Source organism: Aquila chrysaetos, chromosome 4, assembly GCF_900496995.4.
Source record: "Aquila chrysaetos chrysaetos chromosome 4, bAquChr1.4, whole genome shotgun sequence".
In the NCBI taxonomy this organism is placed as follows: domain Eukaryota; kingdom Metazoa; phylum Chordata; class Aves; order Accipitriformes; family Accipitridae; genus Aquila; species Aquila chrysaetos.
Window position 1 is genome coordinate 32,447,412 of NC_044007.1, and position 144,179 is coordinate 32,591,590.

The following is a 144,179-nucleotide window of genomic DNA, read 5'->3' on the forward strand; positions in this document are numbered from 1 at the left end:
AAGCGCTGGCTGGTCTCATTTGGTCCGTATAGAGCAAGCCCAGTTTAACCTATTTAAAATGGGGTTAAAAGGGGTCATAAATCTCCGCAGGAGTCGAGGATCGGCAGAAAACTCGATCTGATCTCTTTTACATCTGTTTCAGGTTCTCAGCCTTATCTGCTTCAGCTGCCTTTGCTCTTTGTGGTTGCACACAAATGCCATTAAACAAAAGTCCTTTTGCCGGGGCTGAGTGGCAGGTATAGGGTGACTGTACCGCGGGCGCAGCGGAGGCGGAGGGGAGGGGAGGGAGCGGCGGGAGTTATTGCCGCAGACAGCCCCCGAAGCCCTCGTGATTGACATTGTAAATCTATACAGAGGGGTTGTTTGAGGGGAGCCTGTCAGATTGACAGTGTAAATGTGTAACACACACAGCCTGGGAGAGAGGAGCCTGCCGGCGGGTGGGAGAGCGCCGGCAGAGTGTCGGTCACACGGAGATTGAATTACAGCTGCATTAGATCAGAGCTGTGGGAAACGGCACCTCCTAAACACACACACGGCCGCGCCGGGGGCCGGACGGCCGGCGGGCGGGCAGCTGCGGGGCCGAGGGCCGAGGGCCGAGGGCCGGGCCGGGCGGAGATGCCGCCGCCGCCGCCGCCCCGGGAGCGCTCCCCGCCGCCTGACCTGCCCGCTCCGCCGTGGCCGGCGGCTGGAAAGAAAAGCCAAAAAAAAAAAAAAAAAACCCAAACAAAAAGAAGGAAAAAAAAAAAAAAGAAGGGAAAAAAACAAAAAAAAAAAAAAAAAAAAAAAAAAAAAAAAAAAAAAAGAAAAAAAAGGAAAAAAAAAGGAAGGGGAAAAAAAGGGAAAAAAGGAAGGAAAAAAAACCTGAAAAAAAGGCCGGGATGGGAAAGGCGGGATGGCAGCCCCGCAGCTGGAGGGGCCAGACTCCAAAGGGGATTTTGCTGGCTTTAACCGATACCTTTTAAGATTTGCGGGTTTATAGCGTTTCACTACCGCTGTGGGGAAGAATCTTAAGACCCCGCCGGCCCCCTCAGATACCAATCGCCCTCCTAATCCTTTTGATTTGCCATATACTCCGCTGGCATTTCACGAACCTGCGGTATTAATGCCTCCGAGCCGAGGGGCGGCGGGGCCGGGGGGGGCGAGGCTGGAAAACAGAAACATTTTAAGCTCTATTAGAAAGGGCAAAAAGTCAGCTGGCTTTGAAATGAACTCGCTCAGCAGGAGCGGTGGAAGCGTTTCCAGCAGACAGCGGGAAGGCATTTGTTTTCTCGGCTGGCACCGGAGCGCCGGCCCGCCGTGCCGCGCACAATGCCTGCCCTTCTGCGGGGCCGGGGCCGGGGCCGGGGCCGGGGCCGCCCGCCCGCCCGCCGCGGCGGCGGTTTCTGCGCTGCCGGGGGAGGAACGGACTCCGCGCCTCCCCTTTAATCGCCTCCCTTTGCACATCTCCCCCAGGGCTGGGTGAGCAGGGGTCAGAAGATGACCATAAAGGCTTGCCTCCAGAGACCAGAGTTCTCCTTTTTTAAAAAAAATTGTTATTTTCGTTATGCAACCCACTTTTCAGGGCGGTGTTTTTTTATTTGATTTCCCAGTGTCTCCTGCTTTGCATAATCCCCTCTCTGCCCCGCTCTACTCACAAACATTGGCCAGTCCGTTTGTAATTTCTGAACCCCTGGGCTAATTCTCATAAATAAAACACAAGCCAAAGAGCCAGACAATGCCTGACAGTGAAGCCAGGGCTCCACTGACTCCGCAGATCCAGAGGGCAGCTTGTCCCCAGACACGGGGCAGGATCAGATCTACGCTTCGCAGCTCTTGAAGTCTCGGAGAGTTACTGCGAGGCTGATCTGTGCAGCCTGGCTGAAAACCAGAGCGGCTGGCAGCAGGGAGAGGCTGTCACCGAGCTCACGCAGTTGTGGCTCCTAAACTGCAAGAGACATAGAGGTACGCTGTGATTTGTAGTGAGTGGCCCTGCAATATAAAAAACAGATCCATTTTTCTCCTGTTCTTCCCAGGGATTTACAGACTGGATTGGAGCCCTACCGTCTCCGCTGGCAGGATGCTCCCTGTAAAGGCAGACCCCCGGCGCCGCCACGTTTTGTCACACTGAGCTGCAGACTGAAGCGAGCAGCAAATTACTTGTGCTCTGTGTGAAGGGCACGCAGAGGGCCACCACGCATCCCCTGCCCGCACATCAGCCAGAGGGAGACTTCCCTGGCTTCAGGTCATTTCATCTCCTACAGACAGCACAGCTGATCGCAAAATCAGTCCTTAATTGCCATCTCTCTGAATGACCCAGCTCCTTGAAGAACCTTCTACCAAAACCACTCAAACTCAGCCAGGTTTGGCTGACCTGGCCTGGATGAATAATTCCCACAGCTATGGTGGCAGAGCTGCTGAGGGCGGTGGGATGGAGGGATGATGAACACTTTGAATGGCAACCGCTGCAGCTGCAGCCAGACCAGCTTCAGGATCCCTGTTCACAGCAGGATGTCCCTTGGCACCAGGGTTTCAGGCTGGCTGGCGGTGGGCTTGGCCACTCTTCCATGATTATTCAGGTTGTCTGTTTGCTCACCAGCATGGTTTTAGTCCAGTCTCCAATATGTAGAAGGGATGAGGCCACTCCCTTTTGAGGGGAAAGAAAGTTTAGCTGTGCGGATATAAGCTGCGTTGTGGCACTTGGCCTCATGAGCCCTGGCCTGCTTGTTTAAGAGTATAGACATAGTCCAGGTAGAGTAAGCCCAGAGCTTTACAGCAGGGGTTTGCTACTCCCAGTTCACAGACAACAAGCCACACGACAGACTCTGACACTGCTTTGGGTCACAGGAAATTAAATCTCAAGACAGAGCCTGGCAGACTCTGCAAGGAAAATGTCCCCTGCGGTGCATCTTTTGCTCAGGCCCCTTGCTCACAGGCCAGCCAAGGTCAGGGAAAGACACATGAAGATGGACAGATCTTTATGTCTCCTTCTGTAAGAGATGTCTGTGTTACTCAGTGTAAGGGGAGCTTTGAGCCCTGACTGCTTGCAAGCCTCATCCACACCGGGTTTCTTACTGCTTATCCAGAGTTCGTTACAGTGCTGTCTGCTACAGTATTTGGGGAGGGGGATACATTCAATTTAATGATCGTTTATAGTTTGTTCACTTTTGGAAAGAGTGTAAGGATCGTTCCAGAAGATTTTGGTAGGCAGCAAACCCCAAATTCATGTCGTTTTGTTATTCATACTCTATTACACTTACAAAATGAGAATGGGAAAGGTGCGTGGAGCAGCATCCCCCAGTTCTCTGCCTTCAAGCTGCAGTAGCTGCCATGGGCACAGCTGTGCTCTCACTGACCAAATCACTGCCTGATCTTGTCATTTTGCCAGCCCTAACCTCGCTGGAAGAGATCAGCCCAACTTTCTAGTGAAGCTGACGCAGCCTTGTGGGAGAGCGATAGGGTCCAGGTGCCACACTCTTTGGCCAACGGCCAGGCCTCCTCCAGCTAGCACTAACCACAGGAAGATGTTTCTTCCTGCACATAGACGTTTTTTGTTGAAGTCTCCCAGCTCAGCCTAAGACTCCCAGGAGGGAAGACATTATTCCATCAGGTTGACCCCATAGGACTACAAAAACCTCCTTCAGTGCCACATTACTCAAAAAACCTTGACTGAGAAGGTGCTTCTCCAGCTTGTTGACTGATTTGGGGTTCGTCACAGCTCACTTGCTGAATAACTCACTGATTCTGGTTCCTGCTGCTGTCACTCAGGGGTAACCCTACACCAGCGGTCAATCCACCCCTGTGAAAGGGCTGCAGGGTGAAGCAGCATTGCTTCCACCTCCTCCCACATGCAGCTAAGCAGTTTGTTTTCCTGAAAAAGAGAGAAACGAATTCGTTTGAAGACAGTTGACAGCAGAGCATTACAGAAGACATTTTCCTGTACAAAACAACAAAGACTATGAAAAAATAGAGACACTCATACTGTGCAAATTTTATAGCCGGAAAACTTTTCATGGCTTTATGAGCCTTTTTCATGGCCTTTATGAGAGGTAACCACCAAATGAGGTAGGAAGTCAGAGCTAGAGATTCATTTGCATCTCAGACATTTTGGCAGGTTTTGGCCTTTGGGTGAGAAGGTGCTGATGCAGTGTGGCAGGGCAGGAGGCAGCACGGGTTCCATATGCAGTTCTGCAGAGGATGGTTAAGGCATACAGTGCGAATAACTCACCTTTCAATTTCCAGTGCTATCAGGACTGAATCAGTGTAAATCCACAAACTCTGGCCATCAGGAGCTTTCTGTGGAGCGTTTTGCAACAGCAAACAACAATTCCTCAAAGCAGAACTCTTTCCAAAATAGGATTTTGGAGAGAGAAGTGCTTCAATTTATTCAAAGTTTGAAATGAATATGCTGTGTCAAAGTCACTGAAATATAATTAGGTTTTGATATTTTAGTTAATTTACTCTAAAACATAATTTAAATAAAATTGCTGTTAAATAAATTGTTGTGAATCTTTCCTATATTACGAACTTGCCAAGATTTTTGAGAATTCAGTTTGGAGTCTGAATGTTTAGTATGAGGGGTCCTCCAAATCTTACCCCGTAACTTCAGAGAAGACCCACCAAATAGGAATATCAAGAAATAGGATGATGTTGTCCTTCAGACAACTTGAATTTATCATGTCTTGATGAGATCCTGGCTGTTCATTTACCTGGAACAGGTAACTTTTCTCCTTGTTTGCTGCTTGCTTGCAATATAATTTCTCTTTTTGTTCTCAGAACACGTTAAGGACTCGCAATTATGGTTTGTGTTGGGGTTGCTCCAGTTGTCATGAGAGATGCAGCAGTTCAGCTAGGAAACAACCCGGTCCTGTGACTTCTCTGCAGCACTCTCCTATCTCACATAACCACTGATCCCTTTCTCAGCTGAAAGCAAACCTCCGTGTGAAACGCGTTGATTCAGCCACCTCAGCACACCCCTTTCTTTTATTTTGTTTTTTAACCTGAATTCCTGCCTGCTCCCAATGCAAATCATTTCGGCCCTTGTTCACAATGGAGCAGGAAGGCTTTCCACTGGAAAAGCATTCGGTTTTGAAAGCGCTTGCGGTGCTGGGGAAGCTCACGGGTTGCAGCCAAGCAGGGCAAGATCACACTTCCAGGAAAGTATGACTAACCCAATTTCCACATTGACTTAGCACACAGAGTGCCCTGGTAAATATAGCACCTCAGAGGTCATAGGGATGGGGTGCTGGGGGTAGAGTTCAGTTAATTTATGGCCGGGCAGCACAAATCAGGGGATTCAGCCCTTTGATGTCAACTCTGTTATCGGCACCAGCTCACTGGGTGTGTGAGATTAGCTAGTGTGCATTATAAGGTTGCAGAGCAGGATGTTGTTTCCTGGGCGGGCAAAAAGAGATGCTGCAGAAACGGGCCGGTGGGCCTGTCAGGGCCGGCGGGCTGCTGACAGAGGAAAGTGGGCCTCGGAGGGGCGGTGGGGAGGAGGTCACCGATGAAACAGCTTATCAAGGTGGACATCGCAAACGCACGCTCCGTGAGCTGTTTAACCCACCTCGGCCTTCAGAGAGCACCTACAGAGTAGCTGCAAATGTGGGCCAGCTCCTCTGCTGCTGGCAACAGCAGCAATGGGCCGTGGTCCTCAACACCCATTCCTCTAGAAGTCCTTCAGGATGGTGTCTGGCCACAGAAGATACGTGCCTCTCTTCTTCCGTCTGCACATGCCACCCAAACAAGGGGTCCAGTGAAGGGGTGTGGACACGGAACTCTGAGGGACCTGAAAGAGAAGCCAGGTACTGTTGCTCTCACCTGCTTAAAGCTCCTCTGATCAGTCCCAGACAGCTGCTCTCCCCTCTTTCATTGCCTCTTTCCTCCTAACAACCCACCTGGTACTTCCTTCAGGTACTTCCTTCAAAAACAGAGTTTCCTTGTAAGAGAGCTAATAATGAAGTGTCTTAGTATTTTCAGATAAAACGAAACTAGTTTTCTCTAAAATATATGGTGTATGCAGAATGCAGAGTTGGGCAATGTCTTGGCACCACCCCTCCTTGTTGCACCTCCCCAACGTCTCCATAGCATCTCCACTGGTGATGAATGAGGACACCTCTGCCACGTACTAAACACTGCCTGCTGCACCACCAAGCACCCACGGGATGTCTCCATCAGTGACTGCAGTGTGTAACATGGGAGCTACAGCATCACCGTCATGTACACTCTTCTGTAGGTTTAATTAAAAGAGGAAAGATTTACAGAAGCACTGAAAGCATTATAAGAAAACCTTTCCACCCTCCTGAATTTTGATTCCTTTCAAAGAAAAGACTAAAGGAATTTGTGTCTGAAAGCGTTCACGTACACCTAAAAGAAACAAACAGCAGCCTTGTTATTTACTGTGTCCGAAACCCACTGGAAACTGGAGAGTGGCCCACTAAAAATACCAAAAAAGAAGAAATCTTGTGTAACGGGTGAAGCAAAGGAAGCGCAATCTAGTGATTAAGGCAGGCGCGGGACTGCCAGGAGGTCTTTCTGGCAACAGTTTTATTCCTGGCTTTACCACAGGCTTCCTGTGTGACTGGGCAGGCGCTGAAGGGCCGGACAGCGTAAGCACGTCTCGGTGCACACCGGGAGCAATGCCCTGGGACTGCAGCCAGGGCGTTTCTGGGGTCAGGACTTTGCTCTTGCAGCAGCTCAGGAGCTGCTCTTGAAATCCAAGCCAAGGAGTGCGAGGCCATGGCATGGCCCGGTCTGGGACGGGGATCTGGGGAAGAGCCACCATAGGAAGGTTGTCTCGTGCTGGAGGGGAGACAGGCATCGTCTCGGCCACGGCATCACCGCCTGCAGGCACGCTGGGGCTTGTGCAGCTGGAACAAAGCCGGGGTTTGAGTTATGACTTTCTGAGCCCAAATCTGTGCTGCTTGGGGGCCTCCTCCTCTGCACTCGCAGTCCCTCCTCATACGGTCACGGCGGAGACTACTGGACTTGGGAGACTTTGTAAAGCTGCCCTCATTGAAGCACACCTTAGGGGAAAGAAGAAAACGGGATTGAAATGCAGAGGATCGTTTGTGGTCTAATCAAAGGGGCTTTGCCTTCTGTTCTCATTACCCTCCGGCTGAGTTTCTCCTCCACGGGCAGGATGAGTGAGGCGGGCGAGGGAGGGACACGGATTCAGAGGCACCGGCCGCCCTATTTATACCCATCGCACATTAAAGGTGACTGCCCTGGGGTGTCCATGTCCCCCCGCACTGGCCGCCTCACCAGGCTCAGATAACAAACACAGCTCTGGCTGCACAGCGGATCTGTCGCGGGGATTATCTGCTCGTTTGAAGTGAAATTTAGCTGGTCTTAATCAGAAATCTAACCGCATCAGGTTCGCATTAGCTTGTGCGGAGGTAGTAGTTTCACACGCTGACATGGTAGCAATTAAGCGAGTCGCTACTGGTTCTTACCCCAGGGTACAACTTTGTTTTGTTCCTTGCAGATTAGTGGGGCTGTGCGAGTTTCCACATAGTTTTCTTTCCTGTAGACCCTGGCTATTTCATGTTGAACCCTCTGGGACCGTTTATTAGACCACACAAACGGTAATTATTTCCCAAAGAGGCGGATGGCGTTCCAGACCTCTAGCATGGCCAGTTATAAAAAATGTTATGAATCTGAGCAAGGGAAGGGATTTCACTAAAGCCAGAGAAGCCTTAAAACTACACAAACACAGGGAATGAAATATTTTTGAACGGCAGGAACAGAAGACAAATATTCATTTCAAAATGCATCATTATGCCTTTCTTGGCATGAGAGGTGAGAGCGAGGGAGAGCTTCTCCTGGGTCCCCCTTCATTTCCTCCCTCGGCTCCTTGGCTTGGACAAAGCCACAAACTTCGTCTCCTCCTCACGTAAAACCCTCCTGGGGGACCCAATTACAGCCTGGTTACCCCTCACACGAGCCCACCAGGAGAACCCATGTTTGTTTTAAGACTGAGGCTGAAGGCCTGACATGCAGGAAGGAGTTGGATGTGTCCCACCCTTGGAAACAGCACTGTCTATGAAAGGAAGAAGTCCGCACGGAAAAAAAAGGTGAGATCCATAAGTTACAGCTGATCAAGGCGAACACACACACACGCAATCAATTATGTGAGCCAAAACTGAGCCCCTTGCCACTACGAGAGCAAATGCTTTTCACAAGACAAGCTGCTCTCAGATGAATTTTCATCATGTGACAGTTTTTCATCTTAAGGACCACATGCCTCTGTGTGGCAACTATCTTTTCCTAAACAACCCTATGTCTTGTAGATGCTGTAATGAAAGGACTGCTGTCCATTACTTTCTAGTGTTCCCTCCTACAATATTCTGAGGCAGTCATGCAGGGGAGTATCTTATTCCAAACTCATTGTGTTTCTCTTGGCGTTTGCATCACTCAGGAGTGAATTTTTTTCATGTGAATTGAGGGACAGAATTCACATCTATTACCTCAGAAATTTAAAATGTCATAGCCAAAATGTCTTCCACCTTCTAGACCAAAGCATAAAAACACAGGAAGAAGAAAAATTAATAAAATAGCAATTTGCTGCCTGGTCAAAGTCAATAGATGATCACGTTACCCGGATGTTATCTTGTTAACGTACAGTAACTTAATCTCATTAAGTCATTTCATAACAGGCTGACATTTATTGATCCCAAATATATAGAGAGTCACTTATTGCAAGAGAGGACGGACCTAAGCTAACATTGCTGTTGGATGACTTGGGCAACTCCTCTATGGTAACTAAGTCCCCTGAAAGCTGTTTGGAGAGCTGTCATTGCTCATGCACAGGACTGGCCCCAGCAAGGCTTCTAGATGGGAACCCGCCTACCTTGGATGCTTAGCGCTCCCACAAGCACAGTGAAGCCGAGGGAGTGGACAGACGCAGGAAGGCCTGTATGAGTTTTCTCAGCTCGATGGCTACGTTTCGGAGGGGTTACAACATACAAATACAAATAACACATGAAGCAAGGAGGCCAGCATTTCTAACAAGCTCAGCTTGGATCTTTGCAGCAATCGCCACAACAGCTGTTAAGTCCGTAGAGCTTTTGAAAGGCAAACATGAAGGCTGGCAAGCAAAGATGATGACAAAATCCGGCTGTAAGCCACCAGCTGAGGATTTTCTGGAGATAGCGAATGGTCCGCTGCAGACACCTGACTCCTGTCATGTTCATGGGCTCGCTGAGTGTCCCCACTGCCGCCTGTACCTCCTGATGCAGCTGGCAGGTGAGAAGCAGCCCAGGGCCATGTAGCTCTCCTTTGCTGGTACATGCTCTTGACAGGCGGTCTTTGGCACCGCTTAGCAGAATAGTCCACGTCAAGGCTGGATTTTGAGATCGGAGACCCAATTCTGCTCCATTAACACCTGTGTCATCTGGAGGGGGTTGAGCTCCAGGTCAGAAAGGTCTCAGCTCCAGCAGCTGCAAGCTATACCTGGCTAGGAATCAGTCCATGGGCTTCTTTTCTAAGAAGGTGTATTTTAGCTAGCCTGCATCAAACTCGTCCTGCTACCAGCAACGATGTAGTGGCATGAACGAGGCCTCTGGGAAACCATAGTCCTTGGTAGACTTGGCTGGTTCTTCACAGCTGGGGTTACCTGTTAGCACCTCCTGCATGCCGTTACACCTAGGTTCTGTGCTGGGGAGCACTCCTCCTCTTCCAGCTCCATGGGATCCTGCAGGCTGTTTGTCTATCTCTGTAATTAATAGCACTGTCTCTGACATTAGCAGGGTAATGGCTATTTTTAGTCTTGTAGCACTTTAACTGGGAAAGCGTTGTACGTTGCCTCAAGGAATATGGTATGTGTGTGTGCATGTGCCAAGAGATTTCATGGATAACATAATAGTTATGGATTTTAATGCCCTCCTCCACAGTTTTGCCAACAGAGTGAAAAGCAACATAGAGCATTTTCCATGTTAGTGCCCCCAAATCCAAACAGACTTCCTGTCTTCCTCTTGGTTTAAGTTTAGATGCTGTGTTTCTTTACAGAGGCACAAGTGACAAAGACTCCAATAAGCACAATTTCAATGGCTTTCTAAACTTATCCCATAACAGAGCAGGCGTGTTGTATTTTGTAGGGCTTACAGAGTATTAAGGCAAAATCAACTGACAGTTCAAAGGAGGCTGGGAACAGAAATTCTTGTTCCATACATTTTACCGGTCCTGACTGCAGCTACCGCTTACATTTCTTGCTGTTTACTTTTCAAGAGGTCAACAACCAGTGTCTGCAGGGGGGTTTGCCTGGGAGTTACAATATTTCAACTGTGTTGTTCCTTTCAGCAGCTCCCATCTTTTACTGGCCCAAGGTAATAACTTTCTCTCCATATATTCTCTCTTTTTTTTTTTTTTTCACTCCATCAGAACTACTAGGTATATATATGTTTCCCATTAGCCAAATCACCCCCTCCCTAGTATTTATGAAAAAGTATAACAATGAAGATATCAACTTCCAGTTTTGAGCCACAAGATTGATATTCCTCCAAAGTAAATACTGGCCTTGGCTGTGCCACAGTCAATATTTACCTTGAGTAAAATAAATCTTGCTGACAACCAAAACCTGAAGTCAATATTGGCTTGCTGTAATCCAGCTGGTATAAAGTAATCAGTTTCCTTTATATTACCTGAATGCTTCATGCAAATATTTTCAAGTTAAAGGTGGGCTCTACATTCCTGTAGTTGTAAATGTGGTATTGAAACCATTCCCCCATTTTCAGTCATCGCAAACCTGAAAACTCTCCAAGAGAGCATGTAAAAGCTCTCCTATCTCAGAAACAATCTGTGAGTGACTGATTAACTATCTAATCTGTGTACCTACTCTGAGACCCATTACTCCAGTGTCTAAGAGTCTTCCAAATCCTTAAGAGAGGCAAAGTTTGCAAGGAAAGGGAGTATCTTTTACTAGACCAGGTGATGTAGCTGAGAAAGTGGATAAACTGAGCACACAAACCTTAGATCTAAAGATATTGACTCTTCCTAAAAAACCTGCATCTCATTTATTTAGACCATCAGGTCTATGGCAATATCATTGCTGCTACTATGTCTAAGGAGAGAAATAATTTCTTCCCCCTAATCCATGGGGAAACATTTTAGTACTCAAAAGAGGCTCTTTTTAAATGGATTTCCTTTGGTAACCAAGCTTTGGCAACCACCTCATTTATCTGCCTTGCTGTTTATCCATCTATCGATCAGTCACTCCTCACTCAATAACATTGAAGCCTGTTGGCCAGCACCCACTGCCTTTGACAAATGGCAGATTCGAACTAATGAAGATCCTACAGGTTTTATGCAAAACTGGTGAAGAAGAGGGACCTAGATTAGTCTTCCATTGGCCATGCCAGAGTCGTCGATCTGGGTAGTTAGCATGCCCAAGCCTTCGAGCCCGCTGCAGTGTAGTCTGCCTCCTGCCCACGTGCCAGCCTGTGGGTGCAGGCAGCAGCACTGTGGAGCGAACTGGCAGGTAGAGATATTGGGCCAGTACCAGGATGTAGAGCATCATTCCATAGAAAACAAGGGTTGATTAATTCTGCTGACCATGGAAAAGCACCATTTTTAAAATTTTTGTGTGTAACCGAGTATACTGTACAAGTACACACACACAAAGTTGAAATGAGGTCGTTCACTTAATTTGTAGTTCCAAAAGGGGTGGGCATCTTTGCTGAGCATTTTGCAATTACCGTGACCAATGCACCCAGAAGCCTCTCTTTTAGCTGGAGCTATGTTGTTCCATTGCAGTGGCTGTTGTAGGCAACTGTGGCCATGAAGTCTGAGAGAAGCTCCCTCAGGCAGCTAAACCAGTCCCAAATAGGCTTTGCATATCAGGACAGAAATCATGAGCCGCTTTCCATATTCAGTGAGAAAACAGGAAAAAGAACAGAGAGCTTTCGAATGACTCACTGATGGGCTGGGGTTTTTTTGTCCTCACTGGAGCTTTTACATTTCTAAATATAAATAACGAGTTGCAAGAACTAAAAAAATCATTAACTAGATTAAGTCCTGATGAAGTTTTGTAATTGTTATAGTGCACAGAGTTGCTTTGCTAGATTATTTTTCCTTTGGTTCAGGTTACTTGTGCAAAGATGTTGGTGGTCCTCACAAATCCTTAAAAGATATTTGAACACAGCACTCACCACTCCCTGCAGTGCAATTTTGCCTGATTAGCAATCTCTCTGGGAGGTCAGTGGCTAGAAGAGTTTGTGAGTTGTATTATAAAATAAATAAATAATAATAAATTATAATGTTTAAGGCCAGTGGAAGACCACAGGTGCAAAAAGCTGCAGACTCTATAGACTGTTAGTGCTACATCAAAGCCTAGTTTTCCCCTTGGTAATACTGTAGCCATTCCCAAGGAGAGGGATGCTTTCCACCAGGAAAAGGAAAATCTGACAACACACTGCTCAGGACTATTTGTTTGTCATGGTTGCCAAAGAGGCAAACCTGGGGCCAAGTCAGGGGTTATTTACTGGAAATAATGAAGTTAACGACGCACATGCATATGCCCTTCATATTTCTATAGGGTGCCTTCCTCGCTGGCCACCTGTTTCCTGAGTAAAGCAGGCCGTGATGGAGGGTGGACTCTGCAGGTCTTTGCCTCATTAAGCTTCTCCACATTCACAGTGGGTGAACCTGACTCCAAGGAGGACTGTGCTTTGCAACCCACTGGAGCACCAGAAGTGCCTGCTCATCGGCAGAGGGCTGGGTCACCAGCTACTTGATCACATCTCTCCTGAAATTCTAGCTCTTTATCTCATCGAAAGCTAGACTGGAAATATTTTCCCAATTTACCTACCAAAGCAATTGGAGTTACTGCATGGCTGTGCAGTGTTTTTAAATGGCAAAAGTGGTCATGAACAGAAAGCAGGATGTGCATGATGGTATGAGGATGCTGGCTTGGAAGCCTTGCACAGTCACTCTATAAAACACTTCTTTCCATGGCAGGAAAATTACCCAGCCTTGCTCTGGGCCAGCCAGCCATTACCGTCAGTAATTCAAAATATTTTCCTGTACCCTGAGCTGAAGAGGGTATCATGAGACAGGTAACGCAGGAAGGGGGCCCAGTCTCTAAGATAAAACAGGGTTGGGGGATGACATAAATGACAACGTCCAAGTATTAATGTGACACTCGAAGAGATGCCCTTTAAAGCTGAGCTGACTCACAGGGAAGCGTTTCACTGTTTCCAAAACCTAGGACTTGTTTTCCCCACAGAAAGGACAGGAAAACCCCAAACCAAACAGACTTAAGATACTTCAATTCTCCCTGACCCAAGTAAAAACAAAAGTGTAGAAATATTGGAATTTCCCAGAGGATGGAAATTTAGATTTTTTACCTAGCTGCAATCCCACAACAGCAGGGCAGACTGATAGCCATTTCTTTGGGCTTTTCCTTAGACATCACCAGAGCTGTATAGGAAAGCACAGGCTATACTCGCACTGAGCCTGACCACGGTTATTAGCAGCAAACCTCTGCTTTCACGAGCTTGTGCCTGGTGAAAGAGAAGCAAATGCAGTCTTAGACCCTCTTCTGTTTCTGGGCGAGCGCTTGGCACTCCCCCTTCAATGTAATAGGTTAGGACCTGCATCCTCCTGAGCACGCCTGTGTCTTTGCTGAGCCTGACCACCATGATAACACAGGCATCAGGCACTCAAGCCAGTTGCCCACGGCTGAACCGAGAAGACCCCCAGCTATGACTCTCCCTACAGGGCGTCACTGACTGCAGGAGCCCCCTCCCCTGCCTGGTGCAGCTGCAGCATTTGCCCTCGCTCGCACGCTCTCAGCCCCCCACTTTTTTCCTCAGCGTGTGAAACCGGAGAACACGGAGGGTCACTCTAGACCAGTGGGACGAGGATTATTAAAGCCAGAGGAGCACGGCCTCAGGGCTTGCTGACTGTACGACGAGGACGGGTTTCAGCCAAGGCTGCTGACGTGACACCCTGGCAGCTCCCACCGGAGGGGCTCCAGCCCGGTGCCTGTGTGGGCTGCAGGCTGCCTGCGCAATCTGAGGAGGGTCTAGTGCGCTCGGCATTTGAAAAGCACCAGGACTATGGGTAGGAGGATTTAACTGGAGATCTAAAAGAAAAAAATGAAACCAAGTCAAACGTCGAGTCTAAAACCTGATCCGTGCACAGGTACTTGGTCTCGCCATATGACTTGGCCTTGCTGTCTGACGCCTGCACTAATAAGCAAATGCCATGACTCAGGTAATTCTCCCTCTCTCTCTCTCTGGGTCTCATTTTGTTTTGCAAGCCATGGCATGAGCTAGCTTTAGCCTTGCCATAAAAATCTGACTCACTTCCTAAGGGCAGGCTAAAATAACCTGAGGATTTTTTAAAATGCTGCTTTCACCTTCTTAGCCACAACAGAAAGACATTGGGAATTTCTAGGAGAAAAAAAAAAAAAAAAAAAAATCAGGTTTGTTAAACACAGATGAGAGGTTCTTTCCAGCCTGATTTTCTTTGACTATAAGTTGCTCCTTTTCAGAAGAGAAAATCTGTGCCTCTCCCGTGGCTAGCATTTGACAATCAGCACTTCTTCTCTCTTCCCAGAGTGGTAAAGCCAGGGGGAGGGAGAGGGCTGAAAGTAAAGCAAAGAATTGTTCATATTGCCTAGATCCCTCCAGGAAGTGATCTTTCTGCTTTTACTCCAGACACACGCCTCCCAGCTAGCCAGCAGCTCCAACTAATTAGCACACGTGATGGGAATAGGAAACAAAGTCACAAACAATAGTAGCGTGGGAACGCAGTGTAAACTGCAATTACATAGACCCCCCCCCGCCTTCCCCCGCCCGCCCCCCACTCTGCCCTTCTCCAAATAAATAAATAAAGGCATAAATAAATAAATAAGCGTATAAACCAGAAAGAGCTGCCGACAACACAGCAGATAAGCGTGGGAGGCAGTGCAAACCGTGCTGGGCAGGAGGTGAAGATCGGCATTTGCAGGACGAGCAAGAGCCAGCTATTATTTTCATACCATACTTCAAGTATATTGAGGCTGCTTCGTTTCCTTTTGTTCAGTGTTGGGGCACAACAGAAAAATGTGTTCGGGGAATTTCAGCACTTGCCAGGTCATGGGGGAGGTCACTCCACTTTTGTTGGGAGAGAGGCAGAAGAAGAAAGAGGGCAATCAAATATCCTCCTTGAGACAGCTTACAAGCACATGTCTCATGCTGTCAGGGGGCTAGGCTCCAGTGTGACACTTCCAGCTTCTTGTCTTCCTGCCAAGCTGAATATGTTTGGTATACGTTATATATGTGAGAAGTGGTCACCACTTCCCTGGCCGACCACAGCTTTAAGACATAACGGAGCTATTGTGTGGGATTAAACACATTTGCTGTGGTTTAAGCATTAAGAGCGTGTGACTGTTTGCACTTGCTTTAGAGCACCATCATTAATACTGACTGTGGAGGTGTTCATACAGAGCTCATCATCACAGCATCGCAGTGCCTGGACAGTTATGTATCGAGAGGCATGTCTAAGTGAGTTGGTTTTGTGACAAGTAAACACAAGGGATTTTTATCACAGCTACAGCAGTATGAATCAAGAGGGAGGCCTGGGTATGCATGGGAAGTTACTGCTATAGCTGACCTGGCATGGTGCTTTGGTAGCCTCCTGTTCCCCTATAACTGAGATTATCTGGAATAAATCTTTCAGATGGGCGCTATTTTGGAAGAAAACTATTTCTCCTGGAATAATTTTTCTTCTTTAAAAGCAGATGAAATGAAGGTCACTGAGAACAGTGGATCCACACAGGGTATTGGTTTTGCACTGCTATATTGGTCAGCTCTGCAGGGTCCACAAGTCTTGACTTTTCTGAAACCCGTAGGAATGCTGCAGTTCTTAAGTACTGTGAGCAAGACTGAAATAAGGCATCGCACAGGAAAATACCTTCAGTGTCAGTGCAGGCCATTGACTGCTATTTTGTTACTGTGTTTTCATGGCACTTCAAAATTGGCTTGAATCTCAAAATTTGCTGCTTTATGACCCCTCAGTTTGGACTCAAAACCTCTCAGGTCAGATGCTGATACACATATAGATTATTTAGGAAATAAAAGTCTCCCTAACAAAAAGTAGGTCCGGTATCTAACTTTGTTCTGGCAAAATTGGAGCGGCACTTCTCTTCTGTTTATTTTTATCCTGGTATTCCATAACGTAATGGAAGATACAACTGATGATAGGATTTGATTTTGACATCCTCCAATGTCCAAATACTTTGCCTGCCTGGAGTAAGGTTTCACATTCAAACCAGTCAAGCTTAGTCTTTATTTTACATAAAGTAGGCAAATCATATTACTTTTTGCCGGTATCTCCATGATGAAACCTCAGCCAAAGTCCTGAACACCTTGTGGCAATTAAATATCCCTGGCACTTTCTCACTCTTGTCACACATTCTAAACATCCCCTCACAGTTCATTTCTCTGCAATTGGGGGGTGGTTTATGTGGTGTTTTTTTCCCCAGGTCTAACTTTTGCTCAGGTAGCTGACCGCTGTGGGACAGCAGGTGTCTAGTAAATGCTATGGCAGAAAGGTGTGAGGTGAATACGAGTTATCATCTGAGGGAAAATAGACACTTTTCCAGGAGTCAGTGCTCACCACATCAGATAGGTAATATCCACTGTTTTCATTTAACTTGTCTGTGCAATGGTCATGGAAGCTTTTAATAGCTGGTACCTTCAAAAGCAATAAACTATTACTTTCATTTGTTTTATTCCACACGCTACTTACCAACAGCTACAGCGCATGCTCAACTTTCATTTTTATTTTTGCATAATGAATTGGTTCTAGGAAACTTGCTAGGAAAAATGATTGTTTCTATTTGCCAAAAGTCAGGTTTTCCCCTTGAAAGAGCATACCTTTAAATAACAGTTTGCATGGTGGAACAGAAGGTCTGGGAGTTGTTTTCTATCCTATGCTTCCTAGCAAGAATGAATAGCACACACACATTTTTCTCCAAGCTGCATCTTACTGGCAAAGAAAACTCAAAGTAGGTCTCAGACTGCAAACTCTTTGGAGCAGGGACTTCCATACATCACTGTATAACACAAAGCATGGTTTGAACACTGCTCTTAGAACATTGAAGTTGCAAAATTGCACAGGAAAAATGGCTAGTCAGGCTGTTCCTTGATGGACTGTGAGGATTTCAACAGCAGGAAACCAAAGCAAGTTTCTGTATGATTACTCCTCAGTCCAATTATGAGAAAAGTACTGCAGGAACAGAAGAAAACTATTTTGGCAAACTACAGAGGGCTTGGTTGGAAAAAGGTCAGCAAAAAGAAAAACATGGTTTTACTCTATGATATCTGGTGCAAACTGTACTGTGATACTGAGGAATGAACACAGGGATAAACAAACTGCCCAGCTATGGTGAAATTGTCACCTTGGTGGGATGGTGTCTGTAGGTGACACTCATCTGTGGCCGTTGTCCCCTCTAGCATTTGGCAATGCTGATAGAGGCTGTCCTGCCCATGTTAGTGAATTTCTTGTGTGATTTTACACACAAGGTACACTCTTACACGCATGGACATTACATCATTTTCCTGTAATTAAGAGCAAAGGTGGCTGCAAATCAAACCAGAATTTTCTGCACTACGCCACCCCCAGTCAGCCCTCGTTTGCATCTATTATGAGACAGCCATTAATTAACATGACCTGGTGTCATTCCTGCTGTAGGGTCTTGGCCTCCTCCATTGCACAGGACAGACTGCTTTGGGAATGGAAAAAGAGATGCCTAGTGGAAGAAGCTGCTGTCTGTAACAGCCTTGGCTCAGAGGGAGGCTTGCATAAAACGAGAAGAAGGGTTGAATTGATTGGAAAGGAAACCAGGTATAAAATAGCCAATCTGCCCTTTCCCCCCTCAATCAGAAGGCTGACTGAATATGAGGTAACTTTGCCTGTCAGCGGCTTGAATGCGTGGTCACAGATTAGCCTTTTATACAGTTATAGCCCAGGTCTGGGTTTGGAGATGAGCTGAAGCCTAATCAGGTAAATGCAAAGACTACCTGCATTGTTCAGAGACATCCAGAAGAGAAATCTGTCTGCACTGCTGGCGTTAATATGCTGACATTGCTAGTCTTGCTTATTTATAGCTATACACTACTTCCAAAAAATGAGAGCTGAAACCTATGCTGCGGCAGAAGTGTTGCAGCTGAGGCACTCTGCTTACAGTAAGGACTTTGATGTAAAAATTATCCCTGTCCTTGGCCAGCTTGAAGACAGAAATGTCTTGACAACCTGGACATCGCTACAGATGCACATGAGTGTGAATATGCAATGCTTATGTTCTGCTGCTGCAGCAGCTGCTCCAGCACAAAGGTGCACAGCATCTGCACGGCAGAACTCGGGGCCAGCATGCTTAGAGAGCACCCAAGCTGAATTTCTGAACTGGGTATCTGGACCTCAGAGATGTGCAGACATGAATTTAAGTGTTCAGCTCCCAACAAAACACATTTACAGTCATAGTACTGCTAACAGGTCATGCAAGAAGTCTAAAAACCCCTTCTGTCGCTCCCGTTCACTTCTGAAGCGCTTCCATTTGATCTGTGGTAACTAGTTTTGAACCGTGTCAGTGGCACCAAAAATCGACACATTCAGCCAGAAGTCAGTAAAGAAAAATACAAGATTTTTTGCTTGCAGAGCTGATGCTGCAGCTCGATATACGTGGGGAGTGGGTGGGTGGGTTGGGGGGGGGCGTTGGTGTTTTTGCCTGGCTGCAATGCGAGTGCCAGAGCCACCGGTTGAATTGGGCACAGTAACCATAGTAACGGCGAGTTTCCGGGACTCCGGGTGACAGGTTGACGGGATTACTCTTCAAAGCACTTGCTCCCTTGGGAGAGAAGACCTAAAGGAAGGGGATGGGAGTTAATTTAGCACACACACTAGAGCAAGGGTCAGCAGTGGCAGGTCTCCGCTGGAGGGAAGCCTGCAGCGGCAATAAACAACTCCCTTTCAGCAGGAATTTGACTAGCACCGAAATCGCCGTAGGAGGCATTCAACAAAGAAAAATGGGGCTTGCACACAAAAAGTGACACCGCTCCCTTCTAAGGGACAGTCGCGACCAACAGTTCCTGCACGTCTCAAACCTGAGTCTCTGCTTTGCCGTGATGGCTTTACCCTGTCCTGCCACTCCTGCTCCCAGCACCGGGGCAGCCAGATGCGGCTGCGGAGCCTGGAAACGCCGAGTTGTGCCAGACCTGGAAGCGATGGGGAAGCGGCGGGGGGGGAGGCAAGCGTGCTGGTCTGTATGATAGGAAGGGGTGTGGGACGACATGTTTGGATGGTGGGGCGACTGAGGCACGGACACGGCTGTAGTAAGAGGTGATCATGTAGAAGGAGGCAAGAGGGTGCTTGCACTGCTGTGTGAAGCACGGGAGAAGGGAGGCACCGTGGTGGTGTAGGGGACAGGAGGGAAGGCTGTCATCTCCTAAGGTTCATTGCCTCATTGCTGTGAAGGTACCAGTGGGGTCTGATATTAAGCTCTTTTTCGAAGTGCCGCCTCCTTGTGCACTGTCATTTTAATTTCCTTGGACTTTGGCGAGCAAAGGGCTGCTCTCCCGTCTGCCCTTCTGGCGAGAGAGGTGCGTGACAGCGCTGTCTCAACGTGTTAGTAATTTCTGGCTAATAAAACTTCCCTTTGGGCCACGGTTAACAATTAGACCAACGCTGAGGATCAGGCCCTGCCCAGCACCAGAAAAACACAAGAGTAATTTAAAGCTGGTTTTGCAGTCTTTTCCTCCTAGTGCTGGATGGGAAGATTGAAACCACACACGGGCAAACATTTCTTATCTTCCCACGGCAGCTGATAGCCAACTGCAATTGCTCACACTGAGGCCCAGCTACACTCTCCCTGTCCGTTCCTGTAAATCAGTCAGAGAAGTCAGTGTCTACAAGCTCCAAAAGCATCTTTGGAGGCTGCCGGGCCCCAGTGGTTCACGGAGGTAAGGATGGGGGACAGCTCCAGGATCCGACTGCTGGAAAACCTGGGTGGCCACACCTCTACTCACAAGCAGTGAATGCTTTATGCCAAGTAACTTCTTTTACAATGTTTTTTTTTCCCATAGCAGGAAGAAGACATATACGTGCCTGGATGGGAGAAGTCAGATGTGTAGTCTGCAGGCCAAAAAGGCATAAAAGTCACTGCGCCTTCCTCTGACCTGGCTTTTGGTCCTGTAAAAGCAAGTGGTGCAGGCAGAGATGTTTCACAACAAAAATACGGAGGCTGGAAAGGTAGATGTAACAGAATTGCTGACACAAGCTTAATTTTAGCACTGCAGAAAGGATAGATTTATGAAAAATGTAATGTGGGAACAAGAGTATTTCTATCGCCTTCTGTTAGCTACTTAGAGGTGGCTGCAGGACTGTTTGTGTCTTCTTAACCGCAGCTCTTTTGCTACCTTTAGCCTGGTCCTTGCTTCCATTTCCCTTCCCACCAGAGATGCTTTGCAAAAATATGGGCAACTCCGTGAAATCTGGAGCAACTCTGTGCCAGGAACTTTTACCTAAACGAGTGGGAGGCTGAAAGCAGCTGTTCCAGGGTCTTGAAATGGGGAAACCTAGGTTCATCGATTCTTCGCTGTCACACTGTGCACGTCTTGGTTATCCTCCAGCCCTTCCAATTGCGAAATGTGAAAGAATCAACTTAGAAAAGGAGCCTTAGTTGAAAGGCTTCATGTAAATGAGAATTTAATTATTATGAAACCACCTCAAAGAGCACAACTTCATTTCACCTGTCCCGCTTTGCCAGTACCTCGGCCTGAGAAAGCTGGCAGAATGAAGAGGACTTGTGCTGGGGAACACGGCATCCAGGCTCAGGGCCCTGCTTAGTGCAAAGCAGCATGCACTGAACTGCAAGGGCGCCAGCCAGAACTCTGCACACACTGCATGCAACGCTGGCCTTCCCTGCCATCCCTTCTTCCTTGCCAGCAACTGCATGAACAAAGCACATTTGCTTAAAAACCGTTCCTGCTTCTCCCCACCTCCAAAATACGGGGGGTGGTGTGCACAGTCAAGAGGGATGCCTCGATTTCCTTTGCACTGCCAACCAAGAAACCCCCCCGGGAGTTTACGCCTCCTCAGCTCTGGGGCTTTAGCCACGCGTTTAACTCATTTTTTCAAAGGCGGCCAGGCTGCTCCCGCTCAGGCTTCCCCTTCCCACCCCGCAGGGCTCGGGCTACCGGGGACCCCGGGCCTGAGGGCCGAAGGCAACCCCGAGGGCGCCCCGCAGCTGCCCTGCCCTGCCCTGCCCACCCGCACAGGACCCGCGCCGCCTGCTTCCCCACGCGGGGGACGTGCCACAAAAGAAGGGGAACGCAGCGGAGGAGGCGGAGGCAGGCAAACGCTGCCGCGCGAGAACGAGCGGCAGGAGACGCCGCCGGCGCGGCGCCAGCTTTCCCACGGCCGGCGGCGCGCGGCCCCACCTCCCCCGCCGCCCGGCATCCAGCCGAGGGGGCGGAGCCCAGCGGCCGGCCGGCGCCAATTGGCTGAGGCCGGGGCGCCGGCGGCCAATGGGGGAGGCGGGGGCCGCGCGTGGCCGTGCTGGGCGGCGGGCGGCGGCGGGCGTGCTCTGCCCGGCTGCCTGCCTGCTGCCTGCCTGCGTTCCTCCTGCCTGCTGCCTGCCTGCTTGCTTGCTTGCTTGCTTGCTTGCCTGGCTGCCGGCCGGCCGGCCGGCCGGGCCGCCCGCGGCGGGTAAGAGGCGAGGCGTGTGGGAACGCCATGGGGGAGACGGGCGCCGGGCGAGGCGCGGGGCGCGCGCTGGGAGCCCTCCTCCCGCGCGCCGCCCGCCGCCTCCCCGACGGCCGCCCGCGCCCCGCCGCCACCGCCGCCGCCGCCGCCGCCGCCGCCATGAAGCGGGCGCACCCCGAGTACAGCTCGTCGGACAGCGAGGAGCTGGACGAGGCCGTCGAGGTGGAGAAGGAGAGCGCGGACGAGAATGGGTGAGCGCAGGCAGGGTGGGCGCCGCGAGGCGGCCCGGCGCCCCTTCCCTCCCCTCAGACCCGCGGAGCCCCGACCCCCCCCCCCCCCCCCCCCCCCGCCACCTCCGGGATGGCGGTGCCTGTGGTGACCGGTGTCCCGCTGCTCCTCGCAGGAACCTGAGCTCGGCCGCGGGCTCTATGTCTCCCTCCACCACCTCGCAGATCCTGGCTCGGAAGAGGCGTCGAGGGGTGAGTGCCTGCCGGCCGGCCGCGGCTCCCCTCAGCCCCGGCCCGCCCGCCCCCTGACCCCCCGCTTTCTGCCCTAGATCATCGAGAAGCGCCGCCGCGATCGCATCAACAACAGCCTGTCCGAGCTGAGGAGGCTGGTGCCCAGCGCCTTCGAGAAGCAGGTAGCGCCCAGTGACCCTCCGCACTGCCTCCCCCCGTTGCCGGCTGAAAGGGTCACCCCTCTTTAACGTCTCTGGTTCTGCCTTAAAAGTGTCCCGCTTCCCCTTCTCTCCTAGGGATCAGCCAAGCTGGAAAAAGCAGAGATTCTGCAGATGACTGTCGATCATCTGAAAATGCTGCATACAGCAGGAGGGAAAGGTAAAGTTCCGTGCCTGACGGTGGGTCAGCAGCCCTGCGGAGAGGCTGCCGAGAGAGGAGTGCATTCCCTGGTGCTCAGTGCGCAGCGTGCTGTGGGAGTGCTTGGAGAAAGTGAATGGAACTCTCCTATGTTCTGTCAGGAATTTGGGACTTTTCTTCTACTTGAGAAGATTTGCGGCATCGCTAGCACTGAAACATTTTACAGCGCTAGCTCCAGGTTGTTCAAGGGGAGAGCGATTACAAGTCTCTCTAGCCATATGTCAGCACTGTGATGTGAATCGGCTTTTGGCAACTTGTAAAACACAAAGTTTTTGTTGTTGCCAAATGTTTATTTCTCTAACTTTCTGAAAGTTCAGAACAGAAACTAGAAAAAAAATACAGGATGAAATGACTAGTGAAGAGAATTAGCAAAAATGGTGAAAAGTGCTTTCAGGAAAAAAGTGTGTTGCCTGCAGAAGTCCCCTCTGATAAGTAAGGACTTGTGTTTCTAATGAATTTCACTGCGCTGTGGTTTTGCTTGCACTGGGGAGACGTGAAAAGAACAAAAGTACTTTCCTCCAGTGGCAGTATGCAATTTCAGTTTAAAAATGGCAGTCTGTGACTGGTCTTGGGACTTGCAGCATCACAGCACAGATATAAAAGAAAAGCTTGTTAGACAAAAAAAGAAAAAAAAAACAACAAGGAGCTTGGCAGCTAATCTATGGTTGGGAATACTAACCACATCCAAGTGAAATATGCTTATAGGGGAGGGTGGAGTGGGGAGGCTACATGTAGACAATGACTAGAAAACAGCATCTTAAGACTCCATTCTTTGTTCTTTTCTCTTAGGTTATTTTGATGCTCATGCTTTGGCTATGGACTATCGGAGTCTAGGGTTTCGAGAGTGCCTGGCTGAAGTTGCTCGATACCTTAGTATTATAGAGGGTCTGGACGCCTCCGATCCTCTGCGAGTTCGACTTGTGTCTCATCTCAATAACTACGCCTCTCAACGGGAAGCAGCAAGTAGTGCGCACACTGGCATTGGACACATTCCCTGGGGCAGTGCCTTTGGACATCACCCTCACATATCTCACCCGTTGCTGCTGGCTCAAAATGGGCACGGTAATACCAGTACTACAGCATCTTCCACAGAACCGCATCACCAGACCAGAATTGCCGCCCCACATGCTGAAACTTCCTCACTCAGAGTGCCCCCAAATGGCAGCGTTGGACCAGTGCTCCCCGTGGTCACAACTACTACCAAACTGTCTCCTCCTCTTCTCTCCTCCATGGCATCTCTGTCTGCGTTCCCCTTTTCGTTTGGCTCCTTCCATCTGCTGTCCCCCAACGTGCTGAGCCCGTCTACACCAACGCAGTCAGCAACCCTTAGCAAACCATACAGACCCTGGGGGACTGAGATTGGAGCCTTCTAAGAACTAACTCTTTAGTAAGGGTGGGGAAGCCTACAAACCTAGCTGAGCTGGGTTATGCCACGCTTAAAGTTGACGTTCTTAATAACTGGGACAAAGGTACAGCTTCACCTTAACTAAGTTTGTCTAAAAACTGCTTCTTTGGATTTTTCTTTTTGTTTTCTATGTTTTTGTATTAGCGGGTTTGGGTTTTTTTTTTTTTTTTTTGAATAATTGCTGAAGTTGTCCAAAAATAAAATTACAATAGTGGTTGTTAACACTTGTGTTAGATCTGTGCTGAGCATTTAAATCACTTTTGTAAACAGTTTGTTTCAAATGTTTCATTTTTCCTGAGTACGTCAGACTGCCTTTTTATGAAGAGAGATCACCTATTACTGTTAGCAACGACCTAGTTTAGTTATTAATTTTTCCAAGATCACTCTTCTCAGCATTAACAAGCTGTGTTTTTGTTAGTATTTTGACATTGAGATGTTATATAAAGAATCACTCTTTTTTGTAAACTATATCTGAGTCTTATATTTCTGAACAAAGCGTTGACAAATCAGATGGACCAGCTTAACCAGCTTTATCTAAGAGCCCAATTTCTATTTCTTCTGCAGTGGTTTAGTATATTTGGTGGTCTTATTCTAGTCCCTAGTGGACATTTACTCACATCTCAGAACCTCTACGCTACTTCCACCAAAAGGAGCAGTATGTGCTTTAGAGCAAACTCTAGAGTGGGGAGGGTGCAAAAGCCAAATTATACAGTATATTGGTGGTGGGTTTAGTTGCTGGGGAAATGAAGGGAAAAAAAAAAGGTTGTTGCCTGCAGTAGTCTTCCAGCCGGAGCTGGTCATGTGCATATTCATTTCATAGGGCCAGATTCGGCTTTGAATTACAGTGGAGTAATAATTAGTCTATTACCCTGTATTCTTGGGTAACAGATCAGACTCTTTCCCTCTGTGGGCTTCAAATTTGCACCTGAAAGGAGTGATGCTGGCATTTAAATAGCCAATGGAATGGTACAGTGGGAACCCGTTCAGTGCACAGCCTTGTTGCTTAACAGATGTATCCTAACCGGTTGATTTTTCTATTGCGTTTTACTTTTAGGTGCAGTTCAGTGCCACTCCTCATTTTGTAAGTGCTCTGCTGCATTCTTGTGTGCGTGAGAGTGTGTGCGTGTACATGTATATTTTGGTTGATTTCATGAGAATCTTAATCTGAACAGGTTTATCTAGTGAGTTCCACTGGACGGGGTTTGACTGCTCTTGTATTTGTGTTGTGGCTAAATAAAGGAGAAAGAACAAAGTATTTTAAATGACATGCTTGTCTGATATATATCAGTGGAGAATTCTGTGCCTCTGGGTATCACGGGAGGTGTCGAACAATTGCTACTTAATCCTGCTGTGGGCATTTGTATTTACTTCTTTCTCAAATATTATGGCATACTTAGCTACACTAGCTGAGTACGTAAAGAACCGCAGTGCCCCAGAATAACAGTCAAGGGAAGTAAACAGTAGGATTCATTTTGCTGTCACTTTTACTTGCCTGGCAGTGTGTGGGCAGACGGCGAAGACACCAGGGTTACTGCTAAAGAAGAGGTTAAAGCTGCACTGCACCCGAATATTCTTACTGATTTGTATTAATATTAAAAGGTGATCATGTTTACAAATGCAGAGTCCTTTCCTGTCTAACTCATGAAATCCTATAGCTCTGTAGCAAAGTTTTGTACCTAACAGTCTGGTTTAGCTCACGTTCGGTGCATGAGTGCAGAATCCACCCAAGGTCTCTGACTGATCCTGTATTTGTTACTGAGTGGGTATTACTAGCGTCTTACGCTTTTTCTTGAAGTAACAACCTGAAAGGCTTACACGTAGGTAGATGCAGTCCGTCCTACCTGCAAATCTCTACCTGCAGAACATCAACAACTTCTCCTGGAAGCACCTCACTTCTTTCCTGTGCATTTGAATTTATAGTACACTTGTGTTGGTAAATGGCACATCCTTGTCTGGATTTAGCTCTGCCACAATAGCAGAAAGAGCTTGGCCCTGTGGGAGCTGAGAGCTTTGTTTAAAGAGGGGCTCTTGGGCCAATTAAGGAGTGGCATTGATGAGAGGCTTTCTCGGAAGAAGGATTGCTGTGAGGCTGGAAAGAGTGGGAGGGCATTCAAGTGCGTAACCTTGTTTTACCTTCCTCCCTAGGCTGTAGGGGACCACTGCTAGAAATGAAACGCAGAATACTGTGGGAGCTAGAAATACATAGGTGTTATTAAGAAGAGATTATAGAGCATAGTATTTCATGTAGAAACATGAAATAAGAGGCCGTAAAATTCCAAATCCAGTTTCCTTTTCACAGTGTGTATTGTCTCCTGTTTAATTATGCTCTGCCCTGTCCCTAATAGGTTTTTATACCAAATTAACAACTCCTACCTAGAAGATTGCTATAGTGCATGCAACTATTCTTTAGATCTTTTAATAAATGGCAATGCTTCTCAGCCTTTTAATGGTTATTTCATTGACATTCAAATGACTTTGCCTGCCTCTAAATAGCTGGCTCTTTTGTGTGGAAAGACCCCTATAATTATTTTTGTCCCACTGTCCTACTCTTGAATGGACTTCAGAAGCAGGGAGTGCAATAAAAGTTTAGCTGCTGGTGTTTGTCTCTAATATCCACTGTCTTCTCTTTCCATTACCAATGGCAAAGGTATTAATGAAAAGGACTAATTTTATTCAACCTTTGCAGTAAGACTATATTAATTTTCAGAGACTCAAAATCTACTGATAGTTATTGTAGAAAGAGGTGAACGAATTCTAGGAACTCACAAAACCTAGTAATTCGAATGGGAAAAGCATGGCCCAGAAGCTGAAGCACCTGGGTTGGAAGTCCAGGGCTGTATTACTACTTGTGCTGCTAACTTAGTAAATCATGCTTGGCAATCACTTAATCCGTATCTGTTTTGTCAGCTGTGAAGAAGGGATGGTACTGCTTGTTCTCCTTTCATCAAGAGGCAGTGGTAGCTGGAAATTTTCTATACGAATGACAAATGCGGTTGTTTCTCAAAAAACTACACTTCTGAGATGTTCTGCTATTTTTATTTCCTATAGGATGTTAGGTTTCTAAAGTCAAACTGAGAAAGGCAAAAATAAGCATGCTTCTATAGACAACAGCTATACCCTGAGCCCAAAACATGTGCTTGTTTACCCTATTGCAAAAGAGCAATTTAGGAGCACAACCTTAACCAGAGGGATGCCAGAGAAGAAAGGAAATGCATATGTGACTTGCTCCCATGACCCCCCAACTACCTTCAATTGCTTTGGATGAACTGCGTCTGTCCGGAAATCCTCAGGCTAAAGCTTTGTGTGGGATGTAAGATGATGTGGTATTTCATATAAGCTAGTATTATCTTCCTTTATCAAGGAAGCTGGATTTGAGTGCAGAATAAATTTAAGAGGCTGGTAAATGCTGCATAAAACCAGATACAAACCTTTGGAAATCCATTCTGTGCTTTGGCGTAAAGGAATAGCTCATGAAAGTGACATTTCATAGCTTTTGGAAAGAAGCTGTCAGTAGTTCTTAAGAAAGTTTCCATTCAGCGCTCCTGTCTTAACACTAGTAGCATGACAGAGTTTGTTAGGATCATGCTGAATACCCCACGAATCCCGGCTATTGCTCTCTTTACTCACACATCAGCATGTGAGTCCCCAGGTGAGAGAAGCCTTCCTAGACTATTGCACAGTGGTGGGAAGCCTGCCAGTTTTTTTTTCCAGGGAACAAACAAGCCCAAGTGAGCACAGATAAACTGAAATCCTTCTTCCTGTTTTACATTGTGTGCATATTCACAAGCGCTTCTTGCCAGAAACTCCCAGTTTGGATCGTGATATACTCTATACAGAGCTGGAAGTCTGTAGTGAATAATGTGGAGGTCATGGGCTTTGTGCTGGAAGGCAACAAAAATGATTTACACAGCCCTTTTCTGAGGCCTTACATGAAAGGTTGCAGAGATGGGTCGTGGTACTTGTGACTCAGTACAGTAAGGCACAAATATGTCCACGTATTAACCAGAATACCCGGCCTCGTAGAGCAGCGTGTGCTTTGCCTGTAACTGAATGCCTCTCTCTCCACTTGCCCAGCTTATAAATAAAAATTAGAACAGTCCCTTTCTTCTGGAGCCAGAAGGTGCAGGCATTGACTCATGCTTGCAATATAGTAGCTTGACTGCTGTAAGGAACGTTGAAATGCCAATGCCTAGTAAGATACAGATACCTGAAGGTGTCTTTTGGGAGTCTGAAGTGTTCATTTGGTGAAAGCTTTTATTAAGGAAGTGCTCGGGTATTACATGTTGTTCTCTCTTATTCCAGCTAGTCCCACGCAATTTTTTCTCTAGCAAATTCTACTAATTATTCATGCAGCTTGAAGGAGTGGACCAAACTGCCTTGCTTTGACTCGTGCTGTGTGCAGCCTGCCCAAGCCTTCCCAGCAGAGCAAAGTTCACAGACAGAGGTTCTCTGCCAGCTGTTTTTTCTTTTTTCTTTAACACATCGTGTAACACAGCTGTATAATGCAGGAAGGGCTTATCTAGGTGCTCAGAAGAGCTGAGCACTTGGGGCATCCTGCCCCGCTTATACCACATTACATTGCTTGGACCTTTTCAGAGCCTTTGACCAGACTGGTTTCTTCAGGTGAAGCCTCCTGGAAAGGAAGGGGGGTAGCTGGAGTCAGTTCTGCACATCTTCTGCACTGCTGCTCTCCAGGGCAGCCTCAGCACAGGGAGACCTCTGCAGACCACTGTCTTCTCTCTGCATTGGAAAGGCTTCTTGGAGCTTTCCAGGTGACTTGTATCTCTCCAAAGTAAGCTGTAAAATCTAGGCACAGACAGTAGTAACAGGTTAAACACCGACGGTACGTGCGTTTCTCTGTTTCGCGCTGCTTTCACAGAAGAAAGGATGTTGGGAGCAGAAAAGCTGGTGGAACAGCTCTGTGAGAGAATGCCAGGGAACAGGAAGGAAGGCTGATGTGCAGGATCAGAGGAAAACTGAGGCTGTGAACAGATGAATGAAGAGTTGCATTGTTTGCATTGCCTGTTGCAAAGACATGGAAAAAAAGTGAAGTCAGATGACAAAATAAGCTGCATGCAAGTATGTAAAGGATTCAGAGTGGGAAGGGTAATACTCTTAGTATTCCTAATTTTGCTCAGTAAGCCAGAATCAGATGAGCAACATACAAAGACTGAGGGACATAATTTAAAACCAGTAAGGTGCTGAAACAAATGTGTGTGAATGTCTTCATCGAATGCGATGGGTCACCTCACTGGCTAGGGAGGAACCAGGGCTCAGATGGACTATCGCTGGTTGTAAGAACGCATCACAGCGTGATTTACTGATTGCATTTGTACAATCTGGTCAAGTGAGTGTAAGGAGGTCAAGGAATTAAACCATGGTCTGTGCACGAGAAGGGGCTTGTGACCCAACTTGACAGAGAATTTGATACATCAGGGTAACAGATACGAGCACCTAAAGACTGGCAGCCGCTTCCACATATCCCTCAGCCTTCATCAGCAGCTACCACTCTAGCTGCTGGTGCAGCCGCTTAGCTCCTGGATTTTGGTATGGTGTTTCTGGGCATGTGTTAGCCACCTGTGCCGGTATGAGGTCTCCTTCACCATCAGGTGAGTAGGGCAGGTGCGTGCTCCGACCAGTAGTGGAAAACTAGTTCTTCTAGTGAAAGTGAGTATGGAGCCCAATTCTGAGGTAAGGAACAACTGGCAGAGAGAACGCAGAGTTGCTAACTTGCTTCATATTATATATCTGCTATTGATAGTGCAGATGATAACTTGGTCATACTGCTTCTTATTATCACCAAGCCTGTCTTCTTTAACAGAGAGGCCATTTCACAGAGAGGCTGAATTTCAATAACAGAAGATGAAACAAGTATAATCGGCATCTGTTGTTGTTCAGCGATGGTTATGTAAAAGTTTGTGGGATTGGATTGTGGTTAAAAATGTAGCAAAGAGAACTGGAGCGTGTGCTGTAGGAACTCTTACATGCTACACAGAAGGTAGATCTATTTTTTACTTCATCAGGAAAACGTCAATGTGATTGAACAATGTTCTCTGTATAATGTAGATGCCTAACTGTCTGTAGATTGCCCCTTTGAATTTCTCTGGGATTCATTGCGTCTTCTGTTAAGAGGAAATTATCAACAACAAGAGGAAATCCTGTACTAGTACTGAATAGTCCTTATTTTAAAGGTACTTCCCTTCTTGTGGGAATTGTATATAATCAGAACAACACTCCATAAAACAGACGAATTATTTTAGAAGGAGACGGGTCAGCCTTTTATTTAAAAGGTCTGACGTTATTGAACATAAGAAAATCAATTGTTAGAGTGGATGACATTCTTCCACGAGCTGCCTGTGCTTCCCAAAGGTGGGGCAAAGTTTAAGGCATTGGTAACAGGAAGTTTGGGTTCCTTGGAGACTTTCATGTTTTCTGGAGCATGCGATGACAAAATTACTCTTTTTCTTCCTAAAAATAGCACCAGGAATAATAATGATTAAACTTTACCCTGATAAGAATCGGAATAGGTGGAGATGTGAATGGTGCACATACCTGTTGAACAAAAATGTCCATTAAGTTGGTGTGGACAGGGATAAGGTGCATTAGTCAGCAGTGTGTTGTAAAGGACATGCAAACAGAAAGAGCAGCTCTTTTGAAGACAAACCCTTCCTTTCCCTTAGGTTTCTGAGATCTGTCCCTCTGTACTTCAGTTGCAGCTGCACAGACCTCTTCCACTGTATAAACCAGTACGGGTTGAGCAAGGGGCACGTGCAGCCCCCACCTGAAGCCAGGAGCTGAACTGCCACGTGGCCATAACTGTGTCCCAAGATTTGGGGCACCAAATCAACCAAGCACACCAAGAGGTGTGACTGTAGATCTAAAGCTAAATGGTTGTCACTCCCTCACCTGTTAAATCTGTGCCTGTTTCAAAGGAGAGGATTGAAATCCCACGTACTCGCCCCAGCCCAACCAGCCATGAAGCTGTGAGAGCCCTGAATGAGTCAGATACTCACTGAAAGAAGTTAAAGCAAAATCTGTCGTGAGGCTTTAAAAAACTTTGGGTTGTTGTTGTTTTAGGCAACGTTTGTCCAATTTTTATCTCCTCTCTGGGAAGGAAGAAGACTCCCTGCTTCTTTATGGTGCTGACAGAGGTCTGCAGGACTCTCTACACAGCCCCCTCAGGCCCGACCTCATCCTGCCAGTTAACAAACTAAAGCCTCGTTTTCCGCCCCTGCAGCACAGCAACATCCCAGGCTGAAAGCACAGCTTCAGTGACAGGGCTGGCTGAGAGCCACAGGGGCCCAAGACTGGGAATTCCCATGGTCTGCCCCCAGGGACAAAGCTGAAGGAGTGACGCATCAGGTTTCCGGGTAGAAAAATCCCTGCTTTGCTTTTTTTTTTTTTTTAACAGCATCAATATCCTCATAATGTGCTAGCCAGACAGTCTGACTTTATGCATTTTTTAAGCAAAAAGGGAGCAATAATGAAATTATTCTCTAGCTTTTATTTTGGCTGTATACTTCTTAATGAAGAAAAAAAACCGTTCAAAATCCCTTCTTATTGCCAGGTCCTCTGCTAGGAAGTGCAGCTTTCCCTCCATATTATTTTCATTGCCTTGCGTGAGATAGAAACCCAGTCTGTATCAAACAGTTGCTGAGAAAGCTATGATTCAAGCTTTATATAATGAAATACTTTTTATACCAGAGTCTATTGGGAAACAGCCTGTTCAGCTCAGCTATCTGCATGGCGTTAACTTTTATAACCCAAAACTCCCATCAGAAAGGAGATTTTTATGAGATTGTATTTGACACGCCCCAAACAAGGTTCCTTTAATAACTATGTCTGACTGACTGAAAAAGGCTAGAGAAGACTTTGCCAGGGGCTAGTGCCACCTCAGATTTAATTTTTTGGCGACAGTGTCTGCTCCTCACTTGTTTGTACTAGAAGAACTGTTGCAACACTGCTGTTAATCCCATGGGACAGTGAGAGATGATGAAGATAAATTTGTATACAGAACTTGTACCCAGCATCTAGCCTCACTTTGTTCCAAGATTGCAGAAGCTGCAGAGTGAAATGTGTTCCAGGGTGTCATGGTTTAACCCCAGCCAGCAACTAAGCCCCACACAGCCTCTTGCTCACTCCCCTCTGGTGGGGTGGGGGAGAGAATCGAAAGAAAAAAGAAGTGAGAAAACTCGTGGGTTGAGATAAAGACAGTTTAATAGGTAAGGCAAAAGCTGTGCACGCAAGCAAAGCAAAACAAGGTATTCATTCACCACTTCCCATGGGCAGGCAGGTGTTCAGCCATCTCCCGGAAAGCAGGGCTCCGTCACCCAGAACGGTTACTTGGGAAGACAAAGGCTGTAACTCCGAATGTCCCCCCTCCCCCTTCTTCTTTCCCCCAGCTGTATATGCTGAGCATGATGTCCTATGGTCTGGCATATCGCTGGGGTCAGCTGTCCCAGCTGTGTCCCCTCCCAACTCCTTGTGCCCCCCCAGCCTCCTCGCTGGTGGGGTGGGGTGAGGAGCAGAAAAGGCCTTGGCTCTGTGTAAGCACTGCTCAGCTGTAACGAAAACACCCCTGTGTTATCAACACTGTTCCCAGCACAAATCCAAAACACAGCCCCATACCAGCTCCTATGAAGAAAATTAACTCTATCCCAGCCAAAACCAGCACACAGGGGAGCGGGTAGGGCAGAGGGGAAAAGTTGAGACCCCTTGTATGTTGAAGCCTGATTCTAAAGAGGAGGTTTTTATTAATAAGCCTCCTTCTCCCTATCCCCAGGGCTTTTCAGTCTGAGCACTACTACATTTGCTCCCCCAAAGTTAAGTGATATTTGCAATGTCCCGTGGAGGTGTGGCACTACATTCTGGGTAGGGTATTAGACTCAGAAAGTTGAAAATCAAATAGTTGATTGAGTTGCTTGGCTGAGGTGTTGCAGACTGGGTTGTTTTTTTTCTTCAGGACTTCTGCAGCAGTTCCGGGATTAAAGCACAGCTGCCCTTGACATTCTGGAAGCTGCAGCGGGCGAGTACTTCTTCACATCAGACTGAGCTACTTCCCATGCCAGAGTTTCAGGCAATGAGGAGCACCAGGAACATTTAGGAAGCCTTTTCCTAGTCTCCTACAGGTCTTAAACAAATGGAAGCAAAAAAAAAAAAAAAAAAAAAGAATCCAGTTCTCACAGTACCTTTCAGTACCCTTAACTGTAAGACTGTATTTCACATTTCAAAGTCTCCTAACACATTCAACTATTTCAGCAACAACTAGACCCCTTCACTACTCCCTGATGAAAGAAAATCCAGCCAGTGGTTGGAACGAAACAGATTTCTTAGGCAACATTAATACTCCCCTTAGATGTGTTTTTGTGTGTTTGACTTCACAACTCAACATTGTATTTTTAACACAGTCTTTTGTGTATAATGTACTAGGTCTTAAATAAATTATTTGAAGGCACAGCCTCCCTTATGATATCTCAGATCATCATGTGTATAGTTCATTAGTAGGGCTGAAGGTCTTGGATTTGCTACTTAGACCCCTTCAACTGGGAGGGATAATTGGTAACATGTAGGTTATCTTCATGTGGACCAGATCTAGAGAAGAGTGGGTTTAGCAGGGAGAAAAGTATCCATTTGAGGAGCTCCATGTTGGGATGATGGTGGGGGATGCACAACTGAAGGCTCTGTTAAGATGGCACAGATTGCCAGTGTAGCACTGGGTCACGGTAGGGACATGGGGAGGTGCAAGCTTGGATCCCAGTGGAAAATCTTGTAGTGATAAAAATGTCTAGGACGTGAAAATTGGCAGTTAGAGTGCAGCTTTGGGAGGAATTAAAGGCATGAAAGGAAACTGGTTGGGACTGTGGAAAGAGGTTAAGGTTGAGGAAAGGCTCGTGTGTGAAGGGAGAGGATACTCCCCACAATCTTCCTCATTTGCCAGAAGTGTCATGGTGGTTACCAACCCTGCATGACTCATCAGTAACTTGGACATGAGAGGTAGGATCACCATCAGCTGGGCTGGACCTTTATTCCAGCTGAAGTTGCCTCTATTCATGAAATGAACATAATTACCTGGATGAGAGGCTGGCAATAAAACATCGCTCCTTTTGCACAAGGTGGCCCAGAACCTGAATTGCCACAGACACAGCTGTGCTCTTACAGTCTTCCCTGAGCACAAGCAGTACTGTAGTAGATAATTTTTCCCCTGAATAATTGCTTGTTTGCCTTCTGTTGCCTCTTGTCGTAGTTTAACCCCAGCCAGCAATTAAGCACCATGCAGCCGCTCACTCACTTCCCTCCCACCCAGTGGGATGGGGGAGAGAATCTGAAGGAAAAAGTTAAAACTTGTGGGTCGAGACAAGAACAGTTTAATAAAACAGAAAGGAAGAAACTAATAATGATGATAATAACAATAACAAAATGACCATAATAATAAAAGAATTGGAATATACAAAACAAGCGATGCACAATGCAATTGCTCACCACTCGCCGACCGATGCCCAGTTAGTTCCCAAGCAGTGATCAGCCACCCAGGCCAAATCCCCCCCCCCGTTTATATACTGGGCATGACATCACATGGTATGGAATGGTTTGGCCACTTTGGGTCAGCTGCCCTGGCTGTGTCCCCTCCCAACTTCTTGTGCCCCTCCAGCCTTCTTGCTGGCTGGGCATGAGAAGCTGAAAAATCCTTGACTTAGTCTAAACACTACTTAGCCACAACTGAAAACATCAGCATTATCAACATTCTTCTCATACTGAATCCAAAACATAACACTATGCCAGCTACTAGAAAGGAAATGATCTCTATCCCAGCTGAAACCAGGACACCTCTGTAGTTCTGCTGCCTGATACCAGGAACAATCACAAATATGTAGTGCTAAATAAACAGCTAGATGCTTCAGCAAAGCCTTTGTGCCTACACATGGCTCAGTTGCTTCAAATAGCCAATCTGTACCTTGGAGTGATGGCAAGATCCTATTCAAGAAATGAACAAGGAGCCCTTATAATCTTGGGCAAGTGGTCTCCTCATGATGATGTCAGGAAAAAAAATTGTAATTTGGACAGGAGGCTTGTTTAGGGATCCTCCATAAGGAAAGAAACACTATATATCTTTAGAGCAGGAAGGAAAACTCTTTTCTGGAGGACATACAAAAATATGTCAGTTATGTCTCTTCTTAGGGAGTGTACAGAAAACCCATTACAGATTAGTGTCTCTGGAACAATTTTGGTTTATGCTCTGGCTTTCACAAGACAGAGGAGGAAGGCTGTGAGGCAGCAGAGCAATTGCTGTATTCAGTGGCGTGGCCCATGGGAGCGAAGGAGCGCCGTTTGGGGCGGGGGTGCTGGCTGCACAATAGAGATGGAGCTGTTTGGGGAACACTTCCATACGATTTTATGAGAGAGAGAAAATAGGTGCCTATAGAAATAACTTTTACAACTCTGTTGATTTAAAAGAGAATGAGAGTGCAATGAGGGTGCTTTTGTTCCAGGAGGGGACTTTATAGGCTGTATTGTCTCCTGATGTCTGTGTGGCTTTCTGCAGGTTGGGGAGCAGTGGGCTGACTCCCCTTGGTTTTCCTTCCTGTCCCTCTAAGGCCAGCAACTGTGGCTGGGCTCAGTTCTAACGTGTAGGGCACAAGGGAAGGAGGAGTTCCTTCAAAAAAAGAAAAGAAAACAAAACCAAACCTGTGCAGAGGCTTGGCATGATGGGTAATAATTGAATGTTTCATCCTGCTGTCTTCACGGGCGTGAGATCCCTTTTGCAGTCCAAGAGTGCCTTTTCTTCCTGGGACCTGTGGGACCAAGTATTATGTGGTCAAAACTGCAAAATAGTAATTTCAGTGCCACTGAGCACTGAGAGATCCCTTACAGAAAATGATCTAGTGTCAGAAAATATCTTTCTGCTCTGAAGCTGTACTGGCATCTCTCTGGAGCGAGAGCGTTACACTCCTGCAAATGCCTATTCCAGGTGAGATGTTATGTTTATGCTCTGTTGAAATAGTCACTATTAATAGGTTTGAATTAACTGTTATTAAAAAATGAGAAAACAGTACTGGGAAGCCCCGTCTGAAAAGTGAAATGCGGTGGGCACACTGAACTGTCAGAGTCCTACAGGCTCACATACAAGCATACCTAAAAAGTAACAGCAGTTGCAGGCATCACTGCAAATCCTCCCTCCTGGGCCCTGAACTTTCTCCTGTAATCTCAGAGATAACGCAGCCTGCGCATCACATGCAAGGGATGACACAGTGTGACCTTAACGACACGCATGCCTCTGAGGTGTTCAGATGAGCAGGGAAGGATCGGCGCTACAATTTTCTTCCTAACAGATGCCTCATTCTGAACAAATCGTTGAAGAAGTGAGATATGATTCAAACCACATATACTGCTGGTACTGAAAACGAACCAGGTCACTCTGACTTTTAAGAGGCAGTGATGTCTTGACTAGAGAGGAAACTTGTCGGCAAAGCACAGCGGTTCTGGCCGGAGAATTTGCATCAGCCACCGACAGCTCTCATGTTGCTAAACTGCCAGAAAGTAAGCCCATGCTTCTGGCAGGGAATGTTTGCCATCTACTTCCCTCTGTTGACTGAGTTACTGAAGTACACTAAACTTGGGTAAATTGAAGGCGAATCTCACAGACAATGAAGTGGGGTTGAAAGGCAGACAATAGGCCAGATTCCTGGCATTTGTGAGCTGGTGGAGCTTTGCTTAAAATATTGCCATGGCTGAGGATTGGCCCACTTTGCTCTTAGTTTAAGCAGCCCTCTTTATATAAGGCCATGCTCTCAAAAAGAAAAGACGTGTCTTATGCGTACACACTTTTGCAGGTGCTTCATCTTTTTTACGTCTAAATAATTACACCCCAACCTAAACTTTTCTTTGCATCAAACTGTCAGTCATTGCTGGCACTTGGCATAAAATCAGGGAGGGAAATGAAGGAGAACTACAGTTTTCTTGTTCCAATCCTGCTTTTAAAACAACAGCTTCGTATTAGTCACCGCAGCTACTAAATGCGGGCAGCGGTTCAGGAGAGCTTTCCAAGAGTATTGCTTTCTGTCACTGAAATGTTGGTAAATTCACACGGGCTGGTAGGCTCAGTTTCCAGTCCTTCACAGAGTGCTGTGGAAATGTAATATGCATTATAGAGAGATACCTTTATTAAACCCTAACAGCTCATTTGCACTGGAGTCAAACTGCATAGTATCTATCATCCTGTCCTGCACTGCCTTGACCACAGAGTATACATTTCACTCTTCTGGGCGGGGAGAAATGGCAGCAGTGACTCATGTTTGACACTCATGTCATTTGACATGAAAACCATTTCCACTGGAGACTTGCAAGACCCTGGCTTGCAGTTTCTTTTGTTTTCTGACTACTTCTCTGGCATCCTCCTACGTGACATTGTGTTTGAAAATGCTAAAAGCGATGCTCAGTCAGCATAATATCTACACGATTTATTTTCTGCTGACAGAGGAGTGTTACTCAAAGGGGCTTCAGCTCTCTGTAAAGCACCCCTCAAATTTGAACAGATTTATGTTTTCACTGGTTGCCTGAGACGCACTGCAAAACAGCATGTCTGTGCCCAGCAACAGATTTTATCCGTAACAAAGGCAACTTCATGGCCTTGACACAATCCTTCCCCAGGGCCTAAGGGTGGCTTTGAGGTGTCCCCTGAATTGATTAAAAGAGCACCATAAGCTCTGCATTATCTTTTGAGAAGTAAGCTGAAGTGCCCCATCACCTGCTGGACACATTGTCGCAGCTCACCCAGTGCTGAGATGCTACTGCCTGGGAGAGAGCTTAGAAACACTGTGGATCTCTTTAAGACAGTAAATCTGTTAAAGCTTTTTGGCAACAAGATGTGATCATCTGCCCATCTGCAGAATATATTGGCTGGCCACCACATGGTAGTTGTCAAAAATAGCCATGGGATCTCCTGAACGTGCCAAGGAATGCTGCAGCTCTTGCTTGGTGGCCTTTGATCAGAGGTACCAGCTCATGATTTGCTTGGCTCTGTTCAGCAGATACATGTTTTAGGACTCTGCTTTAACTGCTGTCACCAGGCATCATTTGTTGTTACTTCAGGCCTGCTCTGGTACATAGAACTACCAGCAGATTTGCTCAAAGGTCAGTCATTTTTTAACACTGGGATGAACCAGATTCTTCCTTCATTTGGCTCCTACCTGGTGCTGTGCTCACTTGGTGTATCCTGCCAGAATCCTCAATAATCCTAAATGATGTGGGATCACTATTGAGCTCTCCTATTCCTGGCAGGTTCTTCTGGTTCCCTCAAATGTTCTGGGTGATGGGCCACTGGGAGCACGCCCAAAACCATGTATCATTAAATCAAGTGAGCATAAAGGTTCTATCATTTACATCTCTCCCCAAAAGGGCTGGTAAAGAAACTCCTCTTTGGGGTGGATGAAAATAGATATAAGTGATCTTGGCAGTCATCTTCACAGATGCCTAACTACAACCTATACAACGTGTTCTTGACTTTAGGTTTAGCATCTAACATGATGGGAGAATTAGGTAGGATGCACAGGGCTGTGGCTTGACTTTGTACTTTGAGGATAGGTTGATTTGTGACTGAGAGTTATGGTAAAGCAGGCGAGCTCCTCCATGCATTTCTTCCTGCTGTCAACATGAGACCAGTGTTGCCTGCATCCAGCACACGAGGACTTGCTCTTAATACAAGCCACTGCTTAGGTACTTTATTGAGATGTAGAGTCTGTTATTGTTTGTATGTCTTGTACCAAACCTACTATTCTGATGGCTTCATTAATAACACAACAAGAATTGATAAACTCATGAGAGCTCTGGCAAGCAGGAAGGTAGCCCAACCAGAAAGTTCATCTGTGTCAGAGAATGGAGAGATGCAGCTCCTGAGCTGAGTCCCACATGGGGTCACAGGTACTTACCAGGTAACTTTTTCTTTCTTTGTAGGAAGCCAAAGAGAGTGTTTCTTTTGCTGATGCTACTTTTTTCAGTTTGCAGTCAGATACAGGTACTGTTTGGATACACGTGATGAATGAATGGTTGCCATAGTCCCAGATCAACAGCAATGTACTTTCCTTATTAGGGAAAATTATGCCATGGTATCTAGATAAAAAGCGGATGTTGTCTGAAGGGCCACAGTATGTGCCTTTTCTTATTTACTCAAGTGACTCTAAAAGTTTCCTTTCTACAATGACTCAGCTTTTCAACTCTGAGATTTTGAATGACCTATTTGGAGCCTGATTCAACATTTACTGACATTGTGGAACAAATTTCTATTGGTATTAACGAATATTGAGGTCAGATCTTTTATTAGCCATACAAAGATCAAATGAACAGCCACACCCCTTAAGTGTTATTTTGTCCTTTTCTAAGAAGTTTACAGTTAACTTTAGATTGCAGGTTTTTTTTTTAAGTACAGTCAAAATGCAAGGGTTTAAATCTATAACTAAGAAGATTTTACTCTGAGGATGTATCTTTTTGTGACTCTTATAGCACCATCAGTTTTTCTTTAGAACAATAAAAACTGAGATAATGTTTCAACACCAAAAATTCATTCAGTATTCTCTCAGGGCTGAAAACATGAATGATCAAAAACAATTAAATGCTAATGTAATACAAAACATTTGCAGCACTTACTAGTGATGTCCAGTTAAAGAATTCCATATAAGTTCAGAATGCCACAGCAATTTCATTATAATCTATTCTCTTTTAAGAACCCATTAAAATGGCCCAGCTTTAAGTAAATCGCATTGTGATTAATGGGAAAGAAAAGGAAAGAAACTTATTCTTAAGTCATTTTGCAGATCCACATCTGGTTTTTGAGAGGCAAAGTTAATTCTTCACAAAGTAAAACACTTCTTCAGTTTGACAACAAGTACTGGATTCTGTGCAATTCCTTGTGTGTGACTTAAACAGGTTTCCATAGGGTAAGCATTGCACTGTTTCAAGAAGCACACATGAATTGATGAGGTCCAAACACTCAAAATGATGTGTTACCTTATTATTTATGTTGTTTCATCCCCTTGTGCAAATCCCAAAGAATGACCTGCATTTATCATGAAACACTTTTACCAGGACTTGTGAGTATTATCTTATTTTATGCTATGATGGACAAAATACAGAAGATGGGGTAAACCCGACATATTTTAGAAACTGTGTGTCTTCTCCTTTACATATTTTTCTCTACCATGGCCTCTGAGACCTCTGTTGCCAGAAAATATTAAGTAGTTTGTAGTGAGAGGGGGTGTCCTTTCTAAGACCTTCAGTAGCACTTGAGAAGTTCATGGATTCACATTCTCTTATGACTGCTGTACCAAATGAAGCCCCATGCCATGCACAGGCTTACTCAGAGGATGGGTAGCTTGTAATGGTACCTAGGGCAGTTGTCTGGAGGACTTGGGTCATGAGAGAGGCCCACTTAACTAAAGTAGGTAGCATGTGAGTCATCCAAAGTGTGGGTGAGAAGACAAAATGAGAGAAGCTTTATTTCTGCTTTGAGTTGCCTTGAACTTAATACTATTTACAGCAACAGTGTCTATGCTCCCACAACTTTCCGAAGGCAGCTTAAAATCTGCCAGCAGTGGCCTGGGTGATTGCAACTACCTGAACGCAGGATATTTTCACCAGAATCATGTACCTATCTGGCCTGCTGTTTGCAGGAGTGGCCATTCTGTGTCTTGCATGTGGCCACTGGTTCATGAGGAGACCATTTCTGTGCAGGACTATAGACTGTTTCTCCTCTTCTGCATGAAGAATCCTCCTTGCTCGCCCCTTGGCAGAGGGTGGTTTTTTTCTGCAGTTTTTTTGATATTTATGTGAAAAGATTTTTATGATTCCATATGGAGTTGTTAATGCTTCATAGTTTGTATTACTTCAGGGGCATATTGTACCCAAAGCCTATGAATACAAGTAGTGGATGGTTTCTCCAGTAGCAGGCTGATTGTTGCACTTGCTATTGAAGTGCTACATGTGCAATTTCATAGTGGGCTTGTTCCTCAGATTTAAATTTAATAAAATATGAGCAGTTACTGACATGGTTACCTCTGTTGATGTATAGCAGCTACCTCATGCAATGCAACGAATACCATGAATATTCATAGTATCACCCATATACCCACTTGCTTTTGTCTTCCTAAAGTCGCTCCATCGATGCAATTTATCTCCATCTCCAGGCATTTTCTCAGAAATAGCCCTCAAGATGGCGAGATTCATGAGTCTTACCTAATTCTGAGAAAATTGTGTTGTTCCAACTCTTCTTTAGGCATTTTGGTATCTTAAATACATAGTCTTTCTCTAAGGCCAGCTGCTGAATAAAACTGCAACTGCTCTAGCTACTGGCAGCTGTCTTTTCAGCCAGCCCTTGTGTGGCCAAATATAATGGAGATAATTTCATTTTAAATTTCTGTTTGCTTTCTTTTAAGGCCACTGTAAACATAGTGGTCATTTGAAGAACAATACTGTCTTCATAGTGATGCAAAGATGCAAAAGCATGTTCTAAGCCTTTTTCTTAGTGAGATAACATGCACTGTGCAAAAGCTTTTCTGTGCTTTCAGTCAACTATAGCTTCAACTAAAGGGCTAGTGGAAAGAAAATAAGTCATTGTTAACGCCAGAATAATGAATAAATCACTGAGCAGAATAAGGAGAAACATGATGTTTTCCCATGTTACCCAAACCAAGAAAGATTAAGTTTACGGGTATAGCTATGCCAGGATTCACTATCAGAGTATTTGTGTTTGATTTCCACTGCAAAGAGGGAAAGCTCAATACTACATTCAGCAGAAATCAACATACTGCTTAGAAACATGGTGTGTTTCTTTTTTAATCATTCATTTTTGTTTACACTCCAGATCTGCACATCATCCTATGCTAGGCATAGGACTTTTGAGCTACAAAATGCATACAGAGCTCTTTAGCAAACTGGAATACTTAGTTGATTTCTTGGTTTTGTCCTGACTTTAAGCCCATTGGAAAATAGTCTGAAATGTGGTGGAAAAAAGGAGAGACACAGGCTACACCTATGTGCTTTATTCCCCTGGGAAACAATTATCTTTGATTTAGAAACCTCTTGCTTTTCTCTCTTTGCCTGGAGAATCCATAGAAGGCTACAGGTAAAATAATAGTATCTGACTGCATGGTGTTCCCCTGTGTTACAGGACAGGGGAAAGCAGGGATCGCCTTCCAGTGTAGAGAATTATTCTCCTCCAAACTAAGAAAAATCTAATTTCTCTAGCAAAGGAGTAAAATAGGAAGACAAAAACCCACACCCTATATTACATTGGTCCAAATAAAAAGAGTGGAATTTTTCCAGTATTAAAACATAGAAGAAATTTCCAATTTTCCATATAGTCTGAGACAGTGCTCCATGCTTACAGTAGTAAGCAGTAACATCTCTGGGTGACCTGTGCTAGCTAGGAGGATTCCCATGTGGCAGCTTTTCACCCCAGGCCAGAAGCTTTGAAATTATGAAGTGTGCATGGATATCCATTTCCAGTGAGTGAGGAGAAGAGCCACTCTACTTCTGAGACCCTGGATGGAGGCAGCTTCAGGAGTGCCTATTGTTGGAGGCTGGAGTGTTTTTATACTAATTTTCGAGAATCTGTTACTGCCCTCCAGCAGCGGCCAAGGACTGGGCCAAATGGGTACTTGGTCTCACCCAGTGCAGTTGCTCTTGCAAGTGAAGGTTCAAAAGATGCAGAATTAATCAAATCTGCAAGACATCATTCATGCAGTTTAGGTACTTGTTTAATTCAGAGGGAATCAATAGGAGGAGCGTGGAAAAGCTTGTAAAGTCAGTCAGTGTGTTGGGGAGCCCGGCTCAGAGGTACAGGACAAACCTGCAAGTCCTGCCCGCACCCTTCCCTTCCTGTCTGCCTTTGGTGGAGGTCTCGGTGCCAGGGTGAGGTGGCCGAGTGGCTTTGACAGCCAACCTCAGCATCACGGCAGTCGATTGGACTTACCCAATGCCTCCTGGAGGAGAGAAGGAATTAAATCCGCTTTAGTACTCACAAAACCCCCCAAGCACTAACTGGGCTTTAGTAGAAAAAAGCCAGGAGCAGCCAGCTTGGCCACAGGAAGACTGGGGACCCATGACATGGGAAGTCTTGACCAGAGGAACCTGCTGGGGTTGGGGAAAAAGAGCCAGAGTTTGGTGGAGGACAAAGCGCCAGCTCTGCCTTGACTCCGGGGTCTGCAGAGACCTGCGCAGCCATGGTGGCTCTGCCTGCCCTCCGCACCGGCTGAGCCGAGCCAGCGGTGAGCTGGAGCCCGGGCAAGTGTGCTACGGCTGCTGAGCGCTTGCACCGGCGTGTCCTGGGACCCCCAGCACGGAGTTTTTTAGCTGGGGAGATCCTGTTTTCAAGCTGGCTGAGCTCAGCCAGCCCTGAGCCCAGGCCAGGGACCTTAGGGCTGTTTGGATACATCCTTGCACATGTGCGGCAAGAGCCAGCAGATGCCTTGGGCAATGCAAAGCACTTTGTATAGCCAAGAGCGCTTGCTACATCTATGGGCATTAAACATGCCTCGGCATGGAGGCCAAATGGTGCAAACAGCCCGTGCCTCAGCAAACACTCTCCAGTGCCCAAGCAGCACAGCTGCGTGCAGGCTGACTGGCAGGAACGTGGAACTCCCCAACCCTGCCTGGGACCTGCCTGGCGCAGCAGCAGCTTGCACTGGCCAAAAGTGAGCCTGGCAACACTAAACTTTGCATGTTCCAGAGCTCTGGAAGATGTCCAAGTTATCAGCTTCTTGTTAAAATGATTAGGTAGAGAAGAATGATATTAGGTGGCTCTTTTATTTTTATTGTCTCCTTCTAGTCCTCCACTACTAGGTAGCTTTGAAAGAAAAAAATGTGCACGCAGCCTTGATGTGGAGAGGCTGGCAACCCTGGGTAACCATAAAAATAATGGGAAATAATGAGGAAGAATCTCTCTAACTTCAACGTTGTAAGTTCCAGCTTGATTTGCTGATGAGCTGTATCAAAGCAACGGAGGTAGCTTCCTGAGAGAACAGAGTTGCCTGTCTGCTTTTAAAAGTCATCACGAATCCTTTCATGGAAAAATACTAACTTTTTTAAGACTAGCCCAAGCATTTGATTATTGCATAAAGCAGGAGGGTAAAAATGCACTGAAAATAAAAAAGTAGTATAATTTCTACAGCCAGCTCTAATATGGAGCCATCAGCTGGCTGGGACACGCAGATAATGCCCGAGGCTGATGGCCTGCTGTGCGCTGGGGAGCACAGGGACACACACCCACGCTGCGGTGTCAGGGCCGGAGAGCACCTTGGATGGCTCCAGAGTCCGGCCCCAGGACGCCCTGTGTTGCCACGCACAGCCCACCTTCCCACAGGACCCTTCCTGAGGTCCCAGGGATGGGGGGGCTCAAAGCAGAAGCGGCACCCCCAACTTCGCCCTTCTCCTCCCCCCAGCTCGGGTGCAGCTGCCGATTTTCTGCTGTCTCCCAGTGGCAGCCGGCAGCCTCCTCCTTCCCTGCGCTGCCTGGGGGATGTCTTCTCCTTCCCCTTGAGCTCTGCTGCGGGCTGTGGCTGCATAGGCAGGCACCCAAGCCGACATACCAGGCTGGAGTGAGTCAGGCTTCCTCCAGCATTGGTAGGGTGTCCTAGGAGCACGGCACAAGGAAAACTGAGCTGGCCCTTCATGGGGACATTTAAAGGTCTAACAGAAACTGTTAATTCAGGCGCAGGCTGTGTTTTGTGAGCGACGAGCTCTGCTGCTTCCAAACCTGTCCCTGGAGGCAGAAGATATGCATTTATCTGGTGCTGCTCCCAAGCTAATACCTATGTCAGGGATAATCTGCAGTCCAGGCAACCCGTTCCTGGTTCATTGAGAGCTGTTCATGTAGCACTGCGCTCCACCATTTTTTTCATCATTTGCAAATGTGTAAGTGTAAAACGCAGTGCAGGAAGCGGTGTCCCAGCTGTTGAGCCTGGTTGCTTCTGCTGCGAGCATCACCCTTTCCTAGCCTGCTCGAAATCCAGCTGAAAAGCAGTGAGGTTTTCCTGCCTCCATCCAGCACACAGGAGAGCTGGTTCAGACTGTCTAGAATTAGAACCAGCTCCTAAACTGCAGACTAATGGAACAGCTAATTCTAACCTGTTTATTTGTATGGCTACCTTATCCTTTAGCTTATATACAATGCCTGCCCAGTGCTGCATTCTTAAGGAAATGTAGCAAAAGTAATGAATTTTGCCCAAGGAAAAAGTACTATCTTTTATGTTGTATATAAAACTAAATCCAGATTTTAGGGCAAATACAGAACATCAATCTCCACAAAGCAGGATTTCAGCATAGTGCACAGCTTGACAGGCTTTTCAAAATAAAATTTACCATCTGTAGTTGCCTGTTAAATAATCAGAGCTTGCCCTCTTCTGGTCACAAGCAGTTGTACATGGCGCGGGTTGCAAACTGTGAGCCTGTGGAAATTATTATCTAAAAGACTCCTTGGAAAATTGCGTATTTTAAGAGTTAATGTTTTAAAATGTATTTTATTATGGTGTACTTGTTTTTCAAAGTTTGTTTAAAAAATCTGTTGCAACTATAATAGCTAAAAGAAATTTAAATTGTAGCTCGGCTGTTTTCTTATATCACACTTGTCTGGGCTTTATCTTGGATAATACCTTTCATGTCCTCCATCTTCAGGAGCTGCCCAGGAGCTTCCTTTTCTGGGACCCATTTGACCAAAGCCAACCTGTTACAACAGGAAGACATTTTCCAGCAGCTATTTACTGCCACCCAAAAGAAAGGAAGCATGGCATCACATTGAAAAAGGTGAATGTTTCCCTAAGTAAATTATCAATTATATGCATTCCTATGGTCTTTGTGGACATTTGAATAGAAAAAGGAACGTCCATTAATTTCCCCAGAGGAAAAGTTAAAGCTCAGATGCTATTAGAGCATCGGCATAACACTGAAATTATGAACAGCTGAAGCACAGGCATTTTATTGTACCTTGGAGGACCCACTAATCCATGGGGAGTCCATAGCATACTCTGGTTTCTGCTGCTCACAGAGCTATGGGTTACATTTACATATATACTGTAGGCTGGATTTTAGGCTCTTCTGTCTTGGGCCCTAGTTCCAAGTATTGGGGTGGGGGTGGAGAAAGAGTTCAGTGTTTTTCAAGGGTGACCATCCTCTCTCCTTTGCTGGGAGATGAAATCTACATTTCAAATCTGAGAGTTGTTTCATGGTTCTTTTAGATCCTGATCTGCTGATGGTTTTTGATGCTAGCTTTTCTTACTTTTCCCTCTACTTCTGATGTTGCTTTTATCATGTCCTTGGTCTTTCTTCTGAGCTGGCTGCTGTGTCTTATCTGTTGCTTTCTAGGAATGTTTGAAGTTTCAGTAATGCAGATATTCTCATAGTCATGAGCGTTTCTGATGGTGGTGGTGCAACAGTTGTAATTCTGGCTGCTTCTTGTTCCACACAGAAATATCAGCCCTTTTTGGTCTCACAGCTATTTGTGGTCGTGCCACTCATGTTACAGTGGAGTTAAACCTGCAAATGGCTTGAGATTTCAGAGCCACCATCCACCTTACATAAAGACTGAGTGTAAACTGTGCAGCAGACGGGTATACTTCAGAGGAAATCCTTACAATCCCTGGTCTATTTAGAGACGATCTCCATTAATAGGACTGACCACTGCATGGCACTCTTGCACCAGCATCACTGCGGCACCAGCCCTGGGGCATGGGAAAGATTATTTTAAACTCTCCCATTAATAGCCCTTCTGCTGAGTGGACGGCTGCCTCCTTCCACCGCTGAAATATGTTCAGAATGGGGCATGTGCTGCAAGATGTCAGTAGGGCCTGCCTCTTCCTGTGCAATCCTCTCTTCTCTCCGCCAAAAACCTGATGAGAGGGTTTGATTCTACATGATGGGATCTGGCAACAGTTGGATGAGAAAGAAGGTGTTCGTGCTGCCCTAAATGCAGGTTTTTAAACCATGTCCCTCTCCTTCTGAGAGATGAGAGAGAAGTACTTCTCTTCTCTGTATGGTTTAAGGTGCTGCGAGTAAAGCTCTTTCCTACACCGATCACATCTGAAAGGCAGACAACTCTGTGCCTGTGTGCATAGGATGTTGCTGTACATCAGTGACGTGATTGGGGATTGTGGAGTGAAGGAACAGACAGACATTGCTATTTGGCTATAGAAGGGTTAGGATTTTATTCCAGTCATTCAAAAAAACCACCTCCACCTGGCAGGAAGCATGATAACAAAGGGAAAAAAAGTCATTGTTTTCAAGTTCTGGGTCAGTGGTGGGTTTAAACCCTACATCCAAGCCTCCTGACTTTGGAAATGTTTGAGTTGGTTTGAGCATAAATTTTGTGGCTTCAGTAGGACCACGTGAACTGAGACAGTTTTGAATCTTTCCTGTTTGATTACTCGGGCAGTCTCCCCATGGCAGCCTTGACATAACTGATGGGTTCACTAATAGGAAACCGAGCCCTCCCCGCAGAGGCCACAGGTCAGAATTGCCTTTCTCGATGTGCTGCGCAGCTCTGCCCTGCTGCTGAGCCGCTGTAAATCTCCACGAGAGGAGGGAGCATCTGCCTCGTACAATGCCAGCGCTCCAGGCTCCCTCCTGAACTGCGGGAGGTTTCAGGCAGCCTACATAAAAAATGCTCTGCATTGCTGCATCAGATGCTCACAGCTCACGGCATGTAGTTGGGCATCTACAGCTAACCAAGGAAGTGGCCTAATTTTCTTTGTCTAAAAGTCCTGAGCACTCTGCTTGACGTTGAATTAAAAAAAACCACCTGAGATATTTCAAGTAGCCAGAATGGTAATACTTTAAAAATGGTTGTTTTGAATATTTTATTACTTTTCAAGGAGATCCTTAATCTGTAACTCCACATGAGAGACCCATGGAACCAATGCACTTTTGCTAGCACAAGCAGGGCGGAGCTAGGAAGGCAGTACTAAGGCACAATAGGAGGAACTAATATAAGGAAACAGGAGTAATATAACAAAACGTCCACGCTGCAGCTCTCCAGGTATTTCTTTTTGCTACTATAGATTAAATATGCAGTGTATTTGCAAACAGGCTTTCAAAATGTAGTTATACCTTAATAAAATGAAGGCCAGACTCACGATGGTTAAAAGGTCCAAGCGAACCGCAGCAGAGCATGGGTTCTGACGTGGGCCTACAGTGCTCACACTGCCTTGTTCTTCACTCATTTCCCTGGTGCAGTCTTGGTCCCTGTTGAGAAGCATTTCCCAGGCAATTCCAGGGTCTGTGCTGGGGTGAGCATGTGCTGGGGACCATCCCAACAGGCACTTTGGATGCGGACACCCTCATTTGTGGGGGAAGAGAGTTTAGCCCCATGGAGGCAAGGCAGGCTGCCCTGCTTGGCCTCAGCACCAGAGATGCGTCCTTGGCCTGTTCTCCGAGCAAGAGTAGCCAGCAGGACAAACAGGAAAAAGGGCTGGAAGCATGACCAGAGCTTGTTAAGTCAAGGCACAGGGAAAACTGTAAGTGACTTGCCATTGGGAAATGAAACCAAAATCCAGGAGCCCTCCAACCAAGATCATGGACCTTAAACTGAAATATAAACTTGACTGAATGACCTTTTTCACTGGGGCTTAAAGCAATATACAAACTTTGAAGGCTTGGCGACACTGAAGCTCACGACATCCAGCTTAAAAGTTTGCTGTTTGGCTTCTCTGCCAGGTTTACTTCTCGTAATTTTCCCAGAAAGACAAGGAATTTAGGCAAGGAAACCCAGCTGCCATAACAAGGTGGAGTACTTTCATTCTGTGGTACAGAGCTCACTGCACACAGCAGAGCTTGCAGCCTTGCACCTGGATCAGCTTCTGCTGCTTTTTGACTGTGGGCCAAGTCTTCCAGGGACATAGCTTGGCTCTGACTGTTGCAGATCTGGAGCTTTTGGCCCATCTCTCCAAAAGAGCAAGTAAATGATGCCACTTTCATGACTTCAAATCAGAAAACTAATCCTAGAGGCAATTCTCGATCACCTGTCCAGTTCTAAACAGGATCCGATCCAATTTTGTATCTCAGCTCTGCAGCTCAGCAGCTTCCCTAGCTATTTTGTGTTTTTCAATAAATCCTGTAAATGAATCCCTTTTACCCTGAAAATCACTGTGTTAAGAGCCAGAATCTTGCTGCAGCTATTCAGGTATGTACCCAGGTTACATTATTCATGTTTCTTTCCCCAAATTCCCCCCCCCCCCCCCCCCCCCCCAATATTGAGACAGGATTAAGGTTTGCATGTGCATGTATGTGTAGCTAGTTCTCTTTTTTAATAAACTCAGTGCTAGAGGTCACATTTATAGGCTTAGTTTATATGGTAATCTTTAAAAACAACCAGCCTAAGCACTGGAAAACACATAGCAGGGGTCAGTCCTGTATTAGAAGAGAAATAGGCTTGGTTTATTAATACGTCTTATTTAAGTCTCATTTCCATGCTTTTATGACTACATTAGGTTTTCACCTCACGTGGGCACATGTCAGAGAAGTAATGGAGCGAGAGAAGAGACAAGCCCTTTTTCAGTTCACAGAACCCCAATTCTTTATTAATCACAGCTTGCTCACAATGACATACAGGAAAATAGCACTAATGAAGAGTAGAATATGCAGGCAGCAACCTCCAGGGGGGTAGGGACAACTTCAAAACTGCAGCTATTTTGGGGATGATGTGTTAGGTTTGGTGATACTGTACTTGGCACAAGCACCCTGTCTAGTCATTCCTCCTGCTTCAGCCCTCTTATTCCTAGATGTCTGTCACTAGGTAGGGTTGGCTAACACTGAAGAGTAAAGGTCATGACAAATGGAAGTCAGCAGTGTCAAAAAAAAGGTAACAACTGGCTCATGGGTTCCAGGTGAAATATTCGGTAGCTTCTTGTACTATTGCACATGTAATGTGGTAGCATCAGGTAAGTATCATAGATCATGGCACCTACAGATAAAGCCACTTGATGCTATCTATTAGTTGCTCCATCAATAAATTTTCAAGTGGTGAATTAAGCTCACTTTACAATTAGCATTTGTATGGCTGTTTGGCATCATCCAGAATTTGTCATAGCTTGATGGTTACGATGTGCCTCTTAAATTTGCCTCAAACTGATCCCACTTGCTTTCATTCTGTTGCACAGCTCTATTTGTTGCCTCTCGCCTCAAAAAGCAGAAGCAACAAGTACTGCACATGGCAATTTAACCTCAATTGTATAGCACACTACAGAGTCCTGTAGCGTTAAGTTGCATTTGAAGAAACTACATTTTAAGAGCCTTTTGTCTTGGACAGCTGAATGTGAAATCACGATACCTGTGATCTAGTCACTGTTTCAACAAAGCTTATTGATGGCAAAGCAGTCTAGTTTATTAGGCAATGACTGGTCTCTAGCACCATAGAACTACTACTGACCTCGTGGTGGGTTGGAATGAAAGTCGCAGGGAATGGAATTAGACGTGAGGTGCTTCAAATGAACAGACCCAGCAAATTCAACCAAGTGGAAATAGACAACATCAGAAGCCTGTTACAGGACATGTAAGATTATGAAATAACTTGCATAATGCAATACTTGTATTTTTTAACAAAAATGTAAGTATTTACAAAATAAGATCCAAGTTTTTTAAACATCAAGCAAATCATTCTGCAAAGAGACCGCACTGGTTTTGTTTTTATTTTTGTTTCTTTTTTAAAGTTTTTTATTGAGTTCTTGATTTTTACTTTTTTTTTTTTTAAACCATGTCATACATTTCCCATACTGATATCGCATGATCCATAATAATATAGGCGGGGGGAGTTTACTAATGGTGGGGATGGGTCACATCCACCATTGCTGTTTTCAGCCAGACAGTTCCACCTGGAGCTCCTTGTTTCTACGGACCTCTGCAGCATGCCTCTCCTGGAAAACATCAAGAAGGGAAAAATCAAATCTCTCTTTCATTCCGCCTGCCCAGGCATGCTCCTGATGACAACCCATGTAGGTTGTGCATTTGATGCTTGTCCCAAACTTGTTTCACAGCACAACCATCTTTAAAGGATGCAACTCAGGAGAGGTGTCATCCACCAGAACAGCCTGAGGCACGTTCAATGCTTACATTCCACTTATGCTCTGGAGCTCAGTCTTTTATTTGATATGCCCTTATAATCCTCAGCACCTCACAGAGTTTCATTTTAAAGGTCCACATTGAGAGGTGCTGCTTGCAGCTATATAAGATGTGCCATGTGCTCACATTTGCCCTTTGAATTCCTAGATGTTAAACTAAATATAGGGAAGGATGAGTGGGCTTGAATTAATTGCTTGCACACTGTATGCAGAAGAAGTGTTAGTTACTGTGTTATCTGTAGTATTTAGGAACCATAAATAAAGGTCCAAGAATTTAGTTCCACCAAGATGTGTCAATCCGAACATCTCAAACACCCCCTTAGACTGAATGATGAAGCTAGCTGTCCTCTCCATTCTTTCTCTGGCTCTGATGGAGAAGGGACGTTACCAAAGGTCAATGCTAAGCCCTTCTGTCCACCTTCAGCCATGTTGTCTTCCCTTTTACAAAAGCAGTCATAATTATTTTAGACTTATTTGAGTCACTGTATATTCAGATACTTCCATGGAAATAGGCCTGTGGTCAGGAACAACAGCTGTCAAATGAATTTAGGAACATTCTACTTAGGGTGTTTATAAAACTATTGTTTTTGGCAGCTTCTGGGTTTTAGGGTTTTTAGTTTATGTCTCTCTCCTTTCAACTGTCTAACTATCAGACTTCTACCTCTTATGTCTGATCACTGAAAAAAACCCCAGACAACCAAATGACAAGCACAAGGTGACTACAGAAGCAAACATGCATCCTTAGCTGACTTCAGTTTAAGGCACTCTCTAGGTATCTCCATGCATTAGAGGGTCTTCTATGGTAAAAAATTCACAGAAGACAACAGTTATCTTTTTATTGTCTGAGTTGGGCTATGGATCACAGGCCAAGACAGCTTATTGCACCAAATGAACCTGTAAATCACAGTTTTTATAAGATCCGTAATTGTGAATGCTAGATTTCATAAGGTACTTGTTCCTCGGGGTTTCTATTAACTGCAGTATACAGAAGTTATCTTTGATTGCAGGAACTTCTAGATACCAATAACTCATGGTGTCCACAGTTCTGTGTAACTTTTGAAGATTTAGACCCAGATATCTCACTTATTCTTTTCCTGCATATTCAGGATTCACTTTTGTGTTGGCCAAACTGTATAGTCATGCAATTTTTAATTACCAGTCTGTACAAATGTTCCCAAATGAGTTATTGTCATCTTTGGTCAGAAGCTTTCTTTGGATTTCATGCACATATGCTATCATATTGGTGTGGCAACGGGGTCTAACAGTCTGTTAACATTAACCTAGGACAGAGGGATGCTTCAGCTGTCCTTCCCATTTCCTTTTGGACCTCAAGGATGGCTAATTGGCTTTTCCCTTTGTTTTCATAAGCTTTGGGATATGTGCCTGCAAACTAATCCAATGCAAAAACGTCAAGTAATCTGGGTACAGTTCCTAAGCTCAAGAACTATCCCCTTTGTGTAGTTACTTGTAATGTCATCCTTCGGTTTCTGTTGTTCTTCGCTACTCTCCGAGACTTTTGTCTCTATCAAAGAAGCAGAGGTGCTCACGGAGAAGATCTAATTGAAAATCACTGAGAGCTATTTTCTTTCTGTTAGTCAATTTACTAACATATTAGAAAGTTCATCATTGAGGAAACGAGTCATCACTCATGCAGATCTAATTAATTTTTTCTTAACACTTCTAAATCTTAATTTGCGTGTTTACCTCTCTTGTGTGGACGGGTTGTTTTGAAGAAGGGCATACTTGGTCCTGCACGGTGGGGTTTGTGATTTACCTGTTTCCTCTGGCTGTACCAAAGATCTCCAAAAGAAAATTTACTCTCTTTTAGCTGCAAGACTTATGGAAGAACAGACCCCTTTTGATGCATAGGAAAGATTTTTTCCCCCATATTTTTTCATCTTTCTCCTCTGAAAAACCAAGAACTACAGACATAGGACAATTGTTTGATTTGATGAATGACTTTTCTTAAAAGCCAAAATCTAAAAACAAGTGACACTTCATTTGTTCACAGCACTTCTTAAAAGTTAGAAAATCAGCCTTTCTCTGGAAAGGGTCCAGCAAAGAGCCATGAATGTTAAGGACCTGGAGCACCTCAGTCTCTCCTATGAGGAAAGGCCGACAGAGCTGGGACTGTTCAGCCTGGAGAAGAGAAGGCTCAGCAGGATCTCACCAATGCCTATAAATACCTGAAGGGAGGGTGCAAAGAGGACAGAGCCAGGCTCTTTACAGTGGTGCCCATGACAGGACCAGAGGCAATGGGCACACACTGAAACACGGGAGGTTCCCTCTGAACATCAGGGAACACTTTTTCACTGTGAGGGTGACCGAGCACCGTCACGGGTTGCCCAGGGAGGTTGTGGAGTCTCCATCTGTGGAGATACTCAAAAGCCACCTGGACATGGTCCTGGGCAACTGGCTCTAGGGGGCTGGGGACCCCTAGGGGGGTTGGACCAGATGACTTCCAGAGGTCCCTTCCAACCTCAAACATCCTGTGATTGTGTGATTATAGACATTCAATCTTTTACAAAAGTGAGTGCTGGTTTAGATAGCCATCAGGGGCTCTGACTTAAAAATCGCTCACGTGTAGCAACCGAGATAAGGGCTACCCACAACATCTCTTCAAAACGTTGATTAGATTTTCCTCTCTAGTCTAAGGTATGGAGTGATGGTGTGGTTACCTTCTCTTGGAGACGTTCAATAAGAGCAGCTAAATTAGCTTCACGGTTTTCTTTGATCTGTTCCATTTTCAGTATCAGCTTTTCCTCTGCCATTTTGCTGAAGTTATTGTTCTCCTCCAAAGCTTTTTGAAGCACTTCTCGCTCATGTTCTCTCTTCTCTGCCAGATGTTTCAGCACCTGGGCCTCCTGGGACTGGAAAGAGAGAGACACACAGCTGAAATGAAATACTCATGCGGAGCAAAGTAATCCCCATCAGGCAACAGTTCACTGAGTTCAGAAACTGCATAAAGTTTGTTGCTTTGTTGTTATATGCACTGCTTGGAAAGGTCACTTCTGTGTATAAACCAGATTATCTTCAGTAACAGGGGCTTATAGGCACTGGCTAAATGTGGGGTACATGCCTGAGGCAGCAGCAGAGAAGTGGCCGAAGCACTTCTGTTCACAAGAAATGCTGTCATGTGTTACTGCCCTGGGTTGCCTTGGTTACTGCAGCTGTTGCTTAACCTCTGACAGCTGCAGTCTTTTAGCTATGAGTATTTTATTTGTAGAGATAGGGGATTGGGGGTTGAAGGTATGTACAGTGTTAAAAGGGAGGTTGCCGACACAGGAGAGGTGCATTTTTTGCCTAGGTTGGACTATCCTTTTAAAGTGCTTGAATAGTTAGTAACAGGCTTTGAAGTTTACTGTTGTGAAAGACAGACAGAATCAATTCAGATAATGTTTTTTTCCCATGATATTTATGTTTGGCTTCATCTCACTGATGATGAAAGGAAAAAAAGGGTTTTGTTCTATAGAAAATAACAAAAAAGCTATTTTTAGTTAAAAGTTCAAATTTTGCAAGGAGGATGAAAACTGCAGCTAGGAGTTAAATGGATGCATCCTATGCGCAATACTGTGTTATTCTTCTTTGTAAACGCATTGCTCAGAAGCATCAGCTTTGTTATTTATCTTAAATCAAATTACTAACATGAAACCACTAATCCTAGGAGAGAAGCCAAAGAACTTGCAGCATTGGGCCCATCCTCCAGGCAAGTCTAGTCGAAAAGACAGTATGTTTCAGAGGGGTTATTTGGAAATGATAAATAACATTGTACGCTTTTGGATAAAATAAATTAGAGGGAGCATGAGAAGCAAACAGAAAACGGGGAATGAAATATGGCTCTGGGAAGCTAAGTGCGTATTTCAGTGCAGATCACAATGCACTGTTGCCATTGTTATCCACAAAAATGAATTAGTTTAAGGCCTAAATTAAGGGCTTTAACCAATAATTACAATTAGTGGTAATGAATCCTATTAAATTCTGTTGCGTGGCTTTAAATGGAGTGAAAAAGGCTGCAATTCTTTTACATGAGCGAGATCCAGCTAGGAGGAGAAAACAAGTATTTTAACGAAGGTAAGATACACATAAAGCCAAATGCACTGATAAGGCATATTAAGCAGATTCTAGAAAATGCTGCAAAAGCCAGGCAGAACATCTTGCAGCAAGACACCGGAGTAAAACATATCTGGCTTTGAAAGGCTGTAATGGCTTGCCTGAGATCAGAGGAAAGAGCTACTTTCATCCATCTTGGCCACTTAATGTATCTGCTCTCACCTCTGGCCTGGTTGAAGTAAAGGGCTCCTTTCTCAAACTGTGATCCCAGGAGCACTTGCGGATGGAAACGGTCTACTGAAATGGTTGGTACCTTACAAAGATCTTCCTGGCTCTTACCTCCATTATAGCGTATGCTGAACATAAAGTAGCAGGGCAAACATTTTTCAGATCTTTGGCTCAGAGAAAATAACTGCTATGCAGGCCGAAAGATGTTGCAAATGGGAGCAAAATGTCCCCAGAGAGGTGCAGCCAAAAGCAGAGGGAGTTTCACTGGTGGAGAATGGAAGGAGGATGAGCCAAAGGGAAGAAGAGCTGGGCAAAGAAGGAATTTTGTAGACTAACTGAAAAATCATAGAAGCCCCATAACTTTAACAAAACCACCAATAATTTTAATAATAATATAATAAAAATAAGTTATTTTGAAGCACACTATTTGATTTCAGATACTTAGCATTTAAGATTTATTTAACTGTAGGCTATTTCAAAATGAAAAAAAGTTATTTTGAAAGATTTGGTACAACATAAAACTGAAATAATTGAACATCTTCATCTTGCTTTACCATTTTTGGACTAACTTGGGTGGCTCAGTTTGACCAGTGCTTGTGAAGTTGTTCTGCATTTTCTGTTTAATTTAGTATTCAATGGCAACCTTTCATCTACTTCTGAAAAAGTTATTGTCATTAAATTTTGATTGCTGCTGATATGAATTTTGTGAACCCTTTGCTTATAAAAGTAACTTTGATAATCTAAGTATCTATTCCCCTTCCTATTGGGAGTTTGAATAGAAAAGGGACTATGATACCAATTGTAATTTCCTTCCCCATGAAATGTTTAAGAAGTGACTTGTTAATTTGAAAGGCTAACATTTCATGGTGTTTACATATGTACATATAATGTGTTATAAAATCAAACCTTTGCAGATTTGGAAAACAGACATTTCCAGGGACATAGCCAGGGCCCGTAGAGATGCTATAATAAAAAGTAAGATTTGGACTGTGCCTATAAGCAGCATTTTTTAAAAGAGCCTTGGCTTTCAACAGGAGGTAGCAAAATGCCTTTGAGACTTTGGGGCACTTGCCCATTTTTCAGGATTTGTTTTCTTCCGTTCAAACCCTTTGCCTTCTGGAACTACTTCTTATTATCATAAATCCAGGAAAACAGTGAAAAATTAAGAGTTCCATATCAAAGCACACACAGTTCTAGAGGCTACACTAGAAGACAACACATTAAAAAATAATTTGTCCACTAATGCATGATAATGAAGAAATCCTTATACCCTAATTCAGTATTTACTGGATGCAAATTGTGTTGGCAGCAGTAAGAGTCTGAATGAAAGCTAAACCAGGGCTCAGAAACTGACTGCACACCCCTAATGTGATTTTCCTTTACGATATGCCTTAAATGGCATTCCTTTTCCTCAGTCAAAATGTTCAAGGTACCCAGGACTGGTTCAAAATAAAGGGACCCCCCTCTCCACCACAAAGCATCCACGGGGTAGAGTCTCATTTAGACTGACATCCCTCTTCTAATGCCATTGCACGCCAGCTGTGAGTCTGCCTGTTTCCCTGGTGTTCAGACCATTTTTTAAATCCCCTTACGACAATTTTGGAAAGCACTTGGTATGTTTTTGTACTGGATTGTCAAATGATTTTCTGTTTCCAACACATTTGGCAGAAGAACTTGGCCACCCTGTCTGTTCAAAGTCTACTACACATCCAGAAATGGGTAGATGAATGACCCCAGATACCTAGCGGGGCTGGGATTAATAGACTCCCTTTGTTGTTTGTGTTGGCTTTTAACTGCTGTGTTTGGACTCCCATGGTCTTGATACAGGATTCCAACATACGTAGGAAGTTTTTATTCGAAGTTTATTTTCAACATTGTATTGTTTGAAGTGCTGGAAAGGGTATTTTCAAATCCTTGATAGTCCATGTTCTAACATACTTGTAATTGGCTTACAATAAGTGCTTCTTGTATAGCTGTTGTGAGAAAATGAGCAAAAAAAGCTGGAAATGAGATGAAAGATAAAGATTAATAAGGAGACAAAAGTATGAAATGGTGGAGAAAGAAAAAAGCAATACTCGAGGGGGAATATCCAGAAGACTCTTCTTAAATATAACAAGGCATAATCAACGCAGCTACAGCTGCAGCATCTAATGCTAGATGTAGAGGAATAAAAATGTTGCAAAACATTCCTGGTACAGATACCTACAAATGTACTGCTGTGCTAAAAAGATGGCTAATGCAGGCAAACTCCTGTGATATTCAAGTCATATTTCTAAAAGATCATGTGCACCCTCAGTTTGCAGAGATGACTGCCTCTAAAGGAAATCCACATCTCATACTTAACTGGCCAGAGATAGATGCAGACAACTAAACACTCACTTCATGAGCAAAATTATTTATGGGAACTGGCTTTGGAGATACATATATTTTTTAATTATTACTCACAGGGAGAAAATTCTACTTATCTGAGTAACAGGTGCTTTATTTTCTCACATTTATCTATTTTTCTTTGACATGTACATACAAATATTGAAGTAATTTATGCAGAGATAAAATTACAGGATTACTTTTAAGCAAGAAACGGGCTCAGACAACTGCTTTTAAACTGGAAATTTTGGCTTGTATGCATTCACCTTAGTTACCAGGATCCTTAGTTACTAGATGTATGAGGCGTGCTACCAGTCATGAGAGCTCCACTTTCATAACACATTCATTCACTGGCTGGATTTTTTAAAATTCAATTGTTCAGCAGAAGCTGCATTAACCTTGGAATTCTTCAGTGTTTTGTGTATTTAAGAGATACTATTAATGGAGCAGAATGTGAAGACAGGATTAAAGGCTCCTACTGCAATGTAAATGCCAAGGTGAAGCCTAGGCATTAACCAGAAGGAAATGGTGACTTGAAGTAGTGATGTTTTCAGGGGAAGGAATTGAGGTTGAGATTTTCCCACATAAAAACAAGGGAATGGACTCAAGTTAGACCTCATTCATCGCACTGGCTTCTTCAAATCTCTGCACGGTTACATCCTATTCTTCACTGGGAATACTATTATTTGTACTACATTAGCACCTGTTCTGGCTTTTGGGAGAACTCACTGTCCCAGGGAGTGTGCAAATACACAGGGAGAGGCAGTTCCTCTCCCAAAGCAAGGACAGTCTAAAGAGACACGAAGAAGAGGCGGATGCTCCTGCAAAGAAGTGAAATGGCCATACGGCAGGAGAGTCAGAGACATCTGAGCTGTAACCGTAGGTGAAGTCCTGCTTCTACTGAAACTAGATGGTGCAAAATTTTGCTTGAATTTAGATGAGCATCTTTTTTTTTTGTCCAGTCTGCCAAGGGACCGTTGGGCCAGGGCTACTAAGAACGTGAATAAGAGTAAAAAAAATAAAGAGTCCATCCATGATGTGATTCAAGAAAACTTTCTCTTCCTCAACTGGCACAAAATTCCTGCTCTCAGGGTTGTGACCCATGGGGGTGAACAAGGCATGTTGGAGGGATGCAAGAGGTACCGCCTGAGCCTGTCTGATGCTCCCCTACCTGCTGATGAGGCATTTCGTGATCTGCTGCAGTTTGAGGCCTGGCGTTTTAAGGTTAAAGAAGATCAATGTCAAGTTTTTCTTATGATTGTTCGTTAACAGCAAAGCCCACGGCAGACTGTGGGGACAAGCTTTGCCAGCACTGGGATGCAATCTGCCTCTGCTCATGACTCCATGTGCTCCAAGACAGACCCTGGTGTCTCACACTAAACCCTCTCCTAGCTGGTAGCAAACATCTTCCTGCAGGCACATATTCCATAGGCTTATGCTTTTTGGATGAGGAACTGCGAAGTGGCTTGCAGTTTTTGCTATCTTTTGTAAACACTAGGGGTTAAGCACCATGTATGGAAATGCTACGGTGTAAATCAAAGTGCAGCAGAAACACCCAGTTCTGGTGCTGATTCCACACATATTACTGGGACTTTACATGGAAAAGCACTTCCTGCTGTATTCCACCTCTGCACGAGCACAGCCGAGGGCCAGCAGGAACGGAAAGGGAGATCAGTAGATGGGCAACACGGGAGGCAAATGTCTTGGGCAGTGCCTGCCGCCCCTCCCAGCCTGCTCGCTTACAGATTTGGTGGGAAACAAAGGAGGAGAGCAGGAATGAGTTGGAAGAAGCAAGCAAGCCCCGCTTTTGCCAGGGAAGGTGCCGATCCCTTCTCTGCTCCTCCTCTTGCCTGGAGCGGCAGTTTTGTAGGTCCCCTGCAATGTCTAGGAGGAAGCATTTGTCCCCCAGCTCCGCTGCCTTCCCTGCCTCGGTGAAGCCTTTTCCCCCAACAGCTTGCTGACCCGTGTGGTAAAGCACGGGTGGCTTTTTCAATGCCAAAGGAGAGATTAATCAAGAGTATTAAGAAGTGCCTCTGGGCAGGCTGTGGGGCTGGCTCAAAGGGGCAGCGAGTTGGGTGCTGAAGCCCGACGCAGAGTGCGGCCATGATGCTGGCAGAGATGCCCCGAGCTGACTGCCTGCTGCGGGGAGCACAGCGAGCCTTGCCCAGGCGAGGCTGCACGGGGGGCTTATCTCGCAGCATTTCATAGTAATGGTATTAAAAACTCATGTAGCTGTAAGTCTACATCCAACAGTATGAAAGTTAAAAAATATGACTGTTCTCCTGCATTCTTTGTAGCGCTAAGCTCTAGGGACAAGCCAGATTCAATTTCATCCCAATACAAAGCCATTAAAAGGATTTAATTACATACAGTTTCTCTCCCATAATCCAAAGTCTTATAGAAATGTGCGTTCCTTTAGTGTTTCATTTTTATGCTAGTATGTTGAACATGGGCAATAAAGATATATAATTCAACATATGGCTCTTGAAGTCTGTACATCAAGGGTAATAACAACTGAACATTCAAGGCCAACAGGTAAAAATTGATAAATGTTAAAGATTCTGTAAGAAATAAACTTCTGCTGCATACAATGTCACTCTGTTCTAATTTCTTAAGTGAGAAGGATGAAAAGATCTTTCTGATTATCCACCAAGGTGGAAAAATATAGCACACATATGGCAAAAAAATAATGGGATAATAACGACATGCTGTAAAGAGGATTCTATAAATGGAAAGGACAAATTTGTAACTAGCCCAAATCGGTCTCACTGTGTGGCGCAAAAGGAAAAAATGCCTCAGGTGAAACTCTCAATTTGGTCCGAGAGTATGAGGTCATGACTGTCAAGTGAGGTAGAGAAAAAGGAGGAGAAAAGGAAAGAGCCCTGTAGAAGCTTATAAAGGAATAAACAAGAATGATAAACAGGAAACAGCATAAGCAGGAGACTGCTGAAGACCATGTATTGCTGTAGATGGTTCTCATGAGTTTGAAAATTTATTAATGAACATTGTCTAATTAACAGAGCAGAACCTAATTCCTAAACAGTGTGAAATCAATTAGTATTTTTTCTGAAAAGGCAATTCTCATCCATTAGTTATACTTGATTTTAATTAGAACTGTGCTGGAAGGACACAATCTAGAATGGTCATGCCTGACAGCTGTTGTACATAGCCTGAAAAGTATGGTAACAACTGCCATGCTGGTTGTCAGAAAAAGTCTGCTTGGTTTGTCTAGCAGCAGAAAGTGGAAGATGCTTAGGGAAAGTATAGATGAAGTTGAGCAAATCTGCCTGGTCCTTTCCTTGAGATAGATAGATAGATAGATAGATAGATAGATAGATAGATAGAGCTTCCTAGCTTTCAGCAGTCACCAAGTTACATATTTTCTGAGCCAGAGGTTGCATTCACATAATCATTTCCTACAAGGTAGTGCTCTATCAATTTTGCTATTATCTTTTTGAAATAAATAATACTTTAATAATCTCTAAATAGTCTGTGATAACAAATATAGCTCAATTAAACAATACATGAAAAGGTGATTCTCTCTCTCTGTGTTGAAGTTGCAGTCTGATGATTTCATTGAATGTTTCTTCCCCTTTGGATTCTGCGAAACAGAATATAATTGTTCCTGTTCATCTTCTCATTACCATTCATGACTGTAGACTTCTATCTTATCTTTCATCTGTTGTCTCTTTCCAAACTGAAAAGTGGACTATTTAATTTATCTTCTTATGGAAGATTATCTATTCCTCTGATTGCTTTTTTATCCTTCTCTGCACTATACTCTTTTTCAGGACAAAAAATGAAGGCAATAGTTGAGATGTGAGAGCACCAGGGATTTTAACAGTGATATAATGAAGTTTTTTGCTCTGTTCTTTGTTCCGTTCTCAGCAATTTCTGCTGCAATGCTAATGTGGAGGATCTTGTCTATTAAAATAACTCAGTTATATGTTCATTCAAAATGAATATAGTACCAAGGGGAAGAAATGGCAGGTGTCTGTATTGCTATCACTGATTGCCAGTTTATTGCGTAATGAGTTTTTCTTTAGGAAGAAATGAACAGTAATGGAATCAATGAAATGAAATCTCTGGAACATTCAATTTATATTTCCCACTAAGTATATGCATAATATCAGGCTTCTTAATTGCTGCCATTTCATTCTGTGTCCATATCTTTACTTGAGTATTTGTACTTGGTACAGAGGCACTTCACAGATTGAGTCCTTGGGGCATATCATCTTTGGGTGGGCAGGTGCTAGTGCAAATGCATATTCCTTTCACATACATCACATTCTTTTACTGAAACAAATACTCTGGCAAAAGTATTTCTTTGAAAGAAGCAATAGTGCTAATGTGTGTGCATTAGAAGCATACAGTCTTGTGTTAGCAAGGCAGCAAAAATGGCAAATGTGGCAACACTTCAGTGTTCATCTACATGAATTGTTCAAATCAGTGAGGTCCAGAAGAGTCAGGTTTCACTGCAAATCAAATCTGAGGGCCAGGTTTTAAGCAGTTGTCAGTAATCCAGATCTACTGACTTCAATGGACTCACATCTCACCATACACCAGTGTAATCACTCCATTGGGTTTCTTGGGAGAGACCCTGATCTGGTCTGACAGGAGCGAAAGGAAAATGGAGCTGCTTTTGTTGGAGCTGCTCCATGTGCTAACTGTGGCATATCTGTTGTCCCTGGTCTTCTGTATACATTTTTGTCCCTATCTGGAAAGATTCTGTAAATGTCAGTTTTAGTAACAAATCACACTGTTTAAGAGATAAATGAAAGGCTTATAGACATCCAAGCTTGTTTCATTTTCAGATACCCTCTACCAGGGACTCCATGAGCAGGTGGAAGGTTTCTAACTCCAATTTAACTGGTGCAAGCAGATTTGCCACAAAATAACTTTGATCACCTGCTTGAAGGACACAGAAAGTCCTTCTATGGCTCTTGAGGCTTCTCTGGCTTCTGTGGCTCTCCTTTTGTGCCATAGCAAAAGGAAACATGAATTAAGCAGGACAATATATTACCACATCTTGAGTTTTCTGTGGCCATGGCAGCCGGCCATGACTTTCCTGAAACGGTGCAACACAGCATGAACACTGGGCCCATGCAGAACACTGCTGATTTCCAGACTGGCAATTCAGGCTGACTATGGTGAGTGTCTCCTTGGCTTTGCCTGTCATCCCCCGACTTACCTGACCTTGAATTTGACCTTTTATCTTCTGCAAAAAAAAAAGCAATCTGAGCTAGCTCTGACTTAGAGCAAATAAAGACCTCTTCAACACATCAGTCATGATGAAAGCCAAAGAAACAGTTAATGTGGACTTCCTGCTGTATGCGCCCTGCATTTGTGCTAACCTTTGTGAAGAAGGTGCAACAACCCTTCCAAACCCTATGTGACAAAACTTCTTGATTATGAAACAGGGTTTTACCATTATGGGTAAGGTCATAAAGAAGGGAAGACTTAGTCTGTAGATAACCCTACAAGGCCAACTTCCAGCACTATTGAGACTGACTGCTAGAAATGCCTCTCTTGGTAGCTGCACTATGCTTAGTGTCTTCATTCAAGCGTGTGGTGAATGATTCAGAATGCTCTTTATTCAGGGCTGACATGCCTCCATACTGCATAAATAAGGCTTTTTAGCTGCCTCTGGCAGGCCTTGTGAGTAATTTCCATGGGCACTGCAAGGAGTCAAGATCTGGTAGCCCAGACAGTAGCTGTTTGAATTGCACATCCATCTCTTAAGACACCAGAAGAATTGCACTGGTTTTCAGCAACTATTACAGATGCTCTGAATGAATCATTCACTTAAATTCACATAGTAAGCATGCGTATTTGAACCCACTTGGGCCTCCTGTCCAAAGCTATCTGTATTTTGTGATGCATACTTCCCAAGCATCAAAACCAGTGAGGTCTGTTTGCAAGTTGCTGAAAGAAAATAAACTCATTTGTTTATTCAAACATGTTCATAATTTTTGTCCATGCAGGCCACTGTGGGTTAGTGATGGCAATGGAAACTTGGCTGTTATTCTGTACACTAAGTCAGGTCTAATTACTAGCATTTTTTTAAGGAAAGATACCTTTCTCCTCTCCTCTGCAGCCTCCAGCTTTTTCTGGATCTCCTCAAGAGAGAGTTCTTTCTTCTTTGGAGAAGCTAAAGTTCGTGGTGCTTCTGAGACCGGAGATGGCGGCTTTAGGATCAGTTCAAAGGCCTGGCCCGAGGCACGTTTGTTGATTTGTTTCACTTCCATGTCTGCAAAATAAAGTGAGAAATGGTAAGCCCTTCAATACCTCAGTGGTATTGAGAAGAGAAGCAGCACAGATGTTACTGTGGGATCAGAAGTACAGACAAAAGATTTAGCATCTTTGCCTTGGGCATTTCAAATGCAATGGCAGATTATGGGCTGAAAACTGTTCTCAGGAGAAGTACATTCCATTTTATCTGTAATAGCTTAATTATACCTTAATCTCATAAAGATAAAAATTTACAGCAGTTTTGGAAGCTTATTGGTGTTCTGTGTCATTTCACACCTCCTGTGAGCAGTGCCCAAGCTGATTAATTTTTTAAGCATGCTTTCATCTTTTCTTGGTTTCCTTGGGAATTATGTCAGCTGTGAAGAGCTGTAATTCTCAAATGGGTAGTAGGAAAAGTACAGCTCAGTATGAGAGGGCTAGCTTTAAGAGTTTAGTTAGTTGCTACTAGGAACAATATCCAGCATCACGGGTAATACACAATCAGTAGATAGTAATAGCCCAAAGCAGCAAATAAATTGTTACATCAGCAAAATATCCACTGACTAACGCTATGGACTGGGATGGTGAAGTGAGTCATTTCCCAGCACTAGCACATTATCTGACCTGCAGGATGATTTCCAGTGAAAGCCACTCACCATCATATTTATAGATGTTCATGTTGCGAGGTTCCGGGTAAAAACAGGAGCAGATCAGAGAGAGCATGGACAGCTCCTTCATCTTTTCCTTGTAAGCTGAAATGAGAGATCTTGTTAGCATGCTTCACGTCCCCAGCTCCTCCTTAGTGAATCTCTAGCTGAGGTGGCTGGCTGGGTACCAGCAAATCTGGTCTATCACCTATCTGGCAGATTTCTCTAGAACATTTACTTTCAACTATTTCTTCTAAACATCGAGCCTTTATCAAATCACACATGAGATGCTCAGTACTGCAGGGACTGCTTCTGATCTCCTACATGACCTCAGACTTGGGTGTAATGCAGACCATTCTATCTGGTTTATAGAAAGTGAATATGGCTACTAGGAAATGTATTTAGCATTGGAAGAGTGCCATGACTACACTCTCTCCTGGCAGGTGGAGAGACATGAAGCTCTTACAAATTCTCTGACGTATCCAAATGCAATTGAGAACAGCTCTGAAATGCTGCCCATGTGTTGCCATAGGCAGATGCTAAAGACATTATCTGTTACAAATGAAAATGTCATCCAGATAATTAAAAATAAAACCAGAAATGAGGATACATTTATCAAATCCTTTGCATAATGTCCTTAATATGCGTAATGACTTGAAAGAAAGCTTTTCCTTCTTCATTTACTGGCCAAAACATGTCGCTTCCATACTCGGGTCTAGTTTATATCACTCGATGCAACAAATACCCTTGTAATTTACCTTTACGGTATTACCTTTATTGACTTTGTAATGCCTATAGGGCCCAGTCATGGACTGAGGAGGAGTTGGTCTAGAAATGGTGATACCAATACCTAACCATTAGACAATGTTCTGCATTCACCCCTTCTAATTGCTATCATCCCAGCTTGTAAGTAGGAAAATTGTCTTGTATCTGGTCACTTGGCAAGTCAATAACAGAGCCCAGACTAAAGCCAGCTCTCCTGGGTCCTGGAGCAATACCCTAGCCACTGCCCACACTGCATAAAGTATATATGTTGGCAGGGAGAAGGGCATTGCTTCAAAATTCATCCTGGCACACACAAATCCCTGCTATTATCAAAATCATATCTACAGAGGCAAACACACACTTGCTGCCAGCATGTGGAAACATGGCTTAAAATATAACTGTGGCTGAACGTGTTGTACTTAACAGATCAGACCAAATTAATCCTTGATATTACTAAAGAAAAATCGGACAGCCCTTTGATCGTCCAATTGTGGATACATATGAAATTGTCATTCAGGCTTTCTCATGGATGCTCTTGTGCTTTTTGAATTTGTTTTTCCTACTCAGAAAGGCCTCTGAAGTTGATGAGGGCCTTTGGGTGCTGCTTGGTGGTATGTGAATGATCCATCAGTTTAGGAATGAATTTCTAGCTGTCAGTGGATGACTGATTAATCTAACTAAGCTTTGCACGGGGACCTCTAATCATGGACGCTAAATAACCCACCTAAAGGACATACAGCTTTTTGGAAACGATTGGTGAAAGCCAGCATCTCAGGTCAAGAGTGTACTGAAGAGTTTGCTTTCTGTGAACTGAGGCTGTCAAGGAAGCTTGGACTTGACAAGTTTTTTGGTTTGAAACCTAAGTACCAACTTGCAAGGAGTAACTCAAAAATCTTCTGAAGAGACAAGTCATGCCCAACTGATGTCTGTTAATAGTCAAACATAATGATATGTTCATTTAGGCCTCCATCCAACAAAGCATTTAACCACCTGCACAATTCTAAGCACACAGGTGTGGTTGTCCTGACTGTCCTTTGAGGAGGGCTTGCCCAGCCAGCTGCCCACACCACCAAAATTGCATCCTTTTCAGCAGGGAGGTTGTGGAGTGGGAGCACACGAGACCCCGCATGCTGCCCGGGAGGCTGGCAGACATACAGAAAACGGATGCTGGGTTGCATGTTGAGGACATGGCCATCGATGACACAAGCTGAAAGCTACATGTTCTTGCACAAGGTCTGCTGAATCACTGCTACAATGTATACCTTGAAATATCTTTATAGAAAGAGGCATGCAAAGCAGTGTCCCAGGAATCCCGCCTTTTGGGACCTTTGTTATTATTTTTTATCTTTGCTTGACATTGAATATGTCTTGTTTTCTAACAGCATTTAAAACAATTGGAAAAAGGTGTTTGTTCTCCCAGCTTGTCATCTGCAAAACATGGCTGGAGAAAGATAAGGACGTGCTCAGCTCTCTTTCCTTTCGGAACAATAGCTGCACTGAAAGCACGCTGGCGAAATCATTGTCCTATTTCATTCCGGCCACTGACAGAATTAGGATGACTTTCCATGCTTTACAAGCATTACTTTCTTCTTTTTTCATGCTATTGATTTAGTCTCCATTTGCCCTAGAAAGTCCTTCAACCATAATCAGAACTTGGCTTGAATACTCACAGAAAGTTCTGGAGGCTGCTGGGAACCAACCAACCTGCCGTGTTGACAAGTACTGTTTTTCCCGTTGGGAGACTTAAGGGCTGAGGGTCTCAAAGGAACTCAGAGGAAGAGCTACACAGCTCCTCAGGTGTCCAGCATCAGCATTGTGATGGCTTGTCACCCTTGACCAGGGAAAGAGCAGCTTATTTGGCAGCATGGAGTGGCAGGAGCCCTGCTTTGCTCAGCTGTCCTTCCCTTAAACTGCTATACATTAAAAAAAAAAGCCGTAATGTTAGCCCAGTTAGTGGTCTGATAAGAGTGGCAGGCCCATGTCACACAGGTTGAACAGGGAGATAACTGTGCTTTCCCAAATTCTGAGGAGTTAGTGTTTTAGCTATGGAAGTCTATTCTCCCAAAAATAAATGTTTTTCTGTTAAAAAAGCAGCACGCTTAGGCCAGAAAGCCAACAGCACAGCATTTATGCAATCTGCACAGGACCTCTTGTGTTAACTGAAATAGGCACAAAAATTATCTGTCTTATAGTGGAGCTTTTAAAAACCCTTGAAGACAAGCAGTGATTGCAACAAAGTTTATTTTCCAAATGTGTTTCAATTGGCTTGCTAATTACATAGCTCCTTGTGCAGTCATGTAGGGTACATATCATTCCATTAACTGCGCAAGTTAAATGAAGGAAAGTAAATGATGGTAATCGTAATACTACAAAAGCTTTGAGAGGGAAATTGCTAGGAAAGAACAATGTTGACAAAAGATGGCAACAGAATCTTCTTAGTTATATGCAGCAAGATTTAAATGTTTATATGCATTAAAAGCTTCAAAGCTGGGCAAGAGCAGAACACTGATTTTTGCTAAAACCAGAAGGGATTTCAGTATTAGCAATTCTTGCAGTTTTGCTGTGAATAGCCTAGTATTTACAGGTCGTCTTAAATTCTGAAGCTGTGTGATTATTTCAGAACCTCATCTACTTTTTAAAAAATAAATTCCTCATATTCAGAGTTGCAGAGAACGCCTTAGAAGTACTATCTAATGCCTCTAAAAGCTTTGACAGCTTCAGAGAAGAAACTCAAGATAGCTTTGAAACTCAAGAACGAAAGATTTTTTTTCTGAATGAGTCCCAAATGCACCTTAATATCATTGTTTTAAGCCAATCTCACTATTTTTCTCAAACTCCAGGCATTAGTTTTAACAGCTCTGTCTAAAAACTGTGAAACCACTCCCTGTGTTGGGTGAACATTTCCATACTCTTTATCTGTGGGCTCTTTACTTGCTGGTCCAGGTAAGATCTCCCGGAGGCTTTCAAGGGCACCAGTGCTATGTCTGCATGAGCCAGCAGTGAAGCACAGGACTGGATCTCTGGGGGGAAGCAATTCTAAGGACTCCATGCCGATGCTGTATATATCTGGGGGGTCTTTTCTTTAGACTAGTTCGGTCCCATGGTCTAAACAACCATTAGTGCCTGGAGCACAGTAGATATACTGCTATTGCACATCTTCCAGTTTCATTACCTATCAAGTAAACCAGTTTGTGCACTCTTGAGATTGCTCTGCAGTGTGAGCAAAGCATGGTCAGCTGGGGTGTTTTGATGATTCTCTTTGTAAGTGCTCGCCTGATCTCAAATAATATGCCTATTCAGATACATCCCACATTCCTCCACTGACGACAGAAAATTAGTCCATCACCAGTCCTGCAGTTCAGTTGCCCATTGAGTGAAGCTAATAAGGAAGAATGCTATGGCTGCCATTAGAAGTCAGCAGCCAGTTATTTGTTGCTGGGAGAAACAGGAAGATTAGGGAAACCACCAGTAAAACCACCTCATCGGTTATCCAATAGCTATAAGGAATTTTTTACAGTTTACACTGTAAAATGAAAATCTGTCCTGACTGATGGGCCATGGGCAATTTGGGTTACATTTTGTTCCTTGGCAAAGCACAGCTAGGACAGATTGTTGTGTCACAGCAGAGACCATTATTCATAAGCAAGACTATTTTTAACACATGAAAGCAGAGAGATAAGTGTAAATGTTACTTATAATTAACATCTGATGAAGGCAAATCTGTTGATTCCTTTTGCCTTACTGAATCCAGTCCACATATAATAAAGTGTTACTGATTTTTGACACTTCAAGTCCCACTAGCCAACTAGTTTTGGAAGTTCTGCACACCTGGAAGGAAACAGAAACTGGCACGTTGCCCATGGTCAAAATGTGCAACCTGTAACACAGTTCAGCCCCGTGTTCTCTTGCCAGGCACCTGTGAGACAGTCAGCTTTCTGAGACTGAACTGAAATCCTGCTTTGTTTTCTGCTTTGGAAGAGACTGCAAGAGTAAGATTAGGTGAAACATGAAAGTCAAGGTAGAGAAGACCTACCACAGCCATCCTTTACATCGATTTCTCACGGATGTTATTGACAAAGCAGTTTGTTACAAATTTCACTTTGTTAATGCTCCCCTTGAGGTGCTAGAGTTTTTGGTTTGTCGAGACAATGCTTTAAGTCACAAAAAGCCATGTCATTTTGTGAACACCAACGCTCTGCTGGCCAGTAATTTTTGTTTTTATAGTACCGTGTTGCATCCTTTTCTGTCAAATGAAAAGGTGTTATATGATCATAACCGTAATTGTTTCCCCATAGCTGGTGGGGTATTTGAAGTAAGCTGCATGATGAGTGCTGGTAAAGTGGTGAACTAGTACTGGGACTAGTAAATGGGATGGGGATGGGTAGAAGTAAAACTCAAGATGGGGCATGACTGAGAGGGATCCTACATACCATTTAATTTTTGGCACTTGTCTGACATTCACTTTAATTAATGTTGGCCATCTAATATTTAGGACAGCTAGTTTGCAGCAGTTATGAAAGCTTTCTTTTTAGTCAATGGAGAGATAAGCACTACCAGAGAGTGACTGTGTCTGGTCCCATTCCAACAGAGATGTCTAAGATAAACGAATTAGGTTGTCTTAAGGCCAATGAATCTCTCTCTGTTGTCAAAAAACCTAAGGATGCTTATAAGCTTATGGAGCTGCCAGTGATGGAGAGAATGAAAGCAAAAGCCCCTGCAGTGAATACATCTTATCCTTCCCTTACACTCAGTCGTGAGTGACATCTCATTTTGGTGGTTCACATAGGTGGGGCTTATTTTTGTTACTGTCTTTCTGAATGCAAAACACTGCTCAACAGAGTATTTGGTGCAAGTCCATCTCACAACCTTATGCATATGTGTGCTCTTCCAGTTTCCCCAACAAAAATAAGCTTGCTTTAAATTGTACTAACAGCTCATAGGCTCTTTAATGCCCTACAGCGCTGACCTGCTTCACTGGTGGGAAAGGGGGCATGGGACCCTCACTCACCTGGGGCCATTCTTTAAAAGTCTTTAAAATTGCACTCTTCATATACTGCAATACAGTTTAATATAGATATGAGTACAGAGTTTTGGTCATGCCCCTCACCTCTGAATTATTTGATATTTCTGTATCTAGGCCATAGAGAAAGCAGGTACTATGAAAAGGAAACAAGAAACAGAAAATGAGGAAAAGAAATTGTGAATTACTGAGTTTCCTCTGTCAACAGTGACTGGCATTTCCTATTACATGTCCAGAAAATGAGAAAGAATGAACTTGGACAGATCTAATCTGCTTTTGTGGCAACTGAGAGTTTTAAAAAGTAGTTTTAGGCATTAATTTCCATAGCCCTCATGGCTGTTCTGAGGTCACTAAAGCTACCTAGGTTTTGGCAGAAGTATTAGCAATTTTAGTCTCTCCAACAAGAGATACTTTTAACAAACGGCTTTAAAATGGTTTGGCATGGAATCAAGCATTAATGTCATTCCTAAAAGCACAGGGTGGCAGTGAAATCCGGGAGCACTGTAGCATCAGTTCTTCAAAACACAAAAAAAGATGCAACAGATCTGACCCTTCAGCTTCCTATTAAGACGGTGTCAAATTGTACCAATGAACCCTGCCCTCAAGTGCAAGCCCTTGCATGCCACTTCTACAGCATAGTTCAGGATCTGGCTGGAAAACCCATCCCAAGGAATACACAAACAGCTGTTTGCTTATGCAAAGACTGCCCAGTAATGATTTTCTTTCATCTACGGTGTGTAGATGCAAACACGCAGATTGGAGGGTAGCACAAGTCTGACTGAAAATTGCCCCTAAATTTACAGCTTAATCACTGATCACGACTATGGATTTATGGACTACTCCAGATGCCATGTCTGTGATTTTTACTTAATGTGTGTGATTGGATTCAAACGTCTTTGTTCACTTTATTTTCTGATGTCAGAATGTAATGTTAAGATGTAAAGTTACCATTTTGTATTATTTCAATTTATGTGATTTTCACTGCTGAAGCAATGAGAAAACCCAGTTACTGAACCCTGACTGTTATGGTCATCTATGACTTGAGTTAATGGGACTATTTTGTTGGGCTACTGCCACCGCATTGTCAAAATGAGATTTTAATGGAAGGGGTTTTTTGAATTTGGAAAAGAATAAAGTCTTGTGATGGTTACTCAAAACGAACAGTGATGCAGATGCTTTGCTGAAGTCACTATTAGAGTTTTGGGCCAGATTGTACTGTCTCCTTATAGAAATGGAAACATACCCATTTCCTTCCAGTGTGGAAGGAACACAGACCTGTGTCTGTCCAGAGCTTGTCCAGGGCGCTGACAGCCTCATCACACTGCATGCTGGTGGAAACATGGGTAGAACAGACAAGAAAGCTATGGGTAAGCTTCTCGTCCTTCTCCAGTTCTGCAGAAAGTGGTCCATAGCAGTGGCAGAGACAGATGCTACACTCCCTCTTCTGAGCCACCCCTCTGGAGAGCCAGTGCATCACATCGGCATGAAGCCGCCCTTGGCACTTCAGTTCCAACAGCCCTCCAGGACTGAGGGGAAGGCCACGGAGCCCAATGCTAATACAGAGGTCTGTGGCCCTCCCGAAATCCCTTTGAACTTCAGGGAACTTCAGCCAGGGTGAAACCAAAAATTCCAGAGATTTTTTTTCCCAAGGGGAGAAGACCTCCTTCTTTAAGGTCTGCTTTGCCTTTGCAAATTTTTCAAGGCATCCCCCCCATATTTCCCTCCCTACCTCCACACCCCATCTCCCTTCCCCCTATTTTCTTCCCATAGAGCTTTTTACGTAGGAAAGGATGTGAGCTACTAAAACAGACTTTGAAGACAACGGAGAGGATGAACAGTGAGGAATTAACTCAAAGGCTACAGTACTCCTAAGACAGCTTGATTTCCTACTGGTTAACTGAAAACAACTGTTTACTTTTTTGCAGTGAGAAGTTCAACCCCTGTCCTTCAGGTGCTTTGGCAGGATGCTGATGTTTAAGATGCTGAACTTATGCCTACCTTCATAAGAGGCCACCACAGCCATCGATAGTTCCTGATACACTATGATCCCCTAAGTGTGAAAGTCATGTAAGCATCAGTAGTTTGCAAATCTTTAAGGCAGCCCCATCCAGCAACCATTCTGCTCTCTGCTGTCCCCTGTATTCTGCGGAAGCACAAAACACTGTGGAAATTCAGCTATGGGATGATGTGAACCAAAGAAATTTTCCTGAATGTGAACTGGATGGAAAAAGTGAATAGGCTGTAGCAGCTGCACCAGGAGGAAATAACCCTCCTTACTTGGCTCACCTTACCTGCGTGAGAACTGTTGTTGGTTTTGTTACGTACCTGCACACAGGGAAAACAGTCTCTTTTGATTGGTATTGTAGCAAGCTTGGCTCTGTCAGGTCTTATAGAAAAATCCTCAGTTTTACTTTTAGTTTAGGACTACTGATAGAGTAGTAGTAATGAGTTTGCACATATCATTCTGGGTCTGATCCTATCATTAATTTTCCTGTTCTCAAGCAAAATCCCTATCCCCTGAGCTATCACTCAGAATCTTATATAAGAATCAAAACCTTAAGCCCTGGAATTTTTGAATGGGCAGATTTGCTTTTCATGATTTAATGCTCACTGTGTGTAACGTACTTCCTTCGCATTGTATGCCTGAAGGATTGTGACACACCTTTTTGCCAGCACACAAAGCCATTAAACTCTTCCTTCTAAGACAGGTCACATATAAAATGGCTTAAAAAGACAGATATTTCACTTCAAAATTTCCACTAACATGGCTTTGAAGATCCCCCCCTGGTAAGCAGCACTGAACCAGAATCTGTCTCCATGCAGGCTAAAAGCAGCGTTTTCAGGAATGCTCATATTCACGCGTGAAGGCAGCCAGAAAGCAGAAGGCTTCTCAGAGACTCTCCTCAACACAGCCTGCTGTACACAGGTTATCTTGTCTCAGCATTTCTGAGATTGGGGCTACTGCCTGTACTAGCCTGCCAGAACAGCAGCCTAGTGGAGTTTGGTTCAGGACTTCCCTAGAGCAGCACAAACCCCAGATTTATGATCCTTCCCTCAGAAGTGCTCGGGAGCCCCCCGAGCCATGCTGTTTCCTGGGTGCAAAGCCGTGGTGCTTGGCTTGGTCCTGGGGCCATGCTGGTGGCTGAAGCACCAGGGAAGGACTTGCGACGGAGGTGGTACCGCTTCAGTGTCTTTGTGAGTGTGGGGTGGGGTGGACTGAGTTCACAGCGTGGAAGCTGCAGAGCCTGCAGGCAGCCCGCTTTCCCCTGACGGCCCCGGCATGCAGGTATCAGTCACCACAACAGCAGCGTGCCTACAGCTTGCTGCCGATCCACACACTGGGTGGAAAGTGCAATTTTGAGTCCTTGTTGTTGAGCACACTAGTTTCCCCTGGAGGACCCAGCAGTCAGGGAGTAGGCTATCAGAGATGGTTGCTGTCTCCCAGTATGCTCTTAAGGTCATCTCGTTATTGTATCGTGGGAGCACGCGGAGGCCCAGCCAAGATCTGCACTACTTACTTTCTGTACAAACATGTCAGGTGCGAACACCCTATGCCAAAGAGCTTATGGTGTGAGAAAGACAGGCAAGGGATGCTGGGGGAGAAAGGACCCAGAGGTGGAAACAGTCCCGCTCTGCAGAAAACCTTCATGGAGAACACAGGTCTCCTGATTTCTGGATGAGTGACACCTCCGTTGGCACAGGCTGTCTCTTTGAGAGTGCTGCAGGCAATACGGGTGCTGGCTGGTGAAACAGCCCCTAGAGTGAGGATGCAAATCAAGTATGATGAAATAGAATGGCAACGGTTTAGTTATGCAGCCTACTGTGATCAAACAGCATCTTCCCAAGGTATGAATTGTGCTACGGGTTCTGTTTTAGCACAGTAAGACTGGGTTACTAGAGCAGGGTGTGGCAGAACTGTCTGCCAGTATTTCTTTTATTTTTCTGAATCTCATCCTCAGCCACGTGTGCTTGGAATGGTGGCATTTATTCAATTTTTACTAATGATCTCTTCAGCGGCTTCCACTGACTTAATTTTGCATCACCCTGATCCCTTTATGTAGGCTCAAACTCTTCCTGGTCTTGCATCACCCAGCCATGCATCACCCACTGACATTGGATGTAATTTTATTCCATGGCGGCTGTGTATTATCATGCCTAGAGAGTAATGACATAATCCTGGCATATTGTCAGTCTTCGCAATTGAGGTAAGAGTTCTGCTGCTGTTTCTTTTCATCTGGACACAGTAGATCCTTTCTGGATTTGTACTGATATTACTTCGATTACGTTACGAAATCCCTCCCCCCATCTTTGGACTGAGACTACAGTCAAATTTTTCTAAGAGCTATACCGAGATTCTCAAGAGAGCAAATTTTTAGCAGAATTACCCATATGTTCTGAAAGCAAGCCATTGACACAGCATCAAGCAAAGGAATGGCCCAAAATGCTTCAGCAAAGCAGACAATTAAGAAAGAATGGGTAAAGAACCCAACTTTCTGTGTTTTCATCATTCAGGGAATCTCAGCTGTTATGGAGTACCTCAATCAAGGGAACAGAGATGCATTGCTACAGTGCCAGTTTCCATTAACAGACAGGCTGGTCATTGCCATTTTTCTGGGATCAGATACAAATGTGGTTTTAATAGAACTGCAAGTCGGATATAAAATGTGACTTTTTTTTATAACTCATATAGGGCTTGTAACCACAACCCTCATTAATACATATCCTGTGCCATTCCAAAGTGCAGATATCTTTGATGTCTTCCAATATTTTAAAAATTGTGCTTTGAACTGATGAAGGCCAGAATATTAGTTAGTCATAACTTAAGGCTCAGAAAACAATAAGCAAATTCAATTGCAAGGTGCCTTTTTTTTTGCTTTAGGCAAAGAAAATACTGAGGGTGATCAGCTAACTAGAAATTTGTGTTTATATTATATGGGATAAACACAATTATAATTTGCAGTAGGCCTGGACTCTTGATCTTTCCATTCCAGTAATTCAATGTATTCCTTGCTTGCTGAGTCATTTCACTGAGTGCAGAACCTATTGCAATTAATTTCATACCATAATTATCAGGAGAATCCATTTTAGAGACAATATGCTGCTGTAAGGACTGTGGAAGGTACCCCTCAAACTAATCATTTAATATAGACTAGAAACCCCATTTTACAGTGTCTGAATATCAAACACATAGAAGCATTCATTATTTAGTTTACATATATGTGTATACATAAAAATATATTGAGCTTTTTTTATGTAAGTTTATTGGTTGATTTTGAGCAATCTGCGTGTATTTAATGTACTTAACCCAAAACAAAATATGTGTAACTGCATCTTTATGCTACACAATCACTTTACTGGCTGCCATGACTACCGACTAAATGTCAACATGCAAAAGACAATGAAAGGAGACAGTTTGAAAAATCCAATTTTCTTCTGGGTTTTGAATGGAATTTTAATTTTGTGAGACATTTTAAAATAAGGATGTCTCATCAGTTTGAAAAAAGGCATTAGTTTGCTTTCTGCACACAATTGCAAATAATGTATGTAAGTAGATTACTTAAAAATGAAGGGTTCCTATCCTTGCAATAATACAGACAATGGCATACATATTATAATTGTGTTAATTAATAGCAGTATTTGAAATTTGAATGCCAGAACAAAATAAGCTCTTAGTAAATGACTTTTCAGTTTCTGTATAAAACTGTTTGGTATTACAGTTTGCCTGTCGACATAACTCGTATTTGTGGAGGATTTTGCTTTAAAACCCAAGGAGGTGTGATAATGGAAACTGTGTTGCAGATTACCTGATACTCTGCCTTATACTCTGGTACTTTATATCCTATGGCTTAAATCCCTTTTTTCATAACAAAGACTATAGAAATTTAAATGCTTTTATACAAATTTAAGAGTCTACTCAATTGGGTATATGTGGGAACAAGGGGCTGTATTTATTTAATTACAAGATATTCCAAAGGACTGAATTTCTGGGTTTAGAGAAATTTAGTCCCTAATTTAAGAGTCTCCCTGCATAGGAAGCCTATCAACGGTGTGTTTATGCTTGGAGAAATCCTTTGGTTAAAAAATAATGTCTTTAGGTTTTGAAGGACTTTGAAAGCACTGCACAGAGTAAACAAAAATGACAGCAACTCCCTGATCAACCATGTTGATACAAAGCAGATTCTGTAAAACTCATCTTTTCACTTGGTGTTATCTCCTAATAAGTGGGCAGCAGAATGACTAGGAAAAGTACCTTTTGGCAGGTCCCCAAATCTAGAAACTGGGGCTACTTCTAGACATTTCAGTGTTCAATGTTTTCACTATGAAAATCTATTCTCACAGCATTTAAAGACACAAGATAATTTACTTCTAGTCTTCTACACAGTCCTGAAGAGAGTAAAAATGCCCAAGTGAGATTTCAGATGTTTCAGTGTGTGGCTACACAAACCCATAACCATCAGTGCTGAAAGGTGAAGTCTAAGCATCAAAATAGGAACGGATACTGGGGCAGTGACTTTTTTTTAAAAATAAATTTACAGAAATAAATTCAGCATAGGTAGGTTGGCTCTGAAAGTCTCACAAGGAGGAGTTTTTTTGCTATTTCTTCCACCTTTCTTTTAAAGGGGCCATACTGGGAAAATGGAGAGAAGCAGCAGGCCAGAAGCAGAGGTGTGTGTGAAACTACAGGAGGGGAGGTTGAGTTCACCAGTGGTTGAAAGTATGTGATGCTGTGGAGTGCACCTGAGGTACCGCATCCAGTTTTGGGCCCCCCAATTTAAGAGGGACATGGAGGAAGAGGTGAAGGTCCAGTGGAGGGCTACCAGGAAGGTGAGGGACCTTAAGCATGTGGCCTGTGAAGGGCAATGGAGGGGGTCAGGTTTATTTAGTTGGGTAAAGAGGTGGCTAAGGGACAAGCTGCTTACAACTATTGGAAGGAAAGATCAATGAAAGACAGACCCAAACTCTTTTCAGATAACAGAAGAAAGAACAACAGCCACAAATCGTGGTTTGGGAAGTTGTAAGATCATCCATTCAGGAGTTGGCTAGACAAAGTGGCAACGGTACTTCTTCAAGCAGGAGGGCAGGCTAGATAACCTCTAGATGTCCTTCCAACCAGTTTCTCCATAGTTCAATTCCCAGAGCGAGCTCAATTTTTTGTGTGCCACTGTGGGAGGGAGGGCTTGTTAGCAACTTACAGCCCCAGCTCCACTCCTCTTTGTTATTCACATCTTTTAGTGCTTGCTATCCCAATGCTTAAATTGGCAGGAATCTCCTGCAGCCACCTTCCATGCTTCTTCTAAAGTACTTGGACGTGCAAAAAGAACAGCTTCTCTAAACATCTTTTTGAAGTCTGCAAATACAGCAAGCTTGGTTTTTCTGTAATTAAAAGTCTACCACCTTCACAGGCAGCTTATCCACAAGACATGTAGTCAGTGCAACATCTCATCTCACTGGCCCTCTGCACTATTGCCGTCATTCAGGATTTGTGCATTGGCTGCAGACTCTTGGTAAGCTCATCCCCAGCACACTACAGAACCAAATCCCTCGGGCTCCTTTCCTGGCTCTTCCCCCAACCACCCACTCACTTGCTGCCCTCCATCCAACCTCCCTTCTTGCCAAAGAACCTCCTGGTTTCCTTTTGCCATGTTCCAAGAGCATCTTGTTGGGGTAGCACCAGGAAGAGACCCCAGCTGTTCAGCGGCCGGACTTCAGATGTGGCCATCACCATAGGCCACCTCCCCAGCCATCCCACCACTTTTCTGAAATGCAGTCTTCCAAGTACCCTTTCAGATTTGGTAAAAACTCTCTCAGCATTTAAGCTTGCTTGCAAAGCAAGCAATAAGCCATACAGAGTAGACACAGGCAATAAAAAAGATACATAAAAGCAAATAAAGAGAGTTATTATCACTATTCTTTTAAATTTTGGCTTTGCCTCACTGGGACGATTTTGTAGAGCCAGTGGAGTCTAAATGATCATTTTATTCTTGGAATTGTTGCAAATAAAATAGCAGTCTGGTCATCAGTGAGTATTAACTTCTGTAGCTCAACAAATCTGGTGTCTCTGCAAGTTTTGTTATTGAGCAAAACCATAAAATCATATTGGAAATAGAGCACATGGATATAAATGTGCTTGTTTTTACCAGAAATTGGCACAATTGAAAACATTTATATAGATCAAACTTAAGACCTAATCCAGACCATAAAATAACTCAGAGATTTATTTAATTGGTCGTTCTTTGCTTTTTTTAGTAAAACTGATTTGAGCAGTGACAACAATCAATGAAGTGACCTGTGTGAAGTCAATAACCTTGCCTCTTGCTAGGTGACAAGCATTTTCCAATTTGCACATCCTTTCTTAGCCTGAGAAAAAATACATGCAAAGTAGGTATGCTAAGATAAAGCTTCAGCCTGAGCATCCACTGAGTTGTGGCCATTTATCAGTGGTCCTCTAGAAGCCCATCTAGAAGATATGGCCCGTGTCCTGCATCACTCTGCTGTCATGAACTTCTCCTAACTCCCAGTAAAATTAATTACAATAGTTTGAAGTTTTTGTCAGCCCTGGTCTTGAGCTGATTAATACTGTTTTACTAGCAATCAGATCATTCGTGGATGAAATCCCAGCCTCATTTTAAGTCAATCAAAAAGCTCTCTTCGACTTTGGTGCATTTAAGTTTTATCCAATAGATGCTTTCTGGGGGGGCTTTCTAAGATGAAACTTTTGAGGTATTCGTTACGTATCTGTTATTCTGTGGCTTTCAGATTTTTCTCTATAATCTTTAACTAAACTATCTATGCAGCTATTATTACTAATTACCTGATTTATACTTCTACTATTGTATCCTACCATGTCTTTATGCATACATTCAAACATCTGATTGCCTCCATTAAGAAAAGAATGATACCACTCAACAGCATATTGCTAAAATTTATCACAGTTAAGCATAGATTATAAATATTATTGAGTAATTTAATCAGAAGATGTGTAAAATTAATGAGAAGAAAAGAAAAATAAAGAATGACAGCCTCTTCTTTGAAACCATGCTGATGGTGCAAAGAAATTAGTATATTATTCAGAATTGATTAAATTGGCTGACAGAGAACATTTGCTGGTGGGATATTTTTGTTGCAATTGATGCTACAACAAAACTAGGACAAGAACCACTGGTCAAAGGAAGTGACCTGTGTTTTAAGCCACTTTGCTCAAATTTGCATAATAGAAATACATTGATTTTTGAAGATGTAAAATTAATGCATAAATGTCTATACTATAACAATTTATATAGACTTTCAGTAATGTGACTGCTCCCAATTTAGTCTTTCATGATCCACCTCTGTTTTTCATCTTTTGTCTTCTCCTTCCCTCTTTTATACTGTTTTTCAAGTTAGTGATTTTTTTCCTGTTCTGAAATATTACTGAAGATTTCTAGAATTCATTTGCTCTGTCAGTCTATTTATTTCTCTGTAGCAATCTATCTATCTATCTATCTATCTATCTATCTATCTATCTATCTCTATTTTTCAGCAGTACTGGCCTCCACTTACACATTTGCTCTTGATGAATTCAGAGACACTGCTTTGCTACTAAATTAACCACATGAGGAGTTGATCCCTGCAGAGATGCTCCATTGATTTCTGTGGGGCTCTGGTGTGAGGGTGCTTGGCTCATTTAGAATAAAAAAGGATCATCACTTGCAATACCTATATTTTCAGGGCACTATGCACCAGCATATCCCAGCATCAACAGTCTGTCATTAAAGGCAAATCAGAGCTGCTTCTGTGCTGTTCAGCCTGTCCTTTGTAACAGACTTATCAAACTTCCAGGACTGGCTTGGCCGTCATATTTTTCAGTATGTTCTAAAAGTAGCAGGAGCTGGATATATCCAAACGTCAACTTACAACAGCCTGTTTTTTCTCTTTTGTTGTATAATCAAATTCTTTTTCCCATATAAAAAAGTCTCTTTTCCTGTATAATCAAGTTCTTCTTTATTAGTGCAGCTGGCTTTTATATGACTTTTCAAAATAAGAAAGGAGACGTTTCCTTCCTAAGCTGATGCTTCAGGAGATTTAAAGAGGGAAAAAATGGGTTCACCAGATGTAAATCGACATGAGTCTACTACCATAGATTTCCACTGGTTTAGGATCTAATTCTAGCAAGACTGGTATTCCTGGCATTTGCACATCTTAGGCACTTAAATGTATGACCCATAGACCACAGTGAGCCATTGCTATTTCCCATCTTCCACTGCATTAGAAAACATGGGAGTCCTCCTTCCACTGACCATCGCTTTGGTAAATTACAATGATTTGGCCTACAGTCTTCTTGGCTGGAGGGCTGCCTCTTGCTGAATTTTGGACAAGCTTTTAGCAAAAATCATTTCACTATTTCTGGGAAGATGACTAGGGAAAAATACATGCACATGGTAAACTAAACAAGCACTTACTGCATTTGTTTGAAAGGCTCTAGCACTCTGTGCCAGGAAATCATTCCTCATTTGAAAAATCTGTCCAGGCCTGGCTGTGGAATAAGTCATTGAAATATCTGATTTCAGGCTTCAGCCGTGGCTGGGAGAGACATGTCCAAGCTTTACAGCCAATTTCTCTGATGACACTTTGTGTTGGACATGACTGATTCCACATGGGCTGAGAGTGATGCTTCAAACACGGCTCCTCTTGGTCACTGTGGACCAGAGGAGCGCTGGAAATTGGAAAAAAAGAAGAGGAAACAACTATCCTGTGGTCTTAATTCCTGCCCTTCCGGCCCCACAGAAGTGTGGAGGATTACCAGAAGGAATGGGCTGTGTGAAGAGGTGAGAGTTGACTCCGCCTGGTGGAAGAAATTGCTGAGAGCAGATGAATTAAAAAAAAAAAGAAGAAAAAAACCCCCCAAATGTAAGGTCAGTCAAGGGATGGCATGATTGAAACTGGACCAAGAATGAGGGTGACACTGTAACTGACTGGATAATGAGAATGAGTTAAGAAAATGAGGGAAAGGGTACCAAGGAAATGGACTGGAACTGGAAATCAGTAGGTGGTGGGGATGGAGCAGATGGGAAACCCTGATTAGCAGGGCAGATTGTTCACAAGAAAGTTCAGAGTTGTCTGAAATAGAAATCTTCCTGACTGCTAGCTCAGACCTTCATCTCATATGTAAATGGCACTAAAAAGACTGTAAAAATATTAGAGTAGCAGCTCAGGGACAGACTGAGGTCCATCTGATATAATATTCTGTTTCCAGGATACTTTTTCTTAATTTTTGTTTTAATCTAGGAAATTATATCTGTGTAACTACATAGAAATGTACTAAATGTAATTTTGTAACCTTTGTATTGTAGCTTACTCCTGTTTGCTTCTCTAAATGCCTTGAATTTTCTGCCAGGGTTCGGTATTTATTTTTATTATTGCAATTTTTTACCCTTGACAGTACTTTTCTCATCTTTTGTGCAGAAATCAGGATGCCGGCAGAGCTGAGGCCTCTGAATAGCATTGGCAAGCTATGCAAAGTAATACCTAAAATTTTGCAGAACACTTTAAAGTACCTCTGTCATGTTTAATCCTGTTTTTCAGGCCTCTCAGCACTAGCAGGTGAAATTCTTTACACTGTTACTCTAACACAGTATGATTCTTTAAGTAAGGTATTTCCCTTCTTTATGTTTCACTGCAAAAAATGTGAATGCACTTCAAAAGGGAGTAACTTGAATCCTTGGTGCCGATTAAAATATATATGTAACTTACTATTACTGTTCTTAAGAAGTCATTATTGGTATTTTACTTCAAAAATAATGATGTTTAGAGGTGGAATATTGTTTCCCCAGAAAGAAGCTGTTTGCCTTAAGAACAATTGTTTTCTTGACAAATATTAAAGATTTCAGTTTTTAAACAACAGTGAGTATGGGCTTCTTTCCTATCTACAACATATAATATTGAAAGCTCCCTGACTGCAGTCTTGACAGCATCAAAAAATGTCTAAACACACAGAAAAGATATTAGCTTAGAAATAGTCTTTTGTATTACACCTACATAATAAATTGAATAAATGCCAGTACCTGGAGAGAAAGACTGTATATTCAAGTGACTATAAACATGACTCCTGAGTGACATCAGTTGCTCTTTCTTTTCATGAGTGATGTAAGAAACAAATATATCAAAATAATTAAATGTGGTATTTAGTAATGGCTGATAAAATGGGTTACAGAAGTGAATTTCACTTCCAAAAAATGTCTTTGAAAAATTACAGAGCTTGATTCATGCATTCATTTTAAATTAAGATTTCCTTGGAGCATGCAAATGTTTCTTACAGCTCCATTCAGGTAACTGGAGGATTTGCAGTGCAAATATACAGTAAACAAAAAAATTTCATTTTTGCTACACTTTTATATACAAATGTAGGTAAACATTTTTGTGCATCTTTGGCCTGGCTGTGGTCTCTACAGTCTTTTGAATGGAAAAAATAATAACCGTAATAATATTAGACACTTCAGGGAGCTCTGCTAATGGAATCACATCAGGAGTCATCCTAGTGGAAACCAGAGGGTGAATTTGAACATATGTGTATTAGAAATCTTAGGCCAAAAGGAAAATTTGTGTTTTCAATAACTTTAGAAAGGATCAAAAATAGTATCAAGATCAAAAGTTATAGCTATGTAGCCACTTAGTGGCCAGTGAATATATTTAAATGTAAAAAACCTTAAGCATTAAAAGGTACCTTAGCTAGCTTCAGGTAAAGCATACCTTAGCTTAATATAAATTCTCAATTTGAAGACCTCTACGCCAATCAGTAGTATAAAATATACACATAATTATTTTTTCTTTACCTAAGAAATTCCCTAAGGATTATAAAAAGTACCTGAATAGCACAGAATGCTAATACAGCTTTAGAAGGTATGTTGCTCTGTTTCCTAATCTGATCAGTACGGATTTTTGCAACTTCTATAACATCAGAGCATTGTTACACATTTCCTTGCAGTATGGAACATAATCTCACATCACAGCTCTGAGGTAAGTATGTAAGATTATCCCCATCTTAATGAAGAGAAAGTCAGGTCATAAAATGATTATGGGACAAATCCAATAAAGTAGCTAGGTGCCTAAAATGATATTTAAGAAAAATTCAGGCTTCTAAATCCAAAATGTGGATTCTGCAAATTCCTGCATGGCTGCAGAGAGGTTGTGAAAATCATAAATACCACAATCTGTGCTCTTCAAATTGGCGGTGCATTGTAGGGTGCTACTTTTTTGTACAAGCAAGGTTGCCTCAGACTTGCAATGTTTAATCCCCTAACATTGGGAATTGGGTGTTCTTCCAACCCAGACCCCATCCTCTGAAGAAATCTGTGTAGCCTATTTCCTGAGAGCACGTGGCACACATAGATAGGACAGGGTCCTTCATAAATGCAGGGGCAGCCACTCCTTTCTTTTAAAATGCAGCTGAGGGGAATGCAGGGGCAGCCACTGCTCTCTGTTAAAATGCAGCTGAGGGGAAACGTTGCTGGCCGTCTTACTCCTGCCCTTTGGGACAACTGTCTACAGTGAGCACTTGCGACTGGGAAATGCCAGACCTGGGTTCAATCTCTTCCAGAAAGGAGGGGATTCAAGCTGAAGGGTCCTAACTGCCACCCAAAGAAACTCAAGTTTTATTTTCTGCTCCCACAACTGTTTCTATTTTGCTGTATCATGCAAAATCCGGCGATGGTCCTATAAGCCAGGGCTTCCCAGTTCCTAGGTGGAGGTCATCCTCCCTGCTGTGTGCTCTCTCGTCCCCTCTCCAGCACGATGCTTTTCCCACGGCGGGGGGGGGGGGGGGAAGGGGCCACAGCTTGGTGGCTCTGGTGTGCTCTGGGGAGGGAGGACATGCAGGGACAAGGGCCACCACATCCCACCACCACACCTGGAGGTCAACCACCAGCTGTTTGGCTGAGGGGCAGGAGTGTGCCCATCGCCACCTCTTTTTCCTCCCACCACGATGGAGGAGACCGAAGCAGGGCTTCTCTGCGGCTGCGGGTGAAGTGCCCGAGGACGGCTGAAGTCTCACCGCTCCCCCCTGCACCTCCCTCCGGGTCACTGAGTGATGAGTACCCTCACTCTGGGCAAACCTCAGCGATGCGCTGTGACCGTAGCCAGAGGCACTGACCTCTGCCCAGGTGTTGTGGAGGTACAGTCACACCTGTATCCCACCGCAGGTGCCCTAGAGGCTTACAAACACTATCCTCAGCCACCTCTCTAAACTAAACCACCTGCTTGGGGCAAAACTGGTGAAACAAACCCCAACAATCCTGTTTTGTGATTGCGTCCCTGGAGGATCACAATTTCTCCACGCAATAACTGCTACAACAGTGATGGGTTTTGTGTATCGGAATGAGTGCATAAATCATAATTTATTTAAGAACTATTTGGATCAGACAGCTGTACCTGCAAAAAAAATAACATTTCTAAATGTATTCAGCGAAGTCTACTGTTTTGTGTGGATACTGTGCATCAGTTTAACTGCACATCCTGGCAGAAAGAGCTTAAATTCACTTCATTTGTTAAGTTATGTATTTGCAGACAGGAAAAAGAAAAACATCGTAAGTGGAAGAGAAAATTAAATAATTACAGAGCAGCTTTGTATGCTGGTATTGCTCAGACACACGATGTCTTGAATACTTTGTTCCCAGGAGCCAGCATTTCCGCATCAGTCCAATTTTTTGACTGAGGAGGCAGGTCTGTGCTGACTGAGGTCTTCAAAGCAATTTTTCTCTGTTTCTCAAAAGTGCTGAGCAACTAGAGCAATAGATACTGCCTGCACTGTAGTGATGGGTGCCCAGCACCTTGCAGGACTGAGGTATGCGTCCCAGGTAGAATTGCTGGCTGATGTTCACAGGGGGACTCACACTTCCAAGTGAGATCAACAGTATTTTTAAACTGAATGAAAACCAACACCACCTCAGACTGTGTCCACAGAATTCATAGCATGACGACTGTGCATAGCCTAGAAAGAATTGTGAATAGCAGCCATTCCTTCAAATCAGCTATCAATTTCTGTGTCCCCACGGGCTAAAGCTGATTGTGCTGAGGCCAGTGGCTGAACTCCCCTGGCTCCAGTGAGGCAAGACTCATTTGCAAAGTTGGTTCATCTATCATCCATTTTATGGCTACTGCTGAAGAAGACATGGTCTCTACAAGCCACCTGATGAGAGCAAGTGTTTTTGTTTATAAAGGTGATTTATATGGAGAACTAACGTTGGGTTTTTGAAGGTAGTTACTGCAGAGGTAAGTAAGCACTGCTGGTTCATGATGCGACATTTGCTCCTCCTTAAAGCATTGGGCAGAACTACCGGCAGTGCCAGGATAAAGGGCTTTGAAGCCTGATAATTTAAGTTGAAAAGCAAATGTACTCAATATATATCCAGCCTGGGGAGAGCATGCGCTGCAAGAAGACTTGTGGGAGCACTTCACTTCCAGCTGTGTCGTTGCCCACTGGTCACAGGGCTAGGAGCCACCCTCAGTCCCGTACGTTCAAGTGACGGCTTTCTTGCTGTATAATCTTTAGCAAAGCTTTTAGTGAGTTAATTTTCCAACTGTATCAATTGTTTGGAGTGGCACCATTTTAGGATGCCTACTTTAAGACACCTAAGGCTTGATGTTTTTCAGGAGTGCTGAAGATCTCTTGTTCCTTTTGACTACAAACTAATAAGGTAGTTAAATTAGACCTGCATGAAAATGCTGCTGCACAGGTCAAGCATTGCCCAGACCTACCTGCCGTGGGAACCCTCTGATCTCTGTGTTTCAGACTATATAATAAAGCCTACTTCTCACAGAAGGCTTTTAGCAGAATTAATTAGTTAATGTTGTATAGTCTTTGAATGCTAAAATGCTATCTAAATATATTGCTGGATATGAGTGTCCCATCTCTCTTCTGTAATGAGCTTTTTAAATTAATGCTATTAATTTGAAAATGGAGAATTCTTTTCTAAAGAGATGAATATCAGTGTCACCTGAGAAAAATCTAACCATGAGGTTAGATTACACATATATTTATAGTAAAAAATAGGCATGCAAAATGTGATCTAGTGAAATGTACTATTGTAGTACAAATACCAAAGAAATTAAAAAAAAATAATCCAGGCTTAATTAATTAATTAAAGGAAATTTAAATTGAAAAAAATCAATGTGAATGAATTACAGGAATAGGTTATTAAACAGGGAAGCCTTTAGTCTAAATAGAACTTATATTGGGACAAAGAGGTGATAGAGGTGGAGGTGAGAGAACATTTTGGAAGTGTTCAAGCAGCTGAATTTTATTTTTATTTCCTCAGCATGTTACGGGATCTCTTCCATAAGATGACGGAATAGATGACACTCCCTCCTCCTGCCTGTATACTTCACAGGGTAAGTAAAGAACTGCTATGAGGCAGTATAAATTCTTAGCCATATGGACTGTTTTTAAAATTATTACTGCCTTAATTCTCAAAAGCAGGAAAAGTAATCTACTCTTTAAAAACAGGAAAAGAATGTGAATTGGTGTTAACCTTCACTTCTCCGGTGAATTGTACTTGCCAGTAACTTTATATTAGCTTAGTAACCACAATTCTCAGAAAAATAAACAAATTGAGATGTTTCTTCTGCTAGATCTTGACAAAATTTGGAATAATGGTGTCTCAGTCAAATCACATTTCTGCTAACATTATGAGGCAATAAACTCTTTTCTGAATCTTGTCTACATTCATTCTCATCTTAAAAGTAATTTCCTATTTGTCTATTCAGATATATAATTTTCTGACAGTTGAAAATAATTCGGTCTTGACTTGTGTTCATTTATTTATAAAAGGGGAAGAACTGTATTTATTTATAAAAGGAGAAGGTAAAAACCTTCTGCTAAAAACTGCATAATACGGAAAGGAGCATGTTCAGTCCAAATTCAGCCTGGCGCTTAGCCATATGTTGTTTAACTCGAAGCTTGTCGCTGCCATTGATGTCCAGATGACTACTCATGTGCAATTGTTGAAGATCAAGCAACTGTTTAAGTGTACTGGCAAATCAGAGGCAGAATGCTTACCCCTTTGCAGTAAAAAAGCCTAGTTATTAAAATAATTGAACCAGTTAAACTCACAACCATACACTTATTTATGACTTCATAGGTATGTTTACATACCAGATAAAACAATAATGTAGTACTCACTTAATAGACAAACTTAGCAGTGACATTGCATCCATCAAGCTAAGTATCGAGGTCTGAGCTTGTAACTAAAATGCGAATGACAAAGTAGAAGAACAACTCTGAAGCACTTTTACAACAGTTTAATCAGTCTTACTGAGATACGCAAAGGAGGCAGCGTGGGGCTGCCTGAATTCCCGTATCCTCATAATCCCACCCATTTATCACCTCACAGAGTTCCTGACTATCTCAAAAGGAGCCTGAACTAAAACACTTCTTTAACACATTATTAACACATACCCCATGTATTTCTGTTAAACAACTTCCTATAAAATAAACAAGAACCATAACTGGGACTGAGACTTTCTCTATGATAATTGTCTGAAGATGTTTTCATAATAATATTCTTTAAATTAAACACCAAGAGGAAACAATGAAATAATGGTTTCGGACACCTTTTTTAGTTCCAGTGCCATCACTGGCTGCTTCACCCTCGCACTGCCACGTACATACCCTAAGAAAGTTTATCCAACCAAGTACATGGCCTACCAGGTCTGCAGTGACCACACCTGAAAAAGCTGCTGATTTATCTAACACACATCCTGTATGGTGGGGAGCATAAGGTATGAAGGAGTCCATCCATACAATCCAGATTTCATTTGGAAGATGGCGTCAAGGGGAAGATGCAATTTAAAAGCCCTCAGAATTTCTGTACAGTCGTGTTATATGAAATTTTAAAATAAGACACAAAGACAAATAAATAAATAGATGTGTGTGCGTGCGTGCACGCCTGGTGTCCATCATTCATGTACTATGTAAACTAAACAGAAAGAAGAACTTCATGAGCATTCAGGGTGTGCTGAGCTCCGGAAGTTCTTGCAGCTATTGAAATGCCTACGTAAGTCAAAGGAGCTTTTCTTGAAAACCTTTTATTTAACGGAGCCTAGGAGAAAATGACGCTTAATTTTGCTTTCTGTGGCAGAATATAAACACAGGCTTATCAAGTTATTTAGCATCTGCCTAACCTGAGTCATGTGAAGAGTTCTGTCCAAAGCCAGTAGGACTATTCACATGCTCAAACTCAGACACCTGCTTAAGTGCCTTGCTGGACCAGGGCCAGAAACATAATAGTGGGCCAGCTTAAGCTGATTAGAAATGTACTGTTGGCTCCAGTGGCAGCAGGATCTAGCCTTTATTGCCACTTTGCAAAATATGGTGCTCAACAGGGGAAAAAAAATCAGGCGCTCTGTATTCTCTCAGTGGTCCACTGGGTAAAGCTTGAGTGCAAAACAAATGTAGCTTATTTAGCACTAACTGGAAATGCGTATGACTGAGAATGCCTCTATTTTTCCCCATGAAAATAAAATTTGTTGCTTTGAAGAAGCTCTTGAAATAAAGTGGCTTATTCTAATAGGCTGCCTAGATCCAAATTTTCTCAACAAATAACTATAATAAGGAAGAATAAGGTTTAAAGAAAAGGTGAAGAGAACCCTTAACCTTTGTGAGTTTAAAGATGGAAGATGCTTTTAATAACCTATCTTTCATTTTTTAATTGAATGCTGCTGTAATTAGTATTTTTAGAAACCTGAACTAGGTAGTTACATTGCTTTTTATTGCTTCTGTATGTAGCTTGTTAACCAGGTATTAACAGGCAAACTGGCGTGACACAGTCAACCCATCTCCGGGCAAACCTAACGATTCCAGGCATCTCTCTTGCTGCAGAAACCTTCGTATTTGTGTGCTGCGAGGTCATTAACCTAAGGCTGAAGAGCCCTTTCTTCCCTAGTGACAGAATTCCTAACAGGGCCTTCTGCAGTGATAAGTCTCCAACCGACTACAAATTATCAATACTGATTACCAGATTACTGCAGTGGGGAGGGGATGGCGTGCTCGGCACTGCAGGGCTGGCCAGACTCCCACAGCCCTTGTCTCCCTCCTCTATTTGCATCTACAGCTGTCTCATGCCTTGTTCCCAGGGGTGCCACAGCCAGGTTAAAACACTTTCAATCCACACCCGTTATTCCTCGGGAGCAGAACATCAGCATTCGAATAAATAAATGTGTAATGCATCGGATACAGCCAGTGCCAGGAGGATTCGGTATAACTTTGTGCAATGTGATTAAGAGGGGTAACAGAGTCTGGACAGAACGGGAATTTGAGTGGGATTTGCTTCTTGGGGAAGGATAATGATTGTGTTGGAGCTCTCCATCCTTATTCTGTGGGATTTGTGCGTACATGACTTTAATAGTGAATGATTGTGAAAACTCGAATTTGAATGCGTCAAACGTAGGCTCTGCCTCATTCCACACACTCCCCCCCCCCCCCCCCAAAAAAAAAAGAGAAACCCCACAAGAAAAACGAATGGAGGAGAAATAGGGTCTGGATGCTTTCCGCAGCCGGACCCCACGGTCGTTCTTCTCTTGCTCCCACACCCTCCGCCGCCGTCTTCCGCTCCCCCCACCCACTCCGGCAGCCTCCCTCGAACAAAGGGGCCGGAGCCGGGCTGCTGCCTTTCGCTCCCGCCGCTGGCGCCGGGACGAGCGCCCCGTGCCCACGAGGGACCCCCCGAGGGCAAAGGGCTCCCCGAGACCCGCAGGGTCCCCGCGGCCGGGGCTGCGGCGGGGACCCCGCACCTCCCGCGGCCGCGCCCCGCCCCGCCCCGCCCCGCCCGGCCGCTCCCCGGGGGGCGGCGCGCCGCGGCGGCAGGGCGCAGGGTGCGGCTCCTGGCCGGGGGCGGGAACCGGGGGGGGGGGGGGGAAGGATGCTTCGCTTGCGGCTGAAAAACGCAAGCTAACAACAGCCCCGAGAGCTGCCCCCCGGGAGAGAAAAACAGGGTGGGAACTGCTACAAAATACCAGCCACCCATAATGCAGTGACCTACTTCAGCTCCCCCCCCCCCCGTCCCCCCCGTCCCGCAGACTGCAGGTGCGGGCAGCGCCGGGGCAGCAGGCAAGCGGCGGCTCCTTCTTCTAGCCCTCCCCCCCGCCCCCAGCGCCGGGCTGGGCGCGGCCGGCCCGCAGTGCGCGCCGCCGCAGGTGCCCGCCCCGCTGCAGCCCCCCCCGCCGGCAGCACGGGCCCCCCGCGCCCCCCGCCGCCGGCCCGGCCCGGCCCGGCCCCCCCCGCCCCGGGCCGCCGCCCGCAGCCCCCCCCCCCCCCCCTCCCCGCCCCCGCGGTGCTGGGTTTCGGTCGTCCGTGCTTTTCCTCCTGCCCTCCTTTCTTCTCCTCCCCACGCGGTTCCTTTCAGAAGCGGAGGGGAGCGCTGGCCTTGGCCGACGGGGGCTACGGGGGCGGTGGGAGGCGTATTTATAGCGGGGATAACTTTCCGGCTCTTTTTCTTCTTTTTTTTTTTTTTTTTTAAAATGTGCCATAATATATATATTCGTCTTTAAAATAATGAAAGCCGTTTCAAAATTAGGCTGTGCTCCTGTGCCGACCTCACCCATCAGTCAATAATGAACCTGATCTCAGGTTAGGACGTTAAAAGAGCCCCGGGATCCCCCACCCCCTCCCTTTTATTCCGATCAAAGAAATTAAAAATACATTTGGCGTTGTCTTGATTTTTTCCTAAACTTGAGGGACACTGAGAAGAGCACCCGGTGTAGGTAGCGGTCCTAGGAAATAGTGGCCGTTGTACGGGCTGAAGAAAAAGAGACGCGGTTTCTTACCCATTGCTGTTTTAGCCATGGTGGGACGTGCAGGCTCTCAGAGGCGGTGAAGGCAAAGGGGTCCAGCTACAGCAGTGGAGAGAGGGAGAGAAGACTGAATAAGGCACTGAGTCAGCAGAGTGGGGCTGTGCAAGAGAAGGAGCAAGAGGCAGGAGCCCATGAATAATTATCACTCCTCTACCAAAGCAGATTGGCTCTAGAGGTCCCCTGACATGACTCCTGCGGAGCCAGAATCTCCGGGCATTAAATATTGATCCACCAATGGTGCTGGAGTACAAAGTGCCAAAATGCAGTTTGAAATGGAAATCAGTCCTTGAATGCCTCTCCCCCCTCAGTCTGGCTTTAATAGTACATTCCATGTCAAATGTTTTATGTCTTACAGGAAAAAAGCCTATTGGTGTTGAAGGTTCTGCTGTTGCTACCTGTAAAACATGCACAAATTCGTTTTAACACATTTTATTCCAAAGATACAACAAAAAAAGGGACCGATGCACAGGATTTCCTAAACCGTTTCAGTAAAACAGCTGCTCAGATTATTCTTGCCTCTGCATCCCATTTGCTACAAGTGTATACAGATACCATATACAATTGTTTTATGCTGAATGTTTCTGTATTTTGCTGTTTGTTTTAGTACCCCCAGACTTAACAACCCTGGACAACCCGAGCTCTGCTAAAACATGGGGAATGGCAGCTGGGCCTGCTCACACCCTCAAAGGGCTCTGGAAAGCCAAAACCAGGATAAAAGTGAAAAGAACTGTCATTAACCACTTCCCTGATGTACTATAACGAGAGCCACTGGGAAGCTCCGAGCTTGATTCACTTGATAAAGTGTGCAGAATGGGACCCAACATGATTGTCACATGAAAGGGGATAGAAACATTCTAAGCATTCTCTACACTAATTTTAAGGATTCTCTATCCCCAGCAAGAGGAAAGCCAGTGACAAGCCTGACAACCACCAAACAAATGTGGGCGGTTAATTGAAACTCTTGCTAGAAACACGGCAGTGATGGGACCTATCCGTACACCTCCCAGGGCTGGAAGCAGTTGCTGGGCTAGAGAAGGCAGTATCCAAGATGGTGGTAGAAACAGGAGGACGTTCCGTCTTTACCTTCTCATCCTCACACTGTCCAGTTGTAGCTCATCTGCCTCTCCCAGGGGAAAACCAGCCTCATTGTCAAAAGCCTGCAGTGATAACAGACTCCCACGCTGCTTGCAGACAGACGGGGCAAATTTTCAGCTTGGAATTTGTAGGACACGACTTGTGGAGTTGTTTCATGGTGTGTATGGGTGGGTGAGAAAAGTAGGAGAGCGGGCAGAGGTCTCCAGGGTGGAGCTGTGTTCTCCCAGAGCAGGCAGGGCGTCGGCACCCGTCTCCTTCCTTGAGCGGTGCCATTTGCAGCTAGCTGCACAGTCCACACAGCGTGCCACCGCTAACGGGGATGCTCTCTCTCCGTGTGCGCTTCCCTAGGACAGTAACACAGGATTTTGCTTTTCAAGCCTCCTTGAGGTCAGTAAACAGCATCTTTGAGTAAAGCCGGGCCCAGAGCATGAGCCTGAGGCCAGCTGTCTCTTTTGAGTCGCTATTGACGATTTCTGAATTGCAGGAACTGTTTTGTGGTTTTTTTTTTTTTTTTTTTTTTTTTTTTTTCTTTAAACGAGAATAGCAAAGTCTGGAAGCGAGTTCGGGGCGAGAAACATCCCCAGCCTGTACAGGGCACACAGAGGCATGCGTGATTCACCAGCGTGTGAGCTGCAGCGTGGCAGATGCTGTGATGTCTCCCTGCTGAGGCGGCCTTGGCTGGCTGGCCGGCTGGCCAGAGGGGGACAAGGCAGGTTTGCCAGGGCGCAGGGGGTGATCCGCCTTCCTGGAAGGCCCTGCCCGGGGCCCCTGCGGCCTTGTGGGGTGAAGCGCTTCGGGGCCTTCAGCTGTGTGGCTGCGGCGTGTGGGGCAGGGTGACCGGGAGACAAGAGATCTAATTGTGCCGGGATGTCTGTAGCGAGAGGAGCTTATTCCTCAGAGGAAATGGTGAGAAACGACTGAGTGCTGCGCACAGAAGGGCGGAGGGCGGGAGACGCCTCGCAGGGCCGGGGAGCCTCGCCCTAACCGAGAGACACCCCCCGGCCCCCGGTAGCCCGGCAGGGGTGGCCCTACCCCGGGCTGAGGCGGATGCATGCCGCGGTGGGGCGCCGGCCCGGCTCGGTGGGGCGCGGGGCGGGCGGAGGGCGCCCGGGCGCTCTCCGTGGTGCTGCAGGCGGCGGCGCGCCCCGAGGCAGCTGCGTCCCGGCCGGGGCGGGGGACGGGGCAGGCAGGGAGACGGGCAGGGAGGAGGGAGACGGAACGGGGAGGGGGCAGGCGGGGCGGGGCGGGGCGGGCAGGGGTTAGGCGCGGTCGCCCGCCCCCCCCGCGGGCCCGGCGCCAGCCGCAGCGCGGAGCGGGTGAGGGGCTGCGGCGGCGGCTCCGCCCGGCCCGGCCGTCCCTTGCCGCCCTGCCGGCGCGGGGCGGCACCGGGGAAGCGGGCTGGGTTCGGCTTGGCTCTGCGGGGCTCAGCTGCCCGGGGGCGGGGGGGGACACCAGGACCGCGCTGCCTTGATGCATCTTGGCTCGGCTCGGCTCCCCGCCTCCGCCGCGGCAGCCGGCACGCCCAGCAGGCAGCGAACCCGCCTTGGCATCTTTCTCATTTAATTCCGTTTTTCCTCTGCTAAACTGCTAAACCAGGAGCAAAGGGCAGCAGGCGGAGCGGGAGGGTTCCCGTCGGCGGTGGGCTCCCACAGCCCCTGGCAAGGCGGGAGCCCGCTTTCGGCTTTCCCGTAGCCGCCGCCGTGCCGGCAGCGCTTCCCCGCTCCCTTGGCCGTTGCCGCCCGGCGGTGCGGGAGCGGCTCCTCTGCCCGGCCCCCCGGGTGCCCCGGGCCGGGGCCGGGGCCGGGAGGCTCCGCAGCCCCTCCCGGGGGAGCCGGCGCGGTGCTGCCGCGGGTTGTCAGGCCGGGGGCGGGGGGGAGGACGGGGGACGGGACACACAGCTCGGCGCGCCCCCGGGAAGCGGGTACCGGGCTCCTGGGGAGGGGGTTGCCGAGAAAGCGGTGCAAGAAATTGCATGGCCGTCACTGTCACGTCAAAGCCTTGGCATATACGGGAGCAGTTATTAGACACTCCGTAAATCACTTCTGAGCCACTGCCACCTTTTAATGTTGTGTTTCACATAAATTTTAGAGGAGCATGAATTAAGCTCCAGCACGTCCTAGCAAGGCTAGCACTTGTTTTCTTTCGCAGGCCGGGCCTTCTCTTGATTGACATTAAAATGCATCTGCAGCCCAGCCTACTTCCAGGTCTGTGGATGTACGGGCTGTAAGGATGTTCTGCTGAGCAGAGCACTCCTTAACGGCTTCTGAATAGCAGTGGGATATAAGTGGGGCTTTCATCCCGCTTTTTTGCAGGACACTTCTTCTGTGGCCTTGGCCAGGTCTTTGAAAAGCTTTTGTTTTTTTTTTTCCCCATTTGCCCTCTTCTCCATTTGTTTGAAAGGACCTTACTTTTTGCCCCCTTGCAGAGAAGGGGAGTTGGTGATACTGGAAAGATAAATGTTCACGCAGCACTTTGAAGACTATTGTTGCTAGGTAAATGAACTACATTGGCATTGAAATAATACAAATGGCAGAGATGGGAGTAGGTCATGAATCTCTTACTCTCTGCCTGTGCTTTGTGTCTCTGCTGCATAGGCTGGGAGACTCTGAAGCCTTGTTTCGCTTTCTTAAAGAAGTTGAGAAATTCAGCTTTTTCTTATTGAATTTTGGGAGACTTGTTTGCACTCAGCCTTTGTCATTAGGAAATGTAATGGACCTTATTTAGAGCAGCTGATTTTTTTTTTTTTCTTTGGCCACTCCTACTTCTTTAGGCCTCCTGGAGCAATTTCTCTTTGTGTCTATGCAATTTTAGAAAATTAATTAGTAATTAGTTCATGATTGGCTTGTTTTCATCCCTGTTGCTTCCAACCCCTCACCAAAACCTATGGTAAAAGATACTATTCAGACTGTACGATGAAGTCCTCAAAAGTCAGAGAAGAATGGTGCCTGTGCAACCTTAATTACCCTTCGTATGCATATATATATTATGATACAGTTATTAATTATATACTCACGTGATATTTTTTCCACCAGATTCTCCCTACATACATAACAAGATGGATGGTACTCCCTTGGTAAGCACTATTTGATATTTTATATTCATTCTGTTCTCCTAAAACAGAACCTTGACACAGTCCTCTGTGCCCTTGAAAGCACGGGTACGATAAAGATTTTCTAGCAGGAATGTTTGCTAGAATATTTTCCTAACATGGGTGAAAGAATCTTTTGTCTAGCCTTATTCTTCACAGCAGGTTAAGTATAGGTTAGAAGATGTTAGCATAGTTTGTGTTTCAGTAAGCAACTAAACCCTGCGTACATTAATGTGAAATTTAGAGACAGAAGACTACAAACATATGCATGTGTGATTTTGTAATTTTTGTAATGTTTTTTGTAACTAACTTCTGAAATTTTCTGCAGAACACCATAAATATACCAAGCAGATTAAAAGATTAGCTGTGACTGAAAGCATAGGGAGAAAGAAAGAACACTGATACATATGCTTAACTGTGTCTTCTATCTGGAGCACGGTGACCATTTTCTTCTTGAATTATATTTTTCTTACCCTTTCATTTTCCTATGTAACATTCGAGTTACAAAGCAGTAATGTGCTGTTACATTTCTATTAGCATTTCTCCACTTCTGAAATTGTGCTTTTTTGCTGGGCATAGCCTATCTAAAAATCATCTTGTTAAAGCTTGATAGTGGCTTGATAAGCGAGCTGCAAACAATGTCACCATTAGTGATTTCAGTTGCGGCTCATTCCACGTACATGTTGGAATAGTGCAGCTTTAGTGCTCGCCTGGTTTCATGCAAGCTTTTATACTTGCACGGCTGCACATGGTGTTCCTTTCAGCAGCATTCAGGATCACCGTGGGGAAGCTGAATAATGGTATTACGGTATTTGCAGATATTTTTTTTCCTAGAAATCTGTAAGCAATGGCGTAATGCTAACGGGGGGATTGTACATAATGGGATCTCCCTCAACACCCTTGTCCATGAGACATGAGCTAGAACTGTGCAAGGCCACATGATGGGAGTGACTTGCTTGTGTCTAGACTCTGTCCTGTGCTGCGTATACATAAACCACCGTGGGCCTTGTGGGAAACACCCTTGTTCATGAGACCATGAGAACTGCTGCATGGGATCAGACCAAGGGGCCATCTATCCAGTAGCCTGTAAATTCTATATCCTCCCATTCCAAGGCCCCACCAGATAATGGGATTTTGTAGTCAGTGACGTTCTTGCCTTGGGTGAACCTGTCATCAGCAGCTCTTAGAGGAGGCAACTTGAAGGGCAATGCCAGGGCCTGTGGGACTATTTTGGTTCTCTCTTCCTGACCCATCCATCTCCGGGTAGGCCATCCCTGGGCAGCCTCCCCGCATCCTTGCATGTGTTCAGAGTGCAGACAGAAGTGCTGTTAGGGATGCTCAGCTTGATGTTCCCCCGTGAATCCCTGTTTTCTACATTTGTAATCCTTTGACTCTTCCCTGCCTTCTTGTTTCCACTTCCATATTCCTTTGTGGTTGTTTTCCCTAATTTCTTTCCTCTTTAGTTCACGGTTCACAGATAAAGTCGTAGGTTTTGGGGTTGGTTTTTTTTTTTTTTCTGTTTTTTAGACAAGAGCTGACACCTGTCTCTGAAATAGGAAACCGTGTAGGAAGAGCAGCCATAAACGCAGGCCTAGGAGTATCAGCAGACGGCAAGCATGTATGACAGAGCTCCTATTGTTCTCACAATATATGCAGTTTGAGGCTTTCCTGTGGTCTCTACACATTTAGTAACCCTCTGGTAGTCCAGCCTCTCCCTGTTATCACTGGCTGCAGGCAAATGCTGCAGGGAAGGCTGAGAGTAGGAGAAGCACCTGCCGTACTCCCCCAGGGATCATTCCAGCCGCTGACTGCTCTCGGGAGATGCCTGAGCCTGATACAGTTTTCCTACTCAGTAACCCTTGATGGATCTTTCTTTCTTCTACAATGTCCACAATGTCCTGTGGCAGTCGGTTCCATGGGGTGGCTCCTTGCTATGTAAAGAGGCATCTTCTTTTGCTTATTTTAAGCGTGTGTCCTACCAAGACCTATTATGTTTATCTAGATGTGGGATACTAAGTACAGTTTCAGTCCTAGAGTCATAGGGGTCTTCACTTTTTAAAGTAAAAAGTAATGGAGGGAAGAATACCAGATCCGATTCTTTTAAGATGGGAGGAGACAAGTAGATGATGCAGAAGGAGTTAAGATGAGGCTGATGGGGGACAACACCATCCACTGCACCTCATAAGGTCACAGTGAAATTTTCCTAGAAAAACAAAAGTGCCAATACTCAGCAGATCTAAATCACAAGTCTTTCCAAGACCAGTAGGCCAATTTGAAAGTGTCCTCCAAGTGTCCTATTGAAATGGGGCGTATACTGGCACGTTTCTGATTTGGTTTCCTGACTATAGTTTTCTGAGCAGTAAAATGCCTTGTGTAGCAGGAAATCAACAACAAAATTATGCTGCAAAGTGCCTATTTCGCTTTGCTCTGTCTGCCTTACTGTTTGCAGTGAGAGAGTACACGACTATTTTAACTTTCTTTTGCTGTTTTTGCTCGTCTTTGGATTGACTAAATTTCCTGTGACTGTTGGCTGGTTATCAGCTGTTTCATCATGGCTTTTGTCTCACACCCCTTGGAGAAGACCAACAGACCGTTTGATGCTCCAAGTATATTCTAGACTATTTTTCTCTATGTAGTCAGGCATATCCATAGATATGTGAGTTTTAGGACAATAAGTGTTATGTTATTGCTGGCTCTCAAACAAGGATCCAGTTCTTGATATCAGGCACATCTATTCTTTTTGCAACTAAAATTTATTTTGATATACTCAGTGATTTATCACAGTAAAGACAACAGATGATGATAAAGTAAAAATATGCTGAGGATAGATAAAACAGACTTTGAAGATATTAGTTGCATTTGGGTGACATTCACACGTACAGGGAAGCAGCAGCAGAAAACCACTTTGAGAATGAAGTGTAGGAGAACTTTTTTATTTCTAGTCTTGCTCTTAGCCCATTAAAAAGTTTACAGGAAATTTCATTTAACAACTGTTTTTGCTCACAGCTTTGCCAGACTTCATTATCTTCATCTGACATTTTCACTGTTGCATGCACATTGATTATTGTTTGTGTTTGAAAAAAGTCAGCTGAGATGTCTTAGCTGGTTTTGAGGATAAATTTTATGCAATATGACAATGTTTTGCTCATTCTGGTGATCTTTTCTTGGAAGTGCAGTAGCATGACCCATTCTGCAATAGATAATTGAAATCCGGCAGGCAATTGTTTTGGTAGCAGAGAAATGGACTGTCTTTTCACTGTAAAAATCCACTTAAACTTGGCAACATTTTAATGCTTTAGAAAAAACTGTGCTTCATACTGCTTTTGGAGACACTTGCTAAAATCTTAACAGCTAAAATCTCTGAAGTTTCTCTCTTCACTGAGCATGCTTTATTTTTTTTAACAGTGTCTGTCTCATCTTTTGGGACTGAGAGCTGGTCAGGGAAATAGGAAATGGGGTGGATTAAATGCTAATTATGAAGAACACAAAGACAGAATAACAACTGGAATAATGAGGGAAAGCTGGTACTGTCTGGACAAAGAAACTGCAATGGAGAAGCCTTTGGGAGCATGGATAATTAGGGTTGCAGAAGCAGACTAGGGAAAGAGTAGGGTTGTGAGATGGGGCCTGGCATTTGTTTGCTGAAGAGATGAAGGACAAGGATTTGTGGCATAATGTGGGGAGGTGGTTGCTTGGCAACCTTAATTTGGTCCCCTTATGATACATGTGTGATCACAGACTGTTTTTATGCAGGATTTCTGGCTCGAGCCTTGTGCAGGATGGACCTGCTCTAGGGATGTACGAGGGCCATGCAGGAGAGACGAGTGATGCCCACGTGACTCCTGCCTCATTTATTGCTTGAGTTGGGAAGTCATTAATGAATGAAGCAAGGGAGGGTAAAGGAAGATCACATGACTGAAATAATGCACTTTTGCACTGGACTTTTCCTATCTAGTGCTAATATAGCCACTTAAACCAGTTCTGTGATCTCTGTATGTGGAACCTCTAATAGTCTAATAGCTTCTAATTATCTAATTTTTAATGACCACCTTTATTTATGGTCCTAAATCCAATTTGCTCAGCAGTCACACCTGTGACTGATGCTGCAACCTCTGTGCTTGAAATATTGTTAAATACTTTAAAATTACATCTATGATGCCTCAGACAGGACATCTAAAATCAGTGAATACCTCTGCCTTTAATTTTTCTGTGCCTCCATGCCCTATATTTTAGACAGCGGTAGTACCTTTTCTTTGCCACTGTGGATTTTTGCGAAGCTAAATTAATTTGCATTTGTGCAGCACTCAGATATTGAAGTGATGAGCACCATTGAGAAGCCCTGGAGGAAATTAATAATTCTGCCGTCATAACACAATTGAATAATGGGTAGTAAACAAAGCATGGGCCACACAGTGAGTTATGAGGTGAAAGCAAAATATTGATTAGCTGTTTGGTGAATGAAGCAGTGGTCCTATGCAAAAATAGTGATTAAAGACTGTGTCAAAATGCATAGATATAAGACGTTATTATCACCTCCAAGAGGGGGATTAAACAATGTGCTGATGCCCCATGTGCCTTTTTCTGTCTCTAGGGTAGGGTTGTTTGTTTGTCTAGTATGGAGTTTCAGGTTTGTGGCGAGTACTTTAATAGCTATACTCCTATTTTAAATGTGTAGGGTTCAGGAGTGCGCTTTGTGCTGAGAGTAGAAGGTGATGGAGTTTTTGGAGGTTCTTGTCTTTTGTGGGAATTTGCTCCATACTATGCCCCACATAATCACTGCCTCCGAATAGTATGGTTGGGTACACTAAGGGTAAATAGTGCTTCGGCAGAGATTTAATGGGTGCCATGGAAGTTAGTGGCAATGCATTAATGGCTTGTGCCTGGTTGGAGATTAGATAAACATGTTTAATGCTACTGTTTGCAAGGAAAAAGGTATTACAGTAAGAGTTCATGCAGGCAGGGAGCTACTGGCTTACTAACTCACAATAAAAATCATTCAAAGAGAATAAAGAATTGTTTCCTTTTGTATTGACCTTTCATTTTGGTTATTGATACACACAAAGTGGTTTTTGGTAGTACTGCTTGTAGGTACCGTAGGTATGGGGCTCAATAGGAATCTACGTTTTGGATCATGTAAAATTTCTCCCCGTGTTTGTTGGTTCAGCTCTGAACTTACAAAAGCCTGTGTACCACCTGACTCCCAACCCTGTGACATGGATGACGGTTCTGCTGACTGGCATACATCTGTTCTTTCCCTTTTTGTGGTTTCTTGTTTTTATTTTTATATGCAGCTCTGCTAGGCCCGTATGGTGCAGTCCCATGTCACAAAGTGCCTCCTCAGTTTTTGCCCTGTACCTTAATTAAAACAGACCTTTGTGTTTGCCACATAGAGAAGGTGGTAAAAAAACAGTGCTACCAGCAGCCTGTACTATTTATGCTTTTTGCTTTGCATAGCTATTTCTTTTTTCACATCTGGAGTTTGAATGTAATCACTATGTCCCAAAGGAATGAATCTTTTCCAGTAAATCGTCAGACAAAGAAGTAAAAGGGAGTCTTATTAAACCACAGAACTTGAAAAGACCGTGAGCTATTATTCATATGAGCTAATTCAACAGCCAATTAAAGCAGTAACTCACTTTTATCTTTTCTAGGGCTGAAAAATTCCTGTCTGACTTCTGATTTCCTATTCAGTCAAACACTATTAGATTCAAGTCATGTAAGGGCTCTAACTTTAGCCAGAAAATGAAAAAAAAGAAGAGCAAAAGCTGCCTTCCTTTGTCACTGACTCCATGATATGTAGCCATTGTAATAACCAAACATGGAAAATCACATTAGATTAAAACTTCCAGTTCAGCAGTTGAATGGGACTGGATGGGAGTGCAGTTTCATACTGGTTTTTAAACTTAAATTCAAATTGTTCAAAGTTCTTTGAAGTGTGGGGGTTTGGAGTGGACTTCTATTCCTCCAGAGAAGCTGGTAGATAGAGAAGTCTGGATGGGCTGTAGTGTTGGTAACCTACAGATTATAGCTTCACTCAACACATGAAAGCTGTTTATATCTGAAGGGTGAAAAGGAGAGATGATTGAGGGAAGTTCCTGGGGAACAAATGAGGTTGTAAGCTGAAGAGTGAAACACTCCCTTTCTAGGGAAGATTCAAGTAGGAGTCTACACTGGCAGATGAACATGTACTTCTATTGCTAGCCACAGTTGTATTCTGTGGACTACTATAGGATATCAGCTTCCAAAGGCTGGTAGCTTTTAGAATTAAGTCAATTTTAGAATTAGAAGTATTTCATTACCCCAAAATTCAGAATTTAGAATACCATGTTTATATGATGCTTTGCAGTAGAAAATCCAGCTGCTAACCCCAAACTTGCTGCTGTCCTTGGTAGTCTAACATGTCTCTAAAGTATAAATAACATTTTGGTGCTGACTGAAGCTCACAAACCCAAGAAAACTAAGGCTGTAAACTCATCTCCTTTTGAGGCTGTTGCATTAAAATATTGCAGTGTATACGTGACATAAGATCATGCAATATGAGGAGGGTACTACAAATGTAGCAATATGACTTTCAGGATGACAACTTTAAGCTCTTGGATCTGTGGATTGAACAGTTAGGCAAGGATCAAATTCCATTATTTCAAGATGTGGATCTTCTGAAGTTGCTTGTTAGATGCCTGGTTGGCAGTGAATTTCTGGCAACAGGATTCATTGAGCCAGAAAACTTTGATCTCCTTTAGCCAAAATCCGTGCTCCACTGACCTTTCTGCCTTTGCAGATGGACAGAACAGAGTAGTAAATCATAAAGTCTCTTTATTTCATGTATTGAACAAATACGCAGTTACTTTTACATTCTAACAACTGTTTGGCAAAATGACTCATATTTTCCTAAACATTTTCTAGAAAGGTATCTAGTCTTCACCTGAAGGCACTGAGAGATGAAAAATCCACTAATCTTTGTAAAACAATGATGTCTAGTTTTTAAGTTGAATTTCTCTGCCTTCTGAGTCCACCTTCTGGTTTTCTTTGTGCCTTTTTCTGTTTTAGTTTCCAGTCTCTTCTCAGTCCTTTTTCTGAAAAAGCAAGATGATCTGGCGCCTCAAGTTTCTTGCTTTAAGGCATTATCTTAGGCCTGAGCTTTATGGGTCTTCTTATTCCATTTCTGTCCTTCTTTTTTAACATCTTAAAAAAAAAAAAAAAAAAAAAAAAGGTAGTAGACAGGAACATATTATTCTAAAATGATCTCATCAAGGGGCAAGAACTGCCTCTCTGCTTTTGCTCATTTCTTTTCTTTTAACATGTTCAAAAATCCTATTAGCCTTTCTTGCCATAATGTAGCTGCTTAAAAGTTCATGCCATTTTACCTATTCCTGGATCTATACCTTTGTATTTGAATGTATTAAAATGCAAATTTATGTTATTTGCAAAATATAACAAATTTCTTTTCCAGGTCTATGCCACAGGTTCTAGTGTGTTGCAGTAACCGTCTACATCTTCATCACTATAGTAATGATTTGAAGTTAACTGATAAAAGAAATGAACCAAGTATTCTTTTACGTCTGATTTTTAACAGTGTTGTTTCATCAAGTATCAGATCCTACAGTTTACATATCTCATAAGTAGCTTTATATTTGTATGTAGGTAAGCATAAGATACCTGAAGTTAATGAGAAACACTTTCTGACTTCACTAGGGCAAGCAGTAGGCTCCTCAGTAGATGACTCCATGAGCATGAAAATGTTTGAATGTGGAGATGTTTGCAGAGAACTGGGGCATAGTGTCATCCTGCTAAGTACTATGTTTAATTCGGTGAACAGTTTCATTAATTAGACCTATTGAAGGTGCGGTAAATGTTCCAATCAATAGAATGTCATCAGTTCATAAATTTTTAAGTCTGGAAGGGGCTATTGCTTTCTCTGAGTCATTCTGCAAATAATTATTTATGAAGTCACAAATTTTATTAGTATTTTCATATCTACTAGCATCAGTTTAATAGTCCCATTTAGATCTCTGACAAATGCTTCTTCACATCTCATTTAAAGTAGATCCTTTTTTGGGAATCTGTCTAGAAAGTACCTCTTTGGATAAAGATGCTCTGCTTGCGAATGTTTTCTTCAGTCTCTCTAGTGAATCAGCCTTTAGACATTTAATGTGCTCACCTTTATTTAGGGCATTCCCAAAAATCAAACCATCAAATTAGTTCAAGTTTAAGTGTATCTTATAGAAATCTGTTATATGAATATTACAAATTTATATCCCTCCTGAACTTTTTAATGATATTGCTCAAGTTCTAATTCCTAAGAATAAGTAAATACAAATTTTTAAATGGGATTCCTAGGTATTAATATGGATCAATGAAGTATTCCTGTATTGCCGAAACAGTTCTGATTCCAGTCACTGGGCTTTACTTGCAATCCTTCCTCTGGTAATACATTTTACAAATGGAAGAAATTCAATTGTCTGAAAGGATGATAAGAATCCTGAGCAGCAAAAGGAATGCAGCATCTGTCACTTCTGAGAAACCATGTATCTCTATTGCTAAAAAGGAAAGATTTCAAAAGTAAATAAGGCACATTTTGGAGAGCTCACATTTTCAACTCAGTAATGCATTTAAATTGGCATTATTAAACATCAATAACGGCAGCGGTGATTCTAAAGTGAGAATTGTCAGCTAAAAGTTTGCAAAATTCAGTAGCTTTGAACTAACATAGTACAACCCATGGCCTTTTTATCTCTGTAGTCATATATCTCACTGTTGTAGCAGTAAGATAATAGTTTTTCCTATGTCTACAGTGGTTCTAGGGGCTAAGAATTTGCTTTGAATAGCCCCTGGAGAAGAAAGGACTGTAGCATAAAATTAATTTTTTAACATTAAGGTGGCATAATTATTTGAAAATTTCAGTTGTGGCGAGGAACGGAATTGCTATGACAGTAATACAGCAGGCAGTCTTTTCTTTTTCCTGGTGTGTCAGGGTTAACAAAGCTTTATTCCGATTTTGTAGTTATGGAAGCTGAGGTCAGGGTAATGTGACTTCCGAAAGGCCACAGCTTGACAGTCAGCGTGTTTCACTAAGAAATTTGTTTTCTTTACTCAGGAATTTGGGTGCTCAACTAAAGCTTCTTATATCAAAGATCTTTTCGTCTAGTAACTGTCAGTCTTCTAATATGTTTTTACTTCATCCGAAGGAATCCGCTTTGCATGCTCCAATCAATAGTAGGATGTTCATGCATAAACAGATTAATGATAGGAGTGTGAGGATGTCTTCTCTGCACAGAAAGGCAATATTGTATCCAGTTCATATTCATATTTAAAAAACTGTTGAAAGACTTGAGAGAGCAAGGGAAAGAACTACCAAAATGATTCATGAGCTGTAAGAAATACCTCATCCCATGAGAAGTAAAGAAATTGGCATGTTAGTGAATTAAAAACAAGACTCAGAGGTGACCTCATTAAAATGCGTGAGCATATTCACAGTAAGAAAATTCTGAGTACTAAAGAAGCAATGGCTGGAAGCTGTCACCAGCCAAATTCAAATTAGAAATTCTGTGCCCGTTTTTAACAGAAAGAGTGATTAATCATTGAAATACATGATGAAGGGAAGAGATGGATTCCCCATCTCTCATTTTCAAATTAAGACGGGGTGTCATTTTGGAAGATGTATTTAAGTCAAACACAAAGTTATTGAGCTCAGTACAAAGGTAATGGCCTGTGATAAGTAGATCAGATTAGGTGATCACAAATGGCACTTCTGGATTTAAGCACTGTGACTCCAAGAGATCACGTCTCTGCCAAGAGCTGGGTGAGCAGCTGGTGTTTTTTGCATGGATCGTAAATTGTACCGCTAGTAAAATGCAGGTTGTTCAGCCCCTACACTATTATTATTCAGGTGTGTGGAGTATGCTCTAGAAGAATTTCTTTGTGATAATCCTGGCAAAACTAACTAAAGTAATCCAACGACCAGAAAAGCTACTGAAGACTGTTGACTTTAATGTATCTCGCATCAGGTGACACAATTTTGCCTATTAACACCACGTAAAATATTCCATACCAACTCAAATTAAATGTCTGTGTATCCCTCTAACTTGTTTCTGATACCAGCTAGGTTGTTTACAGTGTAAGAAAAGTACACGTATAGAGGGATTTAGCACAGTTCAGCTTGGAAGGCACCTCAGGAGGTCTCTGGTCCAACCTGCTGCCCACAGCAAGGCCAGACTCTGAGGAGAGACCAGGTTTCTCAGGGCTTCCCAGCTTCTGGCGATCACTGGTCAAGAGATTTCTTAAGCAGCCACTAGAATGCCGTGTTTAATGTCCTGTCCCCTGAATTTGTCTAGGGCTATTTTTGTGTTGACTGCCCTAAGATCCAGTGATAACGATTTCCATGATTTAATAGTACACTGTATAAAAGGCCCCACTTTACCTTAAACGTGCTCTTTACCCACGGCTTATCCTGTGAGAAATAATGAATAATCATTTTCCTTCTCCCATGGTCCACATTTTACTAAAGGTCTAGCATAGTCTCCTTCTTTTACCCTGGTAGTAAAATGCAAATATGTCTTTGTGCTCTTCCCGCTTTAATACATGAGATTAAAATGTGATGTTGATGACATTAAAAATAATGGAGCAAACACATGTTGTTCCTAAAGGTCTTAGCTATAATGAGTTTTGGCTTCACTCAATAAAAAGTCTTCTACAAAGCAGAGCCTATTCAAGACTGAGTAAGCTGTGGAAAATCAATTTTCCATGGCTGCTTTGGCCTTGTGCAAAAGCTTAGTGGTTTTTATAGTGAACCAAGCCTTTTGTTTTATGATTTGTTCTGCCTATAAATTGTGAGGATTGAGCTACTAATTTACAAAGGACAAACAAATCTTGTGTGACAGTTTAATCACCTAATTAATATCTTAAGTCAGAAGTTTTATTGTATTTTGTTGCATTTGTGGGATTTTGCATATTAACACCTGAGCAGGAACATGTAGTAAAATGCATCATGAATTTATCAAATGTCAAAACCCATGACACAGCTTAAAACTATAATTTTTACAATGAAATGATATTTGAATAATTGTCACGTCGTAAAAAGGCAGCCCTGCGGAGGCTAATGGAAAGCTATGTTTCAGTATAGTTCCTGAGGACTGCTCCCAATGCATCAATTAGGAAAATTACCGCTAGCTTTGTCAGGGTGAGATTGGGTCCAATTTCTTGGAATAACAATCTGATTCTGTTATGCACACTCATGTGCCATAAATCCTCTGCACGTTAGGGTGCCAACTTTCAAGCCAAAGTACTGTACACCACGAATAAGCTTGGGTTCAGTCCTGCAAGCTGCGGATATTAGTACAAAGAGTCGAGGCCTGAGCAGAGAGCGTGTGTTATTTGCTTAGCGTGAGTGAAGCTGCGCTTCTGGGCTCTGCAGAAGAACGGGAAACGCGCACGCAGCCCCAGCCGGAGCCCGTGAGCGAGCAGCAACGCCGGGGAGGAGGAGAGACCTGCCGACACCGCCGCCGATGGGCACACGTGCCAGCTCTCAGGACTGGAGCTGATCCCCGGTACAGAGTGGAGGTAGTGGCCTCCTTGGCCAAGGCTTGCAGAGCTGATCTCTGAAGAATTTTGGCTTAGAAGGATTTTGGCAACAGCATCCCAAAAAGCTAGCTGCTGAACGTCCCAAGGTGGCTGCGAGGCTTAGCTGTCACAGGTCTCCTGTGTTTGTTTCCCTCACCTTTTTGAACTGGAAACAATTAATTGTCATGCTCAGCAGCTCCACTGGTTTCTCAGTAGATTTTTTTTTAGTCAGTTTGTTGACACTCTGAATAATGTAACTACAAAGTCATATATGACAGTTCTGACCAGCTGCAGTCAGCAGACACATTTCCATGGATTTACTCTGGATTTATACCAAGGATTACACTTTTACAGGGGTATTTTAAATGATATCGATGTTGTAAACTACTTACAGGGATTTCTGAAACTGAAAGCTTGCCTAACATTGGCTTTTATTACTAACTTCAGTCGGCTTTCTTGAAAGCTTCACTCGAGTTTAGGAAACTCTGGGGTTCATGCCCGAAGGTCTTTGCTTCAAAGCAAACCCAAATGAAATTCAGTGCCTCCTCTGGGTATTGCTTCAAAATTTGGCGTTAATTTGAAACCTCCTGCAGATACTTTGGAAATTCTGTAGTGTGGAAGCAACGGGAGTGACACGTACTGAAGTAATAGCAATGGGAGCCATCCAGGATCCTTGTAGCCTTGGGTAGGGAGTATTACACCTTTCAGAAGAGTTAGGAGCAATCTGTATTTTTCAAAATTAGGCATTCAGGTGCCAGTCCCACTCCCATTACTGCAATGGTGCAGCCTGCTCCTCTGTGATTCATTCTGTAGTGTGTCTCTGAGCAGCATTTATGCATGAGTGAGAGAGAGAAATAGAGAAAAAAAGAATACTGTTTAAGGCTGAAGTTGTCTGCGTTTACACTTTTATAACCCTAGACCTGTATTGCATCATTCTTTTTATGAGATAAAAACAGATTACATCTTTATATACACATATAGCCTTAACAGTGAAGTAGAATGCAAATATTTGGTGCAGTTAGTGTTTTGTCTCAGGTGGTTTTGAATTTAAGGTGGAAGACCATGATGTGTGTTTATACAATAATTTTCCAGGTTTTGTCCCTGAGATTGTCAGTAAATGCGTTCATCCCATTCACATAGCACTGATTGCTGGAGTGCTGTCAGAGATCGCAGGAGTAATTGTGGGCCTGTTACCATGGTGTGCCCTGCTTCAGCTGCTGGAGTAATAAGCACAATTCAAGTGAACTATTATGTAAATGTCCTTGAGGAAACATCAAGTGGTGAAAACATCAACAGCTGTAAGGACAGGACCCACATTAAAAAAATAAGGTCGACTAATCCATTGAGCTCCCTGAGGAGGAAGAAAAATGGTTTCAGGGTAGTTTTACATGAGGAACCAAAGTTTGATAATGGGACCTTCATTTTAGCAGACCCAGGTGTAAAAACAGGACGAGACTGGAAGCTGAAAGAAGGTGATTTCAGCCTGTAAGTGTGGTTTACATTTTTAACCATGGAGGTTACTAATCATCTCAATTATTTCTCAAAGGTTGTGATGCTTTTACCGTCACTGGCATTTTTATAAGTCAATGTTTTCTTAAGAGATACATTTTTATCCAAACAGAAATTAATTCAGGAAACATCTATAGTTACAGAAAAGATTGTGTTGCTTTATCCCAGTACTCTTGGCTTGCTTGGCAATTGCTGAATCACTCACAGTTGTTGACTACAAAAGGCACAATGATATGTGCATTGACTTGTGTATGGTCACTCTAAGCACTGTCATGACGTGGGCATGGATACTTCACTTAGTTAAAACCAGTCACATAGAGAAGGGCATTTCTATGTGCTGCTTGGATCCACAATAATTATTGTTTGCTGTGTAGCACTTTCTTGTGCCAGGGCCGTCTCGCTCTCCCCTTTTGTCTATTTGGTTGTTCACCAGTGGCACCTGGCTCTGAGGTCACCACAGCCCCAGGTCAGGTGGCAGGGGAGAAGGAGGGCAAGGTGGTCCCCGTGTGTGGTGGGAGACCTCTTTCTCTTCATGCTGCTGGGACGAGGAGGCACACCACTGCAGCCTTCGGCTCCCCACAGCAGGTCTCTACACAGTGCATCTGGGACTGTGATTTGGATAGCCCAGTGCTGGGACAGAAGTCAGGAGATGAAGATATGAGGTCCTCTTACCTCCTCACTTCCTCCTTCACCAGTCCATGCCTATGAAGGTTCCGTATTATTGCTTAAATTTGACAGAAACTCTTGTGCTGTTCTGTGCTGCATAGTCTGCAGCAGAACTGTGTCTTTTAAGACACTGGGATACATATAAAAATAACTATAGTAATTTCTAGCACATTATCTGAATCTACTTCAGTGAATGTTTGGTGAGTGCTGGTGAAGCATACTATGTGTCCTGTCTAGGAGATAAAACTGCAAGAGGATGCATCAAAATCCCCCTTTTGGAGGGATCCAAAGAAGGATTTTTTTTTTTTTTTTAAGTTTAAAAAGCAGGATGGAAAGCTGTGATCTGTGATGTCTGTTCCCATTGTTCAAATTGGGAGAGTAATAACTCAGAAATCTTAAGAGTCCTTGATTTTTTAAATTTTTTTTTTTTGCAAGGCATATGCTATTACAAATGTATTATTGTATTCCAGGTTACACTGCAAGTTCTAGCAAAGAGCTGGGCATATGTTTATTTTAATATATTTATTTGGCATGCTGAAAAGACCATACTTAGCATTTTTACTTTCAATATAGAAACATTAAATCTTCCAGATAGATATAAAAAAATACTTCTGCACAATGAGGATGGGAAACACTGGTATAGTTACCTGGGAAAGTTGGTGAGTTGGCATCCTTGGAGATACCTGAAACTTTCTTGGACACAGCCTTGAGCAACCTCATTAAACTGGAATCTGGCCCTTTTCTGGGAGGTCCGCCTAGATGACCTAAATTCCTTCCAACCTAAATTATTGTATGATTCTTTAAGAAACTTATAGAACAGAGATACTTCTTGGTTTTGAGTTACAGAATTATGACTAGGTTTCCTGCTAATAACTCTGCCTTGTGATTTTATTTTTTTTTCCAATGTCTGCATCACAGAGTGTATAAATAAAGGAAAAGCCCTATAGAGACTTCTGTTGTTTTCCATCATACAGATTTATGAGAAATAATCATAGGAGCCACAATAAAAAGAACTGCTCACTAGTGACTACAGCCCTGGCACCGCATACCATACGTGTATGTCCATACTGGGAAGCTCTAGGAGAGGGAGCATGTCATTCCTTACCTTGCTGATATGTTTCACTACTGATTGGATAGAGATTGCCACCCAGCCAAAGCATTTTCTGCTTTCTTTTGCTCAGTTACATCCTTCGGTTCTAGTTACTAGTAAACATTCTAGTTACAAAGTGCAATATTACATACCAAATGTAGGGTATGTACATTTTTTCCATGTGCAGGGGAAATGCCAAGGTTTCAATGCCCATGTGTTTGACCTTCAGCTAAAAAGATAACATAATAATAGTGGTTGAATGTTCAGCCTATTTAAATTAGTGACAGCAATGAAAGATGTGCATTAGTCCACAATTGGCTTGATAGTACCCAGCAGAATATTCTTCTCTCACAAGTTCTCTTTCATCTGACATGATTGCTTTCCCTTTCTATTCTGCGGGGACTCACCTCCAGACCTGCTGGGTTTAGAATTAGTCCCACTAGTCTATTATTTTTCCTTTCAGCAATGACAGCCTCTTTAAAACAGGCCCCTTTTATAGAGATTTTAAAGGTTTTCTGTGGCTTTCAGTGAAGCCTGACAATTACTAAACCATCAGTAAATTAGCCCTGTTGCTCTTTAAGTCATTGTGTCATTCTCAGGATTTTGCCTTCCCTCCAAGGTCTTTCAGGAATGACTTCTCTTGCTCCATCCCCCCGCCAGACCCCCTGCCCAAACCCCTTCAGCCATACTAAGCATTCCTTGTTGCTGTAAATGACATTTTCAGTGCAAATGCTTCATAGGCCCTCACGCACGCATAAGGATGTCTCGTCTCACCTGTGAGACCATTGCAACAAGGGATCTTTTGCTCTAAGTCACGAAGTGCACTGTAAATATACATTGTCACAAGGGTTTTAATAAGCCCGTAACTACACAATAAAACCCTTTTGGCAAGGCAGGGATTGAGTAAAAGCCAAGAGTCCAGAGGACAGCATCACCATCGAATCCTTGTGAGATAGTTTGCAGCTCATCATGTGAGCTGGGTGTTTCTAGCTTGGTTTCTGCTGCACTTTCCTGTTTATTAAATCTTTCCTTTATTCTGCTTGTGTTCTTAGTCTTTCGTTGTTTTACAGCACGGTGCTCCTTATTCCATTTTGAGAACTTCTTCACTGTGTAATCTGTGCAAATGGCTTTCAAGATTACTTTCAAGCTTCTTTTGAAACATTTTCAAGGGCTTACCAATACTTCTGATTTTCTGGTTGTTTTGGTTTTTTTTTTTTCCCCATTTGATGTCAATAATGTTACAATTTCAGATGGCTCATCTCTTTACAGGTTCAGCCTCCGTCTGTGTTCAGTTTTTCTCCTAATGTTGCAATGGGATCCTGATTTCCATAGAATCATAGAACAGCCCGAGTTATTCTGCCTTCTTCCTTTCCCTTTGTAGGGATGGGCTGCTCTTGTGCTTCCAGGAGGTTGTTCTTGAATAATTTTGCAGAATGTGAACATGTGGTGCTGCCAGAAAGTAGGAAGTCAGGAAGCTTCTTACTAACATCAAATTAAACATAATTTCCCTGATTCAGACCCTTACTCATTATTCTTCTACCGAAGACCATGATCCTTGTAGTTTAGTCAAAAAATTCTCTGTAGAAGGACATGGGGAGTTAGCCTTTGTGTATACTTGTGTAGAGCAATGAGTGAAGTTAATCTTTCATAGCTAAGTAGGAAAACAGGAGGAAAAATGCTTAGTTTTTCCAAAACAACATAGAAAACTTCTGATTTGTAGGCCATCATTGGCCTTTTGATGAGGAGGGAGGTAATAGATATCATCCCTCTCTTGGGAATCTGTAGAAACGTATATAGCCATGAGTTTCACGAAGCTGCAACTTACAATTGTAGCTTTAACACTGAATCTGTTGAAATCTTGATCCATTCATTTCCTTTTTTTCTATCTTGGATTCATTTTTGATGGTAAGATGGAATAAACAAAACCTCACAGAAATATTGTGAACATTAATTAGGGATTGTTGACTAAACACTGGCTATTTACCATGTGGACTGATAAATAGACATGCGGTTTTTTCACATTAACAGTAGAAGTAAATGAGCATCCCGGAGGAGAACCCTATGGTAATTTTCAAATATCAGTAAATTGGAATTATGGATTACCAGAAAATCTTGAATGCATTTCTCCAGAGCTGTTAATAACAAAGCAGAGGCTTATCTGGTGTGGAAATCTTTAACTTTAGAATAGTTTAATTTTCTATTTTAAAACCAGTAACTCTTGCTACTGCTGGTTGGCTGTGAGATGTTTTTCAGGTCATTTATTCACTATTCCTGATGGAGCAAGAGAAGGCAGATACAAAAATAGTTGTCTTTATCATACCCAATATGAAATTTTCCAACAAACCTATCTGATGGGATTGGATTTTGTAGAAAATTCCTTCTCAGCATTTCCAGGGAACCAATTCCCTATTCAAGGGGGGAAATACACAACTGCTTTAATTTTACTATTAAAAAAAAAATTCTATCAATTAAAACAAAGATGAGCTTATACAGTTTATTTGGAAGATTTAGTTGGCTCAGTAGCATTTGATTTCATAGGACAAAGGTGCCTGTGAAGTGACGGAAGAGAGATTTCTTTTTCTGCCGATTGCAGTAACATTTTTATGGTTTATTTGTTCCCACTGAGGATGGTGACCCTTTGTTAAAATATAGTGTGATAGGCTATTATCTTTTTGTCCTGTAAGGCATTTTTATGCCTTTTCTGCAGACTGTCTTCTGATTCAGAAGAATTTGTACTGAACCGTCATATGAAGTCCAATTTTGTGCCAGTGCTAGGTACAAGGTGCATCTTGTAACCATTGGTGCATCCCTGGAACATTGCCACAGGAGCACCACATGTTTTTTGATTTAGGCATGTGCTTGAGAAGCATTCCCGTTTGGAGGGACAAAAAGTTTCATTATTTAGATCACATGCATCAGATCAGTGCACACTACAGAGTCACTTTGCTTAATCAACTAATTGTGTTGCCAGCTGTAGCCTAAACTAGCATCCTTCATGAGTCACATAAGAAAGCAAAAGGATGTTGTTAGGAATTCCTTAAAAAATTATGTTTCTGAGAGCAGAACAAGAATTAACTTGATCATTAGCTAAATAACTGCATGTATCCAACTGCAGTTTGATAAAGTGTTGTACAGAGCAATCTTTGGATACCTGCCTTTGGTGTCTCCCTAAGTTCTGCAGAACCCCAGGAAAAAGGAAACCATCTCTATAATTAAAATTTATTGTCTTATTTTTAATGGTCTTTTAAGTCACAACTCTAAGCAAAAAAAAAAATCAGTGAATAAATCTCATTAGAAGTAATCCATCTTCCTCTGCATCCTTTTTGTAAGATAATCTTGTCACCCTTTCTCCTAATTTTTAACATGTCAACCATTTGGTAATAGGATCCATTTCCTAAATAATTTTATATTGCCTGTCCCATCTGTGCTATGCTGTCCTCAGTACTTCATGACACAAAACATATTTCATGGTAACAGCTCAAGTGGGAGACTGCCATGAAAACATTAAAAGCAAGTTTCTATTTGCTGTTGTAATGGAAATTACAATAAAAATTACTTACAGAAATTGCCTGTAGAATACTTTGCAGTTGCACTTCTGTATACAATAAAGATTGATGGAATTAATTGTAATGAATATTCAGTGCTTTGAAATCTGATTGCAAGATGGCTCAGACACTTAGGCGAAGCACCTGAGGGACTCTAAGCCTTTCTGCTTCCCTTGACGCGCTAGCTAACATGTCTACATTAGCCAGTGCTGTGGTCCAGGGGGAGCAAGGTCTGTACGGTGAAATGCCATGAGACCCGATGTCCACACTGAATGCATTTCAAGAGTTTTTACTTTGGACTAATTCTTATCTGGTTGTGAGCACTGAAATTATGTTTCTGAGAGCAGAACAATAAGTAATTTGATTCGGGTGCTTTTCTGGAGTATACCTTCTTGTGTAGTTTCATCCAGAAAGAATTAAATTCAAATTCATTTCAGTTTAAATTCAGAATTTCAGCTTCAAACCCTCTCTGTGGTGCAGGCCAAAGTGAGGTAGGTGAGGGATATCAAGACATTTGCTATTAGAAGCACACTCCTGAACTGAACTAAGGTAGGCGTACCATTTTGGGTCTACCATCACTTCCAGAAAGCATGTTGGGCAGAGAGGGTATGCAGCATAGGGGTGGGTGTCAGCTGCAAGGGGTTTTGGTCCTCAGTAGTCCTGTATTGCCATCTTTGCTTTGGATCAGTTCCTCATTATTGTCTACTCCTGCTGACCAGTCTGGTTCAGCCTCATCTCTATCAGAGGATAGAGAAACTTCCATGAGGTGCAGATAGATATTTTCTCTATTATATGAGTTTTCTGAGCTCTTATGCCTCCTATCATAGGCTGCAGTTCCAGACAGCATTTTTTTTACCGGGGCTGGATTGGGTAAAATGAGTTGCAGAAATGCCCAGGACTGGGCAAAGCTTGTTAGTGAGGGTGCAGTACTGTACAAATTTAGATATTTTGCATACAACCTGAGCTGCCTTCCACACTGCCAGATAATCCAGGAAAACAGTGACAGAAAATAGGTTTATTAGTATTAGTAAGGCTCATCTTTACAGTATCTATGTCTCTTTTAATAACATTTTCTAAGTTTGCTAAATGTCAAGATGTCAAGTCATATACAGTGAGGTTTATGCTGTTGGCCTGTGTTCCTTGGCCAAGCCATGTGGGGTGAAATTCCAATCCCAATGAGAATTTTGCACTTTGAAGGGGGGAAAAAAGTTAATTTCTGGCATATCATTCTCAATTTTCTGCTTGTATTTTCATTTAAGCTAAGGAAACACAAGGGTGCAAACTACTATAGATCTCTTCTAGTGAGTTTTTTACCAGATTTCACTTTTTCATGTACTAACCATGTTGAAAGGGAAAGTCAGGCTCTTTCTTATTCTGCCCTACATTAAGGAAAGCTGGATGGTCATCCACCTTCTCTTTGCCTCCCCTCCTGCCCCAAACCCTGACCAGTGGATATGGAGCCGGTACAGGAGAGAGGAAAATGAATCATGGAGGTGAGAGGCATGTACCAGGTCAAGCTCAGGCTCCAGCCAGTTAGCAGGAGCTGGAGCAAGAGTATCCCCCCATTCGTATGTGGAGTGGGGCTTTTCCCTCCCGTCTAATGGATGATACAGGCAGGTTGCTGCCTGCCTTTTATCTTTATCTCAAACTGGGGGAGTTGTGGCTTCTAGCTTTTTGAGGGCAGTAACATATCTGTGCAAGTAATTGTTTTTTTTTTCTGAGTTCAGTTGAGTTGAAAGAAATGGAAGAGCCTGGGAAGGAACAGGTAATTCAGGTCACCCCTAATTGTCAACATTTTAGAATGCTTCATTTGTTTTTAAACAAATGTAAAACAAAACAGGTCAAATAAATCAAACGGAACATTTCAGCAAGGGATTTATTTTTTAGCTCTTTTTATCCCCCTTTTTACATGCTGAAAAAGAAAATTATTTTTTTTTTTTACATAAGGGATCTAAATGATCCCTTTTGGAAAGGTTGAGCAAAATGCATTTGGGAAGGTAAAATTATTTATCAAATTAATTCTTAATGTGCAAATCGTTTCAGTGTCCCTCATAAAAATCTGTATTAGTTGTTTCCACCTATTTTTCTTTCTTTAGTCTCCAGCCCCAGCTATTGTTATAATTGACAGCTGTCATAATTGCTTAAGCCTTTGTTGAAAGCTGTCAAAACTACAGGCTTAAAATTAATTTAAAATAAATTAGTCACATTTGGCAAATACAGCTTCTTCATCGGTTCACGACATTAGTATCTTAATATATTTAGAATGAAATAAGAGAGTAAGTTAGCAAAGACTAAGGTGGCATCTGGACACTGAAAATCTTCCAGTAAGGCTATGTTTAAATAGCTTTGGCCTAACTCGAAATATTTGAGTGCTTACCTTGATCTGCTCAGATCTTCTTCAGTAGGTAAGCTCCAAAGAAACTGTGTTGGAGAAAGCTCCATAGGTGGAGCTGATGGAGGAGCACCGAGTCTCTGAATCCTGCTAAGAGATAAGTAGGTGTAAAGGTTGGATATTAAATAATTCAATATTATTGACACTTAGGCGATCCTAGCTAGAGACAGTCAGGCAACAAGAGAATTTTTCTGTTAGAAAATTAAGCACCCAATGCTGATGTTTTCAAGCTCCGCTCAGCAGACCCTGGGGATTCCCTGCATTATTCTCAGGGTCTTAAAATAAAGCAAGTTGACAGTGGCCATACAACGAGTCACACAGTCATGTTTACAATGTTCACTGAAAAATGTCTTGGGCTCCACAAACTGAAGAGATGAAATCTGTTGCTGAAGGAAATTTGGATGCCTCTCTGGTTAGGCGACAGCTAAGTGCAGTTCAGCTCCCCCTCAATTTCCACTCTGCATGCAGTGGTTAATAGGAGAATGTAAAATTTGGTCCAAAAGACAGCCAGGCAAATGTGTCCTATTCTGAGGCTTTCTTACATTGGTCTTCATTTGTAAAACAGAGATAATAACCTCCAGTATAAACCTTGGTCTTGTTTGCTTTGAAATGAAATGTAAACATTCCCTTTGGGTTCCGTGTGGAAGGATCAGGCTTAATAGCAATTCTGCTAGCACTCAGTAGCTACAGGATCAGGTTGTCCTGAGGATTGCCCATCTGCCTGGTAAACAGTAAAATATAAATTACCATTCCCCAAAGAGAACAACTTTCCAAGACTTTGACCAAATAGCACCATCATTTTTTTGTCATCTATTTTGACATGTGAGTTTTCTTTTTTGGGGGCACAATGGTGGAAAAAAAGATGAAAACAAGAGGTTCCTGAACAGTGATATGCTCTTAGTAGTCCTCCGCAGATATTACTCTATTTGCTTTACATATGAATGACTCTACCTCTGGGATGACTTCTTAATGCATATTTCTATTTTGCATGAGGAAGGGGAAAAAAGTATAAATAAAACTCCCAAAGGTGGAGAAAGGCTCATCATTTGAACTAAATAATGGAGGAAGGAGCACTGTGGACAAGGAAGAAAAAAAATGCACCAAAAAGAATATTAAATCAGAGGTGGTGACATGATGAAAACATAAAACTTACACATTTTATTATTCATCACTTACTGTTATGGAAATGTATGCAGGGGCTCCACTATGATGAATGCAAATCCTCGACCCATTCTTCTGACATTCACCATCTGTATGATTTTCATTAACCCCACCTTTTTAGGTCAGCTTCAAGTGTTTCTGTAATCTTATTTGAACTTAAAAACAGAAAGAGAGAGTGAGAGAGAAGAAAAGTGTTCTTAGTGTAATGTAGCATCATGGTAGCTGTTACCAGAAAAGCATGCATGCAGGAACTGAGATCTGCTAATGTGTGTCCAAGTCTCCCGGTGATATGGTGAGAAGCCATGGAACTAATGCTATGTGTAATCAGTTTGTAATTAATTTCTTTGCTGTATTGTCTCCCAGCTGCCTGGTCACATAGCTGCTTATTCTTGGAGGAGTGTAGTGGAAACATAGCAGGTAAACTGCGGCGATGAAAAAGGCACTCGGGATGACAACAAAATGGTTCCGAAGCAACGGCAGAAAGACCTCTATTGTCTTTTACAGCATACTTATATATTACTAAAACAGGAGCACATATCTGGCTTGGCTGGGATGTTTGCCAGTCCTCAGAACACTTAAACACATTCCACACTCATACTCGTGACTGTCTTCAGCCACATCTTCCCAGGCATGCACCAGGCAATCCTCTGACCTGACCTTGTAAAACTAGTTCTTCAAAGGCTTGGCAAACATGCAGCACAACAAGAGCTGCTCCCACAGTAAACTCTGTATTGGTTTCCATCTGCACAATTTTTCTGAATGTCTCTGTTAGAAGGACAGACCTCCCTCCACTGCCTTATTTCACAAAGTGGGGAATTTAACCTGTCAGCTACAGGGATGTTACCCAGAGGTAGGATTCATAGTCATTTTTGCTGAGGTCCTGGCAACTTGGGTTTTTTTTCCTGAATTCAGACCTTTTGGGATCCTAAATAGTTTAGGCTTATACTTGATTTTGAACAGAATTCACATACATGCCCCCATGCTGAAATGCTTTATTGAATCAGTACAATGGAAAGGGGTGCTGCATGAGAATGAATCACAGTACTATAATGATGAACTTCCCTAAAGAATTTATCCTAGGGCTTATTCTATGATTTTGTCACTAATCTCTTACTACCATTCTCAGATAGAAGAGCCCACATACCGTCATTCTTTCTAGCCTCTAATACGCAGTGTCACATAGCTGCTTGTAGAAATACTTGTTAATTTTGACCAGGAACATTCTAAATATATCTTACAGGAGCAATGGCATTTCCCAAATACTTTTGAAATGCTTACACCCTTTAGACCCAATGCACACTATAGCACAGTGGTGGACTTGTACATGAGACTGTAGTTTCTGACAAGTATCAAGTCAGTAGAATGGTCAAAGCACTGAAATCCTGCCCTACAGGAGATGCTGAAATCTCAGAAATTTGGCCACACCCTGAACTGGGATGAAGAATCAACATTTTGGAACTCTTCACAAATCTGAATATTCTGCAAACCTTGCTCTGATTAGCCACACCCTTTTGACTATCCTATAGGTAATGGAAAGGTTGTATTGATAAAGTTGAAATGGAATATTTTAGTAATTTCATGACAAAATGTCTGGATTTTGCACAGATTCCTGCAGATTGCTTCATCTGAGGACTGGAAACTTGTGGCAAACACTAAAATTGGTGCTAAAAGATGATTTAGTTAAAATTGAGAATTTTTTGGGGTAAATTTCATGAAAATTTTTGGTACTGAAGTGTGGCATATAATTAGTGCTAGAAATCTGAGAGGGCCAGAGTGTACCTGAATACTTAAAACCTGTATTATTAATTATTAATTTATGAATATGGAAATTATATAGGCATTTGTACCTGTAAGAATGCCCATAAGAATGTAATATACCTGTATTTCTTATCTTTCCCAGCAGTGCTGCTTGAAAAAGAAGACAGAATGTGGGAGAATTGAATTATATCATCAGAAACTGAAAATTCCTGTAATGCTATGAAGTACTTCCTAGAAATAAAGCTATGAAGAAGTGTGGCTACCTGGGTAATACTATAGGAGGGAGTCAGAGATACATCACCAGCTTCTTTGGGTGGATGACTTTTATTTACAGACTGATGAGTCTGTATGTGTGAGTTACCTTACTGAAACATATTTATTTTTGTATTGCTTGCTGACCAGCAACTCTTAAGCGGAGACTGAGGCTGGAAAGATTCCCGAAGCTGAACAACTCCCTCAAAAAGCATCTGTGTCTGAGAATAAGTGTCTCGGGGAAATCCCAGGGCCCATCAGATCTGCAGTGCAGGGTATGCTGCTGCTGATGCAGTCCCCTGAGTGCCAGCTGGTGGTGATTTGTTCAGGAGCACATTTTCAGCAGGCTGGTCTTGGTAGACGCCCTCCTTTAGCATCATGACAGCTTTCTGTGCCTGAAAAGAGCAGGTGGGCAGTAAACTTGCTTTGGACAGAAATTACCCCAGATCAATTACTGACTGGCTGATGTTGTCTAAACATGATCTTTGGCTTTGTGAAACAGTTGTACTGATGCTTGTTGGAGCTATTTATTATGTCCAGAGCCTAATCTTTCATTTAATCTTTGGACTTAAAGTTGTTCTGATACATATGTTTTCGGATGTTGATAGCATAAACAAGCAGAATTAGCTGTCTTAACATTGTCGTCGGTTTCCTCTGGGAACTGGCAGAACTCTGTCTTGCAATGACTTGGGCAAAAGCTGGGAGCTGTATCTGCATGCTGGCAGCTAACGTGAGGGTGTGAGACCACAGCCCTCTGACTCTTCCCATGAAGTCAGAGCCCTTCCACTTTTCCAGTTGTTGGCTTCATTGCTGATGGGTCATGTAAACTGCTAGCTCAGAGCTGACATCTAGGCATTTTTAGTATAAAGAGTGAAATCTGATTCTGCTTTGCAGTATACCCTATTACTTTAGGATCCATTGTTTCTATAAGATCACAATTTTTGTAAACATTTTGGCTGACTGAGTGAACAATAGTAGAACAACACCCCTATGGCACAAACTTCCTAAGGCAGAGGGAAACTCCTGTGGGAGTTAGGTCCAGAAGTGGAAATCAAGAAAGCAGAGTTTGGGATGTCACAGCTATGCTGGTGGTACTCGTGGGGAGACATGTCCTCTACAAGGCACAAGCTGAAGGGGGTTTTAATCATCATTTAATCATCTGCTAGAGTGAAAAAAAACACCAGACAACTACAGTAGAGCAGCAAGGTGCTGATTTTATGTAATGGTACATTACATAGGTATCTATGTAGCTGCTCAAAGTAGGAGGAAACTATTGCTCAAGACAGTGAAGCCAAAGACTTCATTGAATCCTGCTTTGAATCCTTCTTAGCTTCACTGTTATTAACTAGGGACTCCTTGAAAATGTGTGGTGGTGTGTGGAAGCAGAGGTTTGGTAGCTTATAGTTATCCATGTGTGGCTGTAAGCCAGGGAACAGTGAGAGAAGCTAAAGAATGGGGTGGGATAACCCGTGGGGTCCTCCATAGGCTGCAGTGTGGATATCTGCTCCGCAGTGGACCTCCGTGGGCTGCAGGGGGACAGCCTGCCTCACCATGGTCTTCCCCACGGGCTGCAGGGGAATCTCTGCTCCGGCGCCTGGAGCACCTCCTCCCCCTCCTTCTTCACTGAGCCTGGAGTCTGCAGGGCTGTTTCTTTTGCATGTATATAAATGTACGTATATATAATGAAATTGAGACAAGGAAGCTCCACATCAACATCTCTCAGAAACAGCTTTAGGAGCCTGTGAATACCAGCTAATGCCTCAGTCATATATAACTTAACATTTAGAGCACTGGATAAATAGAGTGGAAAAATTGTAATTTTCATTTGAAGGGAATATTTGAAGAAATCAAAGAGCCAAAATCCTTTCAAGAGTGTTTCTGGATGTCTGCACATATGATTAGCTAATGACTTGGTTTCTATGGAGCAATGTATCAAAACAGGCAATGCACTGCATAACAGAGTGCATCTGTAAGTGGCATGAGCAAGAAAATAATACAGTTAGCACTGACACAGCAACACATAAATACATAGTATAGATCACTAGACCCATTTTAGAAATGAGGAAACTAAGCTTCCAAGTACCTTTATGGACCTTGCTTTTATTCTTTTTTCCTTAGTTTCCTCAAAGAGTCAGAACATGGCTCATAAATATAACTGAAGGCCTAAAGAGGTACTCAGCACCTACATCCAAAGTTCTTGGGGGTCCTTGTAAAACTGCTGGGGTGTTTCTGAGTTTCCAGAAGAAATCAGGTTCTTTGGCCATAGTTAGGACATTTGCCTGGTTAAAAGCAAACTGGAGCTCCAGTGCTAGCTCCATTGATGACTTGTGCATTTTATTTAATGGCTATTTAACATTAAATCCATAAATGGTGACTTTTGTCTTGATCTTGGAGCAAAACTACCTGCAGAAGATGATGTAGGCTTGAGAACCCTGAATGAAAGGATCCACCTCCTTGTAGCAGTTCAGATGCTTTGCAGTCCCTGGGGAGTGGTAGAATTTGGAAGTCACTCAGCTTTGCCTCCTGGTTAGGGTTTAGTAGCTCTTGGCAGTCTTCACAAATACCAACACTTAGCCGTTATCACGTTTTACACAGAACAGGTGAACTGCTGAGGGTTGCCAATGCCCCTGCAGGGAGCGAGTCCACAGCGCAGTGCATGAGCAACCCGACTAAAACTGCACTTGAAAGAGTCACTAAGAACCCAGACGAGAAGGCAGGATCCCTCACGTGCCATTTCTTTGTCTTAAACACACAAGCGTTTTTACTTCCTTTTTAAATATAATACATTCTTAATGTCTTTGCTTTGCTTTATGTATAAATAATTAACTTAAGAGATACTTTACCTCTTACCTCTAGTTGTTTTCTGATACATAAAATCATTCCAAGTGACAATCTATCTTTGACAAACTGTTGCAAGAGCAACATTTAGATCATGGGAAATTTTAAAACACTTAGGAGCTAACAATCAAGGATATTTCTTTCCTAAACTAGGAAATACATAGTAATGAGAGCAGTCTTTCCAAATGCATGTGAAATTGAGCAAGATATAATTTTGTTTTTACCATGCACCACGTGCGATCAACTTTGTGCTGTCCTGTGTACAGGTGCAAAGACATGCCTCATGAAGTCAACTCACTGACAGCCACTCTCAGACTCTCGCACTGGCAGTGTAACAACAAGAGGAATGAAACTTGAATAGTAAGGCAAAGCTAGCCCCAGATAGCTATTATGAGCAAAGAATATAAAAATCTTGGTTAAAGCAAAGCAGGTTTTGTGAGTTTTGGAACACAATAGACATATAACTGTGAGACCATCTGCCATTTCGGCCTCATACAATGCTGCAGGCCATCACAAAAATGGAAAGATGTCTCCTGGAAAAGCAAACTTGTTGAATGGTATAGTAAGGTGTCCTTTGAACCTGGTAATATGACTGAAATTCCCATTGAGAGTCTTGAGGAAAGAGAGAGAATTTGAAGAAAACTGAACAGTGACATCCTGACCTCGTATTGCTCCAATGTTTCAGCAATGCTAATGACCCCATTTCTTCATCATGTACCTTTAAAAAAAAGATAGGTCAATGCATATAAAATTTTATAGGAATATTAAATATGCCTATGGTCTCTGCTCTAAAATGGGTTGTGACACTTGTGTTTGTTATGTTGGTAGGGGTGTTGTCAGTCTTGTTGGTTTTATCAGACTAAAGGACAAATCTCCTATTTTTTCACTGACAAAGCCTTTTAGGAACTTGGCTTTTCCCTGGCTCAGTACCAGTGAGAGTTGTCCAGCTACTTCTAGAATCAAGTGAGGTTTTTCAGATGTATTGGCTGATTTTGCTTATCTGTGAAACCAAAACGTGATGTGATTTGCTTACAGTTGTCATCAGATTTAAAGAGAAAGTTATGGCCTTATTTTTCTTCTGTGGAACCTGTTCTGGGCTCCACTCTTTGAGGCTTTGGCTTTTTACTCAGATTGTTTAAAGAGAAAAACTATCTTTGCATCTGAAGCTGATCCTTGGCAAAGTTTAATGTTGCCTCAATGCCTGTCTAACTTCTGCTGCTACCAGACAAAATGCACTTGCAGATGGAGACTGCAGTTGCAAAAAGGTCTGCATTTGTGCTTGAAGTGTCAATAGAAGTTGCTCTGGTATAGATCATAGCTGCTGAAATGTTAGGCTACTGGGTTTGGTCATCAAATACTCTATGAGTTTTGACAAATTTGTCTTTGTTAGCTACTCAAATATGGCTTGTTAGCAAAGGGAAATACAACACAAGGGGGTCTTTATATTTAGAGTTCAGCTAATAGTTGCAAGGGGCCAATTTCCACCTGTCTGCACATGAATGGCATTTTTCACTATATTCTTTTGCACTGCATACAGTGAATGTATCAGGGTCATTAGCATCCTAGTGAAAAGAAGGGTTACAGTTAGAGTCTCAGTATACAGTATAATATAGATGTTATATATGGTTAAATTTCCTTCTACCAGTAGTCTTTATTGCTGTACTGTGCAGTTGAAGGGCAGTAGAGGTATGTGTGAAGGACACCACTGAAAATATTTGTCAGCTACTACACACAGCCAATTCAAGTCCCCAGACATGTATGTTATACACCTGGCAGGATCTCAACTCTGTATTCTAATGGGTACTGTTAATAAACATACTATTGATCAACTTATACCTAATTCTGCATACTTAGGTACTCAATACTCAGTATAAGACCTTCTTGTGTCATGACTGGTTTCTCAATCGAGTTTATCTTTGCTGTGATACAGAGACTTGTAATTGATTTTGTAGAGTTATGAAATATTTTGCATGTTGGTAGTAAATAGATTAATTTCCATCTGATTTACTGGTTAAAATAGAGGAAATAACTCTATGTTCTCTCTATACATGAAAACTCTATGCTAATGTTGACTGAGCAGCCATAAGACTGTAGTTTCTTAGGCTTTGTATTTTTTCATTGTCCCATCTCCTAAGAAAAATTACATATAGAAATGCATAAATAAATTGCATCCTTCTTCTTTCTTTCCCTGTACCTATGAGAAAGCCAAAGGTTAAAAATGCAATGTGAACCTTAATATATGATTGGAGGATTCCATCAGTCTCCCTGGCATCTCAACACTCAAAGTGCTTCTACTGTGGCCAGCTCCAATGCTGCATCAGATGTCCTATATTTCTAAACACAATTGTACAAAAAACCCCACAACAGTAGTAACAGCATTTTAAGGAGAAATGATTCTCCTGGCTCTGCTCCCCGATGCTGACTGTATGAGCAAGGAGCAGGAGAGGGTTACCAACTTCAGCTTTTGACTGCAGTGAAGCAGAAGTGAGAAACTGAAAGACATTGTGGCATGAAACTGATGGAAAGTATCTTGGAAGAGTGAAAGCATAGATGATGACTGGAGAAGTAGAGGGCCAAAGAGCCAAACTTTTACAAAGGTGTTTGAAATATCCTAGTCATAAAGCAGAGCAGAAAAATAGGGTCCCACAGAGCTGCTCGTCCATAGCGATGTGAGGGCTTTTTATTGTTTGTCTCCACAATGGAAAAAAGCTGGTGCATGAAAGCTGACAGCTCTAGACAGTGACTTTAGTTTTGATCAAGGCTCGGTGAAAATGGGTGGAAATACAAATGATTATTCTATAATGACAATGAAAAATACAGTTGATGACACATGCTTAGATCTACTGACTTGAGAGTAGGGCCAAAGCGATAGAAGACAGGCAGAGGTCCATGAATAAACATCCTTGAGATGCCAGGGGAACAATAACAAGACAGCTACTGGTGATTATCTTTAGGTGCGTATTGAGGGGTTCAGAGCTGCGAATCAGTTGTCAGATATGTGACCATGAATGCAGGAGCTGATAAATTATGCTGTGTGCTATCCCAAAATATAAATAGCAAAACTAAGCTATTTCCTGAGTTTGATTGCACAAAGAAGTGTTTACTGATTGGTACACTAACTGTGTATCATGCTTAATAAAAGAGGTGTCTGCTATTCTAAAGAGCATCCTGCTCTTTATGTGCCAAGGATGTCAACCTATCATGCACAACTGATGAGTGGGTAGAGTGTTTTAGTCAGATATCAGAGGACATGATAGAGCACTTCTTAATTAGACCACAACCACTGGGTCATTTATTGACACCCTTCTCTTTGTCTAGGAGGCAGCAGCAAGGTGGTAACACCTGCAGCCAGCAAGAATATTTGTGTTGTAAGACTGGGGTGAGGAGGAAGAAGAGAAATTTCCAGGTGGCCTTGCTGAACAGGGACTATACCTTGAGGGTATACTGAAAGAACAGGGGACAGAATTCCAACAGAGTTCAAGTATCCCAGGCAGGTTTGGAGTACAAGCTACTTGCAAAATGGCAAGGATCCATGTGAAATACTTTGAATTAGAGGCTGGTTGAGCCACAGGTGCAAGAAAGGTTTTGCATGGGGAGGGGGGAAAAGCAAGGCTTTTAAGTAGCACCGTATCTCTGTAAACCCAAGCTGAGCCTAATCACACAAGTTATCAGAGGAAGTGCAAATAGGAAATCAAAGGACGGTACGACACTGTAAACCTTTAGATTACATGGTACAGAAGTTAAGGGATGTGTTCTCTCAAGGATGAAGCAAACGCATCTGTTATCACATCTAGACACTTCCATTAAAAAAAAAAAGGTCCTTGAATTAAGGTCAAAACCCAGAGAAGCTGCTAGTCAAAAACAAGGGCTGAGATGTAAAAATAGGAAACGGCAAAGGAGTCCCATATCCTGAGGGAAAGACAGGTAGTGATGTCCTAACCCAGATGGCTTTGTGGTAGGAAAATGTGAATCCAAATCTAAGGCATATTTGATGAAGTGTTAAATTTGCTAATTTTCCACGTCTGTATCCTCACTGTTTTTAACCAAGGGACATTAGTGTATGCCTCTGACCAGAAGGGTGAAGGTGGGGCAGCAGGGAGTCTGGCCTTTCCATACCTGGAGTTCAGAGTAATGTCATCTGGTCAGCGGATATAGTTGTTTTTCAGCATTCAGTTTCTCTGGCCCCATCAGGAATGTATAAAGACATGTTCAAATGACACTGTGATTTTCAGTGAACAATGGGAAGACCAGCTACATGTGATCAGGGTTTTTTTTCTGAATTTGGAATTTGATTAGGAAGAAAGATTGAGAGCAACCCCTGGGTAGTGTGTGCAGACCATAAGTGGTTTTTGTCCTTCGGGCTTCAAGGCAAGAGGCATATAAAATACATGATGGAATAATGTCCATATGCAATGCAGACAGATTATCACAACTGGAGGAAGACAGATATATGCATTTTTTTGTGTGTTTGGCTAGCTATATTGGGTGGTTTGTATCTAGGTTCTTGGAAGTGGTATCACCGCTTCCAGAATAAAGAAAGAGAACAGCATCGCTGCTGATGGTGCCAGATTTTCCAAGCCATTTATACTCTAGACAGATGCCTCTAGCAAGGTGAAGGAACTACATTATATTGATATAATGTTAAGTATACTTTAAAATATAATATTAGCCTTAAGCACAAAGCTATCAGCATGAAAGAAAGCATATTCAGCCATTGAGAGGGCGTCCTTGCCAGCTGGTGGGAAATTACAAGCCTGACTCAGTATCTACTAAGCACTTACGTGTCTTTGATGGATACTATGTACCCCATCATTCTGGGTAAAGGGTTGTAATTATAAATTACTGCCATCGTCCCTCAGTCCACAGCTCTTTTCCTTTTCTTTTGAACATGGCCTTGGGAAGGTACAAACACAGACTTCTTTTCCTCACAAGGCGGACCGTCACCATGTTTTTGGGACCTGGGGGAAGATTGCAGTGAGCGATTAGGAAGCCTATATTAATGTTTATAGTATTACCAGTGGAACTGAGTGTCTCTTTGGCGTGTCCCCTGGGGAGCACTGCCCACTGAAGTAGCCTCTCCAGCCAGGGCAAGGTGGGCTCTGGCCTGAAGTGAAAAAGGACCTCCAGGAGAAGGGGAAAGTAGAGATCTAAAAGCTGGCCATGCCAAGAAGTGAAAGGACAGAGATGGCTGGGCAGATACAAGAGGCAGCCTCCTGGGGAAGAAAGCCTGAAAAAAGACAAACAAAAATGCCTGTCGTGGGCTCAGCTGTATGTGATGTTAAGAAAACAGTTAGTGACAGTGGTGTGAAGTATCAGCTGAGTCCCACAGAGATGGTCCAGTAGATACAAACCCCAGGTGTTCTCAGAGGCCTCCTTTCACGGGCAATCTACAATGCTGATGTTCTCGAGGTGAAACAGGGCAGTAATCTCTCTGCCCACTCTATCCTTGCTGTAAGGCAGATGCCCAAATATTGTCACAGAGCATTTGTACAAGCCTGGGTGGGCCTGATTTTCAGACATGCTCATTCACCTGCAGTTGAGGCTAAAGTGAGAGCAAAGAGCAACTGGAAATTTGGCCACGGCATATGGTATATTTACAAAGCTAAAAGTAAGCCTCTGCCTCAGGCACAAGAATAGCAAGAGCATTCCTTATAGCCGATATCAGTGTCACAAAGAAAGGTAAAGGCACAGATGAAAAGAGAACGACTGGTGCCTTGAGAAATGAAAAAGAAACAAATTGGACATTGTGCAAAACCACATTTGCCCTGGAACCTGATGGGTGGTGGGAAGAGGTCATAAAAGGGGAGGTAACAGCAAAGGGCAGCAAGATGCTGCTACGAAACAACATCTACTATTCCTTTAAAAATAATCTGCTGCCTCATCTCCCAGGCTCCATGCGTGTCAGGGCTATTTACAGGCTAGAATTTGTCGTGGAGACCCATGATCCAGTACTGCCAGCCTTAACATTAAACTATGTGACACAGCTCTGGAGTGCCCAGTCTCTGTAATGCTCCCGAAAGCACTAGATACAGGTGTTGGTCATTGCAGAGTTAAAGCTGCTTTCGCAGCTACACACGCTTTTTGATAATGAACCATCTGGCTTAGTAAGAGAGGTTGTTCAGCTGCAAATCAGCAGTTTTCTTGCAGATGTCTGCTATTTGCTACTTCTTAATTCCCTTACTCCCAGTTCTTCCTTTTGCCTTGCACAATTCTCACTTTGCCATTTGTCTCAATTCTTTCTGCAGAGGTAGCTTTCATTGCAAGTATACTAGTGCCTGGGACTCTCATTATAATTATTTCTTTCTAGGTTCAGAACGCCAAGTTTTAGTGTCTTGGAGGTACGGATTTTCTACCTGAAATAAAGGTATGACATCTTCTGCAGACCCTGCTGGGACACGTTTCTGTCCTGGATGTACAGAGTTAAAAAGGATAAATATCACAGTTTACTTTCCTCTTCTTTGAATTTAATTTCAAAGGCTAAGTATTTAGGGTATTGGACAACATAGTTTTCCTTACAACAATCATGTCACCATTTTGCTGTAGAAGAAGAGACAGAAAAATCTGCTACAGTTTTTTAAATTATGGACAAATATGTCCAAAGGAAGAAAATAAACACTCGGGGAATTGGGCATTGCTCTTGGAAGAAGGTAAATTATGGCAGTCAGAATCTGGACCTTGATGTTGGTGTAGAAGAGAAATTATGCAAAGGAGAAATAAGTCTAATGATCTCCAGAGTATTTTTATAAACTACATCCTCCTCCTTCATTTCTCCCCTTTATTTTATCTCAGATGATACCATTCAGTGCATTTTATTTTACTTACCTCCTCCCTGGCTCCAGGGTTGGCATTCCATTTCTCATGCAATTTACATGAAAATTAACCTTTCACATTGGTGCAAATCCATGTGGGTAGAAATAATGTGGTCTGTGTATTGCCCAGTAACCAGAGGCTTTTGAGCAGACCCAGGAAGACATTGAGTAAACATTAATTTACCAAGCTTTCTGTAATAATAGATCCTTTCCTAAAGCTGTTCTACTGCAAGGTGTTGCTATACTGATTCAGCATAGATTTTATTAAATGTTACCTGTGCATCTAGAAAATTTTTATTTGAAATAGAAATAAAAATAATTAAAAATCTCTTAGGAAAGCAGGAAAACGTGAAAGAAAACCTAGGGCCTTAATCGATATCTGTGTGGGAGACAATGTCTGCAGCAGGTAGCAGCTTCCTGAGGGATTGTTCTTACCTGTTTGCTTTCTTCCTGTGAGTAGTAAGTTTAATGGATAGGGTCCCTCCAGGTGGGCAATCACAAAACTATCATTTTTATTTTCCTGAGAGAAAATTGCATCTCTTTTTCCTCGCAGAAAATGACATCTCCCCTAGAAAATTCTGATGCTTTTGCATAAGTGGTTTTCCTTGTCAGAGTATGTCTCCAAAGCAACATTTCCCACTGGTTTTAACAATCTAGGCAAATTCTTCAGCAAATTCTTCTTCTTTACTCATTTATTTTTAGTTAGCATGCTGCCCTGGCAGCACAGTCTCTCCCTAGGTAGCTTGGTGAATAGGTGGGGACCGTAGTTCCTCTGTCTTCAGTGCTACCAGATTATTCTGAGGATGAGAGATATGATTTACAGATACTTTTGGTCTCTTTTTGGCCGCTTTGGAAAATTTTCCAACAATTCATTAGGAAGAATAAACCCTGCTTAGAGTAATGGCTGAAGGTGCTGGAGGTAGGGAGGCTGTAATGGTCTGGCCCTTGTTTCTACAGGTGGAACCACCTGTTCTTACTCGTACAAGAACAACTTAACTAAGTAAATCAAGATTACTGTGTTTTAACTGTCTAAGCTTTTCATGCCACAACTACAAGAGCCTTGGACCTCTCTTTGTTAGACTGTCCTGTCCAGCTAGCAAAGCCCATCCATGTTCTCTGAAATGCTCTGCCCCTGGTTAACAGCTTTCTTCCCTTAAAATGTGGGTATCAGCAGCATTTACCCAGTGCATTTAAGGCTCCATTTTACTTTGCTATATTGGACACTTCAGAGACATATATTTCTGGAGATCTTTTTACAGAGAGCTGTTAAGAGGAGATTGCTCTCCCTCTTACAGTGCTGCAGCCATGCGAACACCAGCGACACTGAACGACGTGCTGGCCGCTGCTCCTTATCATTCTTGTGGAGACTGTTTCATCCTCTGAGCAGGGGCCGATGGTTGGTCATAATCCTCCCTTTGTAATGTGAGGGACGCTTTGAAAAAAGGCAGTGTATTCAAACCTGAAAACTACAATGAAACAAAGCACGAGTATTGGTTTACACCACTGAAAATGATGAAAGTCATAGCTATCACTAGAGTCTTGAATTTTACTCAGTTCCCAGAGAAGACCTCAGAATTTTTGTTCTTAAATTCCCAGTCATAAAACATAGCAAAACTGAATGTGGATGTCAGTGAGGAATACCACCAAGGTCCTAACTTTGATATTATTTACTTTTCACAATTAAGTTTGTATCAGACTCTTGGTATTGCTTAAGTAGATGTTTTTAAAATGTTTATACTCTTATACATAGGTTTTATATTTAATAGGCCTATGCTCAATGGACCTTGAAATTAATTAAAGAACATAATTCATCTAAATTATTTCAGACAACCTCTTTTGCTACTTACTGTCTTTGAATCTTTAAATGTTATCCTTTAGTCAAGACAAGTTGTGAAGTCTGAATTCATCAATAAGGAAGATCCTTGCAACTATCTGTGAACTACTCAGGGGCAAGTATTTCACTGTCCTCTAGAAAATCTTAACTGCGTGATGCTTTGAGGTACACAGATGTTTCCAATGCCCTGTCAGACAATCCCATCATGTTGCAGGTGATAGGTGACCCCATTTGCTTTCACTAATTGAATTGCACTTGGATTTCCCCTGGGTTTGGCAGGGAAGGCATCTCTGATAAGGATGCATGAGAAGAATAAATTTCGCATGCTATTATCAGCTGTTCTTCTAGGGAGAAGGAGAAAGAGGAATCTCCTGCATGTGTCCTGAACCTGGAGCTAGGCAGTGAAAACACAAGTGTTATTACTTATGGCCCTGATTACAGAGATGGATGGTACTATGCAGAACTTTTTCTTCTGTACTTTAACTGAAATCCAACCCAGGCTTCCCTGACCTCTTTCCTTCTAGAAATTAGTCTTTCTTTAGGCATTGGAAACCCTCCTTTTCTCCATGCATAGCACACATACTCTGTCTGATGAGAGGGGCTGGGTGGACTCTAGTAAAAATACACAGGCCAGTGTCACTTTGTATATTGTTAAAGGACAGTTCAGACAAGGGCTTCACGGGATTTGTGCATAGTCCTGAATTTGAACTGGAAACAGAGTCTTGAGCCAGTCAGGCTTTCCTGTGCCAGGAGTATTGTCATCAGGAATGCTGCTAGATATTCAGTTAACTACTTGTGGCTGCTATGAAACCAGAGGACAGGCTTGCATCATCTAACTTTGGTTTCTGGGGCATTCATTTTAAGAATACAGTCATCCCTTTCTAATCACAATTAGAGAGGGACGCTCACAAAGGCTGATTCTGCATGGCGCTCTAATCACTGCCTGTGGTAGCAGCTTAATGTTACCAGAATCCTAATTAAATTTAAAGTGAACCTGGGCTGAACCTGGCCTGCATCTGAAACAGCGGTGAGGAATAAAGCTGGCTTGCCAAGCATCTCCAGACTGGCAAATGCAAATACGGACTTAATATCTTCCAGTTTCTGAGAAAGCAAAACTTGCTGCATCAAGAGCATCAGATACTGGGAACACATCCACAGTTCTCCTGCAACACTAGGTTTAAATCAAGACACCGTTACTGATTCCCTATGACAGCCATACAGTAGGTTTCAGATACTTTTTCTTACTACAGATTTCATCTTTCTCATAACTTATATTCCTCAGGGATTACGAGGTCACTGCCAAAAGGCAATTTCAGTGGAGACAGAGCTTTACTACTAACTGGCTCAGGACTGTGGACATTAAGATGGAGTCATTTGGTGGCACTTCCAATGAAGGTGAGGTAAAATTCACATTTGTATTGGCTTTCCCATAACTGCAATCCAATCAACAATGTCTGAGAAAAAGGAGTCAGAGAAGGATTCAATCTCAACTTGTTTCAAGATAAAAAGAAGGCAGGGTCCCAGATAAAAACTGGTATTCATGTACTCTGCTATTTAGTATAAAGTGAAGTTAAAGTTTTTTAGATCTTTAGCAGACCTCAAAGCAGTTTCCTCATATGCATTGACTAAAGTCTGTGTTTAACTCTTATGCTTAATGTTGTTTTCAGACAATTTTAATTTTTCTTTGACTACTCTGTCACATCTATCTCTTGCTATTGCAATTATGTTCTGCTACAGAGTGAGGACACAAAAGTTTACCAGTGACTGGAAGGCTGAGCATGAGTAATACAGATGTGCTGTCCTTTGCCTGTATGGATTGGCTAGTGAAGCTGGAAACATACTTGCTGTTGCTGAAATTTTATCAAAGACTGAAGGCAACTGCAAATATTATTTATAAGCAAATAATCTGTGTTCTTCAAACGCAGTTCTTTAGATTCTTTAGTTGCATTCCTGCCTTTTGGAAAGAGATAGTGTCCTCTATCTCTGCACTTAGTTTCTTCTCCTAGGTAAGCAAGTTCTTGCACAAGGATGTGGTGCAACCAAGATCTGTCATTTAGAAAAATCTGATGCCTGTTGCTTGCTGAGTATGTCAGTTGTCCTGTGTCAAGTCAGACAAACTGTTTGAATGTTTCTCCTCTATATATACAATTTGATCAGTCAGGTGGACTATTGCTTCAGCTGCTGATGGCGAGGTTTAGGCAGCATTCTGAGGTGGTGGATGTGTCTGTTCGGGTTTCCCTTGCAGAATGTGCATACTGCACTGCCTATGCCTAGCTCCGTTATTAAAAAGAGACTCACCGTTTCTGCACACTCAGACCTGCCTTTTTTCTGATGTTAGGTAGTCTATACCTGCTCTCAGGACTTTGATGTAATTCAGCTAAGTTTATAGTAAAGAGAAATGACAAAAATAACAACCAAAAAGACTCTACCTTGTCTGTTTGTTTTGTGGTTGGTTTCTAGGAGAGGTTTGCATACGCTTACAATGAAATGTCCATCAAACTGCCCTAATTTCCCTTTTATGTTACTGAAAGTACAGAGACAGTCTGAGGAACCACACACATGCTTAGCCAAAAGGTTAGTGACTTGCATGTTTTAACATTTAACCAACGTACAGATAACTAGATAGCAATAGATGGCATTTATCAAGGATTTCAAAGTACAGTTCAACCATTGTATGGAATGATAAATAGAGTCTCAGGGAGGAAAAATCAGATGCAGAGTAAATGGGAGAGGCATGGCTGGCCTCACACACACACAAACACACAGATAGATACACATACATACATACATATAATCAAACTTGAATTTTGAATTCACTTTCCCTAGATCATGCAGAATATGAAATTTTTCTTGGTCCCGCTGAATACTCATGTTTTTATTTACTTCTTCTTTGCATGATGCTCATCTTTTAACCCTGTAAATATTTATTTTATAGTTCCTAGTTTATCAACTGGATTCTCAGAAGAGGTAGAGAACTGTTTACTGTGTTACTGGGAACTGTTTACTGCATTATTTCTTGTGATGCTCATTAAGGTTTAGGAAAATAAATATGTTTGAAGGAACCTATGGATACCTCTGAGTGTTCTTGCACTGTGCCATAGATATCAGATTGATTTGTAGAGAAACACTGTGCATTTTAAAATTACCCTCACTAGCAATATTTGATTTTTAAGGAGTGCAGAAAATGGGATCAATGAAAGACCTGTTTAGAATGTGCTGGGAAGTCAGAGAGTCAAAACTGCCAAGCCCTGGAAATTCTGAGAGATGCAAAGATTAGAGGCTTTTATTGCTAGAAAAAAGTGGCATTTATTCTCATAGCATTCTGTCCTTTTTATCTGGCAAATATTTTCAGTGAAAATAATATACGGAAGAGAAATCTTGTATGCTTCTGAGCACAATTACAATGATCAGGGAGAACAGAGCTGCTGATGCTATGAATAACTGGCTTTGAGTTTCATTTCAAGGTAAAAATGACAATGCAGCCTTTTCTGAGACCCAGAAGGTGCATGGAAGTTCAAGTTTTTTATTCCCCTTTGTCACACTGAAAGTCATCATTGCACAGGGGAGAGTCAATGTTATGGGTAATTTTACATATTTGGTTACATCAGCCCAACAGCTCGGAATTATGCAACCTTTCAGATTTGGGACAGGAATTCAGTTGGGAGTTTCTTCAGAAATTCCCACCTAATCTCATCTTTAATACCATCTGTCAATCCACTGGCATGTGCTTAAGATCAACGTTAGGCATTCAGATGACCTCAAAGAACACATTTCTTTTCACAGGATTAAACACATTAATGAGAGATAAAATGAAGTATATTCTGGATTTTCTTCTTGGAAGTGTGTTCCCAGCATTTGTCCATGCCTGTTTTAAATGATTGCATGCAATGTTTGGGTCCTGCTTTGAGGCTGAAGGTTTGCTGGAGAGCCTTTGGGGATCCCATCTCTGTCCTTTATTCTATGGTCTTTCTGTTAGAAAGCTTTCCTGGTACACAACTCCATCTTCTCTTTTACCAGCCTAATCTTTCCATACCTTTCCTGTCTTCGTTCAATGCAGAAGACATTTCCTCTCTTGTGCTTTACATTATCCCAATATATTTTGAACTGTCATCTTTAAATGTCTATACATCTCTCTAATCCAAGGTGGTTGATTCTTTAAAATTTTATCTCATATTTCATGCTTTCCCAACCTTTGCATTGCTTGACCTTGCATCCAGTACAGTTGTATTTACGATTCTGGTTTCCAAAACCATGTCAATGCAATCACCAACCTGGAAAGCTTTCAGGAAATCCATGCCAAGTGTCACCTCTACTGAAGGACTAAGTACAAGATTTAGTAAGGTGCTGTGAACCTGCTGATATTTTTTCCATTATTAGCCAGTAATGTTAATTCTTGTGAATGAACCAGAGACTACCTACATTTCAAAATATTTTTTTATTCTTATGGAGTGACAGTCTGATAGAACCCTTAGAATTAATTAGTTTACATATAGCTGATGAACCATTTGGTGTCTTGAACTCCTTATTTAAATATACCTACATCACTAGGTGTAGGAAGAGAGAAGTCAGTTATGAAACAATTCATACCAGTGAAGGCTATGGGACAGTGAGCAACAACCACTCCCTCTGGGTGGCTCTGTTTGTTTATCAGCCAAGTAAGATATATAGTCAAGAATAAAGCAGAAAGGAACAGTTGTAAGCTACATGTGAAATCTATTGAGAAGATGTACAGATCCATTTGAAAAGATTTGGGTTAGTTCAGGCTTTAAGAATAAAGATTTAAAGACAACGAGTAATGCCTGCAAATGATGTAACTAACTCATGTGTTTTCATTGGGTTAAGTGCAAATATGGAAATATACACCAGAGTAGATCTGACCCTCAGTGTTACCCAGAGCATATTCCTTATTCACAGAATGCCCTCTAAAGGATGAATGTAATACCTAATCTTATTTGATAATATACATTCACGTCTCAGAAGATGCTGGGGAATTATTAGCCTTTGACAGACTTCCTTTTGGCTTTAGCAATTAGCAGAAATGAAACTTGTTAAGATTAAATTTATTCTTTGGACCATGCATAATTTTAAGACTTTTTCTATAACCCCATAAAGCAATGAAAGAAGCCAAGCACTGAATTTTCAAATAAATGCGCAGTGATTTAGCCAGCACCTATTGAAGCTGTTCAGACCTTTATGAAAATGAAATTCATGGCCTTTAGAGCTCCTTCGAGAAGTGTGCCCTCTTTCCCCAGAATCTGAAAATAGCTTGTGAGCATAGGAAGTTGTTAGAGAGCGGGAGCAGGGTTCGTGGCATTGTTTAAGTTATTGCCCACATATGTTTTAAGTTAGATTGAAAGTATCCTCAACATGAAGAAAATAGCATTCTTTTAGTGCTGGGAAAGTGAAATTGCTGTATAATGCAGTGCTGAAGCCTTTCAGAGGAATGGCAGGGGTCTGTGCCTTATTAACTGAGCTTATTGATGTAGGTAAATGAAATGAAAGTCAGTAAAGTGCTGATGAAATGGAGTTCAGTGGATTGTTCAGTCCATTCCATGCTGGACTGGTCTCTACCATACATTACCCTCCACCCTGCCCAGCTCAGTTTTAAATAATGGGACTCCTGACACTTTTCTTGTTACATTTACAAAAGTAATGGCTTCCTCTTTCTGTTCACTTGACAGGCTAAAACATATTTAAGTGGAAAAAACTGATGGTAGACTGGTATTTGTCTGAATTGCACACAGAGTTCATTAAAGCAGCAGCCACTGGTGAAAGTTTATTAGTGTGTAAAGGTACCTGCAGATTCATCTAGATCCCTGGTGGAAGCTGAGCAGAAGTAGCCACTATGGGAGGAATTTGATGAAGCTGCAGCTTGTCACGATTACAGCATTGGATGTAGCAGGCATAGGAAAATGCTCATCCTTACTCATCAACAAATATGTTCTTCCCATCACACAGCAGGAAGAAACTTTGGAAAAAAATGAAGCAGAACTGAAGATCTGTGTTGGAAATTATTATCTAAAGTCAACTGATTCTAGGAAATCCTTATGGAAAAATCCCCTGACTACAGTAATTTCTGTACAGGTGTATGTGCTGTAAGATTTTATAGGTTGATTAAAGGAGATCAGAGGTGGAATTTTCTATTCCATAAAACTACCTTGAGTAAGTAATCAAGAGTCCTGTTGCTATTGAATACTAACAGATCTTTCAAAAATCTGTTTCAATGGCAGGGCTGTGGGAGCTGGAGCCCGGCCCTGCTGCGGCGTCGCTGGGGCAGGGGCTGATGGTTTGTCAGCTGCCAGTTGCACTGAGTTGAATAGGGCACGTGGGCTGTGCCTACCCTAACCACCACAGCCCTGAACCAGGATGAATCCGGCTTCATCTCGGCAAGAAAAGCAACAGTGGGGAGGTTGTAGGAGTCTATGTTAAAGCAGTGCATCCCTATGGTAACATCTCTTTAAATCCTGGCTTGGTGAATGACCACAAAAGGGGACCCCAACCCACTGGTATCTGCCTGAAATCAGAAATAAAGGCCTAGATGCATTATTGCTTTGAAAACTGCTGATGATATTTAGGATGTGCATTTGTCCTAAGGAAGTCTAACCACTCACTGACGCATGGGAAGACATTGGAAGGATGAAGTGACTGTTGCCGTCTCAGATTAGCTACTACTTGCAGGGCAATCAGAAGGTATAAAGTATTTAAAATGCCTCTGCCTAATTATTATTTCTATGAGTGGCTATCAAAGCCTAAGTAGCACAGGAGACAGGCTTTTAAGCATGAAGTAGTGAGCTACTCGAGAGAGACATACTTCCCTCTCCTGCAGTAGGTTTGGCGTATTTTCATTTCAGTCCAGCCGGGAAAGCCTTGACTGATGCTGTAACATCTGGAGAACTATCTAAATTCTTAAATGCTGTGGGGCAGGGCCAGAGGATGAAGAACCTTATCTGAAGAAACTTTTTTTGCAGTTCAAAAGGCTCTTGGGGTTTACACAGTCTGCACACTGGGTCACCAGAACAGGCTGGATTTCATCCACAGAGTGAGATAGAAGCTCAGCACAATCCACCAGTTATTCCCCAGCTCTCGCGATGCAGCCTGACAGCAGAACCTCCCCCAGCCAGACCTGTTCCCAGCACCGTGCTTCATCAGCCCTTCCCCTGCGCTGAGAAAGGCTTGCCGAGTCAGCGTGTTTGAAGCCTGGTTAGTCAAATAAAGCCATTCCTCCTTTCCTGTGTCCGTCTTTTCTGCCTGGGATTCCCCAGCACTGGGACCTTTCCCTGCCAGAGATGGAAAGGACAGTGTGTGTGAGCAAGCACCGCCTGCCTGTGGGACATGCCAAAGCATGTTCGTGCTGAAGACAAGCAATTAAAGAGCTTAGGAAGGTACATCATCTGCTGCCTCAGCTCGGGGAGAGCCAGGGAGACTATGGTTACTTAGACATCGACACAAAGAAGGCCAGGGAATTTGGGTTAGCATTTTTCTAATTAATCTTTTTATCACTTTTTTTCAGCTCACAGTAAATCTATTTAAGGTTCCCTGCTGGTTTCAAAGGAGGAGAGAAAAAGGTTTTTAATTAGAGCTGTACAGTTCATGTACCTAATGAATCAATAGTAATTGAATACAGTGGAAGCTTCTTCAAAGCACACCTGCGGAGTATAGTAACTCCTTCCTTTAACAGGTTTAGTTCCATGCCAAGTGATCTTTTAAGAGGATTGTCTATCATATATTGGCCTGAATGTATGTTTTTTCCATGTATTCTTTTGAGTTCATCCAGATACTATGTGCCTGGTTGTCCAGTAGTATTAATTGTAGCCGTCTTTGAAGATGTGGGTATTAGACACAGTCACAGAATACACTTCCTAAAATTCTTATATTCTCTGTGTGTACTTTTGGGAAGTGCTAAATGTGTTATCCCTACAGACTACTGAAAATGGCCTGTAAATTTTCATTTAAATAATTTTAACCACTACTTTAATTTAAAAGTTAAGGCTACAAAATATCTTTGATCAACAGATTGGAAAAAGCAAATTCTGCCCATCAGAAGGAGAGGCCCTCCTGAATAAGTGATGCCTTAGCATTATATCAATCACACTTCCTTAGGGAAAAAGAGAGATTCATAATGGAGCACACTTCTCCAGATCAAGAAATCATTGTACAGGACAGAGTTTTTGGAGATCCTTCTCTGAGGAAATCCCCCACAGCTGCTCCTTCAAAGAAAAGTCTTCAGGTATGGATGCAGAGCTGGACCTTCGGAATTTGTCCACACGTTTTTTGAGGACATTTTGAGGACATTACCATACCAGGCTTAGGGTACAATAGTTAAATTGATACTGCCTCACTGATGAGGACGACTTCTCAGCCTCACACAAAAGTGCCTTTATAGTGTCCAGCCCATTTTCGTATGGTCACAGATATAATCTGTGTTGGCTTAGCTGTCTTTATCCTACTGTGACTTCATCTGCACTAGCAGCTTGCAATGATGTACCTGCACGGTTCACGGGGCAAAGCGCTTGAGCAGATCTGTGCTAGTCCTGCTCAGTCCCCCTCCTGTGGTAGCACATGTCAACCAGGACAGAGGGGACTGTGCAGGAATTGCTCAGCAGATAGTGAAATACTACCTTGATTTCTCCAGTAATTTAGTCTGTTCAAGAATTTCACTGATGCCCAAAGGATTTCTGCCTTGTGCAAACCAAGGGGTTGTTCTGTCTTGTTTGGGGATTTTTTGTGGCATCTTTTTATTATAGATGAAGATAAACAAGCCTTTCAACTGAAAAGCAAAGACACTTTGACTGTGACAGAGGGAAGGAAGCTCACATATACACACACCAAAACCACACTGCTTTAGACGTTACCTTCAAACCATGAAGGTAATTCATCCACACTGCAAAGGTTCAGCTCTCATCACACAGGGTAAAATTCCTTATCTTGGGAAAAGCCAAGCACAAGGGCATTTGCCTCAAAAAGGACTGTTTTGTAAGACCTAAATCAGAGTAGAGGAAAATCTAAGCTTTCATTTTCTAAAAGCTCTCCAGCCTTCATTTTTATGAAGAAAATGCAACCTGAAGGCATGCCAAGACTATAAAGCTAGAAGGCATTAATATGATACATATATATAAAATATATTGCAATTATATAATACATGTTTTATATAATAGAATGTATTAACTATATTTAATCTCATGATTTTCAGATTAATATTCTCCTTCTCAAGGGTCTCTGTGCTGATTCAGGAACATTCATAGCTATCAACATTGAAAAAGCTTTCCTTAAGTGTCCTGGTTTTGGCTGGGATAGAGTTAATTGTCTTCCTAGTAGCTGGTATAGTGTTATGTTTTAGGTTCAGTATGAGAAGAATGTTGATAACACACTGATGGTTTTAGTTGTTGCTAAACAGTGTTTATACTAAGTCAAGGGTTTTTCAGCTTCTCATGCCCAGCCAGCAAGACGGCTGGAGGGGCACAAGAAGTTGGGAGGGGACACAGCCAGGACAGCTGACCCAAACTGGCCAAAGGGATATTCCATATCATGTGACGTCATGCCCAGTAAATAAACTGGGGGAGTTCGCCAGGGGACAGTGCAGCTCAGGGATTGGCTGCACATGGGTCAGCAGGTGGTGAATAATTGCATTGTGCATCACTTGTTTTGTATTATTATTATTATCATCACCATTATTATTATTTTCCCTTCCTTTTCTGTTCTATTAAACTATCTTTATCTCAAACCATGAGTTTTACTTTTTGTTTTCCCGATTGTCTCCCCCATCCCACTGAGCAGCGGGAGTGAGTGAGCAGCTGCGTGGTGCTTAGTTGCCTACTGGGGTTAAACCATGACACTTAAGAAAGAAAATAAAAAAGCTACAAAGCAAGTTTTTGGACAAGTAATTGAAAATCTGAAATTAAAATGCAAGGTCTTTTTAGTTGAGCTGTTCCCATAAAAAGTCTGATGTATTGTCTAAGATCTGTGTTATGTCCTGCCAGAAGTTAGATCCCAGCTTCAACATCTCTTTAATCTTTTTTTTTTTTTTTTTTCCATTTTCAAGAACTCTCTTTCTAGAGCTCATCATCTGGTGTTATGTAGTAAAATTCATACAATTCAGCAGCTTTGTATTAAATTTAGGAAACATTTAAACAATTTAACTGTCAGAAGGGTCTTGATAAGGAATCTAAAAACCCTTAATATCTCAATGTGAAAAAGAGGGAGCTTAGCTGTGCTTATTTGAACTTGATTTATTATTATCAGAGAATGCTGGTGCCTGGGGCACCTGAATGTCCTTCTAAAGTTAACTCCTGGCAAGTGGTGAGGAACAGCCAAGCAATTGAAAAACATAATTAACTTTCAGATGCTCTTTTCTGACATGATAACCCAAGGTTATAATGTGTTCTTTAGGTGATACAAGTGTTCCCAAATTGCATTTTGGCTGGAAGGATCTGTGCTGGAAGGAGCTGTACCAGAAGGCATTTTCCAGGATTCCTTTCTAGTTGTGGCAATTTTTTTATCTATTAGAAGAAGGATAAATGTAGGGGGAATTCCTTACCCCACTGATGAAAAAACTGCCCCTCATTTGAGTTTGTTTGTCCAAGTGGGTTTATCTCTCGAAAATTTGATACAATAGTGTATAAGTGGATATAATAATGCTTACATGCCTCAAAAGAACGTTTGGGGGCATAACAGCCTGATTAATTTACTTTTGTGCTATGCACAATGTTTCTGTCAATTCTTAGATTTCATATTTGTGTCAGAAATCAGATCAATAGATAAATGTAAAGCGATGCATACAGGGTAAAGCAATTTTAACTTCAGATATAAAATGTTGTGTTTTGAGAGACCATTACCATTCAGGAATGAGACCTTGGGGAGATTATAGATAGTACCATGAAATTGTCAGCTTAGTGTTCAGCAGCAGTCTGAAAAGCAAACAAATGTTCAGAAATATTAGGAAAGGAATAGAGGAGAAAACAGAAGACATCAGTATGACAACAGATACATTCATGGTTTGCCCACACCTGGACAGCTGTGTGCAGTTCTGGTCCTCCCATCTTAAAAAAGTATGTCCTTAGAGGGGAAAAGGTTCAGATAATAGCAACAAGGATGATTCAGAGGTATTGAACAGCTTTGGTATGAGGAAAACCAAGGTACATCTATCAGTTTTAGTTCAGATCAGGCATCTGGTTTTGAAACAAATCTTCAAGTCATCCTCACTTACTGCACTTTGGTTCAAACACAGGACAGTATTGGAGCACCTGAACGGAATTCCTTTTGGATGAAACAAAACCAGCTCATGTCCTGGAACATGGTTAGTGCAAATCTGGAACATTCCTAGTGTAATCCAGCTGCTACCGGGTATACAATCTGCAGGACCGATTTTATGCTAGTTGGAAGAAAAAAGCCCCCTGAGGATGCCGGAGACTCTGCATCAATAGTTTTGTTTTACAAATGCATTCCTATTACCTACTGTATAATGTGGGCATAGCTGAGGTGGACTAGGACACTTCAAACTGAAAAAGAGATGATTTATGGGAGATACGAGAGACATCAAGACAATTCTGAGTGGCATGGAGAGGAATGCTAGAGATAGCTGGTTGTTGTATTTTTCATATAGAGATCCCACAGAATTAGGTATGACATTAGTTTGGATCAGGTTCAAAACAAAGAAAAGGATGTGGTTCTTCATGTGACATGCAATGGACCTGTGGAACTCCTTGCCAAAGGTTGTTGTATATGGATGCAGTTAAGGTGTGTTTGAAGGCAGACTGGACAAGTACTTGGAAGAGACATCTGCTGACATTTAGTAACTGGGTTACTAATTGTGTCAGGATAGGGAAATCTCTTTGGCTGAAAGTGGCTAGATCACATATGTTCCCTTTTCTTTCTCTTACCTACATGTCCACTTGTGACCACTGCTGGAGACAGAACATTGATCAAAATAGGTGCTTGCTCTGAGCCAGTGTTACATTCTTTCTTGTGTTATGTTATGTTCCTATATACCTTTTTTTTTTTAAGGAAGTGCTGTAAAAATGATCTTTGAATAGACAGTTAGACTTGAATTTTACCTTTGTGGCTGGTGCTGGTGATTTCCATACTAGAAATGTTTCTTAGAAGCCTGTGCATGTCAAATTAAAGTGTTTTTCTAAAGAAGTTTTAAATGAGTCATTTAGATGATTTTCAGCATCACAGGCTACCTAGACTCTAAATGACTGCAACAATAAAGGGTATTCATTTGAAGCAGCCACAATTTCCTGTTGATACTTGATGTTCATTTTGATTTAAGCTTTATCATTGCAACACTGCATAATTTCACGGGTGTATAGAAAAGCTGGGTGTGTTAAACGTGCAGTGGGAAAGGAGAAGGGGAGATAGCTGAGGCAGACCCCAAGTCTTCTTAATCTCGGTGTTTATGTCATTTATGGCAAAAAGAACATTTTTTTTTTTCTTGTATGTATGAATGCCTGTGTGTAGTAGTGAAATAAATCCACGTTTGGGTTGAACATGACAATTTTTAACCATAAACAGCAACACTATATTTGACATTTATTATACAAGGAATGCAATGTCTGATTGTGATGGTAGAAGATTTGAAACATTCTCCTTAGAGAGATGGTATAGTCAGGTGATGCTATGCCAAAGCCATAAGAAGATTGTCAAACTCTGAGTCAAATAAAGAGCAATTGGTTTAGAGTGATGAATTAAAGCTCCGTGCTTTGGGAGAAAAAGGAGTTTGCTTGATCTAATAATCAGAAATGGTCAGAACCTCTTTTTTTTTTTTATTTCACCTAGAGTGCAATGCTTCCAGCTACACCATTTTCCCAACTGCTCTTCTTGGAGGAGGTGCTGGTTATGGAGGAGCAGCTGTTCCCAGTATTGGGTGCCTGTCCTTGCCACACTCCTTTGGAGATGGCAGGGGACAGGGTCTCCTGGCTGGCTGGCATGGCCTTGGGTGCAGAGCATGGTTAGATCACAGCCTGGGGTGGCACGGCTGCAGGGAATACTTTTTATTACAGCTGAATGACTAAACTAACCAATAATAGTAAATATTTAATGTGAGTCAGGCAGGCCTTATGAGTCAACACTTTACAGTATTACAAGATGCATTTTCTTAACAGTTGAGCACCTTGAATTCCTGTAACTGTATTCTGCTGGTAATGATCTCAGACTACAGGATGGCAAGATGTGACTGTGTAGCTCTGTCATGGACCAGGTCATTTGGGTGCTGGGCAGTGCTCTGGCTCCCAATTGCTTGTGTGGTTTGACCTGCGCTTAACTGGAGAGCAAAGCACCGTGAGAGACGGAAAAGTTGCCAAAAAAGAACATACCTCCACTCTGGCCGCTGGCTTAGTACGCTGAAAAGCCTTGTCATTTAAGAGATATGTAATCATTAAGAGATATGTAATATACTTTTTAAAGATAGATGGTCTGTAACTTATTTTTA

General features: G+C 43.0%; 2 protein-coding genes and 1 long non-coding RNA gene across 3 annotated transcripts; 2 read left to right on the top strand and 1 right to left on the bottom strand.

The window, feature by feature from the left end:
* The first annotated feature begins 21,568 nt into the window (after positions 1 to 21,568).
* On the top strand, positions 21,569 to 25,198 carry HEY1 (hes related family bHLH transcription factor with YRPW motif 1). Its single transcript, XM_030012754.2, has 5 exons — positions 21,569 to 21,914; positions 22,067 to 22,142; positions 22,220 to 22,303; positions 22,418 to 22,499; positions 23,328 to 25,198. The coding sequence occupies exons 1-5, from the start codon at positions 21,694 to 21,696 to the stop codon at positions 23,909 to 23,911; spliced, it is 1,047 nt and encodes a 348-aa protein (XP_029868614.1). The 5' UTR covers positions 21,569 to 21,693; the 3' UTR covers positions 23,912 to 25,198.
* Positions 25,199 to 49,466: 24,268 nt separating this feature from the next.
* STMN2 (stathmin 2) lies at positions 49,467 to 91,387 on the bottom strand. Its single transcript, XM_030012602.2, has 5 exons — positions 91,134 to 91,387; positions 64,565 to 64,660; positions 63,755 to 63,927; positions 53,711 to 53,902; positions 49,467 to 50,828 (listed from the first exon to the last, which is right to left on the bottom strand). Exons 1-5 carry the CDS (start codon positions 91,150 to 91,152, stop codon positions 50,769 to 50,771), a joined length of 540 nt encoding a protein of 179 aa, XP_029868462.1. The 5' UTR covers positions 91,153 to 91,387; the 3' UTR covers positions 49,467 to 50,768.
* Positions 91,388 to 117,627: 26,240 nt separating this feature from the next.
* Positions 117,628 to 119,278, top strand: LOC115340871. Its single transcript, XR_003923241.1, has 2 exons — positions 117,628 to 117,679; positions 119,163 to 119,278. It is a non-coding gene; the product is annotated as an uncharacterized LOC115340871 (long non-coding RNA).
* Positions 119,279 to 144,179: the final 24,901 nt, after the last annotated feature.

Bases quoted from the DNA above. Each gene is read 5' to 3' on its own strand.
- HEY1 (XM_030012754.2), top strand. From the start codon at position 21,694: ATGGGGGAGACGGGCGCCGGGCGAGGCGCGGGGCGCGCGCTGGGAGCC. The intron at 22,143-22,219 runs GTGAGTGCCTGC...TTTCTGCCCTAG, and splicing joins CTCGGAAGAGGCGTCGAGGG to ATCATCGAGAAGCGCCGCCG. The intron at 22,304-22,417 runs GTAGCGCCCAGT...CTTCTCTCCTAG, and splicing joins CCAGCGCCTTCGAGAAGCAG to GGATCAGCCAAGCTGGAAAA.
- STMN2 (XM_030012602.2), bottom strand. The intron at 63,928-64,564 runs GTGAGTGGCTTT...TTTATTTTGCAG, and splicing joins GAACATCTATAAATATGATG to ACATGGAAGTGAAACAAATC. The intron at 53,903-63,754 runs GTATCTTTCCTT...CTCTCTTTCCAG, and splicing joins CTGCAGAGGAGAGGAGAAAG to TCCCAGGAGGCCCAGGTGCT.